The sequence below is a fragment of the Eumetopias jubatus genome, unplaced genomic scaffold, assembly GCF_037043125.1.
Source record: "Eumetopias jubatus isolate StellerSeaLion01/CBP00866 unplaced genomic scaffold, mEumJub1_p1.0 scaffold_8, whole genome shotgun sequence".
NCBI lineage: Eukaryota > Metazoa > Chordata > Mammalia > Carnivora > Otariidae > Eumetopias > Eumetopias jubatus.
In genome coordinates this window covers 81,608,029-81,729,924 of record NW_028274814.1, presented here as the reverse complement: position 1 = coordinate 81,729,924, position 121,896 = coordinate 81,608,029, and the positions used below count along the sequence as shown (strand labels likewise).

Here is a 121,896-nt window from a genome sequence, read left to right as displayed (position 1 = left end):
GTCATTACAAATTTGTCCAAATCCATTGAAGGCTTTATGATAAATGAAATAAATCAGATAGAGAAAGATACTGAATGTTTTCACTTATATATGGAATCTAAAAAAGCCAAATCATAGAAGTAGAGAGTGGATTGGTGATTGCCAGGGGCTGAGGGGGAGGGAAATGGGAAGATGTTGGTCGAGGGGTATAAACTCCCAGCTATAAGAGGAATGCGTTCTAGGGGTCTAATGTACAGCCTGGTGACTGTACTTAATACTGTGTTATATATTTGAAAGTTAAGAGAGAAGATCTTAAATGTTATCAATACACACACATAATTCTGTTAGAGGATGGAGGTATTCACTAACCATTTTGTGGTAATTATTTTGCAACATATACATATATCAACTCATCATATGGTATGCCTTAAACTACATATTTTAATAATATCTTGATAAAGCTAGAAAAAACTAGAAAAACAAAAATAATAAGTTTGTCCAAATCCATAGAATGTACAACACCAAGAGGGAACACTAAACTACCGACTGTGGGTGATAACAGTGTGTTAGCGTCGGTTCATCAGTTGTAACAATTATACCACTCTGGCGGGGGTGCTGCGAATGGGAGAGGCTATGCATGTGTGGGGGCAGGGGGTATATGGAGAATCTCTGTATCTTTGATCATTTTTGCTATGAACCTAAAACTGGTCTTAAAAATAAACAAAAATTGTTGGTACATATAGGAAAATATATTCAAGGTTTAAAGCAGTGATCATAATGCAAAATGAAGACAACAGACATAATTTTCTGCTTATCAGATTGGCAAAAATAAATAAGTTGACAAAACCCCGTATGGGCAAGGGGGTTGGGAAATGGGTGATATCATACAACTTAAATTCACTTAAACCTTCCAGAGGGAAGTTTGGCAATGTATACAAAATTTAGAGTAACACCTCCCGATGTTCCAGTAATGCTGCCTCTAGAAAATTCCTACAGGAAAATGCACAAAGATATGTATATATACATGAGGAAGTTCATCATAGAATTGTTTATAAGAGCAAAATACTGGAAATAATTCCAATGTATGTAATTAGTTAAATAAAATCTAGTATATACATGCAATGTAATACCATGCAGTAATTAAAAGTGATGAAATAGATCTATATTATTGACATGAAAAGATATCCATACATACTGTTAACATGTAAAAAAAAAAAGAAGTACTGAGTGCTTGGATTGCTCAGTCAGTTGAGCGTCTGCCTTTGGCTCAGGTCGTGATCCCAGGGTCCTGGGATCGAGTCCTGCATCGTCCCAGCTCAGCGCGGAGCCTGCTTCTCCCTCTGCCCCTCCCCCTGTTGTGCACGCGCTCTCTCTCTCAAAAATAAATAAACAAAATAGTTTTTTAAAAGATTCTTATAAAAAAAAGAAGTACCTATCCCTTTCTTAGGGACGCTGGTTTGTTTGTCCCCAGGGGCTAAGTTCCCTAAAAGTTTACTGATCTAGATGTCTTCCCAGCACCGGGTGAGGTGGCGACCGGGGTAAGGAGGACAGAAACGATCCTCTCCTTAGAGTGACACACAGTCTGGTTTCTGGAATGGGGCTGAACACGAATATTTTGACCTTCTGAACCCGTATAATCAGGACACTCTTCATTTTAAGGTCCACTTTATAGCAGTGGAAACTGAGGCTCAGGAAGTTAAGATAATTGCTTCAGGTCTGTACAAGCATTTCCTCTCCTGGGTCTGTGGAGGGAGAGGAGGCCTGCTGTGGGCCCTCCCCAAATGTGCCAGGGGTTGCTGGGAGCAGAAGGGTTAAGGGGTGTGGAAATGTGAGCTGAAGAAGGAATAGAGGTGGAAGGGAAGGTGAGGTTGGGTTTTGGGGAGGGGATGGCATCAAAAAGGCAATGGATGTCATCCAAGACCCTCAGCCCCTGCCACCACACAGTCTCGCCTCTGCGGACACAGCTCTTCAGGCCTGCCTGTCAAAAGTGGGCCTTCAACACATAATGAATGAAGGAATAAACAAATGAATGAATAAAAAGAGACACAGTTTATTATTGTATTGGAAGCAGTACAAAGAGCAAGCCAAACCCTTCTCAGACCTTGGCAGCCCCAGCTTCTCTAGGTCACCCTGCATTACCAGATCTGTGAGATCCTTCAAGTCTTCCCAAGTCTGGACAGTCATGAGGTAGGAGGGGGCTCTGAGCTGGCGGCTCAAGAGCCACCACCATTCTGAGTCTGTGCTCAGCTGCCCTCCAGGTCCATAGATTGCAGTCCCTGGAGTTCCCTGGTGGGGTCATGCCTGCCAGGCCCCCTTGACTTGGAGCTAGATCTGGGAGTGCAGGGAGAGGCACCCTGGTCCCGGGCTTTGCAGGCAGAGCAGAACTTGGTGGTATCATCTGGGCAGTGAGGGTGCTCTGATCTCTAGGTATGGCAGGACCAAGATCGAGGTGTCACCAGCCCCCAGAAGGTTGTCTGTGCCAGAGAGAGGTGACTTGTGCATGAGTTCCCTCCTGTGCCCATGCTACACATCCAAGACATAGAAGCCCCCAAAACAGGCCCTGGCCCCTGATCAAACGGCTGTTGAATTGGGCAACAAAAGAGGACTGGCTGTTGGGGAGGCGAGGTGTGTCCTTCTGGACGGGGAGCTGAGCAAGGGTCATGGTTCCTTACCTGGGGTAGGGGGCAGTGTCGCCGAGCATACCATTCCTGGCAGTACAGGCTGACCTGGATGCCTTGGCCCAGAAAGAGCATGGTCCACATTAGCACATTCCACGCTGGGCCTGTGTGCCGGTCATGCATCATGAAGTTCATCAGCCCTGATGCAGGAGGAAAGGTTGTTATTCCAATTCCAGATACCTCGTCTCCCTGGCTGCCCTCCCATCCCAGGGCACTGGGGAGAGATGGAACAGGAAGGCATCGTTGGGCGAGATCTTGAACCCAGCTCCAGCAACCATAGAGGTCTCACGTGGCTCATGTGAAAGCAGGATTCCTCAGTTTATACATCAATATCCTGGATCTTATACTAAACCTTCCAGCCTCATGCCACTTCTCCCCCTTTGTCTCCTTCTATGTGTGCCCTGCTCAGATGCTCCTCTCCAGCCAGAAATCTTCTAGATTCCCCCAAGAAACACCCTACTTCCTCCCTCCCTGTTCCCAAGTTCCTTCCCACCCCAACTTTCATGCCTCCCCCCAGAAGGGTGTGTGGCCTCCCCTGTAGGCCTAGAGTCTCCAGAAGCAGGACTCCAGGCCTCCTCCCTCTGGATGGCTCCCCCTCCTGTGGCACACGGAGGCCCAGCTCACCTCCAATGACAAAGAAGAGTATCAGCATGACAGGGTAGAAGAATCCCAAGACAAAGCAGAAGATGTACTCATGGACCACCGCAGAAACCAGGAACACACCCAGCATGGCAGCCCCTCGGGCCCGGCCACCAAGGAGCTGGCAAGGGTCAGGGGAGAAGGGTGGAATGAGTCTCCCCAAGACTCCTCCACAAAGACCCCCTCCGTAAGGAAGCCAGGAGAGTGTATGGTACAATGGAAAGAATATGGGATTTGGGGTCTGAAGGGCTGATACGTCTTATTTAAGAGCATTTTATTAGCTCTTACATGCAATCTTTAAAAGGGGATATAATAATACTTACTTCTCAGGGTTACTGTGCAGGTTATGTATGTGAAAAGTCTTGGTAACTGAGAGTTGCTATATGCATGCTCCTTAGAAGGCTAAGGAGGGGAGAAATGCTCTGTGGTGGGGTGGAGTTAAGGATAAGGAAGGAAGGAACTTAGATCCTAAGGAGGATTTTCTGCCCAATGGGTTGGGTAGAAGGGGGTAGATGGAAGCCAAGGGGGCCCCTAGGTCTGGAAAAGGTGGATGGTGCAGATGGAGGGAAGGAGAATGTCCTGGAGAGGCTCCATTAACTGTGGGAGCTGAGGGGGTCTGCCGAGCCCATACCCACAGCCCATCTTGATAGACATAACTGTACAGCCAGTCATGGACCACCACGTTCCAAGTGCGGTAGTAGTTGGAGAAGGACGTCGAGTTCCACCAGTCCTGGGGAAGAGTGGGGTCAGGGTTAGGGGAAGGAGGTGAGCATCTGGGTCCTGAGTCTTCCCAAGCCCGAGCTGCTCCTCCCTGCTTCTTGCACCCTGGCCCAGTGGTCCACGGGGAGCTGGCCCCTGGCCGAAGAGAGACAGCAGGCGCTCTCCCAGCTGCCTCTTCAGGACCTGGGGCCCTGCCCTCCCTCCTTCGCCCCCTCTCAGGAGAAGATGATTCCAAAGTACCATGCCCATGAAAGCAGGTAGCCCTGGCTAGTCAGGAGGTGGAGGGGTGGCATTAGAACAGCATCCAGTGGAGCACGTTTCTCATGTGGGAGACTGACAGCACAGCGGAGGTGACACACCATGGAGCCACCATCCTCCCCAGATCACTCCCCAGCCCTCCCTGCATCCAGCTCCCAAGTGACCAGGTCCAGGCCTTACCCGGTAGAACATTCTGTCTCCAAATCGGAGCATCTCTGCGAAGGCGTTGAGCCAGCAGTGGAGGAAGGCAAAGAAGATGAGCAGCAGCATGAAGATCCCTGGTGAGTAGGGACAAGGGTTGCAGGTCAGACTGGCCCACCTGTATCCCCTGGGAAGCTCTGAGGGGCCCTCATCAGCAACCAGGGCCCCAACTCCTACCAACCATTTACTAGTCACTCACTAACTCATGCATTCATTAACCCATCCATCTGCTCATGAACCCCATGCCAGATTTTGGGGATGCACAGATGAATCTCAAAACACCTGACCATCAGGAGTTCACAGAGTGGTTGGAGAGAGAGAGAGAGAAGAGAGAGACAGACAGAGGTAGAGATAGGGACAGAGACATGTCCAACCACGTATCAAGGTCAAATGTGCTGGGAGCTAAGCATGATGACCATTGATATGCTTGGGAGTGCAGAGCAAGGGGTGAGTCATGGTGATTGATGGCTAAAACTGAAAGGCTTCCTAGAGGAGGAGGCATCTCAGTCATAGGCCTCCAAAAAGGGACAGGATTTCACGGCTGGAAAATGGGGAAAGGGCAGTCCAAGCTGAGGGACCAGTAGGAGCAAAGGCCCGGAGGCATGAAAGTGCCATGTCTTTCAATGAACAGGCCGAGCTTGTGGTGGGATGAGATGGGAGGGGCTGCCTGGGAAGGGACCTTGAATGCCAGGCCAAGGGGTCAAATCTTATCTGGAGAGGCCAGCAATGCGGAGTCACTGGAGTTTTTTTGTTTTTTGTTTTTTGTTTTAAAGATTTTATTTATTTATTTGACACAGAGAAAGACACAGCGAGAGCAGGAACACAAGCAGGGGGCGTGGGAGAGGGAGAAGGAGGCCTCCCGCCGAGCAGGGAGCCCGATGCGGGGCTCGATCCCAGGACCCTGGGACCAGGGCCTGAGCTGAAGGCAGACGCTTAACGACTGAGCCACCCAGGTGGCCCGTCACTGGAGTTTTTGAAGCAGGGTGGGCAATGGTTAACCTGGAGGAGGGACATTCATCTGGGCAGCAGTGTCTGGGGCAGGCAGGAGTGGAAAGAGTGAAGGGGTAAGGAGACAGGTGGGAGGCCAATGTAGAAAGAGAGCGTGGAGTGGTCATCTGAAGTGAGCAATGATGGGAGGGGCCACATGTGGGAGAGGTTCCGGAGCAGGAGGTGTTGAACCTGACTGAAGGGAAAGAGTGAGGGGAGGCAGGAATCTCCTGGTAGGAAACCTTCCCCCGGGCGCAGCCCCCTCCCGCCCTGCCTTCAGTGGGCATACCTGGCAACGTGGCGTGCATGATGGAGAGCACCAGAGCCCGGGTACTGAAGGGCTCCCGGCTCATGTTGGCAAAGACAGGGACGCAGAGGCGGCTCAGGATGAAACAGGCATACAGCACGCAGCCCAGGGCCTGGGGGGGTGCGGGAGGGGTGGGGGACACGTCACTTTGAGAGGGGTCACGAGCAGCTGCCCCCTGGCTCTGGGATTGGATGGTGGCCCAGCCCTTGCCTCCTCTTACCTCAGCACCGCCCTCTGACCTCCTCCCCAGGCCTCCCCACCTCACTCCCAGAAATGCCCCCTTGGCCACCACGAGTCCGCCCTTCTACCCCATCTTCTGACCTGGGCAAAGTTCTTGGCCACATAATTCCACCTGACATTGGGTGTCCTGCAGCAGCAATAGGGATAATAGAAAGGAAATAATGGGAATAATAGAAAGGAAAATAAAACGGCAAGGTCCCTGATGGGCCTGGGCATTCGGGAAAGAGGTGCAGGGTCTTACCTGGGATAAGTCTTCCTGTAGATTAGCGTGGGGCAGAAGAGGAAGTAGAGGTAGCTGGAGAAACTGGGGGCCTGCGTGCCCTCACCTGGGGAGGAGTGAGAGGGCTCCATCAGTGAAGGGGGAAGGGAGAGAGGGCCGGGGAGGGGTGGAGGCTGGGGAAGGGCTGGGACTGGTGGGTGGAGGGTTGGATAGGACCGGGGTTCGGGGGATGGGTGAGGGGCTGGATATTGGGTCTGGAGGTGTGGTGGGGAAGTGAGACTACTCAGGAGCTGAAGCTGCTCTTTGACACCCTTCTTTTGCTTCCATTCCAGGCACCCTACTTTCTGGGACAGGACCTGCTTGGTCAGCGTTTCATTTGGCACTCACAAGTTCCACCACACATTCTCTCTCTCCTTCTGTTCTGACTTCCCAATATAAGGCTCTCATACCCTGGGTCTTTCCAGGCTAGGCCTGGAAATTGGAAAGTACCAGAAATCCTGGGTAACAGAGGTGCCATATCTCAGAGGTGGGACCTGAGAATGCCTAATGACTAAGGCCCACAGAGTCCAGCTGGAGGCCAGAGTTCTGCCCTGGGGGGCAACACAGGCTCAGGAAGCCACAGATTTTATGAGCATCCTGCAACCGCTGACTTCACTCAAAACAGCCAAAAGGCTCGAGTTCACAGCAGGGCCAACCCAAGGCCTCACCTACTCTGGCACAAAGGGTTCCAGGCATAGCCTCTCTCAAGAAGGAGTAGCTCTTCATCAGGAGCCTGACCTGAGATGGAATGGAAAGGAGGTTAAGTTGCTGTGTGGCTTTGAGCAAATCACTTAACATCTCTGTGAGCTCTTTTACAGAAGAGAGGCAGGCGGATTGCAAAATCTGTAAGGTCAAAGCCCATACTTTATCTTTTTGTCGGGTAGTCTTATAGCCTAACAAGCAGCTGCCGGGATGAGTCAAGGGTAAAGGGGTACAGGAAAGGCCAGGGCGGAGCCTCCAGCCAGTTAACCCCGGTGACTCCTTGCAAAGTCCGATTGTATTTGCACAGCAGCAAATTTCCTTGGAGCCGGCTTGGTGCGCTCAAATCCTTGGCGCCGGACTCCGCCTCTAGGAACTAGCTCCGCCCCTACCAATACTGCAAGTACAAGTGCCCTCCCCCAGAGGAGCCCCGCCCCAGCCTCGTCTTGCCCATCACCTGCTCGAAGACTAGGACACTGCGCGACGCGGGCGGGAGCTGATACTCCAGGGCCACGTGGACCGGGAGGACGCAGACGACAGCGGTGTGGGCGACCAGCAGCACGCAGCCTAGGGCCACCCCCAGCATCCAGGCCCCTCCAGCCCGGGGCCACGCCCACAGCCGCAGGGCCTGGTAGGGCACCAGCAGAGTGGACAGGAACATGGGGACCCATGTCATCAGCGCCAAGGGCAGCTGTCCAAAGCTGAAGATCAGTAGGTCAAACTCCAGCATCAGCCTTGGAGTGGAGAGGGAGAAACAAAGGAGACAAATGTGTGGCCCATCCTTGTCCCCTCCCTCGGCAGTCAGAGCTCTTGGAGGATAAACTGAGGTATTTTGTGAAGGTTACTAGGGCCCCGTATCTGAAGGTTTTCAAGATGGCACCTCTGTTGTCCCGAACTTCTAGCACAGGGTGTTGCCTGAAAAGACTCAATCATGGGGTGGGTTTGCCTACAAATGACCTTTAGGGCCCTTTGAATCTTATGATATTGCAGGAGGGCTCAGAACTTTGTATGCCGTGGGTATTACAATATGAGGTATTCAGAGTTTATCCTTGATTTCTGTTAGTTGTGTTCTTTTGGAGTATCTGTAGCTGTAGACAGACTTAGTGGAAAGCAGGTCACTGGGTGTTTTATTTGCTTATGTTTAGAGTGTATGGTTTGGAACGGGGAAAAATGGGAAACCACCTAAATGTCCACGAGGAAAGGACCAAAAGCTGGCACGTCCCGACTGCAGTCGTTAAGAACAGTGGGCTGACATGGAAAAATCTCTTAGATAGGAAGAGAAGTTGAGGAGTAGAACCAGAACAATAAGTACAGTAAGTATCTTATTTATGTAAAGCCTCACAACAGATACTTTCTTTGTTCTTATATACATGTGGATGCGAACGCATGGAAAATGCTCTGGAGGGAAACTCTCAAAACTGTTAAAAATGTTACCTCTGATAGAGGTCTGGGGTTGGCGGAGTGGTCAGGAGGAACTGTCACTTTTACGTGTATTTGAACTTTTTACTGACATTTGATCCTTCTACTACTCATATAATTAACAACAATTTTACCAGAAGGAAATACTGTTGCTGAACCCACAGATCCTTGGTCCTCTTCTTGTTACTGCTTCCTAAGCCGTACTTAGGGTGAGGTAGGTGCAGTGCAAATACAGACCCGCCCCCCCCCAAGATCTATAGCCCTCTGAGACTCATCCCCAGATTTGGGGGTGCTCTGGGGCGGATGCCTGTGGGCATGTCTGGGTTCCCCACAAGACTGGAAGTGCCTCACAGACAGGGATGGGGTCTGGCCCTCATCTCTGGCCCCCAGGGTGGGTACTTGGGAGGTGCTCACTGGAGGTTGCTTGGATTGAACGGTGCTGACTTGGGAGGGAGTGTGAGCGAGTGGTGCGGTGTGAAGTGTGCCTGTGTGCTCACGTGTATCTGCCTCAGGGCAAGGTTCCTACTGAGAAGTATTTGAGCAGAGGAGAGAGTGTCCCCTGAGTGGCTGACCCGGGAGGTCAGACCAAGGGCCATCCAAGGCTGTGGAAGGAAGAAGTCTAAGAGTGTGTTTTAGGTGGGAAGGTTGTTGGAAGCAATGGTGATGTGTGTCCAATAATCAAAGGATCAAAGTTGGGGGGGGGCTGTGCAATGGCAAGTGGAACACTGGGGACCTAGGGGGTCTGATCTGTGTGCCTATCCCAGGCCGGAGGGGGGCCTACCTGCCCTCGTCAATGAAGTCGATGGCCAGGGTGCTGATGATGAAGACACAGAGGCCGGCGATGAACATGTGGTAGATGGTGCGGAAATGTTGCACCTCCATCAACTCGCTGCAGGGACAGGGGCCCAAAGTTCGGTGTGGGAGGGTCCTCAAGGTCGTGGGGACCAGCTCAGGCATGATACACATGTGGGGTGAAGACTAGCGATTGGGAACTTGCACCTAAGGGCTGGGACATGGCTGGGACTTCTCATCGTGGTGGCCTTTCTTCCACAATCATGCCCAGGGCAAATGGGGAAGATGAACTTTAGAAACCCTCTCCAAGTCTTCCCTCCAAACACCTAGAACCCGAGGATTAGAAATGAGGGGTCCTGGACCCCCTCCCGCCAGCCAAAGCTCTTTCTTTTCCTCCCATCCCCTGTCCTTGATGTGGACTCACTCAAGCAGGGACTTTCGGATGATGAAAATTTTCCGTTTCCCCAGGGCTGGCTCCCGGGCCCTGAATGAAGACAGTTGTTCCGGGTCAGGACCCAAAGGAAGAAGGCACTGGGTAGAGAGCAGAGCCTTGCAGAAGGTGAAGACTTGGGAGCCAAGGGCAGTAGTAGAGTAAGGTCAGGGTGAGGGCCAGAGGGCAGGACCAGGTGGAAGGTCAGGACCAGCGCAGAACAAGGCCCGGAGGTGGAGGTCAGAGTCAGGCAGGCGAAGGCGATAAGGGGAAAAGAGAGAAGGTTGAAGTCGGGGTCATGCCCACACTGGCAAAGGATGCGTGAGATGATATTTAGGGCTCATAACCCTCACGGTAGAGGAGCCTGCGACAGGAACCCAGCCCCCCCGCTCCTCAGACACTCACTTGCTTGAGGAATCTGGAGGAACGGAGGGCACAGGTCCACCTTGTGGTGGGTAGGATTGTACGGCCTCCCACAGGACCCGATCCAGCAGCTCCATCAGCGGTCCCTGAGCTTGCTCCAGCAGCTGCGTCTTCACAGCCTACAGGACAAAGCAGGGCAGGCCCGCTGTCTCCATCTAGACCGCCATCCTCTCATTCACCATGTAGTTGCTGAGCTGCTTTCTCTGTGTGTCGGGCCCATCACTAGGTGCGAGGAACAGGCACGGCTCTGGCCCAGGGGTTCCTCCCAAATTTATTTCTCTCTGGCTTCCCAGGGCAGCAGTGAGGACCAAGGAAAGCCACTTTCAGGGCCAGGGTCTGGATGTCGACCACCTTGTCTTGTCTGACCCTACTCTCTTCTTCTTCTCCCCAGCCTTCCCTCTCTCTTTAGTCCCACCAACAGAAGACTGTTCACTGGCTGACTTTTGGCCCCTGCCCTGCTGACCTGTATTTCAAACCCCTCCATCTTCACCCTTAGCTCTCACCTGATCTGAGGGGTTTGAGCCCAAGAACAAATTGTCTTTACAACGTCCCGGTCCCTACAGCCCTCCACTCCAAGACCTGTCCGTCTTGACCTCTGACCTCCCTCACCTCCATATGTCGGGTCCATTGCACCAAGTCCATGCCTCCGTCCTTCTTGGTGTTTCCTAGGAGGCGGGGTCAAAGGGCACACCCAAGGGGGAGGAGTTAAGGTGCTGCCACCTGGGACAGACCCAGAAACATCTTCGGTCCAGGAAGTGCTTTCTGTCCGCTCAGCAGCCTCCCCGCCCCCAACCAGTGGAGTATCTAGTATCACGGTGGGGCGATCAGAAGGGGAAGTTACTTTTGCAGGGGGTGAGGCGGCCACTGGGAGCCTGATGACATTACCTGGGAAACGGGAAGCTACTCCGTTCACCCTCGGGGGTGAAAGAGTCCACAAGATAGGGCAAGGCCCCAGCTCTGAATATCTTTTTGCTTCCCTCTGCTGGCTGGGCAGTGAGGGGCAGAGGCGGCGGCCACCTTCCCTCACCTCCCAAGACAGCAGGAGCCCCCTCTCAACAACGCGTCCCAACCTCCAGCCCGCGCTGAGCTCTCTGCGCCCCCAGAGGGTGGTTCACCTTCTCCCGACGGTCGCTCTTGTTGCTCTCCTCTGGGCCCTTCTCCCCGCCGCAGTCGGGCCGCCTTTGGCTCCATGGTGTGAGTCCTAACTGGGCAGCAGGCGGCTGTGCAGTGCTCCCTCCCTCCCCTCCTTGCTGCCTGCCCGGCTCTTATCTCACTCAGCTCATTAGACAGCTCCAAAGACTAAAGTCCTCTCGGGAGGAGGGAAACTCCAGGAGCACAATCGCTTATCTGGCGCAGAGGGTAACACTTCTCAGCTACAGGCCGGGCTCTGCCGGCTGTCCCAGGGATGGTTGCCACCCCCCGCAACGGCCCAATCCGCCACCCAGATGTCCAGCTGAGTGAGCCACCCCTCCCGCAGGAACAGTGGCTCTGCATGCCTGTGTGCCGTGGGGAGGAGGACTTTGCTTCTCTGAGGCTTATCGCCTAGCACGACTCCCCTGGCCATCTCCTTCCCAGCAGCCTGAAGGATCTTCGGGTACCAGCGCACTCAGCTCCCTTAGACCATGCGATGAGGTGTGTGGTGTGCATGTGAATCATGTTCTGATGGGGTTGGCGCCTGTGACAAAGGCGGTGCTGTGGCTCCTCCAGGAAGTGCTGGGTGCCAGGGCCCCTGGGCCGCAGCTCTGCCCGACACCTGCTGGGGTTAGCGTGTGGGCAGGAAGGAGGCAAAACAAACCCTTATTCCGGGCCCAGGGGACGCCAGGCGTTGTCACGGATGGAAGAACAAGATTTAAATCCTCATTCGCCAGCTGTGTAGCTTCAGGCAAGTGACCCAAATGTTTTAAGCCACAGTTTCCTCCTCTGGAAAACAGGGGCAAAAGTCCCTACCTCACAAGGTTATCGTAAGCACAAAATGAGGTAGGCCACGGAGAAGCACACACTCCAGGGTCTGGCCCGTGGGAGGGGCTCAATAAGTAAGACTTTCCTTCCCTTTTCAGTAGGATGTAACAGAAAGGTAAGTACTTTGAGAGTTCTTCTTTATCGGTTCCTCCTGGGGATTAACTATTAATCCTTCCTCTCCCCTGTCCCGTTGTGTTCAAATATTTGTGTTAGAAACAAGGTCACAAACTGAGACAAAGGCCTTGACCCCCACGTCTCCCCTGCTCCCACTCCCTGGTGGGTAGTGGGGCGAGGCTCGAGGGCTGGAAACCTCTACCAGTGGCTGTCTCCTGCATTCCCACCACAGGAGAGGAGAGCTATAGGGGGGGCGGGGGGCAGAAGGTGGGAGAGAGACGGGCTCCATAAATGTGAGAGGTAGAGACACAGAGACGTAGGTCAGAGACCCCCAACACAGCTTTATTCACACCCCAAGCCCACACTAACAATCTCTCCATGTGCGGGGTCCCAGGGGGCGAGGGGGACAGTGGGGTAGGGCCTGAAGGTGGAGTGTGGGGCTCAGGGCTCCTGAGTTACTCATCACTCAACAAATGACCCAAGATGACAGCCCCAGGCTCCTTCCAGTGGCCCTGCAGTGCCCCCCCACACTCCCCCAGGCTTAGCCACTGCTCGCAGTGGGGCAGGAAGAGCTTCCATCGCCATCCGGGGGCCCCGGCAGGGGCTGGCCCATCCGATCCACACACCAGCAGGGACCTCGGCGCTGCCCCTGGGAGGAGCGGCACTAGGGAGAGAGGCACAGGGATCAGAGGGGCCGCCCTGAGGACAGGAGGGCCCGGAGGGCCCGAGGGGGCTGAGTCTGAGTGTGCAGGAACATCTGAGAGCTCTCAGGCTCCCTTCTCTTGCTCCTCTCTTCTCCACCCACTAAACTGGGCCTGTTCTTCCAGGCCTGAACCACGGTTCTCAAAGTGTGGTTCCCAAACCAGCCGCGGCAGGAGCCCTAAGGGACTGCGTTAGAAATGCAAATCCTCAGACTCTGGGGGGAGGGCTCAGCCACCTGTGTGTTCACAGCCCCTAGGCAGCCATAAGCCAGCTCACAGATGGGAGCCCCAGAGTTAGGCCTTCCTGGGTTAGGCAGTCTGACGCCTCTACTACAGCATGTGGCTGTTCTCTGGGTTTGTGTGGGCCCTAAAGTGGGGGAATCTTAAAGGCAGGGGCAGGGTCTTCTTTATGCCCTTTGTAAGCTCCCCTCACCCCATCCCTGGTAGGACCAAGGGGAAGAGAGGAGAGGAGGGGCCTCACCTGCCGCTTCCGGTAGAAGCCCCGATGGTCACAATTAGGCACGTAGAGGGTATGAGCCCCCCGATACACCTCGGTCTGCAGTTGCTGTAGCACTGAGTCCAGATGTTTGCGGCACGGGCCCTGGGAGAAGGGAGAGCAGGCAGCTCAGAACCGTCCCAGCCTAGCTCCACTGTACAGCCCCCAGGGCCCCCAGCCAGGGTCCCAGGACGCGCACGTGGGAGACCACTCCAAGCCCAAGGGGACAGCCTCAGATGGGAGTGTCCAGGGCTCCCCACCCCTCCTGCTCTCTGCCAGTTGCAAACGCACCATCTCGGTGTCTTGGACACCCCCAGGATTGGGTCGGCCCAGAGTGGTAGCGGCCCCCGGATTCCTCTGTTGGTCTCTGCGGTTTGTGTCCTGTGGACGAGTGGTTCCTGCTTGGGGTTTGCTCTCCTTAGGATTCTCTCCTACAGCCACAAGAGGAATGGGGGAGGAAGAGTCCAGAAATCAGAAGTCAAAGACCAGAACCAAATGGAAGAGAGCCTTGCTCACCCTGACTCCCCAAAGTGGGAGGAAGAGAGGAAGAGAAGAGCTTTCCAGGTAGTGGAAATGAGGACGGTTAGAACTTGTTTCCTCCTGTACCTTCTTCTGGCCTCAGTTTCTCTCTCTGACAAAGAGTGATATTACCTTTCCTGACAATATCTCCAGACTAGTCTTAAGTCTTATAAGGGAGAAGCATTTTGGAAAGGAAACATCCAGGCCAAGCACAAATATATTGGGAGGCCTTGGGCTTGGGGGTGAAAAGACCTGGCTGTTCCCCCAGAAGCCAGAAGGGGGTGCACCAAGCCAGGAAGATGAGGCAGGAGAACAAGGGATGTGGGATGGGGTTAGCAGGGACCCAAGTGGAATGTGTGTCCCCGGTGTGACCCTGCTGTGACTCAGCCCATCCCTCCCAGGCTTTAGACATGGTTACTTTTGGGGCACTGCAGTGGGGGCCTCTCCCTTCTGGTCTCCCATAGCTCAGCCCAGCTCAACCCCAGTGGTCCCAGGAGCAGTATGATTCAGCCCTTAACGGGGCCAGGCAGAGGGCAGGTTGCAAAGATGCAGGGAATGGGGGGCTTCTAACCTGCAGGCTGTTCTTGGCTCTGGAGAATGTGTCATACATGGTGTCTGGGGGGCCTGGGGAAAGCTCAGGATGGGAGGGGGTGAGGAAATAAATCAGGACCAGGACATCAGGGTAAGGAAAATGCAGGGAGGGGAGTATGCACTGCTTGGAATTTGCCCCAGCTGTAAAATTAGATATTATGGCCCCAAAGGGATCATCTGTTCCTTTTCATGCCCAAAGACAAGCTCTGCTCAAGTCCCCAATCCTCAAGCCTAGACAGTTGCTCCCACCTGCCTACTAACCGCAACCCAAGAGCCATTCCCTCTGCCATCCTGACTCTGACCCTTCTTCCTCCACCCTTCTCAGACCATGCCCCTCATTCCCTCCATTTAGCACCCTACCACGACCTTGCTCCTACTACCTCCTCTGACCCACCTAGACAACCCTTTCTATGAGGACCCCTAGCAGCCTGGACTCAGGCATTTGGACAGAAAGAAACTCCCAGTTAACTTCCCATCCCTTCCCATGGAAGAAACCAGGAGCTCAGATGCCCGGGGCGGGGCGGCGGGGGGGGGGAATGCTTTCATTTCCTGCCCTCCTTATGTCCTTGCTGCCCCCCATCTTTTGGATTCTGACTCACTTCTGTCCCACCCACCCAGTGACTCAGCCTTCTATTTTCCTCCCTGGGGTAGGGTGGGGTAGGGTGGGTGGAGGGTTCTGAGCGGCTTTAAATCATAACCCTGATTTGGCAGATTTCCTTCTTTTCCCACCTCTATCCCCTTCTCTTGAGGCCCCTAGCGCCTGCCCTCTGACCCTAGTCTAGTCTGAAACAATTCTGGGTTTGGAGCATCTTTTGTTTTAGACCCCATGTTCAGGTGCTTTGGACACCCTGATATTAAGGGGAGAAGGGGGGGCTATTTCTCAGTGTGTGTAGGATTTGAGAGTCTGGGTTCCCTTCCCTCCTTCTCTCAATGGAAACTGGGAACAACATCTGGGTCCTTTCTCCAGCTCCGGGGGTTCGAGGAAAGGAGCTGGGATGCTGTGGCATGGCCCTAAAACCCTCCATGCTCACCTTTCCCTTCAAGAGAAAATAAATGGGGGGGGGAGGTTAAGGGCTCAAGACATTTCCCTGCGTTGTCCCCAGGGCCTGTAGCCGCACCCCAACCTTCTAGCTGCTTCCCGCCCTTGCCCCTTCACGCTCCAAACGTGCCCCCCCCCCCCAGGGTTAGGAAAAAGAAGCATCACTGACAACCCAGAGGCTTGCAGGGCTGCCCGCGCCGGGCTCTGCGGGACCCTGCTCTCCAGGACCCTGCCCGGGGCTGTGCGGGGCTCACGTGGGCGGGGCAGGGGCGGGGCGCGGACTCACCCGGGGGCCCCCGCGCCCGGCGGCAGCGGCCGCGGCCCAGCAGCAGCGCCCGCAAAGGCGCCTCGTCTTCCTCGGGCGGGTGGCACTGCAGTCCTGGGACGCAGTTAGGGGTGTAGACCCCGCACTGCTGTCCCTCCCTCCTGAGGCAGCCCCCAGCTTCCGTGCAGCCCTCGGTCGGCGGCCCCCCATCCTCCTCCTCCACGCAAGCCCCTGGACAACCCGCCTGCACCCCCTGCCCGCAGCCTGGGCACCGTGCCAAGGCGGCTCCTGAGCGGGCAGCGAGCAGCAGGGTTAGCAGCAGCAGGGGCCGCAGCAGCCCGTAGGGGGTCATGGTCAGGATTTTTTGTCCCGTCCACTCCTCCCAGAGCAGTCTTAGCGCAGCTGCTGCCCGCCGCCGCCCCTCTGCCTTAAGTAGCCGCCGGTCAGGGGCTGGGCCCTTTAAGAGCCAGGTGAAGGGGGGTGGGGGAGAAGGCAGGGGCATTCCCTAAACTGGGTGGGACTGGAGAGGCCCCCCCCCACCTGGGTCCTCCCCACTTTTCTCTCCCCCTTCCCTTCCCAGTTTCTGTTTACTTCCCAAATGACTCTGATTTTTCTTGCTTTGTTCCCGGGACTCTCGGCCCGGAATTTGGGAGCTGGACAGCTGGCTGGAGGCACTAGAGGGTGGGGAGGGGTGGAGAAAGGAGAGGACGGGAGCTGGGATGAAGCGAAAAACCTGGAATCCAGTCCATGTGTATGTGTGGGGGATGAAGGGGCGCAGGGACTCTGGTGGGGAGTGAGGGGCCTGCTGTCTGAAAGGGAGGGCGGAGGGATGGGGTGTGGGAGTCACAAGGGAGATGTATGCAAAGGGAAAGAGACAAGGCCCGGGATGCTGGATAATGGGGACCTTGGAAAACCCAGTGCTGGTGGGAGAATGTAGCCCGAGGGAGAGGAGAGGAAGAGCAACCTTTGAGATGTTACTGTGGGAAAATGGGGGTCAGGGGGCCAGACTGGGTGAAGGTGGTAGAAGGGGGGAGGTGGGGAGGGTGGGAAGAAGAACCTTGAATGTATAGGCTTTACGCCTAGGATTGTGGTGGGGCCACCGGAGTATCCCAGAGGGCCCCCATGTGCAAGGGTGAGAATAGCTGAATGCCTGGCAGGTAGGGACAGGGTAGTTGTGAGGGACTGGCCCGTTGAAATAATGGAGGTGGAGGGGGGTGGGGCAAAAGTTAGAGGAACCCATACTTTGGGTGCTCTTGGCAACAGTGGACAGAGAAGAGACACCTGCCCCCCTTCTGTCCTTCATCCAGGTTAGCCTCCATTCCTTTCCTTTCTTAGAATCTGCCCCTTCACCCCTAGTATCACCCATTGGGTTGTCTGGATTCATCGGGTTTTGCTTTGTCCAGGGGGCAGTGGACTGGGACAGGGCTGGGTATTTCTGCCAGCTGCGTAGCCTTCACTGCACTGGTCTGTCTACCCCCCCCAACTGCCCACCCCCCCCCCCTCCAGGGCAGTGCCCCACCCATCCCCAGCCCTCCTAGCTGAGCCTGCCTTCCTAGAGGCAAGAGGCAGGAAGAAGGACCGCTCCTCTTGGCAGCTCACACCGGCCCTGCTCAGGATTACGCAACAAGAGCCATCTCATTCTTTCCTAAAACAAGGGCTCTGGGCAGTGACTAAGTTTAAATTCTGGGCCCACAAGCACTAATGTCAGCAAGGGCTTCCTGAACTTTTAGGTAAATACAAAAGAAGAATTTCACTCCCAGCACCGCTCCCCACCCTGCCCTGGCTACCCCTGGGACCCTAGAACATGAATTTGGGGAGCAGAGTCTTGCAGTAGCTGTGACCCACTGAGGCAGATTGGACAGGCTGGGAGGAAGGGAGTTGGGGGACTGCGAGAGGGCAGCTCTCCTCCACTCGGCAGAGACTCTGTGACCTCCTTCTCCAAGCTCTGACCCCAGGGTGGAGAGCTCTGTCCTGTCCCCAAAGCCTTATCACTTTTCATGGGCTCCAGCTTGTTGCTCCTGCATCAAACAGGAGGGCAGAGGGAAGTTTGGGATGAGGAAGAGATGGACGCGTTCCCTGCAGGATCCCAGTGTGGCTTTGTAAATGTTCATGCTTCTCCGTTGTAGGTTATATTGCAGGAAAGCCCGGCATTTGGGTCGCCTCTCCCATCCACCACTCCTTCTCAAACTCCCCGTACCCCTCCCGCACCACCACCACCCTTACAACAGATTTGCCCTCCTGCAAGCATGAGCTGGGCCGCCCAGTCCAGGACCCCCACCACGCCGGCACCACACTGTCCTTTCCCCCGCCCTTCCAGTGTGGATGTCCAGAGCTGCACTGTGTGGGTGTTGGAGTCTAACCAGTCTCTTCCTTGCAGACTGAGACTCTTGGACTCGGCTTTTCCTCCCTTTGGGATGCCCTTTACCAGAGCACCGGAAAGAGTGGGAACTGCAGCACATGCTGAGTACTCAGGATGGAGTGCGGGCCAAGGTGCAGGCCTTTGGGACTCTGGCCTCCTTGTGAATGAAGACTTAGCTGAAAGCTTTGCCAGGGCTGTGAATACAGGCTTTTCCAGAAGTAAACTCTGCTGGGCCTCCTCTTTCTCTTGCACGGGATGCTCTCTTCTGTGGATCCCTTATGCTCTGTGTCTCACACACACAGCCTGTCTGTCCAAATCCCTGACGCCCTAGGTGCTGACTTCCTTTTGAAAACAAGGGGTAAAGGAAAGGGCTTGCCTAGACCCTTTGAGCTTTGAGTCTGAGGAAAGACAAGTGGTGGCCCATTTCACAGACAGAAAGACTGGGGGTTGTGGATCGGTGACCACATCAGGACATGGCCCAAGGCTGGTGTGGGCTGGATGAGAACTGTTGTGATAAGCTCAGCTGGCCTCCAGACTTCGGTCCCTGCAGTCTGTCTCCCACACAGCCTTCCGGTTGGTCCTGCTGTACACAGTCGTGCTCATGTGACTCCTCCTCAAAACGCCTCCGGTGGTGTGCAAGGTCCCCTCCCTCCCACCTGCATAAGTCCTGTGCTCCCATCTACTATCCATGGCCTTGTGGACAGTGAACCTGAAAGCATAGGCTGGTTCAGCCAGCTGGTTGGATCACCTTCCCTAAAACCCCTGTCGGTCTCCCATCTCAGGGTCTGAACGGAGGTGAGGGGAAGTGGATGTGTGGCCTAACTGGTGCTCAGAGGCGATTTCTTCCTCTGGACTCCAAGCTCTCAACTCACAGGGATAGAACCCTCATTTGCCCTCAATACACATCAAATTCCATCACCTGTTCCTTGGCTGCTGGGCCAGCTCTCCGCCTTCCTTTGAATTCATCCACACTGTTGTGTTGCTGTCTTAAATTTTTGTTTATCTTTTCCTGTGTCTTACTTTTCTGGTTAGATAATGGGTTAGATAGTGAGTACTTTGAGAACAGGGGCCCCACACCGTCTTCATCTCTGGGCCCCCAGATCCCATATAAGGAGTTTGGAATTGATACAAGTGAAGGTTGGTGGTTTTGGTGGGAGCAAAGGCACTGAGAGGTCAACGGGGCACATTGTACCTCTTCTGGAGGCTACACCATCGCTCCTGAACTTCTGGGCTAGCCCAGCCCACCCCCGGAGGTGTTCTGGCTCTCCCACCTCTTCAGCCCTCCTCTCTCTTTTCCTCTTCTCCCCCTTGCTCTTAGGATAAAGGTCAAAGAGTCTAAGAGGCCCAGAGTGTGGTCAGGGTGCAATAAGAGAAGGAAACCTGGCCCCAGAATAAATTAAAGAGGGCTATTTGGAAGGGCGCCTGGGTGGCTCAGTCGTTAAGTGTCTGCCTTTGGCTCAGGTCACGATCCCAGGGTCCTGGGATCGAGCCCCGCATCGGGCTCCCTGCTCAGCGGGAAGCCTGCTTCTCCCTCTCCCACTCCCCCTGCTTGTGTTCCCTCTCTCGCTGTGTCTCTCTCTGTCAAATAAATAAATAAAATCTTTTTTTTTTTTTTTTTTTTAAAGAGGGCTATCTGGAGAATACCACTTTATACTAGAGTTTGGGAGAAGAGATGGGAAGACAGCAGGGCATTTTTCTAGACCGGGCTGGAGTCAGCCAGGCAGTTTGGGAACTGGGAATCATTAGTGGACAAGGAGCAGCAATTGGGGATCCGAGATTTGTTTCTTTGCAGTTAAATGAGTTAAAGTATATTCAATAGATTCATAGAGCATCTATTTATGTGGATGTAAATAGGTTATGTGGACATAAATAGGGAGAAATTGTGCTCTCAGAGAGCTTAGAATTTATATCTGTCCATCCAACACACACTTGACAAGCACTTAAAAGAACAAGTATGCTACAGTATTCCGGGATAGAATGTAGACTGTTGCAAATGAATCTAGCTGTATTATATAGGTCTATGACATAAACACACTGAAGGGGGTGAGGGGCAAAAAGGTGCTGACCTAAGTAACTTTAGAAAACAGTGTTTTGGGGGCGCCTGGGTGGCTCAGTTGGCTGAGCATCTGCCTTCAGCTCAGGTCATGATCTTGGAGTCCTGGGATAAAGCCCTGTGTAGGGCTCTCTGCTCAGTGGAGAGTCTGCTTCTCCCTCTCCTGCTCCCTCTGTGCTCTCTCTCCCTCGCTCTTGTGCGCTCTCTCAAGTAAATAAATAAAATCTTAAAAAAAACACACACAACAGTGTTTTGACTGGACAGTATAAGGCTAAAGATAAAAGGCACAGCATAATCCACATAAAAACACTGTGCTCTAGTTGATAAATTTTCTCATGGGCTTATAGGTTACAAATTTTTGAAACTGCTTTACATGTATACTGGGGTTGAACAAGTAAGTTATGGGTATTGGGAGCCAGGTTTCTCATTGTTGGTGGGAGAAGTCACAGATAAGTAAGGGGGAGAGGCTAGAATGTATCCTGTGGTGCTTTGTTAGGAATCAGAGATCTCAGTATGAACTCATGTTTAGCATAATCTACATACAGATGGGCAATACAGAAGCAACTCTAGATATGTGTATATACATGGGTTAGCATACGTATTATCTAACTCTGTTCGCTGAGAGGGCCTAGAAGCAATGGCACCTCAATAGCAGTGAGCATACGTAGCACCCAGATCTTGTTTTCTAAGTACCATTCTCCAACAAAAGGAAGCAAAACTCCTTCCAGAAATAGCTGATTCTAGGCCTGGTACAGGAAATACAAGATGAGCTAGAATGCTTTGTAGTACCAGGAAGTAAGGAAATGCTCAAAAAAAAAAAACACAAAAGGATGGGAGCATATCAAAGAGACATAAGTACCAACCTGAAAGGACTCTGAAAGGTCGAAGCTGAAAAAATTTTGTGCAACAGAGAAATAATATAATTTTGGATTAAATAAGGTAGAAAATAAATATACAAGTGCATACTGATTGTATTCATTTGCTAAGGCTGTTGTAACAAAGTACCATAGATTGGGTGGTTCAAAACAACAGAAATTTATGGTTTCGCAGTTCTGGAGGCTAGAAGTCCAAAATCAAAGTGCTAGCAGGGCCATGCTCTTTCTGAGACTCTGGGTAGAGTGCTTTCTTGTCTTTTCCTAGCTTCTAGTGGTAACCATCAATCCTTGGCATCTCTTGGCTTGCAGATGCATCAGGCAATCTCTGCTTCTGTAATCACATGGCCATCTTCATGTTGGCTTCCTTCTGTGTGTATCTGTCCAAATTTCCCCTTTTTATAAAAATACCGTCATATTGGATTGGGATCTGCTTTAATGATCTTAACTTGGTTAAGTCTGCAAAGGCCTTACTTCCAAATAAGGCCACACTCTGAAGTACCGGGGGTTAGGACTTCAACATCTCTTCTTTAATTCACAATTCAGTCCATAACACTGATATAAATAAGTGGTTGAATGAATAAATAAATAGATAGATAGATAGAAAAATAAATAAATAAATAAATAAATAAGGACGAGGAGACAAATTTTCCTTCCAGGAGACTTCCAATGTATGTAGATACTCTGCCCTCCAGAAGACAGAGCTTAATACTTCTCCCGCCTTGGGCTAGAATTGGTGACCATGCTTCTAAAGAATAGAGTACAGAATGTAGTTTTTCTTTTTTTCTTTTTTTAAGATTTTATTTATTTATTTGACGGAGAGAGACACAGCAAGAGAGGGAACACAAGCAGGGGGATTGGGAGAGGGAGAAGCAGGCTTCCCGCGGAGCAGGGAGCCCGACGCAGGGCCCAATCCCAGGACCCTGGGATCATGACCTGAGCTAAAGGCAGACGCTTAACTGACTGAGTCACCCAGGTGCCCCCAGGATGTAGTTTTTGCAGGAGAAGGGAGAGAGGGGGGAAAAAAAGAATACAGTACAGGAAGGAAAAATAGTGACTTCGTAGGGAAGATATCTGGCAAACACTACCTTAACCATGTGATCAAAGTTAACTTCACCAGAGATGTCAAGAGGGTATTCATGTGCCCCCTGATATGATGACACGGGAAGCACTTCACCTCTATGAATTTCTTTCCACAAATCCATAACCCAATCCAACCATAAGAAAAACATCAGACAAATCCAGGTTGTGGGACATTTTACTGGATACCTGGCCTGTTTTCCTCAAGACTGTCAAGGTTATGAAAAACAAAGACTGAGAAACTTCTTCAGACCAGGGGAGACAGGGGAGAGATGACAATGAAAGCAGTGTGGTACTCTGGATTGAATTTCAGAACAGAAAGAGGACATCAGCGTAAAAATGATCAAATCCAAATAAGCTTTTTAAAAAGGTGGGGGGGGAGTCCGAGTGGGGCGAGCGAGCTGAGTGGTTGTGTGGTCGCTTCTTGGAAACCGGTAGCGCTTGCAGCATGGCTGACCAACGGACTGAAGAGCAGAATGCAGAATTCAAAGAAGCTTTTTCACTCTTTGACAAGGATGGTGACGGAACTATAACAACAAAGGAATTGGGAACTGTAATGAGGTCTCTTGGGCAGAATCCCACAGAAGCCGAGTTACAGGACCTGATTAATGAGTAGATGCTGATGGTAATGGCACAATTGACTTCCCGGAATTTCTGACAATGATGGCAAGAAAAATGAAAGACACAGACAGTGAAGAAGAAATTAGAGAAGCATTCCGTGTGTTTGATAAGGATGGCAATGGCTATATTAGTGCAGCAGAGCTTCGCCGTGTGATGACAAACCTGGGAGAGAAGTTAACAGATGAAGAGGTTGATGAAATGATCAGGGAAGCAGATATTGATGGTGATGGTCAAGGAAACTATGAAGAGTTTGTAGAAATGATGACAGCAAAGTGAAGACATTGTACAGAATGTGTTAAATTTCTTGTACAAAATTGTTTATTTGCCTTTTCTTTGTTTGTAACTTATCTGTAAAACGTTCCCCCCTGCTGTCAAAAAATATGCATGTATAGTAATTAGGACTTCATTCCTCCATGTTTTCTTCCCTTATCTTACTGTCATTGTCCTGAAATCTTATTTTAGAAAATTGATCAAGTAACATGTTGCATGTGGCTTACTCTGGATATATCTAAGCCCTTCTGCACATCCAAACTTAGATGGAGTTGGTCAAATGAGGGAACATCTGGGTTATGCCTTTTTTTTAAGTAGTTTTCTTTAGGAACTGTCAGCATGTTGTTGTTGAAGTGTGGAGTTGTAACTCTGCGTGGACTATGGACAGTCAACAATATGTAGTTAAAAGTTGCACTATTGCAAAATGGGTGTATTATCCAGGTACTCGTACACTATTTTTTTGTACTGCTGGTCCTATACCAGAAACATTTTCTTTTATTGCTACTTGCTTTTTAAACTTTGTTTAGCCACTTAAAGAAAATCTGCTTATGGCACAATTTGCCTCAAATCCATTCCAAGTTGTATGTTTGTTTTCCAATAAAAAAATTACAATTTAAAAAAAGGTGGGGGGGGTGCTGGCTGTTTCAGTTTGTAGAGCATGCAACTCTTGATCTTGGGGTCATGAGTTCAAGCCCCACGTTGAGTGTAGAAATTACTTAAAAATAAAATATATACTTTTAAAGATTTTATTTATTTATTTGACAGAGAGAGAGACAGTGAGAGAGGGAACACAAGCAGGCGGAGTGGGAGAGGGAGAAGCAGGCTTCTTGCGGAGCAGGGAGCCCGATATGGGGCTCGATTCCAGGACCCTGGGATCATGACCTGAGCCGAAGGCAGACGCTTAACGACTGAGCCACCCAGGCGCCCCCAAAATAAGATATTTTTTAAAAATCCAAATAAAATCTGGAATTTAGTTAATAGCGATATCCCTGTGTTGGTTTTTTAGTTTTGGCAAATATACTATAGACGCTTAACTGTCTGAGCCACCCAGGCGTCCCTAATCTCAGTTTCTAAACAAACAAATAAAAATTTTGTATGTCCCATGCCCTGAGCTGAGGATACAGAAATAAGTAAGATGGCCCCTGCTTCCAAGGAGCTCACAGTCTACAGAGGATGGTCACGTGAACTGCTGACAATGACAATGATAATAATTAATAATAATGCTAATAGTTATGTTATCTAATACTTTCTATATGCTGAGAACTGTGCTAGCACTTTACATTTAATGCTTACTGTAAGTTTATAAGGTGGGTGATGGGGGCACCTGGGTGGCTCAGTCCTTAAGTGTCTGCCTTCGGCTCGGGTCATGATCCCAGGGTCCTGGGATCGAGCCCTGGCCCACTTCTCCCTCTCCCACTCCCCCTGCTTGTGTTCCCTCTCTCGCTGTGTCTCTCTCTGTCAGATAAATAAATAAAATCTTAAAAAAAAAAGGTGGGTGATGTTACTATTCCCATTGTTCTTCCTATAGGAAAACACTGAGTCTTCAAAGAGAGAACTGATGGAGCAGGGGTTTGAACTCAGATCTCACTTGAGCCCTCTGTGACCTGCCTCATTGTTGGCCAGCCTCCTACTTATCTTCAACAGTGTTGCTGGAGGTCTTTGCTTAGAACCATCTCCTGGGCAAATCCATCTCCAAAAGTCCTCTTTAAACATGATTACTCGGAATGGGAAAAGGGCCATTCCACAGAGCATCTGTGGTTAAATTCTGAGCCTTTAATATGTTGCCATGGTCAACATGGCTATCAGAACATTAGGCATCAGAAGAAAGAATATGGGAAATAAACCAGTAAACATTACCTAGGATCCTAATAGAATTTTTCACCTGCCCGTTTCAAGCCCAGCACATCTAAAACCATACGCATTCTCTCCTCCCACAAACCATTCCTCAACTTTCCTACTTTGCCAGTAGTCTCATCACTTTCCCAATTTCCCAGTTATCTTCCACTCTTTTTTCTTCTGAAATTACCTATTCCTGTTGGTTCTCCCATCTGGTCTTCCCCCCGGCACATTTTTTTTTTTTTTTTTTAATAGGCTCCATGTCCAGCTTGGAGCCCAAAGTGGGGCTTGAACTCGTGACCCTGAGATCAAGACCTGAGCTGAGATCAAGAGTCAGATGCTTAACTGATTGAGCCACCCAGGTACCACCCTCTTCCCCAACTGGGTCTTAAAGTGTTTCCATTTCTTTGGGCATCCTGATGGTTTGGTGTTCTCATTGTCTTTCACCTGGACCATGCCAATATTTTCCTTTGGAATGCCCCGTTTTCAGACACTACCTACTCTGTACCCAGACTATTCTTTCTGAAATGAAAATAGAGCATATAATTCCTCTGCTCAGAAACCTTCAATGACTCCCTAATAACTCCAGGATCAAGTCCAAATCCTTGGTTCTTAATCCACTTGTTCTATAACCCCTATTATTACTTTATAAGAACCACCCACCCCTTGACCAAATATGCTCTTTTAAGATTTTATTTATTTATTTGACAGAGAGTGAGAGAGAGAGAGAGAGAGAGAGAGAGAGGGAGAGCACAAGCAGAGGAAGTGGCAGGCAGAAGGAGAAGCAGGCTCCCGGCTGAGTGGGTAGCCCGACTCCAGACTCCATCCCAGGACCCTGGGATCATGACCTGAGCCAAAGGCAGATGCATAACCAACTGAGCCACCCAGAAGCCCCATACTTCTGAGCTTTTATTCATAATTACACTCCTAACTTTTCCTGTCTTCTCTAATTTTTATTATCAAGCTCTGGATGAAATTAAGTCTGTTCAGCCTGATCCCAAGAAGCTCACAGTCTCTGGGGAAAACAGAAAAGCAAATCAACAACGACACTATGTAAAGATAGGAGGGACCAAGGACTAAGTGACACAGAAGGAGAAGAACCCAAGTTTGCCTGGGAGAATCAGAGAAGGTTTCACAGGGAGGTGATGCTTTGGTTGATTCTTGAAGGAGTAGAAATTTCACAGGGAAGGACTGAGGAGAAGGCTTCTATGCAGTGGGAGCAGCGCCTGTCTTTACCAATCATGTGGCTGTTCATCTTGTGTCTACTCTTAACATCCCTTATAGTTTATCTTGTATTTCTAGCAGCTTTTCTTTTCTTTTTTTTTTAAGCTTTTATTTATTTGTTTGACAGAGAGAGATACAGCGAGAGAGGGAACACAAGCAGGGGGAGTGGGAGAGGGAGAAGCAGGCCTCCCACTGAGCAGGGAGCCCAACTTGGGGCCCGATCCCAGGAGCCTGGGATCATGACCTGAGCCGAAGGCAGATGCTTAACGACTGAGCCACCCAGGGCCCCTCTAGCAGCTTTTCCTATTACTTTCTTCTAACTGGCTTATGAATGCCTTTAGGATAAGGGCCACACCCTCTATTTTCCCTCTGCAAAATGCGGGTTGCAATACCTACTTTACAGAATTGTTGTGAGTGTGTTAGGGGAAATTCATGTGACATACTTGGTAGGTACTCAGTGTTTTTGTTTTTGTTTTCCTATAATGAATAAAGTGTCTAAGTTCCTGGCCCACACTAATGTACTCAGCATTTAATGGAGGAATGATCCTACCCTGGTTCAAAATCATGTTCATATCTGAACTCTGGGCTTTGGAAGGCCTCGTTGGTTGGGAAAAGATCCAGAACTTTCAGCAACGTTTCAACAGGGCGAGGACACTAGCTTGTGAGAACTTACCAAACAGATGAGGGTTGTTCATTCTGAAGAGGAGGCAGAGATATTCAGATTCAACTCAAGTTCACTAATGCTTGTTTATATTGTGCATCATTCTCACAATGTTCCATTACCATCTCCACTTGGCAAATAAGAAGACATATTTAGAGATGTTAAAGGCCACACAGCTAGATGGTGGGATCCACTGGATTCCAAGTTCAATGATCTTTTCACTTCAGCATAAAAACTTTCATAATGTAGAAAAACATTAAGACTTTGGATGGTTAAATACAGACTTCTTTGTTAAATTATCTAAGTAGTCAAACCACATGTAATTTCCAGAGCTAGAGAGAGATTGTTTGAAGGCAAATAAAAGAAGAGGTAGCCTTATTTTGGGGGTAGGGTAGGAATAAACACAAGAAATATATTATTATGATAAACAGCACAGACTGAAAAAGGAAAGAAGGTAGAAAAGAATTAGGGGCACCTGGGTGGCTCAGATGGTTAAGTGACTGCCTTCAGCTCAGGTCATGATCCCAGGGTCCTGGGATCGAGCCCCACATCAAGCCCCACATTGGGCTCCTGGCTCAGCGGGGAGCCTGCTTCTCCCTCTCCCTCTGCCTCTCCCCCTGCTCGTGCTCTCTTTCTCTCTGTATGTCTGTGTCTCAAATGAATAAATAAAATCTTAAAAAAAAGAGAAAAGAATTAATAAGATTGGGGCGCCTGGGTGGCTCAGTCGTTAAGCGTCTGCCTTCGGCTCAGGTCATGATCCCAGGGTCCTGGGATCGAGCCCTGCGTCGGGCTCCCTGCTCAGCGGGAAGCCTGCCTCTCCCTCTCCCACTCCCCCTGCTTGTGTTCCCTCTCTCGCTGTGTCTCTCTCTGTCAAACAAATAAATAAAATCTTTAATAAAAAAAAAGAATTAATAAGATCATAAGTAAAAGATCCCTGGCCAGTCATGAAAAGACTAGACCTCTTCTTTTTCTTCTTCTTGAGCTATGAGAATACTCGCAGCCTAAGTCTGAGCTCCTTCCAAAGGCAACCTGGGACTGTTTGAGGTCTGGGTTCCTACCCTTTGGGGCAGGCCAGCTGTGCTCTCTTTATAAACTGTCTCTGGCAAAGCTGTTGAAGAAAGTATCCTAGGCTGTAACAAAACGTTGGTCAGAATAAATATTTCTTTTTTATTCCTTAACATTTTGGCCTGAGAGCCTGGAATTTAATATTAAACAACCAGAGTAAGTTTAGGGAGATAGCAATTAAATCTTATACATCACAATCAAATACAGTTGACCCTTGAGCAACATGGGTTTGAACTGCACTGGTCCACTTAAGAGCGGATTTTTTTTTGATAAGTACAGTATAGCACTGTAAATGTATTTTTTCTTCCTTGTGACTTTCTTAGTAACATTTTCTTCTCTCTAGCTTACTTTGTTGTAAGAATACGATATATAAAATATATATCAGGGTGCCTGGGTGGCTCAGTTGGTTAAGCGACTGCCTTCGGCTCAGGTCATGATCCTGGAGTCTCGGGATCGAGTCCCGCATCGGGCTCCCCCTGCTCAGCGGGGAGCCTGCTTCTCCCTCTGACCCTCTTCCCTCTCGTGCTCTCTATCTCTCATTCTCTCTCTCTCAAATAAATAAATAAAATCTTAAAAAAAATATATATATATATCATACAAAATATGTGTTAATTGACTGTTTATGTCATTGGTAAGCCTTCTGGTCAACAGTGGGTTATTAACAGTTAAGTTTTGGGGGAGTCAAAAGTTACACACAGGGACGCCTGGGTGGCTCAGTCGTTAAGCGTCTGCTTTCGGCTCAGGTCATGATCCCAGGGTCCTGGCATCGAGTCCCACATCGGGCTCCTTGGTCAGTGAGGTGCCTGCTTCTCCCTCTCCCTCTGGCTGCTCCCCCTGCTTGTGCTCTCTCTCTCTCTCACAAATAAATAAAAATCTTAAAAAAAAAAGTTACACACAGATGTACTGTATTTATCAGGAAAAAACCCATGTTTAAGTGGATCTGCACAGTTCAAACCTGTGTTGTTCAAGGGTCAACTCTACTCTTTAGGAAAGACTGAATAACTCTCAGATCGAGGAGACTAAGGAGACAGGACAAGTGAATGTAATGTGGGATCCTGGATCGAATCTCGGGCAAGGAAAAGGACATTAGGGGAACAATAGGCGATATCTGAATGAGGTCTGTAAATCACTTAACAGTCTTATACCAATGTTAATATCCTAGTTTCAATGATTATACTATGGTTATATAAGATGTTAACATTAGGGAAGCTGGGTGAAAGGCATGTGGAATTCCACACACAAGTATAAATTGTTTCAAAATTAAAAAAATTGTTATTAATGGTTTATAGATTAATGCAAAATCTAAAACCATAAAACTTCTAGAAAAAAACACAGGAGAACATTTTTGTGACCTTGGGTTAGGCAAACATTTCTTAAATAGAACACCAAAAGCATGATTCATAAATTAAAAACTTGATAAATTGTACACCGTCATGATTACGAACTTCGACTCCTTGAAGGACACTGGTTTTTTTTTCTTTAAATTTTTTATTGTTATGTTAATCACCATCCATTACATCATTAGTTTTTGATGTAGTGTTCCATGATTCATTGTTTGTGCATAACACCCAGTGCTCCACGCAGAATGTGCCCTCTTTAATACCCATCACCAGGCTAACCCATCCCCCCACCCCCCTCCCCTCTAGAAACCTCAGTTTCTTTTTCAGAGTCCATCGTCTCTCATGGTTCATCTCCCCCTCCGATTTCCCCCCCTTCATTCTTGAAGGACACTGTTAAATGATAAGACAAGACACAGACTAGAAGAAATGTAAATCACATATCTTATGAAGGATTTGAATTCAGAATATATAAAGAACTTTTTTTTAAGAGTTTATTTATTTATTTGACAGAGAGAGAGATAGCAAGAACAGGAACATAAGCAGGGGGAGTGGGAGAGGGAGAAGCAGGCTTCTCACAGAGCAGGGAGCCCGATGCGGGGCTCGATCCCAGGACCCTGGGATCATGACCTGAGCCGAAGGCAGACGCTTAACAACTGAGCCACCCAGGCGCCCCTATAAAGACCTTTCAAAATGCAATATTAAGTGAAGCCACTCTATTTTTAAAACTGGGCAAATGACTTGCACAGACATGTTCACTCTGTTGATTGTGGACCTATTAGGATTAGTTATGGAGGCCAGCCTCAGGATCTTCACCTACATAAAGGAGGTATAATAATAAGACACGCCAGGGAAGATATACAGATGACAAATACTCACGTGAAAAGATTTTCAATATCATTAGTCATTACGGAAATGCAAATTGAAACCACAATGAAATACCACTACATACCTATTAGAGTGGCTACAATGAAAAAGAATGACAACGCCAGTGTTGGAAAGGATGTGGGAAAACCAACATTCATACACTGCTGATAGGAATTTAAAATGATACAACCATTTTGGAAAACAGTTCGGCAATTTCTCAAAAATTAAGCATACATCTACCATGTGGCCCAGCCATTCACTCCTAGGGGTTTACTCAAGAGAAAATGAAAGGTATGTCCATACAAAGATTTGGCATGAACATTCATAGCAGCTTTATCTGTAACAGCCCAAAATTGGAAACCACCAAATGTCCGTCCATCAACAGGTGAATCATAAACAAATTGTGCAGGAGCATACTACTCAGCAATAAAACAGAATGAACCACTGATACACGACACACCATTGATGAATCTCAAAGTAATTATGCTGAATAAAAGAAGACAGACACTCCTCCCCCCACAAGAGCATATACTCTGTGATTTCATTTATGTCAAATTTTAGAAAATGCAAATTAAACTGGTGACAAAAAGCAGATTAGTCATTTCCTGGGGATGAGAGAGTGAGAGGGAGGGATTACAAAAAGAGCACAAAGACACTTTTGGAAGTGATGGTATGTTCACTATCTTGACTGTGGTGATATTTTCATGGGTGTATACATAACTTACCAAACTGTACACCTTAAATATGTCGGGTTTATTGTATGTCGATTGTATCTCAATAAAGTTGTTTGATCAAATACATTTAGATATCAAGTACAAATTACCAATTAAATCCTGAGAATGCCAACAGATTGAGGATTCACCAAAAGGGTCAGCCCCACACCTCGGACCTGAAGATGAGGAAATCTCGAGTAGAATGACCAACCATCAGTAACACTTTGGAAACACCTTCTGCCATCTCTCCATTTTAGGCCCGAACTAACTAGCTAGTTCCTGGAGGGAGCCAGGAGACCCTGTGTGGGACTGGGATGGCTGTGACTCTGGGAGCTGCCCTGGCCTGTTGCTTTTTGGCTGCCTTTGGCAAGAGCTGAGCTGAGGCTTGGGGCATTTTCATAGCTCAGGAAGAGGAGGTTAAAGAGAAGCAATGAAGGAAACAGGAGCTGGAGATGAGTTGGGGAGAGTAACTCGATTTATGCAATCCAGGGGTTGGAAGGGAGCTGAGAGACCACATGCTTCAAAATTCTTTTTATGGGTAAGAACACCAAGACCTGACCTCAGGCACGGACAGAACTGAGGCTCTAATCCAGATTTCCCAGCTTCCCATCTACATTTACTTCCCTCATCTATTTCCATCATGCCAAGTGGCTGCCATTTGGTATAACAAGATGATGGCTTCCATTCCACCCAACATTTGTAACAATAACTGTTTATAAGAATGGGATAAAGCCCAGGGTCTGAAGGATATCACAGTCTAGCAGAGACAAATCTATATACAGAGGTGACTTTTACATAAGAAAAGGTTGTAAAAAGTGCTAGTGATGAGGCACAAACGACATGGTATGAGAATGCAGAGGGAAAACCCTCCAATCTGGAAGAGAGATCTGGTGATGGGAGGCGATCCGGGCAGCCCTAAACACCCTTTAGTAGGTGCTCAATAAATGTGAGTATCCTTCTTCCCTTCACGTAATGACCCCGGCCTAACTTTCCTTAGGTCACACCCAGAGAGCCTCCGTTCCGGAACCGCGTGACGTTTACGCCACTGTGCTTTCTGCATCCGAAGTTCTCTCCTCCGGGAATGGACTGTTCCCAAAACCCGCGGAAGAGGACATGACACCGAGCTCTGGAGAATGGAGAGCACATGGTAGCAGCATGGCTCCGGAGAACAGAAAGCATGCGGGAACAGTGAGGCGCACGAGCTATGGAGGGCCAGCCTCAGGATCTTCATCAGCGAAAAGGAGATAATGACAAGATTCATTTCAGAAGGTTGCTGAGTGGATTAAAAGGACATTCCTATGAAGCCTTCTCTCAGCGCCACGCCCGGCACAGAAGGAACGCTCAGGAAAGACTGGCAGTAGCCTAAGGTGCACGGCGACCTTCTCCCCGCCCCGCGCAGGAGCCGCCCCTAGACAGCCCAGTCAGCGCCCAGGGCGCCCAGCGCGGCGTCCGCGCCGCCACGTCGCCGCCTCCCACCCTCCGACTCTCGGGTTTACCAGCCCCTATCCTGCGCTAGGTACCCAGCACACCGGGCCGCGCCCGCCCCTGCCTGCATCCTCCGATTGGCTCCTTCAGGTGCCTGTCCTCCTGGGCCGCTGCAGATTGGCCGGGGTGGGTGGGGAGGGGCGGGCCTCGGGGAGCGTAGGAAGGGCGGGGACCCGGATGTGTGTGGTGGCGGCGGCCGAAGAGCTAGTGTGCGGAGCTGAGAGGCCTATGGATGAGGAGGACGCGGCGGCCCCGGTAGGCGGGGATCGGGGGCGGGGTCCCGGAGGCCTCGGGTCTCCCCGGAGCTTGAGGCGGGAGGCGGGGGTCCTGGGCGGAGGCCTCCCTGGTCAGGGGCGGGGCCTGCTCCCCGGTCACGGGGCTTGCTGCCTCGGGACCCTCCTCGGCCCGGTGCCGGGCCTGGGGAGACTGCGCGTAAGTCGCGGTGACGAGCCGGCCCCCGGGGCCCCCGGGTCTCGTCCGAGCGACCAGGCCGTGCCCCGGCTGGAGGCGGGACCCGGTGCGGCTGCCACTCGCGGGTGCCAAGGCTGTGCGGTTCTGGGCGAGCGGACGTCCCCAGGTCTGGGGGCCCGTATCTGTCTGGGGTGGAGCCCTGGCCGCGTGCGAGGAGCGCAGCCCGGCTGGTGCCTACCCTTTTGGGCCACGTGGTGGCTTGCAGCTACTGCAGCAGGGTGTAACAGGCGCTTTAGGATTGAATTCAGCCTAGCTGAGGCTTATTTAAGCACCTACTGTATGCAAGGCACCGCCACGCCTTGATGGAACCCCTGTCCCAGTGTTTGGGGTGATGGGAAGAGAAAATTACCTCCCGTTTTTCTCACTTTTGGCTTCCAGGAAAAATAAATCCATCCGTCCATCCATCCATCCATCGATCCATTAGCATTGTTGGTTTAAATACCCAGGTCATTCCACTCCTCTCCATCTTCACTGCTACCATGCTAATGGATGCCATGTCTCATTGGAGCTGCTGCAACAACCTCCGACTTAATTGTTTGCCACTTCTGCTCTTGCTTCTGTTATGATCAGTTCTCCAGCCAACAGCCTGAATGATCTTTAAGATCTGATAAACCTTAAAATCCTTTCATTTCTTTGCTTAAAACTCTCCAGAGGTTTTCCATGGCACTTGCAGTAAAATGGAAACTCCTTAACATGGCCTGTAAGGCCTTATGGGGCCTCTCTCTGGCCCCTGCGTTTTTCCCATACTCTTCCTGACCATTTTCCCGCACATTCCCTACACACCAGCCACCCTGGCCTTTCTATTCCTCTACCATGCCTGCCTCTTTCCACCCCAGGACCTGTGTCCTGGCCGTCCCCTCTGCCTGAAGTATTCTTTCTTGGGCTTGGCACGTGCCTGGCCTCTTCTCAACTCAGATGTCACCCCGGAGTGGCCTCTTCTGTCCACTGGATCCAAAGGAGTCTCTAGACTTACCCCATTATTTTGTGTCACCCCACTCTGCTGTTTCTTCCACTGTCCAACTTTGTCGGGTCTGTGTCTCATCTGTCATGCCTCCCGACTAGAATGGAAGTGCTATGGGAACAGGAATCCCACCCATCTTGTTCACAGCTATATCCCTAGCACCAAGAACGGTGCACATAGTAGGAGCTCAGTACATGTTTGCTGAATGAAAGGATGCAGATGGGGATTGTTGACTGACTTCGAGTCCAGTGCCCTGTCCACATTCTGGGTCGAACAGGCTGAGCTGCTTTGCTTAGGGCCCTGCTTCCTTCTCAGTCCCCTTCTCCCCATGGCAGGTTTGTTCTCATGAACAAGATGGATGACCTCAACCTGCACTACCGGTTTCTGAATTGGCGCCGGAGGATCCGGGAGATTCGGGAGGTCCGGGCTTTCCGATACCAGGAGAGGTTCAAGCACATTCTTGTAGATGGAGACACTTTGAGGTAAGTTTAGAGGAGTGCTTTCACATTTTCCTTGCTCTGGTAGATCTTAGAGATGAAAAGGGGCTTTTTCGGAGGCAGAGGACTGTCTGCATTGCACTGGGAGGGCCTTTGACCCTGAGTGGAGCAGTGTGGGCTGCTGCAGCCTGCATTCATTCTGCCTGTGTCTCCAGGTCACTCTGTCCTGGTCCACGTTGGAAACAGTCATGTCAGAGATAGGAAGCTGCGGGTGTCTTGAGTTGCCCAAGTGCCTTGTTCAGAGGACTCCAGTGAGCGTGTGGGGTGTTTGTGTCTCCTCAGCCTGTGTCTCAGGGGTTGCGTTTGGTGGAGAGTGGCCCATTTCAGAGGCAGTGGATTTCCTGTTTTGGGAAGGACAGTTCTGTAGTGCATCTTGCCCACCACCTTCTAACCCTCTGGTGTGTCTGTTTTCTCTCTCTTTTCTGGCTTGAACCCCTTCCCTGACTCCTGAGCCTAATTCTCTGACAAAGTTGTCCCTGAAGGGGGGAAGGAAGTAGTGCTATTTAGCCTAGAGAAAAGAAAGCTGAGGAGTGGGAACTGAATAACCGTCTTCCAATCTACGAAGGGCTTTGGTATAGAGGATAGAGACCAGCAGCTGTTCTTCAGCCCCACTGAGGACAGAGCCAGAGGAGAAGGGCTGAAGCTGTAGCATGAGGGATTGAGCTTTGACAGGGTTGTGAGACCCCCTACTAGGCAACTAAGGGAGGCTCTGCATTCTTTTCCCCCTGGAAATGAAGGAGCCAGGCTTGTGTTGGTGTGGTGTGGGTTGGACCCTGGCTGGAGGCAGGGGGAGGGGTGGGTGATCTCAAGTATCTTGTGATGATGTCTGTGCAGATGTCCTGAATTGTGGCCTGATGGGTTCTTCTGTGTTGGCCCTCAGAGGGTGGGGGTGGGTGGGATGCTGAGGCCCTCCCCCCAACTCCTGGGCTAGGCTGCTAATGGAACTCCCCCCTCATTCCTCCATCAGTTACCATGGAAACTCTGGTGAAGTTGGCTGCTACGTGGCTTCTCGACCTCTGACCAAGGACAGCAATTATTTTGAGGTGATCAAGGCAGTGGGTGGGCAGAGCAGGGGGTGAGCTTGTTAAGCTCCAGGGAACTCTTTTACTAGATTCTTGATCCTATCCTTTTAATTTTCCATCAGGGCTGTCTACTTGGCTGAGAAAAGGGCACAGGATAGCATGGTGCCTCAGCTGAGAGATGGGTGCCCTAGTCCTGTCACCTTGTCCCTTCTGCTCTCCTCCCCCTCAGCTAGGTAGACTTTGACACATATCCCAGACTCTAACTCATGGCCTTTTCCACCCGCTAACCCAAGCCCAGCTTCTGCTTCATCTCCTATCTTTTTCCATAATTTGGAAATGATTTTCTGAGTAATCATGATATAAAGTAGACCTCTAGGCTCCCCAGTTCTTCCCTGAGTGCCCTGTCTTTTCTCTGATTCACATGTTTTTTGTCTCTTAGAGCCTCTTTGAGTCTTTGATGTCTGACTGCCCTTCTCCAGGCCCCCAGCAATTCATCCCATTTCTGGTGCCTGCTAACTGCCCTGCTCTCCTCCCTCCAGGTGTCGATTGTGGACAGCGGGGTCCGGGGCACCATTGCTGTGGGGCTGGTCCCTCAGTACTACAGCTTGGATCACCAGCCCGGCTGGTTGCCCGACTCTGTAGCCTACCATGCTGATGACGGCAAGTGAGTTGCTTCCTGTGGAACCTGACCCCTTTCCTATGGATTCGGGGACCTTAGATACAAAGGACTACCGTGGGTGGCTTTTGCCATTCCTTTACCTATCTTGGCGTATTTTCATTGACTTATGATCAGGACGGGAAGATGGCCTGATAGTGAGCCTTGGAGGTTGGCAGACTTAGAGGGGAGGGTGGAGCTCATGTGTGGAGACAGGTAGGTGCATCACCGAGTGACTGGGAGCAGCAAGTGGGGCTTCAGGGGTCAGTGCCCTGGAGAAGTTGGGAGGCCAGGCTCAGGTCCTGTGTCTGTGCCGCTCCGTCCACAGGCTGTACAATGGCCGAGCCAAAGGCCGCCAGTTTGGGTCAAAGTGCAACTCCGGGGACCGGATTGGCTGCGGCATTGAGCCTGTGTCCTTTGATGTACAGACTGCCCAGATCTTCTTCACCAAAAATGGGAAACGGGTGAGTGGGAAATCCTGGGTGGGATTTAAGTGGCTTGAAGCCATCCGAGGAATTGTGGGAATGAAAATAACCTACCAGCTGGGGCTTGCCCAGGGACACCTAGGCTTAGTTCCCACCTCCTTCAGGCCATCCTCAGCTTCTCAAAGTCTGCATATAGGAGAAGCCACTTCTCCTGCCCAGGGAAGCTGGGGCATTAGCCTAGATGATAGATGCAGAGGGGCAGGTTAGTGCAGTGGGGGGTGAGCAGAGATTGTGGGGGACAGGATTGGGTGATGTGGGGGAAGGTTTTGAGCAGAAAAAGAGAGGGAGAGGTTATGGCCTGGATGCATAAGCTGGAGGTCCTCTGTCCTCTTTGGAGCCTTGCCTTGAAGGCTTTTGAGGATATGTCCTTTCTGTGTGTTGTTTTCTTGTTTCACTTCTTCTTTCTTTCCCTCTTCAGAGAGAGACTAGTAGTGGTGAAGGGATGGGGAAGAGCAAATAGAAGAGAGGGACCCCCAGCTCTCTTTCTTTTCCTATCCGGCTCCCTTTCCAACCCTGAGAGGATGGCTTTCTTAGGCCTTGGCCTTCCTTAGCGTCTGTGCCTCCACACTTGCCTGCTCCAGAACATACTCACGTGCCAGAAGCATTTGGCAGCAGGTCAAGAGACTTGTGTTTGCCTTCTAGCTCTCTGGATACCTTGCTCGGCCAGGAGTCCTTATAGCCACTTTTTCAACTTTTCGGTGCCTCTGTTTTTCTGTCTGTCAGTGTGTGTGATAATTATTTGTCGCATCTTCTCAAAAGTACCCTTGTGAGAATTAGGTGAGCTGTGGAAAAGGGAGCCAGGCATCAGCTCCCTCCCTCCAGCCCTCTCTCCCTCCCCTGCAGGTGGGCTCCACCATCATGCCCATGTCCCCAGATGGACTGTTCCCAGCAGTGGGCATGCACTCTCTGGGTGAGGAGGTGCGCCTGCACCTCAACGCCGAGCTGGGCCGCGAGGATGACAGTGTCATGATGGTGGACAGTTACGAGGACGAATGGGGCCGGCTACATGATGTCCGAGTCTGCGGAACTGTGAGTGAGGGGCGGTTGGGTTGGAGCGGGCAGACCGGGAGGGCTCCGCCGAAAACCCGTGGGCCACATAAGTGGGTCTGAATTGCTTAGAATGGGGAATGAAGACGGTGTCTTGTAGGGTTTTGGGAAATGGGAATTTGTGGCCTTGACATGATTCTTTGAATCCAGGGCTGTGTTCTCTTTAGTGCTGATTGTCTTTCTTCACTTCCCCGGCCCTGAGAGCTCAGGTTAGTTGCTTTAATCTCAGCACAGTACTAGGTTTTCCTTTGCCTTCTTTGGTTCCTTCAGCACCTGCTCTGGTCTCTCCCTGGATTTGAAACTTTCTTGAGGAGTATATGGACCTTGGGAGAGGGAAATTCTTCACCTCTACCCTCTGTGCCTCATGCTGGGTTGGGAGTGAATGGCTGCTGAGTCAGGGGTCTGGCCCTGACCTCCAGTGGGCTGCTGGGGCCTCCCACTTTGAATTGTCCCTCTGCTGCCCTCTTGCTCCCGGCTCAATCTTTTTCTCCACCCTCTGGCCTTCTCACCCCAACTCAGGCTGTTTTCAACTTAGCCTTTGATAGCAAAACAGAAACAGTGGGGGGTGGGAGTGGATTATGAGCAAGGCTCCCCCCATTCTGGAGTTCAAGGTGAGTCAAACCCAAGGAAAATGGCAGAGTGTGTGCCCTCCTGCTGCTTCTGACATCCTGCACCCTCTCTGGCCCTGGGGTCTGAGGATGGCGGTGGCTGCAAGCCAGGGGCTTTAGATGCCCACTCCTTGACCCTCATCTCTTTCCTTTCTTTCCCCCCTTCCACCATCATTTTGACAACAACTACAGAGTTGAACTTGGGACTGAGCCAGGGCGATGTTCCAGCTCTCATCCCCAATCTCTCCTCAAGAGTGTTTTCCTGGCATCCTTTCCCTGCCTGGACCTGCCCCCACTCTGCCCCCAGCTCCTCCCAGGCAATCTTTTCTAATTGATGTAGACTCCTGTAGGCATTTATAAATAGCCTTCCTTCCTCTCTGCCCTCCTCCAATGCCCTCAGGTCACACATTGGAGAATTTTTTCTTTCTTAGACATAAGCCGTGAAGTTTGGCTCTTCTCTCAGACCCTCACCCCAGCCTGGGACTGCCGGCAGGGTGGGGCACACTCTTCCCTGAGCACCTGCTCCTCTGGGGCACACTGGGGCACGAGCCTCTTGATAGATATTTGTCTCTCTTCTCCTCTTGCCTGCTACCCCATCTTTCAGATGAGGGTGACTTACCCAGTTTCTTCTATCCCTAGTTGTCTCTCGCCCTGCTCCCTCTTGTCTCTTCTGACCATCCAGCGTATTTCCAATCCAGCCCTCAGAGTTGTGTTTCCTGGAGGAGCCTGGGAGAGGTCATTAGGGCCCTGCCTGTACCTCCCATTTCTAAAGATGTCTAGCTCAGCTGTTTCTCCTCTTTGCTCTTCCTGTTTTCCGTCCCCTCTGTGGGGAGCCTTTCCATGGGGCCTCAGACCTCTTGTGGGTTAGAGCCTGTTTCTCCTGCCTTGGGTGATATTTCCAATAGAGTGCCTTTTAGAACCATAAAGGTTTGGGAGAGGCTCTGACGCCATCCGGTCCAGGGCTTCCGAGTGCGGAGCCGGAGACCGTTACCTGCTGTGCAGGACCTGTAGCATCCCTGGCGCCGCAGACCCAGGATGCTTGGAGCTCCCTCCCGTAGTCATCCTCGTCGTCATCGGGGCAGCCCTTGTGTTCCCAGAGTTGTTCTTGTTGTGTGGCCGATGAAAAGACAGCCCCAGACAGAAGCAAAGAGACCGATTCAAATGTCAAACAGTGAATTAGCCCCACAACTAAGCCCAGATACTCATTCTTTGATCTGTTGCCCCTGCCCTGTGCACTGCTGGGTACATACTGTGCCCTTCTCCCCAGCCCCTCTCCTGTAGCCCGTCATCTCTCCTCCTGGCCCCTCTCACGAGATGAATCCGGAGCTCTGGGCCTTAGGTTCCCACTTGCCCCGCGAGTCTCCTGACTAGCCCCCTCAGCCCCGGCCTGTCTAGGGCAGCTTACCTGGCTGCCACGGGACCCTTTGCCTTCCAGGCCTGTCTTTCAGTTTGGAGTCTCAGTTATCCTCTCTCTCCCCTTCCCACTGGTTCTTCCCACAAAGAAGAACGAATTCCTGACCCCCCGTTTTTGGCTCTAACGTTACATTATGAGCAATTTCCAACATACAGAAAAGTTGAAAAAATGGTACAGTGAGCACCCATCTACCTACTATCTGGCTTCAACAGTTGTTTGTATACAGACAGACCTGGCTCTTTCTTGAATGGAATTCTTCCCCCTGCGTCCTCTGGCCTCAGTTTCCCCTCCCAAAGAGTCCCCCCTTTGCAGAGCTCTGAGGGTGTTGAAGAGTGGCTGCTGTCTTTGCTCAGGGATGGGGGTGTTGCCCCTCACCTCGTCCCTGCCCCCAGGCCTTGCAAAGTGAAGTCACGTGTGGAGGGTGGGGGGCAGTGGGTAAAGCTGGGGGATTAGACTCATTCTTTGTTTCCTGCTCATAGCTCCTCTGACAACTCCTTAGTGACGGGGCAACAGCTTTGGTACACAAAGTGGGGTGAATGAGGCCCCACCCTCCAGGGGTCCTCCCCCCTCCAACCCAACCCAGGAGGAGACTGTGTTGGGGCCTGAGCTGGCCGGTGGGGAGCACGTCCTGGGTTCCTGTTTCAGCTGCTTCTAGGCCCTCAAGGCACTGAGCCCTCCCTTGCGCCTGTCAAGAGGGATTAGGGTCTCTGCTGGCAGCAGGAGGAGGGTGGATACCAGCAGGAGAGAACCAGCAGGAGAGAACCAGCAGGAGAGAAGAAGTGGGGAAGGCGCTACCCACACGCGGTGGGGGGTTGGAGTGCAAGAGGCTCTCTGCACCTGGTGCTGCGGCCTCTGCTCTGTGCCCTCGAGTCCACCTGTTTGCCCTCCCAAGGCTCTGGGGGTGTGGGGAGGGAGGTGCAGGAGTCGGGGGCTTGAAAGCCCCAAGGAATGGGTGCCCCTACCCCCACCAAAGATGTAGGGGAGCATTCCTATTGATTGGGCATTGTTGGAGGAGAAGCACTAGGAGGGGACAGCTGGTGGCTTGGTATAGAGTAATCTGGGGTGTGCTTATCTCTCCTAGAGGGGATTGTGACCAGTTCTGGGAGCTAAGGGGCCATTGTAGTTGGAGGTAAGGGCTGAGATGAAGGGTCATTTCCTTCTGTGATTGGCAGGTCTAGTCTTTTGTAGCTGTGGGGGACTGTTAATGTTTAGGGAGTATTGATGTGTTGGTGTAGTCTGGTCTAACTCCCATTTCCTGATTTAGGGGAAGGCAGAACAGGTACTGACCACCTACTGGGCGCGGGCTCCGTGCCGACACTTGACACACCTCATTTAGTCTTTTTAGAAATGCAGACGGTATGTCCCTATTTTACTGGTGAAGAAACTGAGGCCTAAAGCAGCGAAAGTCACTTGCTCAAAGTTAGTGGCTAGTAAGTAACAGGAATTAGGATCGGAGCCCAGGTCTGTGTGATTCTTTGTCTGAGAGGCTTCTGAGGCACGGGTTGAGGGACCAGCATTGAGAGTCTGGCAACTCAGGGGCTAAACCTCCCATCTGCTCTCAGTTGCCAACAGCCCTGGTCTCAGGCGGGGAGGAGTGAACTCAAGCTACGATCTGTCTGGGAGGCCATAGTGCCCACCTGCCCCTGTAAGTGCTGGCAACGCTCCGGAGGACTTGCTTAGACTTCACTGGACAGGAGCAGATGAACTGGGGCGGCTTACACCCTGAGAGGCGGGTGTTCCTCTCTTGCGGAGGGCAGCATTGGCGGGGACCTAGCCTCCCAGCTGTCAGCCAGCTGTCTGAGTGGTGTGCCGGCCGGGGAGTGGGTGGCAGAGCTCCACCGTCGTGTGCCTCATCCTCCTGACCTTTTCGCTGGAGGGAGCGTCCCCACCCTATCCACAGACAAGACTGCAGTGGCTGCCCTCCGCAGGGCTGAGGCCGAGGGAATGGTTGGGCGGGTTTTTCCCAAGGATCGGGATCTGGAGCATCTGTCTCTTGGCTCTGGAAGTGGAGAACACTGTGTTTCCTACGCCGAGTCCAGTTGGATGGAGTGGGTCAAGGGCAGCTGTGGGGTCCCCCACCCAGTTCTGCAACACTGGCCGGAGAGGGTGGGCTGGGGGCTGCTCGCGCTGGGTGGAGTGTACGCCAGCGGATGCGCACCAGGCACCACCCCTCCCGCTTGCAGGGAGACACAGAGGAGGAAGCCAGGCCGCGCAGAGAACACAGGACCGGGAGGGGAATTCCAGCAATGTGGGCCTTCATGAGTAAATCAGAAGGTGGCCTGCCGGGGAGCCCATTCTGAGGAAAGAAAGCAGTGGGAGCTAACAGAGAAGACTTGGGCTTAGGGGTGTAAATACGAAAGAGGCAGCATAACCCGAAACATACAGGGTTGTGGCTGGAGGAAATGGGAAGAGCCTGGGTGTGGATATCGGAGGTTGCCCATGCGGCTCTGGCTTTTCCCCTGGTTGCCTCCCCCTCCCTCCAGGACTCTTTTGGAAAGGTGGGGGAGAATGGACTTAAGTTGGCAGGGCTTTGGGGATCCAAGGCTGAGAAGGGGATCCAGTCCCTCCGGTTCCTCTCTGAATAAGGTGGTGAGGATGCAGGCCCTGCCTCTGCCGGAGACACACGCAGGCTTCCACGCTGGTGCAGGCGAGCCTAATTCCTTTCCTGTTCAGGCAGGAGTTCTTTGGGGGTGAGAGGCCAGCGTCCAAAGGCTTGCCAGGGATAAGTGGAGGACGTCCCCAGGCAGCGTTTTCTTCAGGGCTGGAGGGGCAGGAGGGTAGAATAAAGTCTTGAGGGGCAGTTTGGCTAATTAAAAAGGGATTAAGGACTCCCAGGTGATGCTGAGGGTGGGGAAAGAGGGGATGGGGTTGAGTCATAACTCCACCATTACCATGACAACTGATAAATAAATCCTCCCAGCTTGGGGGTTGCCGCCCCATCATGCCCAGGCAGGACCATTGTGGAGCTGAAGAGCCCCAAGAGTCCATCAGTCACCTCTGCTCTCCCCCCACCTCCGCACATCCCTGCGCTCGACAAGAGCCGCGAGGGGCTGTGAACAGGAAAGCTTGCCTTCATGTATTCGGCCTGCCTGCTCCCGGCCCCCACATTAAGCAGAGGAGTAGAGCTGGTCATCTGGGTTCCCTGGCTCCCCTCGGCACCTCCCTGATGCAGCTCTGTCTGAAGCCAAGTAAAACAGACCTTGAGGAATTATGGTAGTCCCATCCCAGGCAGAATTGGTTTTTGAGCTCGTCTCCCCTCCCTCAGGCATCTGGAGCTGGTACCCAACCTCTGCACCCTTCCTGTCCTCCCCATTAGGCCCCTCCAGGGGTCCGCTCAGCCTAGTCTTCACGGCTCCTTCTCTGCGCCCAAGGCCCCTGGGGAGGCCTCGTCCAGCATTGTGATTCAGGGAAGTGAGGCCATAGCTTAGAGCCCCCCAGTGTGCTCCCTGGTGCTCAGCCGCCTGGGCTGCTGCCCACTTCTCCCCCAAAGCAAGGAGAGTCTGCAGCTCAGGCGGCAGATGGGTGCAGGGCCAGCCCTCTGGCCCATGCCGCCACCTTTGCGACCCGCCGGTCCTCCCCGTTCTCTCATGCCTGCCTGGAATATTGGTGCCCACGGGTATACCTCTAGGAACCTTTCCCTTTCAGCCAGAGGTTTTGTCAGACCCAGAAACTGGTCTCGAGTGCCTTGGGACCAGGTTTCTAGGGCAGGTGTCTGTCTGCCCTCCGCACCACCCACTGCCCTTGGCTCTTCCCCCACAGCTGCTGGAGTACTTGGGCAAGGGCAAGAGCATCGTTGACGTGGGGCTGGCCCAGGCCCGGCACCCACTGAGCACCCGTAGCCACTACTTTGAGGTGGAGATCGTGGACCCTGGAGAGAAATGCTACATCGCCTTGGGGCTGGCCCGGAAGGTGGGCACTCGTGCTGGCTTTTTACCTGTAGAGCTGCTCAGCTTTGGGGCTCTTGGGATGGGGACAGGTGGGCAGGCTGTGGTGGGAGGGTCTTAACCCGGGACAGAATACGGTTGTATGTGTTCGCTGTGGGAGGGTACAGACTCCCCCCGCCTTGAGCTAGGACCAGGTAGAGGGTCGTGACAGCACCACGCACACCGGGCCTAAAGGTGGGGTGCGGGCAGCCTGCAGCCCCGGCTGTGAAAGCCAAGTGCCCTGGTCACTTTCCCTGCTTCCCCTGCCTTCCCCAGTGCCTGAAGGGTGTGGGAGGCCACAGGGGTGTGAGCAGCCATCTGTCTGAGAAGATTGAAGGTTCAGATGCCCTCTCCTGCCCTCTTTTCATAGAAAACCATAGGTTTTCTTTTTCCTTCTTGGTGCAGGATTATCCCAAGAACAGACACCCTGGCTGGAGCAGAGGCTCTGTGGCTTATCATGCAGGTGAGTCAGGGCTGCCCTAGGGCTGCCAGGGCTGTGGGCCACATACAGGCACAGGGACATCCATTTTCCTGACCCCCTGCAAATGGTCTCCCCTCCAGCGTCCGGCTAGAGAGCCTTTTCCCCTGCTGCCGCCTCATCTCCCCTCCCTAGGCCGGTCGTGCTTTCTCCTCGTCTGTGTTTTTCCTCTCAGCCTGAAAAGTGAGGGGAGCCGAACAGGGGTGGGGGAATCTGGGCCCGAACTGGACATTCCAGGCCTCTGAGTTGGCTCCCTCTGCGCCCTTCTTGCAGATTCTGCACTTTCTTTTTTTGGTTGGCTTGACTTTCTTTAGGGTTTTCTTTAGAAAGGAGTTGCTGTGAGCTCCTGGCCCCTTCTTGGCCCCTCTCCCCTCTCCCGCCAGCTCCCTGAGGGAGTCTGCCCCTCAGCTCCTTGTGTGAACAGACATTGTGTCTCTCTCCTTTTTTTTTTTTTTTTTTTTTTTAATCTGGGGCCTTTTTCTACTTGTCTCTCCATTTATGTTTCACCTTGACCCCCTCCCTTCCTCGGGGCCAGAGAGGGAGGTGGGCAAGCATTCTGCTTGAAGCTGGGGCCTCACTGGAGGGGTGGGGTAGAGTGTCAGCCCCTCCTTCAGGTGTGTCTCTTCTCTTCTCCCCTCCGTCCTGACAGATGACGGGAAGATCTTCCATGGCAGCGGTGTGGGGGACCCCTTCGGGCCACGCTGTTATAAAGGGGACATTATGGGCTGTGGAATCATGTTCCCCCGGGACTACATTCTGGACAGTGAGGGTGAGTGGGGTGGGGGTGGCCCGCCAGGCTGCTTGGGCAGACGGTGGGGGCAGCACCACAGGAGCTCAGGTTTCCTGCCCTCCTAGGTGACAGTGATGACAGTTGTGACACAGTGATCCTGTCCCCAACTGCCCGAGCCGTCCGGAACGTCCGGAATGTCATGTACCTGCACCAGGAGGGAGAAGAGGAAGAGGAGGAAGAGGAAGAGGAGGAAGATGGGGAAGAGATTGAGCAAGAGCATGAGGGCAAGAAGGTGGTGGTAAGTGGGGAGGGTGTGGGGTTGGACGAGGGGCCTGGGCCTGCGCAGGGGCTGGCATTAGTGGGGACTGGGACGGTAGCCAGAGCCAGGAAGAGGGGAAGGCCTGGTGGTGGCTGTGTTGCCAGGTGCCGGGTGCTGCCCCAGCTGTGCTGGGGAGCTGGTTTCCAGACGCCCTCCTGTGGTCACTTCCCACATCACCCTGAGTCTCTCCCGTCCGGCGGTTCTGGGAGTTGGGAACGCATGGGGTTCAGGCCTGTGTGGCTCTAGCATCATCAGAGGAGGCCAGAGCCATCCTTCTCCACTCCTCTCCGTGCCCCCACCCCCAGGTTTTCTTCACTCGGAATGGCAAGATCATCGGGAAGAAGGATGCTGTTGTACCTTCTGGGGGCTTCTTTCCCACCATTGGAATGCTGAGCTGTGGGGAGAAAGTAAAAGTGGATCTGCATCCCTTGAGTGGCTAGGGGCTTCTCCCCTAGACCTGCCCCCTCTCCTTTTCCTTGCCATTTGCAGAACCAGGTGCCCAGTTCCTGCCTTCCAGGATTTGCTTACCCAGCAGGCTCCAGGGAGTGCGTGGTCCCTCTGCCTCTCCCAGATCAGGCCCCTGCCAAGCCCCTCTGTGCCCATGTTTCTGACCTGGTGCCACCCCGATCATCAGTCAGTCCTGGGCCTAAGTCCCTGGTTGGAAAGGAGCAGGCCCCAAGAGTGGTGTTGCTATGTTGGTGGGTCCCACTTGCTTTGGCTGGTGGACTCTCGCATGCCCCTTTCCCCTCTGGCCGTGTGAGTGGAGAGGAGTGGGCACCTGTCTCAGCTGCTATTTGGGCATGAGGCTCTGCAGAGGGTGGAGTAGAGACTGCCCCCTCCCCTGTTTACCATAGTTATTTCTCCTTGCATCTTCTTTTCGTTCTTTGTCCTCATTGTGTGGACCAGTTGCTGCTGTTATCCCCCCTGGCTGGGCTAGGGGGGCTCTCTTGGGCCTTTTCTCTCCTTCCACTGACTGCTGTCCCAGGAATACTATTCCAGGGTCTCTCTTCTTTCCCCCGAGAGCCCGCTTTCTCCCTCACCGCCGGCTCAGGCACCACATAGTCCCACAGAGTCTGAGTCTGGCCCCCCGCAGCTGTACGCACCTAGGTGGGTGTCCGTTTTGTGTTTAATGGAGTGAGAGGGGGGCTACTCAGTGAGGGGTGCTGGGGTCTTGGCTCCTGTTCCCTCCTTGCCATCCTTGGGATACCTGGTAGCACCCTTGTCCCCAGTTCCCTGGGCTGTAGGCAGAGACTCCAGAGTAGGTCTCTCCTGCCGTGGTGAGGGCAAGACCCCAGAGCTGTGGTTGTGAACCCTGAGGGCAGCTTGACCCCTCTCTCCCCTTCCCTGCCTCCCCCCGCCCCCTGCCCACTCCCGGGCCCCAGCTTGCTGCCTGTGCCAGTTGCCTGTTTCGCTTCAGTGTTTGATTCTAGCCCTTACATGTGTCCTCCCCCACCAAGCCCTCCTGTCTCCTACGGCCTTGACTCCTGACCCCCTTCCCATACAGTGACTTCTGGGGGGGAGGGAGCAGGAGCTGTTGGCCTTGGTTTGCACAGAGTGGGTGGGCCTTGGGGAAAGGGGGTGAGCTGCTGTGTTGGGGTCCCCCCTTTCGGCCCTCCACTACGATGTATGAAATGTATGTACAGCCCAGAGATGTTTATACAGCCAATAAAGATGGAGTTTCTGTATTTATCGGTACGGCCTGGACAGGGGAACCCTTTCCAGTCTATAGGGCAGGGACAGGGCTAGAGGTGGGGGCAGCTGAGGCAGCTTGGACTTGGACCAGTATGAGGCCCAGGATGGGGATGGCGTGTGTTCCGTAGACCTGGCTTTGGGCCTGGGATGCCCCCAAGAAACACAGGTATGCCCTGGGAGACACAAGGCTTTGACCTTCTCGTGAACAAGGTTCGACTTCAACTCTGAAGTAATGTTATAGAAATTCTTTATTATTAGACAAAAATAGACTCTTTTTTTCCCCCCATTCATGTGATCCCACTCTGATCTCTCTGCTCAGAGGGGGAGGCAGGGGAGGGAGTGCCTTGCTCCCCATACCTCTTCCCCCTCTTCCTTCCGGGCTGGGACCTGCAGCTGGCTGGAGCTGGCAGGCCCTGTTTCCCCTCCAGGGCTGATGTTTTGCAGCTGGGGCTGTCCACATCCCCTCCAGGGTTCACCTGCTGTTGCCTCCTCACCCTTCACACACCCATCTCTGCCATCTGATCACGTGCAAAGTCATCTCGCGGGCCTACCCAGTTGGCTTAGCAGGCTGGGGGCAGGGAAGGAGAGCAGTGGCACAGGCTAATGCCCACTAGGGGGCTGGTTCCTGGGTCTCCTGGGCCTAGGCCAGGGGAAGTGAGGACTGTGGGGTGCTGAGAGGTGCGCGGTGTTGACGTGGGCTCTGAGCTTGTGGCCTGCCTTCACTTTCTCTGTCCCAGGAGGACTTTGGTGATGAAGGTGACAATGGCGCCTGCAGGCTGATCTGGGTCAAGCTCTGCAAAGAGGTGACACACGTTCTCCCAGGGGCTTCCCGGCTTCTTGGCCACGAAACCAAAGATCCTAGGGGTACAAAGGCAGGGTGGGGAGGAGGGGGCTCAACATCCCTTCCACAAAAAGACTGCAGGGCCAGGGTTGGGGAGGAAGGGCAGTGCCTCAGACCCATGGAGGGAAGGGGTGGTACTTGTGGGGGAGGCTTACTTGGAGGTGGTCCCGTCGGGGTTGGCCCATCTGCAGAAAGAGAAGAACCGTGAAGAATCGCACCCAGGGTCTAGCTACTGAAGGAGGGCTGGGGCAGGGGGCTGCCCGGTCTGCAGGGCCTGACGGGATTGTGGGGCTGTGGGAGCCAAGGGTCAGGAGGGAGGCTCACCTCCGGTCCTGAGGATCAGTGCTGGAGAAGGTGATGCTGTTCACTGGGTAATGGCGGCGAAAGAAGAGCCTTTGAGGAGGATCATGGGGAAAGTCACAGCCAGAAACGGGGAATCCCCAGGGCCCCCAGGAAGTTCGGCATACATACTCACTTCCTTTGGTTGTCTGTCAGTGTAATGCCCTGGGCCGAGACCTTGAAGTGGATGATGGCTGGGGTGGGCCGGGGGCTGCAGCTCAGAGCTGCCGAGCTGGCCCGGGCCACCGCCTGGGGGCCCGTCAGTGACTCTGTCTCCACGGAGGTCAGGTAGAGCACACTGCAGGCTAGGAAGCAGGAGAGGGCTGGAGGAGAGCACCAGCTTCACCAGCACCCAGATCTATCTTTCCCTATCTCTCCACACACCCAGCTCTTGCCCTTTCTCCCACTACCACTGCTCAAAAGTCATCGGAATCACAGGTCACCTGTTAAAAAGGCAGATTCTACAACTCTCCCAGATCGACAGAAATGCTGGAAAGGGGCCCAAGAATCTGCATGCTAACAAGGCCTTCCCCCACCCCCACCAAGATTTTCATGTTCATGACTTTGGGCTCCTAGACTGAAGACCCCCTTTCCCACCGGCACTACAAATAGGGCCTGCCCACCTCCAGGCCTTTCAGTGCCTCCCGCCTGCATCTGTAGCGCCCCACCTGGTGCCCAGGGGCAGGGAAGAAGGCAGGGGGAGGTCCCTACCGGCACCCTGACGGAGGAGGTCTGCTGCTGTGCTCATGTTGGCGGGCACTGGGGCCTCTGGGGTCTCCTCTAGAGGATCTGAGGGAAGTGAGGGCCAACAGGGAAGGTCAGCAGGGAGCCCCATTCCCTAGGCACTGGAGAACTCTTTGTTGTCCCAAGGGAAGGCAGGCTGGGAGCCAGGACTTGGGGAGGCTGCCTTGGGCTGCAGTGGGCGAGGAGGAGAAGTGGGAGGACAGAGCACAGGACACCCACCTTTGTTGGGAATGCGCAGGCAGCAGGGCAGGGACAGTGGGGAGATGGAGTGCTGGGAGACCAGGGCGGATAGGCTGCCTGCAGGGAGAGGGGAGAGAAGCCATGAGGTGCCCCCAGATATCCCCAGCTCTCCCTCCACACTCCTGAGACCCTTTGGCCCCCCTAAACCAACCCACTGTAACCTCCTCGGCCTCTGCTACTCACCAAAGTAGGGCTCACTGGGACAGCCCTTGATCTTCACTCCTTTGGGCCCAGTTTCAATGAGAAAATGGCGGACCAGCTGTTCCAAAGGGTCCCCTGAGGGGAGGGGGGAGGATGGCCTTACCAGATTCTAGGTCCCAGCTTTCTCCCCTGCTGGGATTCTTTCCAGAGCTGGAGAGGTCACTTCCTGCCTCTCCCCACCAAGAAGGGCCATGGCCCACCCCACCTTGTCTTGCCCCTGGTACCTCCCCCGACTCCACTCCCCTTCTCCCTCATTTGGGCATTCTGTACCTTTACAGGGCTGGGCGCTGGGTGGAGGTGTGGCCACTTTGAGGGCCAGCCCATAGGCTCCTTGGAATGAATGACTGTCCCTGATCAGGAAGGCCCCAGGATCCTTGTCCTTCAGCAGAGCAATGGCTGGGAGGAGGTGGGAGTTTTCACAGTGGCTGATTGAGCCCCATGTAGCCCCTCTCTACCTCTGCTACCCAAGCTCCCTAGGCCTCTCACCCTAACGGCTGTGGTGTTTTGGGGCACCTGGGGATGGAACTTTAGAGTTAAAAAGGGCATTGACAGTGTTGAGTCTAAACCTCCTTGGGCCCAAACCCAGAACCACCTGCTAGTGAGAGACAGCCCAGGTAAACCTGCTGAGACAGGGAGGAGGCACCAAGGATGGGTTCTTAAGCCAAGACGGGGTCCAGGAGGGCAGGAGGGGAGGGGCAGGCTGGCTTCTCACCTTGGTCACGGGACAGGTGTGGTTTGTACCAGAACTTGGACGTATCCTGGACGAACTTGACATTGCTCTGGCTCTCGTGCATAGGGGGCTCTAGGACAGGGAGGGACCGAGCTTGGCCCCAGTGCTTCCCAGTGCCCATGCCATGCCCCTCCTTGGGAGACAGGTTCTCACAAGGGGGTCCCACCCTCCTCAAGGCCTTTATACCTGGGGATTGGGGGACATTATCCGGGAGCAGAGGTGCAAAGGTGACATGGTGACTGGTGCCTCTGGCTGGTGGTGATGCCTGCTCTGAGCCCCAGGGTCCTGGCTGTTGCCCAGGTCCCAGCAAGTGGCGTTTCTCGGGAAGTGGGGGCTGGGTGGGGCCATTGATGTCATAGGAGGCAGCCACGGGGAAGGCAGGTGTGGGTGAGCTCTGGGGTGGCTCTGAGCTGGCCACGAGCCAGGGCATCTGGGTAGGCACAGGAGTGAGGGGGGACCCATCTGGACTATCTGGGGGATCTCGTAGGCCCTGCCAGGGGGCATGGCGGAGGCCAGGCAGTGAGGTGGGCACGGGGCCCCTCGGACTGGCACTGTCCGAGCGGCTCCCCGGGCTCTTCTCCTGAGGCCAGTCATTGGGTGACCTGGGGGGGGAGGTGGGGGAGAAGGGGCTAGGGGCCGGAAGCTCCAGCCCGCTTCTTGCTGGCAGCTCGGGAGCCTTTTCAGCGCCTCCCTGGGGAGTGGATGGCAAGGCCTCGCCAGGACTTAGTCTCTGAGTGGGCACCAAGGTGGGGGACGTGGTGTCCTGCCGTCGGGTGCTGCAGTTGGGGAGGGTGGGCCGGTGGTGAGTAGATTAGTAGGGCTGCAGAGTCCCTGTGTGAGCCGCCCCCACCCCCCAGCTTGCAGGCTGCCTCGGTGCCTGGACAGCCCCAGCCCCACCGCGTACCTTTCCTTGCCCTGCACTGGGCTGCTGGTGTGCAGGGGTGTGGAGGGCCCAGACAGCTCAGAAGAGGCACTGCACGGAGCATCACGGGAAGACCGAGGCAGGGTGCTGTGCCCGCTTGGGCCCTCCCTCCAGGACGCTGGCTCAGGTGACTCTGTGGGGAAGGTGAGAACAGGGGCTGTGAGCCAGAAGTCCCTTCTGTCCAGCTTAGCGCTCTCTCACTCTGCACCTTCCCCACCATCTTCCAGAACCCTCCTCTTCCCTAGGCACTCCCTACCCCAGCGCCCTCACCTGCAGATGCCAAGGGTCCTGCTGGGACCAGGTGCCCCGGCATTGGGTACCTGTCCCCTCCCTCCTCTGCGGGGATCTCGTAGCTCAGCTTCCTGGACTGTGGGTAGGGTGGGCTGCCTGGGGATATGGAGCCAGCCCGTGGGGAGTGGGCGCCAGAACTGGAGTACCCTCTGCCCTCAGCCGGAGAGCCACAGCTATGGGGCACCCGGCCATACGCTGGGCAGTAACTGGGAACTGCTCCTCCATAGCCGTAGGTCACCAGGGCAGGGTACCCTGGGTGCCCATACCTGCCCTCAGGGCACACACCATAGGAGCAGGCTTCGTGCCCGTCCTCGCCCGCCTTGGGCGGCTTCAGGCAGCTGTAGTCGGGCAGCGGGCCATGGTGATGCCCGCAGGCAGGCACCAGCAGGGGCAGTGGATGCCCTGGCCGCACCGGGTGCAGGAGAGGCTTGCCGGCCTCGCCCGGCCACCCCTCTCCAGCCTCCCTCTCCAGCCGCAGCCCATATAGGGCCGCAGTGGGCAGCGCCAGCTTCTCACAGGCGGGGCACGAGCAGAGCGCAGGCAGCCCTGCGTCCTCCAGGATCACCACCTCCCGGTAGCCCGGGGCCCGGTAGCCGAAGTCCGCATTGGCTGGTTTCCCCAGCTCGGGGGGGTAGGGATACGGCCCCTCAGACAGTGATCGGCAGAGGCGCCTCTTCTCCACAGACGCCTCGGCATAGCCTGGGGGGTGCCCCTCGTAGCCCCCATAGGCCAGCCGCCGCCTCTCCAGGGTTCCCTCCGGCCGGTAGTAGCCCCCGTTGGGGACCCCGCAGGGCTCCCGGTAGCCCTGGCGGCAGGAGCAGTGGCGGCTGAGGCCAGGTCTGTGGCCCGAGTACATTCCGAGGTGCGGGCCTCCGCCCGCGGGGGGCTGCTCCTCGTCATCTAGGATGGCCGTCTCACGGCCAGCTCCCCGGCCCCCACCGGCCACTCCACAGCCTCCCAGGAGGCGATCTAGCTCCTGCCGCTCGGCAGCCGTCGGGGGCGGCCGCCCAGGGGACTCAGCAGCGGGCTCCGTGGTCAGCGTGGACGAATGGCCAGAGTCGCTGCTGACAGAGAGCATGGGGGGTGGAGGTGGCTCTGGAGAGGGCGCTGGCGGGGTCTGGCGGGGGGTCCGCTGCACCTGGGCATAAGGACTGCCATCCAGAGGTCCCCGGGTGTGGGTCGGGGAGCCTGAGTGGGGAGAGGACCAGGGAGGGAGGGCAAGCAGGGAGAAGGGGGAGGGAGAGAGAGTTAATGAGAGGGGACAGTGCAGGAGACTGTGGCTCAGGGGTGTTTTTCAGGAGGGGCATTCTGCCTGGGAGGAAGGAGTGTGCCCCCCCAAACCTACACCTACCACCACCCCTGGGCCTGCCCCACGCACCGTCCACACTGTCCTCATGGTGCTGATTGAAGTTCTCATAGGAGTCCCAGCGCACGGCGGGCTCTGCGGTGTTGTAGTCAACAGAGACCGAAGGCTCATTCCGTGGGGTGTTGCCTGCCGAAGGGCCACCCAGGTGTTGGGGAGCAGGGACACAACCTTTAGCCCTCCCCCAAGGTTTGGCTCTTACCTTTAATCTTTTCGGGGCTGGAGGAGAAGACGAACTCCACTGAGGCTTGGAAGGGGAACCTCTCATCTGCGGGGAGTGGACAGTGAGGAGCCAGGCCCCCTGCCTGCCCTCACCTGGGCTCCAGCCACCACATCTGTCTCCAACTCACCAGCCCAGGCCTCGTCCAGCTGGTCCTTGGGGAAAGTGAGCCGCGGCCCGTGGATGGTGCATGTGTGGAACTGGACTCGGAACACCAGGGTCCGGTCTGTCCCCCGGCCACCCTTGTGATAGCAGGTCACCTGGAGGAGGGAAGGGAGACCACGGGTCAGGCCCTCCTGTCTACTGACGCCTCCTCTGTGCTTCCATCCTGGGACTGTCTGGCCACAGCTCTGCCGGGCCTCACCTCAAGGTGACTTCCCCCGCCCGGGGACTAGCCTTCCGCCCTCCAGTCTGCCTTGAACTGATGACTCACCAGAGACTGTGCAGCTGGTGGGATACACCACTACCCCTTGCACCCCCCTTCCCAGGATGGCCCCCTCACCATGACATCGCCTTTGAGGAGGAGGGCTGGCTCCAGGCTGATGCAAAGCTGCTGGGGCCCAGGGCCTGCAATGTGACTGAGGAAGAGAGGATGAGCAGAGGCTGAACCAGAGGCACTTGGGCTGAGGTGGTGGTAGGTAGGGTAGGAAGGGTCAGGAGGGAGTTAGGAAACTGGAGTCTGAGCCCTGCGTGAGAGGCCTTTAGTTGAGCATCAGCCTCTCTGTAAGACGGACCCCATGACAGCATACGTTTCTGGGTGCAGTGGCAGGAGCGGGAGGCCCAGGTGTCTGGGGAGGCTGGAGGAGCAGGACTGCAGGGAGCAGGGGCCTGGGAAGAGAGCACTCACTAGATTCCAGATGTGTAGACCAGCTGCATGGACTGGTAGATCTTGAGGAAGGGCTGGAAGCCTGGAGGCGCAGGAAGGAGGAGGCACGTGAGGCGCGCTGAATGGAGGGGGTGGGGGACGGTCCTCCCTGTGCAGCACACCCCGGCAGACTCACCTGTGCCTGGTTCAAAGGCTGGCAGCACGGGCACGAGGACGTAGTGCAGGAAGAGAGGGCTGCTGTTCATTCTGATGGAGCCAGACAGGAGGCCGCTGAAGTAGCTGATATATCTGGTAGGGCGAGTGTCAGTGAGAACATAAGCCCCTTCCTCCGGGGGTTCCCTTTGTATCATTTCTACTATGCACACCGCCCGCCCCCCCCCGCCCCTGCCCGGAAGGCCTGCTCTTCTTAGCACTTCCCTCCCATCGTCCAGCTCACCAGAAAATTCTTCTTCACATCTAACCTCAGTCCCTCTTGCTGTCTCTGAGATTTGTACTTGCTGGCCTCTCTGCCTAGAATGCTCTTCCCCCCAGATCTCTGCTTCCCATGATAGAGATGGGCTCTGACTGTCCTATAAGTCTCTCTTTATCATAAGCTCCGTGAGAGCAGGGACCTGGTTTGTTCTGAATTCTTAGCATTTGGCCCAGTGCCTGACACACAGAAGGTGCTCCATTAAGGTGTGCTGTATAAATGAGAGAATCTTGGCCTTGGCGGCCATGGAGGGAGCCGCTCCTGCGGCCCATCCCCACCCAGGCTGCTCACCGGCGCTGGGAGGGCTGCAGCTCCGCGGCCACCTTGTCCTCGCAGAACTTCCTCATGGTAAGCGTGGCCAGTGCCTGGTCTGCCCTGGGGACCACAGGGCCCGTGTGGGGGATCAGGGGCTGGGATCCATCCAGGCTTCCCGCCCCTAAGCCCCAGGGGAGGGAGGAGACGTGTGATCCCCCCGAGTCTAGAGGAAGCCCAGAGTGGTGACGAAGAGGACTAGAAACCCCACAGACAGTCACTTTACTAGTTGTTGGACCTCAGGCCAGCATTCCCTGAGTTTTTAGTTTCCTCCACTGTAAAATGGGGGCAATAAGACCATGTTATGGGTTGAATTGTGTCTCCCCAAAAGATATGTACCTCAGGATGTGACCTTATTTGAAAATAGGGTCGTTGCAGATGGAATTAGTTAAGATGTTATACTGGAGTAGGGATGAGCCCTTAATCCAATATGATTGGTGTCCTTAGAAGAAGAGAAGAGACAGACAGACACACACAGGAAGAAAGCCACGTGACGACCGAGGCAGAGCTGGAGCGACGCAGTGGCAAGCCGGGGGACACCGAGGACGGCTGGTCACCACCAGAAGCTAGAGGAAGGGTTCTACCCAGAGTCTCGGTGGGGGTTCAGCCCTGCTGACACCTCGGGTTTACACTCCTAGCCTCCAGAACCGAGGCAACTAATTTCTGTGGTCTTAAGCCGCTTAATGTGTGGCACTTTGTTCCATCAACCCTAGGGATCTGATACAAATCCTCTGTGGGGAGCCGTGGTGAAGTACAAGTGAGAAAAAGGAGGTGGAAAGGCCAAGTTGACAGTAAATGGCTCTCTGAACACAGAGGTGGGCTTCAAGGGAGATGGGCTCCTCAAGGCAGGCCAACTGGAGGCAAGGTCACTGGGGCAGGGGCTAGTCAGGGGCCAGGGAGCCTCACCCTGCAGAGATCTTGCTGTAGTGCATGTAGGCAGAGACGATGACCCCGAGCTTGCCCTTGCTCCCCTGACGATAGAGAGAGAGGAATGGAGGGCCAGCTGGTGCCCCAGGCTGAGGGCACCCCAGCCCTGTGAACCCGAGGTCCCAGCCCACCTTGCAGTACAGTACGACCACGTGCTGTGGGTCAGCACTGAGCCACGTCTCCATGGCTTTGCAGATGGAACACAGCTTGTCCAGGGGGGGCGCATGCAGCTCAGGCCAGCCGAAGTCCTGGACCTGGGGGGTGTGGGGGTACAACTGACAGTGGGGGCCACAAGCGAAGCGAGATGGGTGGGGATGGAAAAGGGACCAGGTGTAGGGGTCGGTCGGGGCCAAGGTCAAGGGACTGTTGGTTGTCCAAGACAACCAGCCTCAACACTTTCCTCACCGGTACAATGGGTTGATGTCTCCTGCACCATGCTTTGGTGTCTCAAGTAATAAGTCATCTGGGAAAGTGCTTAAGAGTGAAGTAGATGCCCATCGCTACTATTAATAACGAGGAGGCTGGGGGCTTCTAGGGTGGGGGTGGTTCAGTTTAATGGCTTTAATCCCCTCCTACCTTGGGGTTCAGGCGGGTCAGGTCATGTCTTTTCTCTGAAAGGTTGAAGAGCTGCAAGTAAAGGGGGGTTTTAGACGGAAGTGACCTCAAGAAGTGAGGGGCTGTCCCCTGCCGTGACCCTAAGCAAAGTCTTTCTCCCAAACGAGGAGGTCGCTAGGGGCCCGGCCTAGCCGTGACAGCCCAAGGGGGGCGTTCCCGATCGGCTCCCGCGGCCCCGCCCCCGGGCCCCGCCCCCCTGCGGGCCGCGCCTCTGCGAGATTGGCGTCAGGGAGCAGCTCCGCCCATCTGGGTCTCCCAGCCCTGTCACTGGCTCACAGTGGAAGGCCCCGCCCCTCACCAGGTACTTGTCGCGGTGCTTGGATTGCAGCACGTGAGCCAGCTCGCGCAGGTGGCCCCGGTGTCGCTGCTCGTCGGGCCGCGTGGGGAAGGCGGCGGCCAGGATCCGCTCCGTCACGTAAGTGAGGTCCAAGTCCCAGCGGCGCTCCATAAGCGGGTCCAGGCTGAAGCTCCTGGGACGGGGCGAAGCCTGCGTCAGACACGGGGGCGGGGCTCCCGGGGAGGCCGGTGGGAGCGGAGGGCGAGGCCTCCTGGGTCCCCAGGGTAGGTGGGGCCGCTGGCGGGCGGGCGGCTGCCCCGGAGAGCTTTGCTGGGGGGCGCTGCGCAGGGCTGAGGTGGGGGACCACCCCGGCGCCCTCACTTACCTGGGCAGAGTGCTGCGCTGCTTTGAGTGGTTCAGAGACTTGGTGGATCCCTGGTGGATGAGAGGAGACAGTGCACATGTTTGGGGGCCCCCCAGTCTAGGCACCCCGCTCCAGAGTCCCCTGAACTTTTGTCCTCAGCCGAAACCTAGGTCCTTACTCCCAGAGCTACCTGCTTGGCCCCCTCCTCCAGCATCACTTACCAGGTGCTCTATGCGCCTCACAGGGGCCGTGTTTCTCCGCTAGAGGGAGATGGAGAAGGAAAAGGGAGGGGTTAGGGCGGGGGCAGGGACCAGTCTGTGCCTGGGGATGGTGGAGAGGGCACGACAGTGTCCCTGTGGGGGCTGGACTGGGCGAGGGGAGAGGAGTCCTAACCCCCAGCAGGCCCAAGGGCAAGAAGAGCAGAGGGCCCATTTTTTTCCCTCTCCCTCAGGATGACCAACACCCAGAGCAGTCCATTCAAGGTAATCTCCTGGGGGCCCTCTCTGTGGCCACCAGACCTTTGGACACCTCAGCCAGGTTCCTTGCCTCCCCCACTGCATCTCAGAGCACACTCACCAGCTCCGCAGGAGGCAAGGCCTGACAGGACGAAGTCACCTGGAAGGAGACCGAGTGAGGGACTGAGCTCCTGGGACAATGGACCCTCCTGGGCTTGAGGATGGGGCTACCCCTCAGCTTCAGCAAGGTGGAGGGGCTTTCAGCAGATGGGCGCACACTCCAGCGGAGGTTCCTCTATTTAAGGGAGCCTCCCCCTCTGGCCTCTCGGTCCCCCACCCCTGGGCCCCCCACTTGTTGCTCTTGGCTCCCAGCCCCCTGCCCACACAGACCCCCATTCATCCAGCTGCGGGGCAGGAGTTATATATAGAGCCATGTAGGCAGCCCATGGCCAGGAACGGACACTGGCCTCTTTCACCGGGAGACCCCGCCCCTGGGCACACAGCTCCCCCAGGCCAACTCCAAGCCCTGGGACCCCCCGCACTGCAGAATGAGGACCGGGGAACCTCCTCAGAGATGGGGCTGTCTCAGGTCCCCAGTGGACAGTGGCGCTCTCTTGTACCTTCTGCCCGGCCTTTTCCAGGGCCCAGGACGAGACCCACCCCAGGCATCCTGAGGACCCTTCCCCAGAGGGAAGGCACAGCCCATCCGGCTGCCCAGTCTTTGAAATCCTGCTCCCCCCACCACCCACCCCACCCTTCCTCCTCCTCATTCTCCTCCTCTTCCCCACCCCCACCCTCTCGCCAGCTGCAGCCTGGGCACGGCACCAAGACAAACGCTGTCTCCTGTCCACCGGCCTGGGCCAGCCCTGCAGGGGGTGGAGTAGGGTGGTTCTTAAAGGGCCCAGTACAGCACCCTCTCCCACCCCAGCAGGGGTTCCCCAGTGATGAGAGGGGTGGAGGGTTGATGCCAGTGTGGCTGGAGAAGCCTGTTTCAGAGCAAGGGACTCTAGTTCCCCTCCCCCAATCAAGCACCCACCTTTGCTTCACATTTTCTGTGTGTTGCCACCTTGCAAACTAGAGAGGGATGGTGCGGAGAAGAGAGAGGTTAGCAGGGGCCTTTTGTGGGCAGTGGAAGGGGTAGTCCTCCCCCCATTTCCCCAGGCCCTAGGACCAGATCTTGGGACTTCCAAGAGTGTGTTGAGATGGAGTGGGGTGGGGGGCGGGCAGGGGCAGTTCAAGGGAAGCATATGGCAGTGGGGTAGTACTGCCCAGGCCAGGGAGGGAGCCAGCCAAGGCTAACGTCCTTGGGTGGGTGGGGGTGAGGAGGGAGGGAGGGCGGGGATTAGTGGGTCTCCTGGGTTGTGGGGGTGGGGTGGGGGGGTAGTGTCTGTCACTGGGAGCAAGGGCTGTTTGGAGGGGAGGCAGCTGCCTCTTGGCTCCCATGTTGCCCAGTCCAGGGGCAGCAGGCTCATTGTGATTTCCGTGAGTCTGCCCACGGGAGTTGTGTGCACAAGTGGTGCTGGGCGGAGGCTCTCAGCCACAGGACGGGGCATCTCACCTCTGCATGAGACGCCAGTCCCATCGATGGTCACCTTACACACTGCACAGACTGGCGGCTTCTTCCGGAAGACCTTCTCCCGGAAGCTGTGTGGCTCAGCTTTCCTAGGCTAGGGGTGGAGGGACACGCGGACAGAGAGGTGTCAGTTCTCAGCGGGCCCGTCTCTGGGACTGGGCCAGGGTCTTAGCACTGCACTGGTTTCTTTCTTCCTCCGTCCTGCTAAAGCCCCCACACTAAGACACACTTGGCCACACCTGTATCTGGGCCAGTGTGGGGCCTGTCCTTGATGGTGTGTGGAACCTGCCGCCTTGCATCACCCCAGCCGGGTCACCTCTTCTCTGAGGAATCACTCAGGCCCTTCCTATGGCCCTGGGGTGTGGAACCCTTGTGGTCACTGCCTCCCCAAGCACTAGGGCTTTCCTCCTGGTTTGGGGGTGCCCTCTGACTTTCCTCTGTAAGGGCTCCCTGTTTCTCCTCCCAGATGGCCTCCCCAGATGAAGGTCCCTGTGGAGAGTGAGCAGGAGGGGATCCAGACAGGAATGTAGGATGTCAGTCACACAACGCCCAGACTGACCTGACAGGAGTGGCCTCAGCCCGTCCTACCCCCCTGGCTCCTGCTGCCCCCACGCTCCGGACAGCTGACACGCCCTCCTCCCACTACTGTCAGAACAACATGTTTACTCATTGTGCATTGAGGCGGCAGGCAGCAACTGTGTAAGGAGGGGGTGGTAACGCTGGAGGGACAGGCAGACAGAGGCATGACATGGAGGGAAACAGCTGTCTTGCTACTTGTGGATGTAGTGAGCACCCTGTCACTTGAGGAGGTTCAAGTGGGACTCCAGCATGGGATGGGAGACGAGGTGGACCAGATGCCCTGTTGGGCCCCTCCCTACCCAGAGTGCAGTGAGGCAGGGATGCCCCATCATGGCCCCCAGTCCCATCCCTCCCACTGTGGGTTCACCTCACTCATCCTCTCCGGGGACTATATGCCTCCTCTCCCTTTTACCCATGTTGCTCCTCCCTCAGGAGTTCAAGTTCCTGCCCGCCCCCCCACCCCAATAATATTGTCTCATGTTGCCCTGAGCTGCTGCTTTTGGGGTAAGGCTGAGGAAATATGGGGAAATGGAGTGATAGGCCTCCAGGCCCCCCATCCTGGGGACCCGGGCAGCACTTTTGGTCTCTTGGCTGTCCTGAAGCAGCTGGATTAAACCCCACCTGAACTCTCTGGACCAACCTTGCTGGACCCATTAGGAAAACTGGGTGCATTTTGGCATTAACAGCATGCACAGATGATGTCGGGGGAAAGCAAAGCCCCAGTGTCTAAAGCACTTTTGAGACCTGGCCACAGCCCCCCTCCCTTTGCCACTTCCACCCCATTTCTCCCAAACTTCTTAGCTCAGGGAAGGGGCCTGATCTCTCAGCCCTGCTCCGGGGCGCCGGGGTGGTACCTGGAAAAGTGCTACCATGCAGTATATACACCTGAGTGCAGGTTTGGGGGCGAGGATCCCCAGGGTTGGCCTGAATTAGGGCAAGGAAGTTGGGGGAGTCAAAGTAGACACCAGGTTCTGCCCTAATCCGAACTTCTGTGGCTCACACCACAGCCCCGGCCCCTCCGGGGAGAGGCAGAGTAGTGAGGGCATGCGGGGCAGGGGGAAGAGGGTCTGGCCCAGTGCTGGTCCCCTCCCCCACTGCCCACACCGCCTCCCCTGCCCCTCCTCTGCCCAGCCGGGGGGCACTCCTACCCTGCTGCTGGCCCGGCTGCTGTCCCTCCTCCCCAAGGCTCTGAGCAGCCTCTCCACGGGGCCGCTGGACTTCATGATGTCCGGCTGCCTGGGGTGCCGACTGCGAGCCTGAACAATGCTGGGGCCTGGCCCGGGGCTTCCTGGAAGCAGCCTGGCGGAGGCAGCTGCTTCCCCTGGGTGGAGGGTAGACTGTCTGGCTGGTGTGAGGAGAAGCCCAGCCCTGGAAGTGGAGGGGAGTGCAGGCGGGAAAGGGGCAGGTCGCTGTTCCAGGAAGTGGGGGGGGGGGAGGATGTGGGGGAGGCCAGGAGATCAGATTCCCAGGATCTACCCTGCTGGGAGTGTCAGCCCAGGATCTTTGGCCCCCCCAGCCCCCTGGCTCTGGCGCTGCCCCATGCCCTGGGATCCACCCTATCCAGGGATCTGCAAGGATCCTGAGATCCAGCCCCCGGTGGGGTGGGGTGGGGGCGGGGTGGGGATTTAGGTCTCAGGGCAGGGCTCAAGGGCCAGTGGGGAACACTGTGTCCCTGGCCAGGCCCGCCTCCCAGCCTGAACTCTCAGGCTGTCAGGCGACCTCGGGTGGGGAGGAAGGGGGGAGATGGGAATCACACTGCCCCTGCCAGCCCAGAATCAGGAGTGTATCCTGAGGGGCAGGGAAAATAAACGCAGGGCCAGCTTCCTGCCTCAGTTTCACTGGTGGTGAAGTAGGAAAAGGAGAGCACACGCACTGCCTCCCCCTTCCCTCCCATACACGCTGAAAGGCCCGATTCCAGCCACAAAATTGTTCTGCCCGCAGGAGTGATCCATTCTCCCGCTCCAGCCCAGGGTGTTTGAGGCCTTTCTCCTGAGAGCACCCCAGCAGCTCTGCTCCTGACATTCCTGTCGCCCACCCCCCACTCCCTCGCACCCCCATTCCTTGGCTTCTTCCAGCCAGACCTCCCAGATCCCTAGCCCCTCTTCGCAGCCCTGCTATGTTGGCCCTCCACCCAGGCCCTAGGGCTGGGCCCTGTCTTGCGCCACTCCCCCCGCCCCAGGCTGAGTACTACCTTCATGGCTCTCCTAGCTCTGCTCTCCTTCCTCAGCAGCTGTCCCAGGGCCTAAGGACTGGACAGGAGGCCCCCCTCCCAACACACACTCCACCCCCCTCCGTGGGCCTCCTGCCTCCCTCCTGGGAACATGGCCAACTTCCTGTCCCGAGAGTCAAGGGAAGGAGGTGGATTGGGGCCTTGGAAGTTGGGGGGGGGCTGATCTTCCAAAAATATATGGGGTTAAGGGCCAGGGGTCCTCAGCCCTAAGCCTTGGACAGCAGCCCTTTGACCGGCTGGAGCTGTCACTTGAAAGAATGTGCAAATGTGCCTCCCCTCATTTGCATGGTATTTACTGAATGTACCAGAGCTCAGGCTTCTCCCAGCAGGTCCTTACAGTTGCCTCTCCCTCCTTCATGCCCAAGGGACTGGTCTAATCCTGCCTTCTCTGAGATGAGCCCCCCCTTATGAGAGCCCACTCGGGACACTTCTTTGGACCTGCCTGGCATGGGCCTGGGCTGAGGCTTCGCCTTTGAAGCTCTAATCCTCCTTCCAGGTCAGGAAGTCTGTCCCCAGAGTACCTTGGCCAGGGAGGTAGCTCTGTGGCCAGGCTTGGGCCCCTAGCGTGTAACTGGAGAGGGGCACTGGTTTTGCAACCCACTCCCATCCCATCAACCCTGGCTGGGTCCCAGGGCATTCCAGGCCCCTGGCCAGTGTGGACAACTGGGTCTGGCCCGGTCCAGTTCACAGCCAAGCTGCGGGGAGGAGCACTAGGGTGGGTGGGTAGGTTGGGGTGGCCTTTCTCTGCTCCTGTTGCACGCACCTTGACCAGGACCCCTCCAGCATTCTTTCTACACCTGCTGGCCCCAGAGGGGCTGAAAGGTCCCCTCACCTGGTAGTTCCCTCTGGGGGACCGACTAACCCCTGTGTTGGGTGGCCAGGGAAGCATGGCTTTGAGTCTCTCTCCCCACTCCCTGGGGCACCTCTGGAGTGAGATGGAGATGGGAGAGCCAGAGTTGAGAGGAAAAGAAGCTCACCAGAGCAGGGCTGGAAGACATGGCTAGACCCCCTAGGACCCTCGCCCTCCTCCTGCCTGGGACATTCCGGGAGCCTGTCAGTCTCTCCCCCAGCCTGGCCCCCTCTCACTCCGAAGCCTTGGGTTTGTTTGGAGAAACCCCTCCTCCCACACTCCCCCTTCCTGGAAATAGCTGTGGTTGGATGAGAGGCTGGGAGCCCAGCCGCGGAGGAGGGGTGAGGCCCGGGGAAGGAGAGAGGGAGGAGAGGCGGCATATATGAGTGCGCCCAGAGGGATCTGGAGAAATGAGGGGAGAAGCCGAAGGGAGGCCAAGGAGTGGGGAATGGAAAATCAAACCTCAGTCTCCCCAGAAGTGAAGTAGAAAAGGAAAACCCTCGCACACACTCTCCCGGGCCAGGCCGGAGTGCGGCCGCCAGTTCCCGCCCAGGTCCCCGGCCCGCGTGTGGGGGTTAACGTGAGCCCCAGGACGCGCGAGGGCGGGACGGCAGTGTGACCGCGGGCCGTGCCCCGCCCCCTGGTCCCCTTCCCCGCTTCCCGCCGCCCGCCCGCGCCCCGGCCCCCGGCCCCAGCCTCGAGAGCGGCCGTCTCGCGGCCCCACGGCCCCGCGCCGCCCCGCGCCCCCTGGCGACCGGCCCCGGCCCCGCCCGGCCGCCGTGACGCACCGGCCGCCGCCCTCCCGCCCCGCGCCGCGCGGCCACTCACCTGCGGGGGGCGCCCGGAGGGGCGGGGGCGCGCCGGGGCGGGGCAGCAGCAGGGGGAGCCCCCGGGCCAGCCCATGCTGCCGGGCCCGCGCCGAGCCGACGCGGAGGAGGTGGAGGAGGCGGGAGCGGGCGCCGCGCTCGGCCGGGCTCCCTCCCGCGCCCGCCGCGCCCCGCGCCCGCCCTCGCTCCCTCCCGCGCTGCTCTCCTCCCTCCTGCCGGCTCCAATCCCCACGTTCCCCCGCTCCCCGCCCCTCGGCCTCCTCCTTCTCCCTCTCGTCCTCCCCACCTTCTGCGGGCGCACGTTCCGGGGGCTCAGGGCGAGGAGGGACGCGGAGACTGGCAGAGGGGCGCTCGGAGACAGGAAGAGACCGGGCTGGGGAGGGCGTGAGGAGGCGGACATGGAGGACGCACGGACGGGAAAGTCTCCGAGGCCGGAGAGACTACCCGGCAGGACGCAGCAAAAGAGCAAAACAGAACACAGGAGCCAGACAGACGTAGAAGAAAAAGTGGTCACAGGTCCAGAAGGCATTAGAAACGCTGCAGAGAGCTGCCGCGGCCTCTCTCAGTCGCCCCTCCCCTGGAGAGGATCGGGATCGAGCCTGACCCCAAAGTCGGGGCCCACCCGCGGCCCGGCCTGGTGGGGCTAGCACCACCGACCCATGGGGCGCCAGATTCAGGTGAAGATGCCTGCTGTCCCTGGTGTCCCCAGTCGCTGGACACCCTTCCCTAGTCCTCTGCCGCAGGGGAGAGACGTCCTGGCCACCTCTTCTCCCCTAAGGACTCAACAGCTGAGGACCTCCACGTCAAGTTCAAGCTCCCACCCCCTAAGCAGCTTCAGTCAGCCCATCCCCCCCTCGGCTTTGGAGCTGGACCTGGGTGGTCGTTCCCACTCCCTGAGCCTATCAAAGTCTTCCTCATATTTAACTCAAGTCCCAGGTTTTCCAGTGGAGATGGAAGTTCAGTCTGTGGTCTACCGTCCCCCCGCTTTTTTTTTTTTTAAAGATTTATTTGACAGAGACAGCACAGCGAGAGAGGGAACATAAGCGGGGGGAGTGGGAGAGGGAGAAGCAGGCTTCCCGCTGAGCTCCATCCCAGGACCCTGGGATCATGACCTGAGCTGAAGGCAGACGCTTAACGACTGAGCCACCCAGGTGCCCCTCTACCATTCCTTTCTTATGCAGTGTCGGGATCTGGAGCTGGATAGAAACGAATGGGCCCTGGGGTAATTTGAGTCACTCTGGAGGGGAAGGAAGAGGGAAGGGATATCTTTCTAGAAACTCTCAATCTATTCCCATTCTCAGATTCACCAGTGTTCTCTAGTATTGAGCACTTCCTTACACTCCCTCCTGCCCTCCCTCACCCTCCCCACGGGATTTTCCATGATGAAAACGTGTGTGTGTGGTGGTGGTGGGGGCGTGGATTCCGAGAAGCCGGTGCCCAGGGCTCAATGGCCAGTGCCTGCTGAAGGCAGCCAGTACCACCAGCTCCAGGGCCCTCTGTCCCTCCCCTGTCTCAGCTCTCAGTTGGGTCATCTCTGTGCTCCTCTTGCCTTTGGCAAAGGCTGGGAAGTCTGGTTCCGATTCCAATCTGGCGGCTGGGGAGAGACATGGTGACAGTGTGGGTCCCTCAGAGACTGGCATTTGGAAGGGGTGGGTGTGGCTGGGACTGGGGAGCCTAGATCTTACTTGCTCTTGGTTTGTGTCTAGTAGGCAGCCTCCGTCTCAGGTTAGAGCAGCAGGAACGGCTGGAGGGAGGGGGCTGGAATGGGGTGGGGGAAGGGAGAGGTGGGGAGGCAGTGGGAGGAGGGGAGGCAGGAGTTGGGGGAAATTGGATATGAAAATTTGCTCATTTCTTTGGAGTCTATAGCTAGGTCTTTTATTTTTAAATAAAAAAATTTTTTTAAAAGTAGACTTCATGCCTAGTGTGGAGCCCAATGTGGGGCTTGGACTCAGGACCCTGAGATCAAGACCTGAGCTGAGATCAAGAGTCAGATGCTTAACCGACTGAGCCACCCAGGGGCCCCTTTATAGCTAGTTCTTTTATTTAGTTTTTTAAAGATTTTATTTATTTGACAGAGAGAGACAGTGAGAGAGGCAACACAAGCAAGGGGCCTGGGAGAGGGAGAAGCAGGCTTCCCGCTGAGCAGGGAGCCCGATGCGGGGCTCGATCCCAGGACCCTGGGACCATGACCTGAGCCGAAGGCAGACGCTTAACAACTGAGCCACCCAGACGCCCCTAGCTAGTTCTTTTAAAATCTTTTCCTTCCCAGAGTTCATTAGGGTCTTTGGCTAGGTGCCTGGGATGCCTGCTGAAGGGGGTGGGTTCTAAGCTTATTTTTTTAAGCTTATTTATTTCAGTAATCTCTACACCCAGTGTGGGTCTTGGACTCAAGACCCCTAGATCAAGAGTCCCATGCTCTTCCAACTGAGCCAGCTAGGCACTCAAGGTTCTGATCTTTAAAGGTACCAAGGGAGAGACTGGGACTCAGAGAAGAGGCACTTGATTGGATCCCAGAGCCGTGGGCAGGGCTAGAGCTTCACACTCATGCTGGTGGTGTTGCCCCTGAGAGGAACTTTTGAGGTTCCAAGGAATTGGGAGTCATAAGATGGGTAGCTGAACTTCCAGCTCAGACTTGAGGGACCTGGGGACCAGGTGGTTGGGGGCTGCTGGAGGGAGGGTGATGAGGAAGGTTGAGAGTGAAAAATTATATATAGGAGGTGGCTTGGAGGGATGAAATTAAAATGGATGGCATATGGAGCCATCCAGACATCTGACTACCACTTCAGAGCGGTGGGAGCTTCAGAAGGGAGGGGAAAGGGAGCAGAAAGAGAGGATGATGTTAGTGAAGGTGGAACAGAATTTTAGGAACGCCCTCTGACCCCTCCCTCCATGCAGGTTTTCTTACCTTGACTATGCAGAAGGCAGCCCATCTGGGGACTGAAGGCTGAACCCCCTCTTCCAAGGTCTGGGGTGATCCCATGCCTGGGACCGAGTGTGCTCAGATCCTTGGGGTGGGGGGATTATCGGAGGGCTCTGAGGGGCCTGGGCCGTCCTGGCTGGAAGAGCACCGGGTCAGGGGGACTTGGGTGGAGGGTTTGGGTGCTGGGAACCAGGAAGAGCGGGGGAAGGGGCAGAGCTCAGTCCAGAGGTGGATCTGCTGGCGGAGGACAGAGGGTGTATTGTCCAACTGGGAGGTTGCTGCTGTTGGGCGTGGAGCTGCACAGTTCGCCTCTTCCAAACTCCTTTCTGGTGAGGCGGGAGGGCGAGGGAAGTCGAGTCTCCCCTTCATTTGTGGCCCTGGGGGGGCTATGACGGTTGCCAAGAAACAAGGTTTTATTTGAGAAATAATGCCTCCCAGGAGCAGATGTGTAGCTCTCCCACTTCCTGAGAAACCAGATGCTGTGAGCTTGCTTAGTGCTTGAGTTGAAGCCTTCGGCACTGACTGGGACCTCCCTGCCTTGGGACCAGAGCCTAGAGCTTGATTCTGTTTAGAATCTATGCTGTGGACTTAACAGGGGATCCAAGCAGCTTGGAAGTGACCCTTGTAAAATAGAATGCCATACCTGAATCCTCCTGGTGACTCAAGATTCATTGCGGGATGACAGGGTGCACCAATCCTGGGATCCATTTCTGCAGCTGGGCTTCTGAGAGCGTCCACCCATCCTTCTCAGGATGGGGCCATACCAGCACCTACCTTTTCCTTGGATTTCGAGTGCCCTCTTGGGACACAGTACAGGGAGCTCCTTCTCTACCCTTCCTGTACCCAACCATCATGAGGCTCTAAGTTAGATTTTCCCACTTTTATTCTTTCCATCATTTACCTGGTCCTCCGGGGAGCAGCTCAAAATGAAGGCTTGGAGAAAGTGGCAGACTGATGCCAGCGGTGGAAGTGGGTTTCCCATGCAGCCTGGGTGTTTCGCTCTCACCTAAATCCACGTGGAAGGCTTGCAGTCAGCACAGAGCCCTGGGCCTCTTATCCCTCCACGTTTGAAGAGATCAGTGCACTGCCAAGAACCCCAAGAGCAGCTACTGTGAAAGCCATGTGTGTAACTGGGCTCCCATCTGTCTGCACATCCCCCCCATCTTCCTCCAAATTGCTGAGGTTTCCGGGGTTCTTTGCTCCACCCCCTTGTGACCTTAAGGATTCTCAGCCACCGTCCTCTTTCCTGCCTTGCAACCACAAACAGCCTATCTCTAGCCATCTGGGAGATTCCCACTGAGTCTGAGCTATGATTGAGAGAGAAGGGGAAAGAGGGCACCTGGGTGGCTCAGTCGATTAAGCATCTGACTCTTGATTTTGGCTTAGTTCAGATCTCAGGGTTAGGAGATTGAGCCCCGAATAGGGCTCCACACTGGGTAATAAGAGTCTGCTTAAGATTTTCTCCTTCCCCTCTGCCCCTTCCCCCACTTCTCTCCCCCCTTCTTAAAAAAGAAAAACAAAAACAAAAAACCAGGCCAATTTGCTGTGAACTGTGAACAATTAACCTCAGATTAAAAAAAAAAAATTAAGAGGAAAAGGGTCTCAGTTTTAACACAGCCCAGCTTGTCCAGGGAACTGTGTCCCTATGCCATGTAGCCCTGGAAAGCAGGTGGTTGGAAGCACTGCATCGAGGCCATGAAGAAGGAAACGGACAGATTAGTTCAAATATTAAAGGTTAACACCAGGCAAAAACGCTGGAGGGGAGTGGGTGCAAATTCCCAGTTCGTGGGCCTCAATAAACAGCTTCCCCTGGTAACCCCACTGTCTGTACTTGCACAGAACAGAATCTAAGGCTGAGAGGACTACAGAGATGGGGGTGGGGAGCCAACAGAAAGGCACAGGGATAGGATCACAAGAATTTCAGCATTAAGGTGAACTTTAAAGATCAGATTTATTTGGAGAAAACAAAAAAACCCCACAACCCAAAGGATGGGATTTTACATCTCAAGACATCTCCCAGGTATTAACTCTACAGATTACAAATCATTTTCATAGAAGATATTTTGTACAAATTTTACATGTATTAAGGAGTGGGACAGAACCCCCGTTTCTGTGGTAATGGGGGCAGGAGGGGAAGTGGGGAAAAAGTTTTGGATACAACCATTTGGAAGTAGACCCGAAGAGGGCAAAACCTACCTTTTCAATGGTATTAAAAAAAAAAAAAAAGCAATCCCTTTCAGCCTTGGGTTCTCTCTCTAAAAGCCACTTCCTGGCTACTGGCCAATCCGAGCCAATTACTTAAAGTTATTTCACTAAGTCTTTTCTGTCCACGGGGTAAATGATTCATTAGCTCACTGCTGCAGCGCTCCACCGACAGACACGTCTGCTGGCTGGGCAGGTTCTAACCTAGGACTGATGGGAGAAGGGCCTGCGAACAAGAGACCAAGTTGTCATTTCTCTGCCCGTCCCAGTATCACCCATAAGGACACCGTCTCCTGGGCTGACAGTACAAAGGTGCACATAAAAGTAGGGCAAGTTAAGCTACTGTGTTGCAACAGAAACCAAGACATTGTTAGAACAGTTCTCTCCGTTATCATTTGTTCTTTCTAGGGAAGCTAAACCACCCCCCCACCAAAACCACACATTGGTCGAGGCCACATTATAAATCCAATCAGTAGTGTGGGATTTTCAGCGGACAGAAGGAAACTTTTAAGAACAAAACCAAAAAGCCCCCATAAAGGTTTTTAAGAACAGCTCACAATTTGTACCTGTTTATCCACCCTCACTCACCACCCAAGACCATTAATTCTAGAGTTTTCCGAGGTGTAAAAGGGGTCAAAGAAGTAGAAGCAGGAATGGAGGGAAGGAGTGAGAGTCCAAAGACACGAAAGAGCCAAGATTTGCTGGAGAAAAGCAGTGATTCCTCATTTGCTTCTGCTCCCTGGGGCGGACAGAGAAAGCCAAGATCAGGTATGTGGTTTAAGTAGAAGCTGCTTTGGGGGAGGTAACAGCAAAGAATAGCATGAGGAACGGAGGACCAGGACGAGAGTCTACATTTTTAAAGCTTCAAGATTTCAAAAGAATGTGGATATATGTGAACTTCCAGAAAGGACAGTGTTTAAGAAAGGGCAAAACCAGGACATAGAAAAGACTTGGGAATTCCCATGACTCCTAAGTGCTTCCTGCTCCAGTGTTACTGGAGGTCATGCCATATCCCCCCGATCACCGGTGCAAAATAGTTTGTCCCTTCCCCACAGCCTCTTTCCAAACCACGATTTCCCCGCTTATTTTGGTCACCAAGCAGTCCTGTTCTTTAGTGGCCCATAGACTCACTCCCAACTACCCCCCTGGGGGGTAAAAATGAAGGAATTCCCCCAGGCTGGCCCCAGTAACTCAGAATTAAATAAGAGGAGGGGCAGGCAGCCTCCTGGAGACTAAAACAACTTCAGAGACTAACCCTACCTTTCCAAGGATGGAAAATTTATTCAGGTAATGTTTGAGAATTCATATATGCCACAATAGGATAAGACTTCGAAGGTAGAAACCTCACTCTTCCTTAAGCCTGCCCTACTGCCCAGCCAGATTCCAGACACTGTATTGCTGTCACTGCCATTTTGCTAAATGGAGGCTCCCAGGCACTAATTACACAGGCAACCGCATGTGTCGTAAAAATGCACAACTTTTCCATGAAAAGCTGTATGTCTCTTTCTCTCTGGCTACATTGGCGATTCTCCAGTTAGTTCAATATTTTAAAGGCTGCAGCAGCATGCAAAAGGATTTCATTTTGTTTTTTGTTTTTTTGTTTTTTTAAAAAAAAGTTAAGAAAGGTCTCCAGGAGATGGTGAGTTTTATTGTCTTGTCTGGATAGAGGTTTGATTTGCTCTCGAATGTTCCAGGGCGGAGAGACTAGGAAAAAGCACAGGATGCAGAGGTCTATTCGGTGTAATCTCCCTCGTTCTCATCTTCGCCATCAACAGAGAGAGCAGCATACTTGCTTGCAGAACTGAACTTCTGGAATAGACAAGAGTGAGAAAATCACCAAGGCCTTGAATTCTCACATCAAAACCCAAGAAACAGGATAAGGCCACTTGGGCAAAATGGAGGGGACAGCCCAGGCCACACCCACTCACTCGCTCAGCATTTTCCACTGGTGAGTAGCTGGGGTGAGTGGCTCAGAGGCCCATGTGCTCTTAATGAAGTTCCTCCACCACCTTTCATCTTGGAGAGGGGATGAGAGGTGTGAAAGGGAGCAAACGGGGACACCCCTCTTGAACAAGCAGCAGGGCCTGACTCCCCACCACTCCGCTTGTAGCCCCAAACATAAAGGAGTTCAAGGGCAAACATGAGCAAGCACCCAACACTTACGGAAGCTGGATTTTCTTCAGGTTTCTTTGGCTCAGGTGCAGATCGGGAGTCTTGATCCTTTTTGCCATCTTTCCTGCAGAGGTGTAAGTGTAAACCCCATCTTTGAGAGGACTGTCCCAACCCCCACAAGCAGCAGGAGGCACTGCATAGGTACCTCCAGTCAGCAGTCCTTACTAGCTGGACTTTTTTTTCTAGATTCTCAGAAGAACTGAAACTGTCCACATTGGTTGACTTTCCTTTGTTTACGGTAGGAGATCTGGCAATGCTTGGAGGACCGAGAACTTAACTACAAAGATGCATGCACCTAGCATTAGATGAAAGGTTACAAATGACGAACGAGAACACACATACCTATCGGACTCCTTCCAGTGGTCTTTGTTCCCTCCATCTCCTGGACCACGGCCGGAGTTCCCACTTTGGCCTTTTGGGACACTCACCCCATCTACTTTGTTTTCATCTCCTGAGTGGAGACGCAAAAATAAATGAACATCAAGTAGAGTAAGCACTCTCCTTCCCCTAGGTTTCCCTTCGGCTGCAGAAAAGTGTGCCCCTGTGTACGGAGGGCAATTCAGCCTCACCCTAACCCAGACTTCCTTCCCCAGCCCTTCTTCCCACGTTCCCCCTGCCCCCAAATAAGACCCACTAAAAAGTTCCACGGTAGGGGTATATCATCATGAAGAGCAAACTGGAAATGAAGGACTGTGACGCCGTGTAGTGACCTTGGCCTTACAGATGGTGACATTTCTAATCTGGACTGAGCATGTTAATTTCCTTCCGATTCTTTTTTTCCCCTTTTAAAGAAATGTTCTACCAGGAAAGGGCAGGGCTCCACACTGTCTCCAAAGAGACCACTCCTGCCCTCTACTGGCAAGAAAAGGCAGCTAATCTAAGAATCCTTAACACAAAAACAGGTGCAAAATTATACTGAAGTTCTGTATTTCATGAGTCCTCTACAGGTTTTTTACTGAGGCCTCTAGCTACGTGAAATACCGACTTCCTGTTGGTCTTACCTCTCCTTGCTGGTCCTTCCTCAGGTGGCTGAGCTGGAACTACTTTCCCCCCACCACTAGAAGGAAAACATGTAATTATATTCATCAGTCTTAGGGAAGGAACAGATGAGAAACGTATAATCATTCTCTAAACAATACACTTTACAGAGAACCAAAAATACATACTTAACATTGTGGAACATAAAATATAGGAAAGACAACAATGAACACTCACTAAGTACCATGTCCTGTAGGATCATCATGATCATGCAAGGTGAATATTATTCTCTATTTTACAAATGAAGATCCGAAGACTTAGGAAAGTAAATGGACCCCCAAAGCCATGTTGCCAAATGTGGCAGCAGCAGGTTCTGATTACCAATTTGCAGATTTCGAGTAGCCAAAGTGATGCCAACCAGTTATCAAAACTCTAGAAAACTGAACAATGGCTTAAATGAGCCGCTTCCAGCACACCACTGAATCTGAACTGAGAGCAAAGATAGCATAACTTAAAATATGCTATGTAAGGCCAACAGCTAGGGCACTCTCCATCATGACATCACAATGTTTAAGAGTCTACAGCTAAGCAACTGTTCTGCTTCCAAGGTGACTCACCTTGTAGGGGACTGCTGCTCTGTGTCTGAGCTCTGAGATCGAGCAGGAGGGTTAGAACTTCGCTTCACCCAAGCATTCTCCTTTGGTGGAGGGGCTGGCATTACCTTCAGAGGCTGCTCAGATTTGGGAGGCTTAGAAGTTGGAGAGTGACAGTCTTCCTCCTTATTGGGTGCTTCGTTTTCTAGAGACTTTTCACTCTCTCTCCTTCGTGCATCTGTGAAGTCAGAGTAGGAAGGTTACATTATCAGGAAAAGCTATTAAACAGCCATCTATTCAGGACCTCAAGAGAATGGAAAATGGTCCACCCAAGTTGACCTCTTTTCATCATTATTCCTAAATATAGACCTGTATCTGGCTAATAGATGAAACTATCCCCAAACCAGTGGTTACCAAATGTCACTCTGAGAAAAGTGACATTTTTGATTCAAGAAAAATAATGGCTCTCCAAGGATAGCCACCCGACCTTTCCTAGGAACGAGTGCTCTTTATTTTAGGATCACAGCCTTACTATATTTTCAGTACAGTTTATACTTGGAGAATATGTACTGTGTGCGAAGAGGACCTTTGATTAACCTTAAACCCCAGGTACCACTGACCAAACTTCAATTTGGAGGCTCAAAACACACACACACCCACACACACACACCCACACACACACACACACCCACACACCCACACACACACACACACACACACCCACCCACCCACCCACCCACCCACCCACACCAGAACATACATTTTATTTTTAAGGGCAACAAATGTCTCCTAAAAACTAAAAGTTATTTTGTCAGATTCTATCTTTTAAGTGCAGCCTCCTCAGGAGGTAATATAATCAACCCAACTATCATACTCCCACCTGGCTATAAACAGAGGCATTACTACCCTATTACTAAAAGGCTACTCCAGTATGAGTAATTTCCAGAAAACTTGTACAACACTTGGATGAATTTTCAAATCATTTCAGCCTGGAGCCATGCTTTGAAATGCTCATGTACAAATCAAATTAGAGGTGGGAGGAAAAAATTAAAAACAACACTGGTTCGCAATAAGGGGAGGTGTTATGATTTAATCACTCAGTTTCCAAAACACTAAACATGTTTGTGACCAATTGATAAATTCAAGGAAGGAAGGATCAAGAGCAGAAGATCATCGCTCGAGACATTGCTCTGGTTATACGTGACATCCAAAAAGGCTGGCGAGAGAGCTGTATGACTGTGACTGCTCTAAACAAAGGAAAACTCTGGAATGTCAAGACATAAAAGGAAGGGAGAAACCTAACCATCAGGTATACTCATTACTGGAAGATTATTAAACAGATCACCTAAGTCTCTTTTGGTGCCCATTTGTCAGATTTTTCAGACCAGGAGATGTGACATTCTGGCCAATCTATGCTACTCCAAATAAAGCTTCCATGACTCAATTTAACACCCCGAAGTCTCTGCATAATTTGGTTATGGCTAGTTTAGGGAAAGGGTTATAACATGATACCCACCCTGGTCTGACTTACTTCTGCCAGATGTGGCCGAGGTCCCAGTCTGTGATGACTCACTTCCTGTCCTGGACCGTTCCCGTTCCTGAGTCTCTTCACTTCGCCAGCTGGGGTGTCTATACAAAGAGATTTAAAAAAAAAAGAAAACTTATGTCCAGCTCAATGAAGGCCACTTTGGACCCATGCTGACCCCTCAAAAATTATCACTTATTAATATTCTATCACACTCACTGTATTTGTGGGTGGGTGTGCACACCTTGTCTCTCTGAAACCACCTGAAAGTTGCAGACATTAAGACACTTTGGCTCTAAGCACTTCAAGCACCGACTAGGGTTAAAAACGGTCTCCTATATAACCTACAGGCCTTCCTTACTGCTAACGCAACTCTACAAGCCACTGAAAACTAGACCATTTTTCAGAATGTTATCACAGGAGGTTTTTACCCTATTAGATCCAATTCCACCTTTTAATAATAAACATTCAGTAAGGACTCCTTTAACATACACGCAAGTAAAAATAGATGGAAAGTAATTTACATTCAATGTTTAATATAAGTGAAAATATTTTCTCTCTACTCTTTCGCCAGTAACTTGGAAAAGAGGCACACCCACTCACCTCACCATGGTGGGGTTTTACTCCACATACTAAAGCCAGGTTTGGCCAATTTTTTAATGGGTCAGATAAACTTTATTTGTAAAAAAAAGGACAGGCCGTGTTTTGCCCACTCCTGTATTAAATCACTACCAATTTATATTTGTCAGAGATTAAGGCTGGTTAAGCCCTTTTAAAAATTGTTAAGGGCCAGGCAACTAATTCTTCATCGGGTGCGACTGTCCCATATATTGCAGCACCCCTAGCGGCCCTAGGCCATGTACAGTAAATGCTAGTAAGTGACAACCTGTAACATCTACATGAGTTTCCCAAGGGTGCCCCGGGAATGTACCGCCCCCGCCCAACAGGAGGCACTGCACTCCCAGACAGGAAACCTACCATCGAAGAGAACCTCACTCACCTCTCCCGGGGCCGTCGTTCTAGTTTTGGCTCATCCAGCTGGCGCTGCAGCTTCTCCTGCTCCTTCTGCAGCCGCTCTTCTACTTCTCGCTCTCTAGCAGCTGTGTCAACAGGCTTTGCCCCTCCAAAGATAGAGGCCGCTCGACTGGACTGGGAGGTGCTAGCAGAGGAATCATCTTCCTTAGGAGTACTCCGAGGCTTTAGATTCAGTTTGGGTCTTTGGGGGGGACCTAAGTTAAATAAAACTCTAAGTAACAGTTTTTCAAAATCACCAGAAGTTGATGGCTGAAAGCCAGATGCCCAGACAGAGCGGTAAGAAAATGCCGTGTGGGATTCAGAGTAGTGGCCTGGCCAATCCGGCCAAGAAGGGGGAACATTAGAAATGGGTGGCTTAAACAACGAAGGACAGTCAGTCTTTCCACTACCACATCCGTGAGGCAGTGCCACACTGAAGGGAAGACTGAGAAAGGTAAACACTTATATGGTGAAGTGAACCATCACAACTACTATTACCTGCAAGAATGTCCAATTATGATAAACTACTGGATGAAAGTATCTTGGTGAAAAATTTGGTCTAGAAGATGGATTACTTCAGGAGGCTAAGAAGAGCTTGTGACAATATGATGGCAAAGACTCTAGTTCCTATACTCTTGTCTCTGTGTAGAATCTAAATCTGATAGTGATTCATGGAGCAAACCATACAGCACTGAACAGCTGATGTAAACACTAAAGGAATGTGATTCCTTCTTGGATCCAAGCTGTTGGAATATTTCAAGATAAACCTTAGTGTTTCAAGGGAATTATATTTCTCAAAATTAGTGTTTATCCTAAATATTTGTGACATACAAAAGATAAACAAGATAAAACCTATGTGGTCCCAACCACCCACCTGGCTTAAGTAATAAAACATTCTAAAATCCACACTAAAGGCTCCTGAGTATCTTTCCCCTGGTGACATGCCTAGCTGTGTTCTGTCCTCTCATAACCACTATGCTCGAATTTGGGGCTTATCATTCCCAAGCAGGTCTTTATACTTTTAGTACAGGATGTACATACGTATGTATCTGCAAAGAGGGGATGGTTCAGCAAGATTTAAACTTTCCTTTAAAAAAAAAATATATATATATATATTTTAGATTTTATTTATTTATTTGACAGAAAGAAACACAGCGAGAGAGGGAACACAAGCAGGGGGAGTGGGAGAGGGGGAAGCAGGCTTCCCGCGGAGCAGGGAGCCCGATGTGGGGCTCGATTCCAGGACCCTGGGATCATGACCTGAGCCGAAGGCAGACGCTTAACAACTGAGCCACCCAGGTGCCCCAAAATATATGTATTTTAAAGATTTTATTTATTGACTTGACAGAGACACAGAGAGACAGTGAAACAACACAAGTAAGAGGAGTAACAAAGGGAGGAGGAGGAGAAGCAGGCTCCCCACCGAGCAGGGAGCCTGATGCAGGGCTCGATCCCAGGACCCGGGGATCATGACCTGAGCCGAAGGCACATGCTTAACTGACTGAACCACCCAGGTGCCCCAAGATTTAAATTTTCTATAAAGGTTTTAAGCTGGCGATTTATATAAACTTCCGAGATAGTTTTTTTTTTAAAAAGATTTTATTTTTAAGTCATCTTTATATCCAGTGAGGGGCTCGAACCCACAACCCTGAGATCAAGAGTGTCATGCTCCATCAACTGAGCCAGCCAGGAACGGCCCCCGCCACTCCCGAGGTCCAGTTTTAATATGTATAACTTTGCAAGGGCCCATTAACGTCCCTTTTATAGGGTAAAACTGGGGGGTCAGAAAGAGTAACTCATTTAAGCCATACACCTAATACTTGGAGGACCAAAGGATGACATCTGTATTATCAAACCAACTCTATGTTCCTCCCACTATAGTACATAATGTCCTTTTCTTCTTTCTTTGATAATTTCCATTTATTTTAGCTACTCAACAAATGATGAGCACCTATATTTCAAATACTGTGCTAAGGCCAGGAATATGACAGTTGGGCAGTTTTTAGTTCCTGCCTGCAAGGAGCCCAATTCAACGGGAGGATCAGAATAAAAAAAGAACACAGTATGTTAAGATCTACAAAACAGATTTATCCACATGGAAGTTTTTAGACTGGGACTGTGTTTGGGGAAGCCTGTGAAGGCTTCAAAGTGGAACTCCTGAAAGTCTAGAAAACTGAGCAAGCACCTAATGGTACACAGCACTAACGAGGTAAACTGTAGGCAGAATAATCTAATTAGCTCTTGTTCCAGAAAGACAATTTGGGCTAGTGTGAAAATAGAATGAGGCAGGGAAATCTGTTAGTAATGTGGGTATAAGCAATGAAGTCTGAACAAAACCAGTGGCATTGACTCTGGAGATAAGGGGGCAGATCTTAGAGGGACCACAGGGCAAGATCACCGGGAAAAAAGATGAGGTATGCAGTTACTGAGGGAGGGAAGAATAGCTTGAGAGAGGAAAAGGTCATGAATCAAGGAGACCCAAAGCCCACACGTAAGCCTCCACTTTTCTCTCTAGTAAAGTGGAAATGAGAAACATTATCTATACCAGATAGAATTCTTAAGACTGTATAATACCTGTGGGATGCCTGGGTGGCTCAGTAGGTTAAGTGTCTGCCTTTGGCTCAGGTCATGATCCCAGGGTGCTGGGATGGAGCCCCAAAGTGGGGCTCCGTGAGGAGCCTGCTTCTCCCTTTTCCTCTGTCCCCCCGTAATAAATAAATAAAATCTTAAAAAAAAAAAAAAAGACTATAATATCTGTGAGAGCGCTCAGCTCACTGCTGGTGCAGAGTAAATGCTCAATAAGTGTTAGTATTTCTAGGCTGCATGCATGGGAATAGAGGAAACTGCTAACAGCAATGCAAGTTAAAAAAAAAAAAAGCACTTGGCACACAGGGCTAACATCAGGATGTTAAAAGGCTAGACAAGCTGCTAAAAATAATTGAAGAGAGGGGCGCCTGGGTGGCTCAGTCGTTAAGCATCTGCCTTCGGCTCAGGTCATGATCCCAGGGTCCTGGGATCGAGCCCCGCATTGGGATCCCTGCTCAGTGGGAAGCCTGCTTCTCCCTCTCCCACTCCCCCTGCTTGTGTTCCCTCTCTCGCTCTGTCAAATAAATTAAAAAAAAAAAAAAAAAAATATATATATATATATATATATAACTGAAGAAAAAATCTCTGGGTCAGACACCTTACTTTTTGGATATTAATGAAGTCAGAGCAAATGTTGGCCATTTATTGATACTTTTTGAAAGGCCAGATTTGCAACACAACAGGTTTTATATAAATGTTATGACATGAGGGCCTAATTTTCGAAGAGGTATGCTGACACTTCATTAGTTAACAGGTATCAATGACTGTGGTATAATGGCACTGAAATCACTGACACCTGGCATTTAACCCCGCTGTGCCAATCGCTGGCTAGGAGACTGCATGGCATATGTTTTCCTGTTCTCGTTTGTATGTTCAACCAATTTGAACTGAAAAGTCTTTATGCTAAGGCAACTTAGAAGAACTAGACTTTGCTCTATGTCCATTATGTCACCCTCGTCCCACGCTCTTTCTGCCGTGCTCCGCCACACCTTTTACCACGTATACATTCTATCCTGTTTCAAAACCCACTCACGTAGCCGATCATTTCCTAACCGGTTTCTCCAGCAGCCTGCTGGGTTAGCGAGCACCAGGAAAGGGTTACCTCTCTCCTCCCGCCTGTAGTCGTCCCGGGAGTAGTCGTCCCTGGAGCTCCAGGGCCGCTCGTCTCGTCTGTCGTAGCGGTCTTCGTAGCGGTCCCCGCCTCCTCTGTAGTCATCGTCCCTACGGTACCCGCTACCAAACGCTCTTCTGCCACTGCCTATCCTGGAGTCGTAGCCTGTGAACACATCCCAAATGACGATCACACCGGAGGGAAGAAGGGCAAGAAAGGGGTTCTTGAAAGAAAGCAATTTCCCTTAGTTGTGTTTTGTAATGACCTCTGTCGTAGTCCCTGCCGCCTCGGTCATCATAGCGATCCCGGCCCCCGTACCGATCCGTATCTCGGCGTGGCCCATCACGGTACCCGTCCCGGTACCCGTCCCGGTATCGGTCGGAATCGTAACGATCTCGATACTCTAGAGAGAAAACACACAAAGTAACGTCATTTCCTTTTCTTTGACACCACTAACAGAAAGAAGCTTGATAGCTCATGAAGTCAATTTGGTTTCATGAGTTTACAGTCACTGCTATGTTTTTTTTAGAAGTAAATCACTTTTCTGGGACGCCTGGGTGGCTCAGTTGGTTGGTTGTTTTCGGCTCAGGTCACGATCCCAGGGTCCTGGGATTGAGTCTGGCATCAGGCTTCTTGTTCAGCGGGGAGCCTGCTTCCCCCTGTCTGCTGCTCCCCCTGCTTGTGCTCTCTCTGGATACATAAATAAAAAACAAACAAACAAAAAAACCCCCCAAACCACAAAACAAACCCCAAACACTTTAAATCCAAAGTGGAAAAATGTGAACTGAATTAAGTTCTCTTGGTATTAGTTTGATTCAAAAAATTTTCTCTGATGATTCAATAAATGTTGCCAAGCTAGTAATTTAGGAGTTAAAAAGAAAAATCTCTATAGATCTCATAACGAATTTCTAGCATTAAAGACTTAAATACACTAGAATATAATTGGAATCTGTATTTTTGATTGATTCTAAAGAACCAAAGACTACCTAAAAAAGTTTAGCATGGGAAAACACACAAACCTCAAATCTGAGAGGCAAACAAAGTGAGAAAAATATGTATGACATAGGACAGTGGATTAACTGGCTATCATTTAAGGAACAGAAACTACAATTAACAGGACATTTCCCACCACCAAAATGGCAAAGATTAAAATAAGATACCTCTGGTGTTGGCAGAGTTTAGGGGAATAAGTCAATTCCTTTGCTGCTGCTGAGTCTAAAATTGCACAACCACTCTGAAAATTGTTTCAGAACTACACACTAAGAGCTTTAAAATCACGTATACTCTCTGGGGAAACAATTCAATTTCTAGGAATTTATCCTGAGAAAATAACTGAACATATTATAAACACACATGTACAAGGAGGCTCACTGCAATGTTGTTCATTTTGTTTTAAAGATTTTATTTATTTGAGAGAGAGAGAGAACAACTGGAGGGCAGCAGGAGAAGGAGAAGCAGACTTCCCGCTGAGCAGGGAGCCCGATGTGGGGCTCGATCCCAGGACTACAAGATCATGACCTGAGCTGAAGGCAGATGCTTAACTGACTGAGCCACCCAGGCGCCCCTGCAATGTTGTTTATAATACTAAAACTGGGGGCGCCTGGGTGGCTCAGTCGTTAAGCGTCTGCCTTCGGCTCAGGTCATGATCTCAGGGTCCTGGGATCGAGCCCCGCATCGGGCTCCCTGCTCGGCGGGAAGCCTGCTTCTCCCTCTCCCACTCCCCCTGCTTGTGTTCCCTCTCTCGCTGTGTCTCTGTCAAATAAATAAAATCTTTAAAAAAAAAAAAAAACTAAAACTGCTGAGTGCACAAGCTATGGACTAAATAAATCAGGGGGCATCCATACAAAGCAATCATTAAAAATGGAACAAGAAATGTATTGATTGTATGTGTTCATGACACTTGAAAACTGTGTTTTACACACGTACGTGAATTATCAGTATCACAGGTGCCGAAATGCCAGAAATTTGTATAAAAGAATGTTGTAGAGCTCAGGTGGCAAGCAACATGGTGTAAGGCATTTATAAAAGGAGGTGGGGGCTACTTAGCTTTGGCTAACTTGCTAGATCCTCCAATTTTCTGAGAAAGTTGGAATCCCAATTTTTACATGAAAAACCTCAATTTGCAAACATGAATCAGTCAAAACAAAAAAACTTAACATTCTGAGTTTATTAATTTATGTACGCAGACCAAACAAGGACTTTATTTTTACGATGACTTCCTTTTAAACAATGATTTTATTTTGGAAATGTATCACTTTGTCTATATATTCCGTTAGCTGAAATTTGTAAGTTAAAGGACATGTTAATGTTGGTAAAACAATTATACACAGAAGAGAATCTAAAACAGAATTCAAAAACCAAAAATCAGCCTTGTGTTTATTTTGAAATATGTATCTGATCTCTAGAGAGGCAGACGAACTATATACTTAATTTTACTTAGATAATAATAAAATGATAATAAGCTTGCCCTCACCAAAACAGATGGCCAGGAAACATTAAAAATGATTGCTAAGATTTTACAGTAACATTTAGTATAACTACCCCCCTCCCCTAAGTCTTTTATGGGCCTAATGCCTGAGTCTCTAAAGATTTGGCAGAGCTGACCTTGGGGACATCACCTAGTCTTACAAACTTGTTCAAGGTTTCTGTCTTTCCTTTTTTTTTTAAGATTTTATTTATTTGACAGAAAGAGTGAGAGAGCACAAGCAGGGAGAGCGACAGAGGCAGGAGAGGGAGAAGCAGGCTCCACGCTGAGCAGGGAGCCCCACATGGGGCTCCATCCCAGAACCCTGGGATCATGACCTGAGCGCAAGGCAGACTCCCAACCAACTGAGCCACCCATGCACCACCCTAAGTTCAAGGTCAAGTGAGAAAATAGTCATGTCCCTTGATTCAAAACAGGACCCTTGGTCTGACGGCTTTTTCTTTCAAGAGCCATTTCTTTCTGTCAACAACGAACAGAACCTCTTGTATAAACGTTGACATGAAAGGTAGGTCTCTCGGGTAGTTCTTCCCAAGGCTCTGCCTGGTCACAAAGTCTTGACTGCAAAGTCAAGATGTAAACTTGATTCCTTCTCCCTTCTCTGACATCTTATTAGGTTAGGGAGAATTCTTTACAAAAACAGGAATTCTATCTCTTGTTACTTCCTCAATTTTGTTTGGTACAGAACTCACAAGGTGTCTCACAAAATTAAAACGCTTATGAACTGAGGTTGTTCTATTTCTTTTTCACTTATAAAATATTTCAAACACACAGGAAAGTACAGAAGCAATTATAACAGATTTCTGTATTTGTACTTATTAGGTTTAAGGGATGCCAACAGTTTGCCATGTTTACTTCAGCTTTTAAATTTAAAAGTAGTAGGTTTACAAATGGAGCTAAAGGGCTCCCTCTACCGTCACCAGGCTCATGAAGGTGGTTAGATTACCATATATACATTTTTAAACTACATATTAAACACTGTATGATAGTTTCAAATTTTTACACAATTTTGCCTCTTCCCCTCAACATTATAGATTTTGAATTTCATCCAGATTATACGTATATTTTATTATATGGAAAAATCCCTATTTTGTCTTGTCTTTTCTGAATTAGTGTTCTTTCTTCAAATATTTCAATAAAGCTGCCTGATTTTCCCCATAAAAGTTCTGCCTATCTTTTGTTGGATTTAGGTGGTGTATGTAAAAGTTGTTGATTCAGCCCAACTCTTACCCTATGACATTCTCTCTTTCCCTTCTCCTTTCTCTAAATTATAGTTGATTTATTTGAGCACTGTTTCTCTCCCCCAGTATAAAGAAAGTCCAACGAGGATACAATTTTTGTCTGTTTTGTTCACTGCTATATCCCAAGCTCAGAACATATCTGGCACATGGTAGACATTTTTATTTTTGAAGTGAATAAATTTTCAATTATTTTAAAAGGCATGTTAAAAAAAAATTCCATTTTGGGGCGCCTGGGTGGCTCAGTTGGTTGGGTGGCTGCCTTTGGCTCAGGTCATGATCCTGGAGTCCCTGGATCAAGTCCCGCATCGGGCTCCGGCTCAGCAGGGAGTCTGCTTCTCCCTCTGACCCTCCCCCGTCTCATGTGCTCGCTCTCTCTCTCATTCTGTCTCAAATGAATAAATAAAATCTTAAAAAAAAAAAAAGAACTCTAAGACCTCTTTAAAAAAAAAATTCCATTTTGACTGTTGGCTGCTAGTAATGCAACCAATTTTAGTATAATGCTCTTAACCCAGCAATCCTCCTGAACTTTTGTTAGTTCCTTACTTTATAAGATCCGTTGGGTTTCTTTATCAACAACTGTTTCTATTATTTTTTGGGGGGGGGGGCACAAAGGAGGGAGAGACAATCTGAAACAGGCTCCATGCCCAGGACAGAGCCTGGCAAGAGGCTGGATCTCATGACCCGGAGATCATGACCTGAGCTGAAACCAGGAGTTGATGGTTAACCGACTGAGCAACCCAGGTACCCCTAAACAACTGTTTCTCAAGAGAGAAATCTCCCATCTACTCCTTGTCTGGCAAGGTTTTTTGTTTTTTTAAATTATAAATTCATCAAATTCTGTATCTATCAATTCTTTCGGATATTATAAAATTTTTTTGTGTCTACTGCTCCCTTTCTGCTAATGTGATCATTTACATTCATACACTTATCCTATTACAAAACAGTGCCCAAAGCACAGTAGAAACTCACGCGATAAAAATGAACTTACTGTCTCCAAAGCTATCATCACCTCTCCTCGGCGGGTAGTCATCGAAGCTGTCTGTGGCAGGACGGGCCCTCCAGTCTGTATCTGTTTTGTCAGAATCCCGATTTCTATCTCGGCCAAAAGAACGATCATCCCTGTCTATAGATATATAAATTTAAAAACCACAGGTTAGCGCACAAAAACTTCTGTCCGCTATTTCTCACGCACCCAGACCCCTCCCCCGATATAAATGAATGAAGCCCTTCTTATGCTGTTAGAGACACCTCATCTATTATTACATATTTAATGTTCATCTAGATCAATCAGGTTTTCTCCAATTCAATACCATTAATGTTTTGGGGTGGATAATTCTTCGCTGTGGGGAGCTGTCCTATCCATGTCCTATGAGCAACCGCAGGATTCTACCCAGTAGGGGTCAGCAGCATTCCCCAGTTCTGACAACTCGAGATGTCTCCACACATTGACAACATCCCCAGTGGGGCAAAATCATCCTTAGTTGAGAACTAGTGCTCCAGTTTCAGGCAGGCCTACTGCTCTCCACCTCTATTAGAATTTTCTGGGAAAGGGTGCCTCTGCTTTGTTATCCCAGGACCAAAACAAAACAGGAAGATTTCTATCAGCTTTCTTACCTTTATCCTGTGCTTGATCAGCAACGTCCACTCGAATTCTCCTGTTACCTAGAGACTGAGAGCATAGGACCACATTAACCAACCTTTTGCCCCATTATGCACAAATCCCATGAGTGACCTTGAACGTCTGGGCATAGCAGAAGCACTGGGGGAAGGAAGATAAAGGAAAAACACTGTAATCTAGCCAACACTCCAATTTGTTGGCTAAAGAATCCTTTATAAAGACTTGAAAACTGAAATAACCCCTTAGAATTGACAAATTTAAGTTGGGTTTATATCAACACCACATCAATTATCTTACCGTTTTATAAAGCTATATTTCACAAAATAAGCCTTTTAACTATCAAAAGGCAATTTATCAAGTGTAATAAATTGAAAATAATCCCCAGGCAACTAGCTAAATAAAAGGCGTATTTGGGTCCAGAGCAATTATTCATTCAGACATTTGCAGACCCCCTACTATGCACAGCAAAGGTACAGCAAGCATGGTCTCTATTATCTCAAGTTCTTTCACTCAAAATTACCTTTGGATAAATCAGTTCCTCCAGGACACCCTCTGACTTCCCTTTCCCACATTATTATTTATACACTTTGAACCCAATTAATTCTACTGCTGATTTTTCCTCACTGCACAGTAGAATCTACAGTTGAAGAAGGACAACAGTGAATTTTAGTTGAAAACATCCAGAGCTACATTAAAAACCACTATGATGAGGGTGCCTGGGTGGCTCAGTTGTTAAGCGTCTGCCTTTGGCTCAGGTCATGATCCCAGGGCCCTGGGATCGAGCCCCGCATCGGGCTCCCTGCTCAGCAGGAAGCCTCCCTCTCCCTCTCCCCCTGCTGCTTGTGTTCCCTCTCTCGCTGTGTCTCTGTCAAATAAATAAAATCCTTAAAACAAAAAAACAAAAAAAAAACCACTATGATGAAATCTCTAGAAACAAAGTAACTCCTAAGTCTGGACCATGACAGCATTTTACATAATAGATAATTCAGCAAACTTCAGATGATAAAACTGTATGGTATTCTTTTCTTTATCCAGACTGAGAAGTTAAAAATTAGTCAGGTTAATAAAACCTAAAAATGATCTGAGGAAAAAAACTTTGGAACAACTTTAAGCTTTTCATATATTTAACTTTTGACATTTACTTCAGAGTATCATGGTGGTACTCAATTATGAGAAAGGAGGAGTATTTTAAGAGGTATACTGATTTCAATCATGTCAAATGGCAGATGTGGACCATAGGATTATGGCACAAATGGCACTGGAAATTGCTTTCTCAAGAAACAGTAAGGGGGTTCTGGAATTAAAAAAGAAAAAAAGAGCCCCTTTCCTTCCCAGATAGAATCTAGTTTTAGTCACTAGAGGTTAAAAAAAAAAAAAAAAAGGAGCAAAAGCAGGTCCTATACTAGAAACTTCCATTACTAACAGGTGGCTAAATGCTTCAAATATCCTGCTTGGGCTAGCTTAAGGATCACTGCATGGCACAAATCACTCAAATAATTATAGTTAGATTTAATACTCATATCCTCCTCATGTATTAACAGCTCAATCTCCTCTCCCTACTAAATCTCTAGTGTGTCTGGATAGAAAAACATCTATGGGCAACATTAAAAAGCAGAAGCACTGAATGTTTATTGTCATTTTCCTGTAAGAAGATTCCTAGGAACATGTATTACAAATGACATCCAACTGAGAAACATTTCCAAACTCTCTTAAAATTATCAAAAACACCATTAACTTCCCTGAAAATGCCTTTAACACTAAACTGATTAACATCATTTTCCTATTTGCTTTCATCTGGTCAGATTATTTTAAAAAAGCAAAGCCATGAGAGTGGAGCCAAAGCTGTGAATAAATGAAAGGGAGCTTCTATTAAAGTCTTGGTGTGGTGGGTTTCTTCCATTATTTTCCACAAGTACCTCCCTGAGTTACTGGAGCCTGTTGAATTTGCTCAAGCAAAATATGACTTGCTAGATGTTGAATGTTAAGTGTTACACTGAACTTTTCTTTGTAGATATGACAATCTTTGAAATAGCTACTGACCCAACCAAAAATATATTGATAAACGTAAGAATGGTTAGCTCCCACCCCTCAAACTCCCCACCTTCTTTTCTTTACCTCTTCATTGAGGCTCAGGGCACTGAGCAAAGAATCCAGGTCCTCAAACTCAGCATAACCAAAACCTTTCAACCTCTCTGGATTGCTGGGTTCACGTGGTAAACGCACTGCACTGATCTGAAGGAGTAAAGAAACATATTTCCCTATTGAGTGTTCTTGTTCATTTGTCTTTTCCCGCCTCCCCTCCCCAACCAGTGCATATGCAGTGAATTTCTCTGAAGAATACACAAGAACTGGGGTGTGTGGGTGGTTTAGCTGGTAAAGCGTCTGACTCTTATCTCAAGGGTTGTGAGTTCAAGCCCCACAATGGGCTCCATGCTGGGCCTACAGCCTACTCAAAAAAAAAAAAAAAAAAAACCCAAAACCAAACAAAACACAAAACCACAAGAACCTGGTTGTCTCCAGAAGGAAAACTGGTGCAAAGGGATAGAGGAGACTTCACTGAATGCCATACAACCTTTCCAGTTTGAACAATATGAATTTAACCCTTAAAAAAACCCAAAAACCAAACAAAAAAAACCCTTGAGTTTAGGGTAGTTCTTGCATCCAAGACTTTTGCCTCATTCTACAAAAGTCTAGTTTTTAGTTGTTTTTCAGTAAAGACCAACTGTTTAGTCATCTCTTTATGCCTATATTGTAGTTGGTTTTAATACGTATTTCCAGTTCTATTTCAGAAATTCAATTCAGTTTTTGCCAGTTTTCTAGGCAGTGTACTTTCTGGAGACCTTACCTGAGAAACGTTACTATCTTCATATATTAACAATAGCTTGGCTGAATCAAACACTGGATTGTAAACCCCTGCCAGACTGACCTCCTCTGCTGAATTCTAAGATGGCAAACTGCTGAATTTTGTACTCTTCAAGTACAGAAAAAATTTACATTAATCTGGTTTTGAGACTACCTTGTGTTTTCTAATTGTAGGTTTGGAGGATTCCTTCAAGTTTCATAAAAAACTTTCCCTGGCACTAAATTGTATTTATTATTTATAGCAGGGTATATTACTCTTCATTTCCAATTTTAGAACCATTTTCATATACTTTTAACTATTTTCCGGCCACCTTCTTGATGGCTTCCATATGTTTTCTTACCCTTTTACTTCATTTCTTCAGTATTTTCTATGTATTCAAGTTATATTCTTCTGCAGCACTGATTTGATACTTTAACTCTGGCTCCTGAGATATAGATTTTCTTATAGCCTCTTTTTAATTCTAGTTTAACTCACCTCTTGAATATTGAAGGACAAAGAAGAAAATATGAAAGGGAGAAGTAATTCCAGACCAATTCTAGAGCATTAACAGTGAAAAGCCTGAATGGGCCCAAGGTTATTCAACACTCTACAGAAGAGGTCAAGAAAGTGAAATCAGAAACAGGTCAGCTTTCCAGTTGTACTACGTATTTGTACAGAGAGGAGATTTATAGGTGGCATTCAAAAAATAATCACATCGTGGGGTGCCTGGCTCGCTCAGTCAGTAGGGCATGTGACTTTTTTTTCGTAAAGATTTTAACAACACCAGAAAAGCCACCCATAGAAGTTGGTGGCCCAGTGCAGAGATTAGGATCTAGGAAGAAAGTCAAAAAACAAAGTAAGAGTGAAGGAGACAGCAGATCTTTAAAGGAAATACACTTTTTAAAGAGGGGGGGGGAAGTAAACTCTACCCCCAACGTGGTGCTCAAACTCATCACCCCTGAGATCAAGAGTCGCATACTCTACTGACTGAGCCAGCTGGGCGCCCCAAAGAAGTGTACTTTTTAATGTGTTCATATTGGCAAAGATTCTGGAGAAAAACCCAACAGAACTGGAAATTGTGACTTATTCTGATTTTTTTAAGTCCTAAGTATCTTTCTTTCTTTAAAGATTTTATTTTTGGGGGTGCCTGGGTGGCTCAGTCATTAAGCGTCTGCTTTCGGCTCAGGTCATGATCCCAGGGTACCGGGATCGAGTCCTGCATCGGGCTCCCTGCTCCGCGGGAAGCCTGCTTCTCCCTCTCCCGCTCCCCCTGCTTGTGTTCCCTCTCTTGCTGTGTCTCTCTTTGTCAAATAAATAAAACCTTAAAAAAAAAGAAAAAGAAAAAGATTTTATTTTTTAAATAATCTCTACCCCTCAATGTGGGGCTCGAACTTACAATTCCGAGATCAAGAGTCGCATGCTCTACTACTGACTGAGCCAGCCACCATCCTAAGTATTTTTATTTTTTTAAGATTTTATTTGACAGACAGCAAGCACAAGTAGGGGGAGCGGCAGGCAGAGGGAGAAGCAGGCTCGCCAAGCTGGGAGCCCAAGGTGGTGCTCGATCCCAGGACCCGGGATCATGACCTGAGTTGAGGGTAGACGCCTAACAAGTGAGCCACCCAGGCGCCCCTCTCTTAAGCTTTTTAAGCATGCCTATAAACACTGTGAATTCCCCTATATGTGGCACCAGGCTCACAGAACTTTTAATAAATTTTAGCACACTCTTGTTAATATAAATTACACATCTTCCAGTTAAAGGTATTCATATATAAAATTAAAAAGTGATTTTGATATAAGCCTGAGTGTCATTAACAGAATGAGTTCAGAGAAACTTTCTGCCTTACAACCTAACTGGGTGTGTTTTTTTTGAGTAATCTATATGCCCAATGTGGGGCTCAAATTCATGACCCCGCGATCAAGAGTCACATGCTCCACTGACTGAGCCAGGCAGGTGCTCCTGGGAATATCACTTTTAAGATTCTTAATGAAAAGAGGTTTAAGTTTTTGAGATTCTTTCTGCATCAATAAGGTGTTAAGACTGTCTGACTGGTGGGACACCTGGGTGGCTCAGTTGGTTAAGTCTGCCTTCAGCTTGGGTTGTGATCCAAGGGTCCAGTGAGGAGTCCCGAGTCGGGCTCCCTGCTCAGTGGGGAGACTGTTTCTCCCTCTGCCTGCCGCTCGCCCTGCTTGTGTGCTCTGACAAATAAATAGATAAAACCTTAAAAATAAATAAGTAAATAAAGACTATCTGATTGGTGTGGGACGAGAACATTCTCAAAGGGCCTAAATGCCACTTAATCAATTATATACCCATTTCTTCCAAGTCTAGATACAATCTGAGACTCTTTCCCAGCTTAGAAATTCAGGGACAGTCACAACCAATATGCTACTCTCCATATCGAGTTAATTGCCTTAAACCTTTACACTTACATTTAATCCTCTAAAGAATTCCTTAATGGATTCTTCTGTCACATCATAGGGCAGGTTCCCTAGAAAAGCAGTATAGGGCGGCGATTTCGGAAGACGGCTCCGGTCGATATTGGGTTCCCGAGCAGCCCGTGGAGCAGTGGGCAGGATAGAACGGTCAATTGGAGGTGCCCTGTACACGTCGTCATCATTACTGTGCCAAGTGGTTGAAACTAGGATAGGAAAGTGAACAGAAGAAATTACAGCAAACTTCCCTTACTGCTGTTGTAGAATAAGCGGACTCATGCTAAGTACCAAGGATGAAATAAGCTATGTCAGGAAAGAAACAGATAAAAAGGCACTTAAATTAAGGGAACTTTACAAAGACACAGTGCTTCTGAAATGTCAGAATCAGGTTAGCACTGCAAAAAGACTCAGTATTCACTGTCTCTTGGTTTCTAAGTATTTTAAGGTCTTTAAAGGCCCAGGCTTTTGTTAACAGTATGGTAACTCTTATTTTCCTTATGCAGCAAAGAAAAAGAAAGTATCAACTATTTACTGACTGTTACGATGAGCCAGGTATTTTATATTCATTATATCCCATCTTTTTTTAATAACGCTGTGAGGTTGTTCCCATTCTACGGAAACGGAAACTCAGATTTCAGAAGATTCAATAACTTGCCTAAGATCACAAAGATGGCAGAGCAGAAGATGATAATCCTAGTACAGGCAGGACTCGAACCCTCTCAGTCCAAATCTATTTAAACACTGTTGACAACTCTCATATTCCTAACTTTTTGGGTGGACAAAGTGTTTTCTTCATGGTTTATTCTCCTCTTAAAAATGAAACAAAACCAACACAACTCAATTTTGTCCCATTCCTAAGACCAGTTGTTTATCCATGACTTCATAAAAATAGCTCCCAGAACAAATTATTCTCTTGATTCTGAATATAAACAGCTTATAGATTACATTGTAACATCAGGACATCATAGAATTTTAGTAATCTAGTCCTCAACTTTTGAAATGAAAATAAGGGTTAAATTAATACCTTGAGAAGAGTCTGTTAACAAAAGAGACAGAATTAGTACTAAGCTCTCCTGAATCTCCCCTTCAGTCCCTAATCATAAACTCTTACAACTTAAATCTAAAATTCTATGAAATATACAAATATAAGACTTAGGGTTCTATAAAATGAGTAAGTTCCTTTCAGATTACAAGTGTGAACCATTACTATGGAATGGGTTTGGCCTTAAAGAGAATGAAAACTCCAAGCATGATGGGGAAAAAAAAATTACCATCTCCTTCCAGGTCATCTGTTTCATCAGCCCAGCTGACTGGTTTGGGGACATAGGTGCTTCCTCCCCCAGTCCCTCCATCCTCAGCCAGGAAGTCTGTTAGGGAGATAGTTTTCCCCTTCTTATTCTTCTTTTTTGCTGTTTTAAAAAGGCAAAAAAAGATTATTTATCACTCCTTGAGTATTAGAGTTGTACAGTGCACTACTGTTAAAGAGAGCAACACAGAGGGCCACCAAAGAATACGATGGTATACTACACAGATGTAAATAGGGACAAAGTACAATATATTGGCACAGCAAGAAAACCCAATGAAAACTGACAAAATAAATTGCTTATGTATGGGAAAAGGTCTACAAAGAGTTTCAACATTAAGACTGGGGTGGGGTCAACCTTTTTTCTACTATATTCAATCATGTATCATTGGAAATTTTTTAATTTAGAAACTATTTGTTTTTAATCCAGGCGACTATATCCATTGCTCCTGGTATACAAAGAACTAAAACAAAACTCCTACCCCTAATAACATATTCTTTTTGGCATTTATGAGGATTGTTTGATACTCGTAAAATGACCACATGAGGCAGGAATCATTACTATCAATTCACAGAAAAGAAAACTTAAGTCTCAGAGAGGTTAAATCCTACAGTTACAAATATATTAGATAGCAGAGCTAGAATTAAACCCACGGTTTTGGATACCAAATCTAGGGCTCTTCCCACAGGAGCGCCAACCTCTAAGAAGTTTGTTATTAGTTCTATGGGAGAAGGGGGGTATCATAACCACAGTAAACTGTGTTACTGTCATTTGAATGTGTTCACACAATAAGACTCTACACAGAGCTGGCTCTCCCTGCCCTCTAGGAAAAAAAAAATTCTCTCCTTCCCTAACACCACATATGAAGACGAGATAGGGTGCTGCAAGAAAATCATAAAAAACCCCTAAGAACCAACACATTCTAATGTTTTCCGTGGTTATGAAATCTTTACAAATTTCCAAATGGCTCTGTTTAGTGGACTGACTTCGGCTCTCTAACTATTTAGTTCTCAGGACTTTTTCTGAGATGGCACCGGTCAGGAGCTACTGCAGAAGAACTGAAAGGACTAACTGAAGTTCTAAAACTGGCTCCTGAGAGTAGCTCCTACATGATAAGAAAAAAGCAAGCAGCTCTGTTGTAACAAAGACCAGTTTTTGTGGCTTTTATAACCATGAGTTCCTCCTCCATGTTCCAATTCTCATCTAATTTTCAACCCACGAAGACTAAGAATTTGTAACATGATGCAACCATTTGTTTAACTGAAGGATGCTCTCTCACCAGGACCCTTTCTTTTATTTTTTTATTTTTTAAAAAGATTTTATTTATTTATTTATTCATGAAAGAGAGAGAGAGAGGCAGAGGGAGAAGCAGGCTCCCAAGCAGCAGGGAGCCCGACGCGGGACTCGATCCCAGGACCCTGGGATCATGACCTGGGCCGAAGGCAGACGTTTAACCATCTGAGCCGCCCAGGACCCTTTCTTTTAAAATCCAACTTTCAGGAGGAGCCTGGGTGGCTCAGTCTGTTAAGTGGCCGACTCCTGATTTCTGCTCAGGTCCTGATCTCCGGATGGTGGGATTGAGCCCCCTCATCTTTGGGCTCTGCACTCAGCAGGTATTCTCTCTTTCCCTCTGTCCCCCCCCCACCTTAAACAAACAAACAAAACACCCAACTTTCAGGAAATAAAGATGACCTGCTTGCTATGAATGTTATGAACAGCCTTCTGGACACACTAAGAACCTGAAGCATTATGGTCTCAATGAGCTAACCAGATGAACTTGGCTGCAATACTACAGAAAAAAAGACGGTGCTGAATGTAGTTTCCACGATTTTTAAGTGACTGTTTTTAAGACAGTCCTGCTCTAAAAGCATCACTTCTGATTAACCAGATTATATTCTGGATCTATTCTACGTTTTGAAAGAAAGCAGTTATGCAGAGGCTGGATCCTATAGCATCAATATTGCCCCTAGCTTATATGCAAAGGCCTAGGAGAAGAAATTTACTAAGCAGATGTGAGTAAGATATAAAGCCTGCCTCTGAGGTGGAATGCTCACAGTGTATAGGTTTATTTTCATCTTTTCCACATCCTCTAATTCAAAGTGTTGGGTACTAACATGATGCTAGCTAGAGATCCTTACCCTCATGGGGCTTAACCTAGTATCATTAGCTAATAATACCCAATTATTGATCTGTCTAGTTACTAGGGAAATAAAAATAGAACTGATGGCCAGTCCATATGAGGTCAAGTTCAACATAAAAATAATTTGATTAAAGCACCCCTGTCCCCTTCGTCCTATATATGCATCTAATACTAAAAGAGCAGAATCTGGAATTAACCAGTCTTTGGTCTGATTCTGGCTTATACCAACTTTCTAGATCAGGGTTTCTCAACTTTTATCCCTTGACTTTTTTAAAACCCCTGACTCGTGACCAACAAATCTTCCTCTCCTTTAATGTTATTGGAAATTTCAAAATAATAAACTAAACATCATAACTAAAACAAAACAAAAACTAAAGCACTGTTTGGTTCAGAATGTCTTTTTAAATCACGTAGCTCCCTTTTTCCTGATTGTTGCCCTCCCCTCCAAAAACCTCTGGCTGAGAAATCACCGATGCTGGATGGTCTTCATTTAAAAACAAGCTAAGATTCTTTCACAAGATCTGTAACTTATGTTTCTTTAAATCTAGCAGCAGCGACTTAGTACAAATATAAACAGATTTAAAAGAACTGGCCCTTTAGAAAGTAAAATCAGTAAACTAAAGTGGGTGCCAGTGTTTGTTCCACTTTCTTTTACTCGAATAATTGAGAAACGATGTTATCTAAATCCTCTATGCCCTTTGCTACTCTAGTATTAGGCTCATTACATGTTTAGGATTTCAACAGTCTTTTCTGCATTAAGTAAAGCATCGTTTAATGTTCCAGGTTTATCAATCCCTTGCCACACAATCAAACTGGTCCAACTCTTAGTTTTCTTTAAATCTGATGTGAATTGGTTAAAAAGTTAAACCAACCACTTCATGTAACAAACAGTAAACGTCTCAATTATTTAAGGCCACATGGACTAAGGGAAAACGCACACACATCCCAGAAATTTTAAATTCTGTCTGCCTTAATTACTCCCGCAATTTACTGAACAAGTACCAGGTACCTGTGAAGCTCTTTATATACTCGTATAGGTTAAATAAGAGCTTAAAAGATAGCATTTTCAAAAAATTTAAGTCTACAAGTCCTTAAGTAAGAGACAAAACACCTGTGTCCTTAATAGACAGGGTTTCTTACAACTAATACCAGCTTAACCCTTATTTAGAGTTCCTCAGCTTCTGCATCACTGACATTTTAGGCTGGGTATTTCTTTGTTGTGGTGGGCTGTCCTGTGCACTGTAGGATGTTTAACAGTTATCTCCAGCCAGTACCAAAACCTCCACCCTGATGTGACAACCAAAAATGCCTTCAGACACTGTAAATGACTCCTCTGTGGGTGATACAAAATTGTCTCATGGTTGAGAACCACTGGTTTAAGTGGTTTCACATCAATAAATAAAAGGACAAACAAAAGGGGTTGTTAGCCCCTAAATGCTAAATAAAGAAGCTAGTAACAAAAGTCCACATACTGTATGATTTTGTTTATATGAAATGTTCAGAATAGGTAAATACGAAGAAAACAGATGGGGGGGGTGGCAGAAGAAATGAACTTCTAATGGGGCAAGGCATTTCTTTCTGGGAAGTGAATCCTGCCAAGTTCTCCAGAATTAAAAATGAATTAAGGATCAACAAATGTTTCCTTAAAGAAACAATACTGTACAAATGCAATTAGTCTACCTATACCAGAGTGCCTAGAACTAGACTAATTACGCTGCTCTTCAGAGCCAAGCCATGAGATTTCATACAATGCAATATCATGATGTTGACAGGCCTCACTTTTACTGTACTATAGTAGAGAATAAAAACCAAGTCAGAATATGCTCCACCACCTCGACCCACCAGTTCAGTTCCATGACCCAACTTCTTCAAACTGACACAACTGGAGGGAAAGGCCATATTGCCTTCCCCTTACCTTTTTCCACTCAATTTGGTCATTTATGTAAAAAAATATAAAGCAAGCGCCCAATACACATCATGCTGACCACTACCCAAAGTACTTGGAGCTTCTAAGAGAAGAGCTATAAAAATTCAAATTGACTTTGGTGTGTGTACTTGTAAGTGTACATACACATAATGAGAAATAGGCACTTGGGGGGCGCCTGGGTGGCTCAGTCGGTTAAGCGTCTTTCTTCGGCTCAGGTGGTGATCCCAGGCCCCATGGTGGGCTCCCTGCTCAGCGGGGAGCCTGCTTCTCCCTCTCCCTCTTGCTTCCCCTGCTCGTGCTCTGTCAAATAAATAAAATCTTAAAAAAAAGAAAAAAAAAGAAAGACAAGAAATATGCACTTGGTTTTTAAAAACAATACTCTTGAGGTTCTTTCCCCCACCCTCATGAAAAGTGAATACATTCTAAGATGTTTTGAGACTAATACAAAGTGGTAGGGTATATTGTCAAGCCATACACAAATAGTATGTGAATTAGAACTTCAAGCTGTTTAAAAGTGTGTGTATATATATATATGTTTCAAAGATTTTTTTTTTATTTTAGAGAGAGTGTGTGCCCATGTGAGTGAGCAGGGGAGGGATGGGGGGGGGGAATCTCAAGCAGACTCAGTGCTCTCATGACCCTGAGATCAAGACCTGAGCCGAAACCAAGAGTCAGGTGCTTAACTGAGCCACCCAGGTGCCCTAAAAATTTATATATTTTAACAACCACATTACTTAGAAACACTATGTTTTACTTTGACACTCTCCTTGTAACTGTATTTGAATTTTCAGAGTTTCAGAATCTGAATCGGGTACCCTACTCCCAGAATAACAAATATATGCTAGAGAATGGAATTTAAAAATAGTAATGTAGGTAAACCTTGCTTTTCAAAAGGCTGCATTATGCCACTTTGCCTTTATGAAAGACTTACATTATTATACTTGTTTCCCCTAACCAAAAGAAATCCAGAGAGAATCTTTGCTCTTACAAAAAAAAGAAAAAAATGAAAACAGTGTCAGGCGTTTGTTTTGCAGTGAGCCATCACAGAGGCAGACACACTTCTAACTGAGTGGCATGTCCAAGCTCATTCCCCAAGAACTATACTCAGCATCAAGCCACCATATAGTTTTGAACTGTGCCTGTGAGCATCTGTACTTTATCTTGATTTATTTTGTTAGCAAGATATGCTCTAAGGTATTAGAGAGGTTATTTTTTGGGTCTGGGAATGCTCCCCAAAATTTCCCTATAAGGTAATGGTCATTGCTTCTTAGCTTTATGCCATTTCAGCTTACAAAATGTTCCACTTTTGGATAGCAGGGGAAACTTATATGTGAACAGCATATAATGAAACTACTTTTAAACTATAAGGACAAGCACTATATGAAAACAATTATTGGATACCATCCTCTCCCTATGAAAATAATTAAACAAGATGCCACATATGACATTTTGAAGTGCTATGCAAATGAAAGGCCTTCTGTGCATACAAGCACTATTTCCAATTTGAAAGCATTTGTCTCACAAAAATGTTAACCTATATCAAACACATTTGATTCCCTGTAAGTAAGGAGAGCAGTTCAATGGTCAGCTCTGGGACACTTTCAGTTCTTAAAAGTCAGTAATGGGTCAACTGGATACTGGTATTGCTGCAAAGAATTTTTCGGTCTCATTTACAAGAGGGCTGTTAAGTTCTATCATGTATTTTCACTGAGAAAATATAAGATCTACTTTCAACAAGACACTGGGCATCATCATGAAGTATACTGAAAACATACCAAGAATTTTATAGTCTCATTAACAAAGCCGTATCTGGGAATACTGGCCACTCAACAAAATCAACGAGACTGGAAAAGATTTAAGGTGGGAAAACAAGTCTGATAAATCCCAAATTCCTCAAGGGCAGACTGTCAGATGTAACCTTGTACTCTGATACTATCAGTGTCCCTTACATATACTACACAAAGCCAAAAAGATTTGTGGAACCAAATTAAAGAAAAGAAATTAGGGGCTCAAAGGGGGTACAGTAAATGTGGAAGAACAGAAGGGGACATCAAGCAAATGCCTTTCACCGGTCCAGATTTCACTCAATTCTGTAAAATGAAGGGCACAGACTGCCAAAATGTCTTCCACCCTTAAAAATGCCACAAGTTATAGTGAAAGGGGAATACAGGCTTTTCACTATATTATGGCACTAAGCCGTCAAAATGGCAAATCCAGCCCAAATAAGTACTCTAATTCAGATGAAGTTTTTGGGCAGATCCCCAACATATGATAACTAAGCTAGGCATGGTTCTAGCTGTCAGGGATGGATAAAATGGTGAACAAGATCAGAACATGGAAGCCAACCTTGTTATTTCCAAGTTGATAATGGAGAGCAGTCAGAAGTCTCAAAGATATCGACCTTGCTCTGGTACCTGCAGCCATGTGACCTTGAAAACATAATTTCATCTTTCTCATCTGGAAGATACCACTATCTGCCTACATTATCTCAAAAAGGATCAAATGAGACAACATACACCCAAGAGCCAGGTCAACTGTCAAGTGCTACACCAATGAAAGGTATTACATTCAAATGCACCTCAATTCCTTCAACGTTTTCCAAAAACATACATAATTCTTAGTCACTTACGTAACAGAGGAAATAAATTATTGTTGAGAAATGAGTGTCCAGAGATAGCAAGGGTTCAAGGGTTTTGCAGAATGCATGTTCATGATATCATCCCCCAAACTAAAATAAATGAATGCTGAAAATATTCCAAAGCCCATTGCCAAGTCCTTGAGAAATGCAAGCTGACTGTATGACACTGATATTCCCTACTCCAAAGTCGTCTAAAAAAACCCCAACTCTATCCACTAGTATTATTTTAAAAGCACTCCCCAGTTGTGCAGTTACCTTTAAAAAAAAAAAAAAAGGAAAAACCTAACTCTGCTATCGGAGCTATCAAAATAAACCAAAATGGAAGCTGTCAAGGGTTCTGATCTTGTTCACCATTTTATCCATCCCCGACACCTAGAACCATGCCTAGCTTAGTTTGCGGTCAGCAAATAGGTACTGATTGAATAAGAAAAAAAGCCTAGAAGAAACCTAGGTCTCCACCCTTGCTTTCTCTCCTCCAACACGTGGGCGCACCACACTGGGTTCCCCACCCCCACCTAACTCCAGTAGCTTCAACCTCCAAACCTAACACATTTACCCTTGGAAAAATATAGGGACCGGGCCACACTCTAAAACGGGAAGGAGAGAAAGTGGAAGGACATAAGGGAAAGCACCACATGCGCGTAAAACCTCCCCATCTGGGCCCTCGCGCGTGCTTTTAAGGCGCGCCGGTCTCCGCTACCCTCGTCTCTCCTACCGCGCACGCGCGTCGTCGCCTTCCCCCGCCCCTCCACCGACTCGCGCTCGTGTTCTAACTGCCCCCCCCTTTATTCCCCTGCCCCCACTCCCGTCCGCAACGGCCTCGCGCCTGGGAAACGTAGTCTACTGTGCACCGGTCCGCGCGCCAACCGCCTCCTTCCTTCCTCCACGCGGGCACAGTGCTTCACGTCTATGAGAAGGCCTCACGCCTCCCAGAGATCTTTCTGCTCCTCATCACTCCAACTCAAGCCAGAGTCCATCATTACTCCCCGCTCCAACCTCGCGCTGACGGGGTGAAAAGGGTGTGAGGGGGAGGGGAAGGTGTCCTTCCCCTCCCCCCAAACATCCCGAGGCGATAACCTAACATGGCCAAACCGCCAGCCTGCCGCAGCCCCAAAGTCCGAAGGAAAGCGGTGCCGCCCGCTCCCCAACTCCAGAGAATCAGTGGATCAGGCTCGGAGAGTGGCTAATGAGCCTGGTCCTTGGCCGCGCTCGGCCGCTCACTCACCTGAGGCCGCCATGTTGGGAGAGGGAGAGAGAACGCAAAGGACCCGGATGAGGCAATCACGTGATTATAGCGGGACGTCGGGCTAAGAGATGCGAAACTGGGAGGGGGCGGGGAGGTGAGGAGGGAGACAGGAGGCGGGGCGGCGCTGCTCTAGGTTCGTAAAGCAGCGCGAGGAGGTGGCGCGGCGTCCGACGGGAAGACCTGTGCGACATGTGGCCAAAGGGGTGGGGCCTGGGCTGTCGCGAAATCCTTCACGCTTTACGAAGGGCTATGCGCGGACGAGGGGGCGGGTTTCACGATCTGCCGACTTCCTGCCGGTGGGGTAAGCGGAAGGGGCGGGGTCAGGCATGTTGTTTTCTAGTTGTCTGGGACCGAATGGAGGTGGGCTGGACCCCGGAATAGGAGTGCCACAACTGACTTTATGAAAGGGAAGATTCTGAGTTTCTTTTCTTTTGATTTTCCACGTGTGAAGACATATATGGTTAATTTACTGAGCTTTTTTTTTTAATCGCTTTTTGTTGAAGCAAAACAAGCCCAATATCTTGCCTAAGGATGGTTTTAATTGGTTATGTTTAGAAGAATAAGAAAGTAACAAATACCGAACACTTAATTGCCATGGACTTTTACCTTAATTAGTCCTTCATTTTATCGACTACCTTCAGTCAGATCCGGGCCCTTATGATTTCACAGCCGTGTTATCCATGCTTCCTCTACCTAATGCTATATTTTATTATATATTATCATATACTGTATTAGTATGTTATTTGAAAATTTTTAATGAGCGCCTACCATGTGTCAGGCATGTTTTTGGCATTTTTTTGATACAACAGAGAACAAAACTCCAAAGGACTTTATAGTCCAGTGAGGGAAAGAGACAATAAGCAGTGAATGAATATTAGAAATGATAAGTACTCTGCATGTAATTAAGATGCTTTGATTAAAAGATAATTGGATGCAACTTTAGACTGCCTGGTCAGGGAAGGCCTCTGAGGAAGTGACATTTATTTTTTTTTTAAAGATTTTATTTTTATTTATTTGACAAAGAGAGACACAGTGAGAGAGCGAACACAAGCAGAGGGGGTGGGAGAGGGAGAAGCAGGCCTCCTGCCGAGCAGGGAGCCGGATGTGGGGCTCGATCCTAGGACCCTGGGATCATGACCTGAGCTGAAGGCAGACGCTTAAGGACTGAGCCACCCAGGCGCTCCAGGAAGTGACATTTAAACACATCTGGAGGGGCACTCAGTCCGTTGAGCATCTGCCTTCGGCTCAGGTCATGATCTTGGGGTACTTGGATGGAGCCCCGCATCAGGCTCCCTGCTCAGCGGGGAGTCTGCTTCTCTTTCTCCCTCTGCTTGCCACTCCCCTTGCTTGTGCAAGCTGCCCCTCTCTCTTCCTCCCTCCGTCTCTCTGTCAAATAAATAAATAAAATCTTTTTTTAAGATTTTATTTATTTGACAGAAAGAGAGACAGCGAGAGGGAACACAAGCAGGAGGAGTAGGAGAAGGAGAAGCAGGCCTCCCGCGGAGAAGAGAGCCCAATGCGGGGCTTGATCCCGGGACCCTGGGATCATGACCTGAGCCGAAGGCAGATGGACTGAGCCACCCAGGCGCCCCTAAGTAAAATCTTTAAAAAAAGAACAACAGATCTGGATTACAAATAGCCAGTCCTGTGAACATCTTTAGGAAGAGCTTTAGGAGAAGGCAGAGGATGCACAGCTGGGTCATAAGCTCCAGGACAGCACCGCCTTGACAAATTGAGGAATTGAAAGGCTGGTAGCTGGGTTATGGTGAGGGAGGAGGAAGAGTGGTACAAGATGAAGTTTGAGAGAGAGTTAGGAGTTGAATCGTGTGAGGCTTTGTAAACCAGGTTTAGGAGCTTGGATTTTATTCCAAGTGGGTTGGGAAAACACGGAAGGATTTTATTTTTATGCAATAAAATTATGCAATTTTGTGTCATGACTTGAAATAAAATTTTGAGAAGGATTACTTAGTGTCTTGATGTAGGTGGTGGTTACATCAGTGTATATTTATGTAAATATTCATCAGAATCAATTATAAAATTGTACTTTATGACTGCTGGCCAGTATGTTAATATTATACATTAAAACATTTTTTGACCTAAACATTTGTTTATATTATAATTTTATTTTATTTTATTTATTTATTTATTTATTTTTTATTTTATTTTTTTTTTAAAGATTTTATTTATTTATTCATGAGAGACAGAGAGAGAGGCAGAGGGAGAAGCAGGCTCCCAAGGAGCAGGGAGCCCGATGCGGGACTCGATCCCAGGACCCTGGAATCATGACCCGAGCCCAAGGCAGATGCCCAACCATCTGAGCCACCCAGGCGCCCTTTATTTATTTTTTTAAAGATTTTATTTATTTATTTGACACATAGAAAGATAGAGAACACTAGTAGGGGGGAGCGGCAGGCAGAGGGAGAGGGAGAAGCAGGCTCCCCGCCGAGCAGGGAGCCCGATGTGGGACTCGATCCCAGGACCCTGGAATCATGACCTGAGCCGAAGGCAGATGCTTAACCGACTGAGCCACCCAGGTGTCCCTTTTATTATAATTTTAAACTAAAATGTTTTTGAGGGCCCCTGAAATTATGATGGAGCCCAGCCACTGTGCCTCCTATATACTTACCGGATAAATTGGCCCAGCTGCTGTAATCCTGGTGAGAGAAGATGGTGGCTTAGATGAGAGGGTAGAAATGGAAAGAGACAGATACAGGTATATTTTGGAATTAGACTTGGTGATTGGTTAGATGTGAAGGGCACAGGAGTGGGAACTATCAAAGATGACTCCCTGTTTTTGGCATAAACACCTGGATGATACCATTTACTTAAAACGGCCAAGCCTGAGGTGAGGCAGGTTTGGAGAGGCACATAGGCTCTGTTTTGGCCATATTAGATTGGGGATATGTACTAGTCCAGTACTTGTTATGTTTCGATGAATTTGCTTATCACCTGGGGAATTTGTTAAAAGTTAGATTCCCATTCAGTAGGACGGGGGTAAGGCTCGAGATTCTGTATTTCTTCTGGATTGGATCATTAAAAGGAATGTTATTTGAAAATTAAAAAAAAAAGTTGGCCATTGGGGACAGACTTCAGAAAGTATACAGAAAAAGTAGATGAGGTAGGGACATGTGGGGTAGGGAGAGACTTAGTTACCAAGCACCTAATATATCCCAGGGTTATATCAAGCACTTAACAAACTAGCTTATTTAGTGCTCACAATGGCCCTCTAAGGTAAATATATTTTTTTCTTAAAGATTTTACTTGTCAGAGAGAGAGAGTGCACACAAGCAGGGGGGATCATCAGGCAGAGGGAGAAGCAGGCTCCCTGCTGAGCAAGGAGGCTGATGTGGGACTTGATCCCAGGACCCTGGGATCATGACCTGAGCCAAAGGCAGACACTTAGACTGAGCCACCCAGGTGTCCCCCTCTAAGGTAAAAATCCTGTTTTTAGATAATGACTCTGAAGTTCAGAAACAATGAGTACCTAACCCAAGTGCTCACAACCAGCAAGTGCAGAGCTGCAGAGCCAGAGCTATCAGGTTCATGTTCTTTTCAGTTTCCCAAAGACTTCTTAAAAAATAAAACTGTTAAAATCACAAAATAAGTCTATGGTAACCACTTTGTGGCATTTGTTCTGAAGAAATCCAGAAGGAATAAACTGTTAATTACCCATTGCTATGTAGTGAATTACTCTAAAATTTACTGGCATTATCTCAGTTTTTGTGGGTCAGAAATTGATTATCAAAAATTACTTGCCAGGGTGGGGGGCACCTGATGGTTCAGTCAGTTAAGTGTCTGCCTTCAACTCAGGTCATGATCCCAGGGTCCTGAGGTCATGATCTCAGGGTCCTGAGATGGAGCCCTGCCTCGGGCTCTCTGCTCAGCAGGGAGACTGCTTCTCTGCCCCCGCCGCCCCCCCCCCGCCCCGCTCCGCTTGTGCTGTCTCTGGGTATCTCTCTCTCTCTCAAATAAATAAATAAAATCTTAAAAAAAGAGAAGTACTTTAAAAAAATATCACTTGCCAAGTCCTGACATTTGCAGGGTCTCATATTTGTATCCTCTTTTCCACGTTCCTATTATTTCCCTTGTCATTTCTCACCCTGACCACTATACTAGTTCCTAATGAGTCTTCCTGCCTATAGACTTTCCCTGCCTCAATCAGTGTAATATGTAGCTACCAGATTTATTATCCTAAAGTATAGGTCTGAACACATTCCCCTGCTGATTACCTTCCGTGACTCTTCGTGGCCTAGGCAGACTTTGAAGGTTGTGTTTACTCCAGCCACAAATTACTGGTTCACACTTACTTCCTACTAACCTCCCTTGTCTACTGTTATGTTCCAGCCACGGATACCTTGTGCTTTCCTAACATTGAGTCTTTTTTTGCTCTTTGCTCTTCTCTCTGCCGGGAATATTCTTTCCTCTTTCACTACCGAATGAGTCAACAATAAAATCTATCTTTCTGGGGCTCTTCAAATGTTGTTACCTTTTCTAGGAAGCTTTTTCTGAGCTTTTTTCTCTGAACCCCACCAGGACTGTGCCTGCAACCTTCCTTTTGACACTTGTCACCTTCCTCCTCAAACTGCCTTCCCTCCTGCTCTACCAACTCCTCCGGGGTGGCATCTGTGTTGATTATCTTTGTGCTTTGTGTGCATTAGCGTGTGGAACACTGTTGGTGCTCAATATGTATTTGCTGGTGCTAAAGTCAGATTTTCAAGGAATTTATATTCACTGAGGAGGTTTTCAAGAAGTTATCATAATACATATTGACTCATATGCCTGGATTCATTTACTGTTCCTTGAACTGGAAAACATAGCTTTTAAAAGCAGTGGCTTCTTTCACAGGAATAAAGCAAAAAAGATTTCTTCCTTTAGACTAGTCAGAACTAGAAAGATGTTTGGAAACTAAGTTAAAAACAAAGCAAACAAGGGGGTGCCTGGGTGGCTCAGTTGGTTAAGTGTCTGCCTTCGGCTCAGGTCATGATCTCCAGGTCCTGGGATCCAGCCCCACGTGGGGCTCTCAGCTCAGGGAGGAGCCTGCTTCTTCCTCTGCCCCTCTCCCTACTCATGCATGCATGTCCTCTCTGTCTCCCTCTCTCAAATAAATAAATAAAATCTTAAAAAAACAAAACAAAACAAAAGCAAACAAGCAAATGCATGTAAGTTTATATTTGTTTTCTGGAGTCTGAATTTAGTAAGCTGATTGGCTTAATTTAGTATTTGAGGTTCTTAACGATAATTAGTTGAAATTGTCCAAATTTTCTTTTGAAAACTATGCTTTTTCTAATATATATAAATATATATGGAAACTTGACATTCTTCTTTTTTTTAAAGATTTTATTTATTTATTTGACAGAGAGAGACACAGCGAGAGAGGGAACACAAGCAGGGGCAGAGGGAGAGGGAGAAGCAGGCTTCCTGAGGAGCAGGGAGCCTGATGTGGGGCTTGATCCCAGGACCCTGGGATCATGACCTGAGCCGAAGGCAGATGCTTAATGACTAAGCCACCCAGGCACCCTGACATTCTTCTTTTTTTAAAAGATTTACTTATTTATATTAGAGAGATTATGAGCGGGGTGGGGGAGGTGGGGGAGAGGCAGAGGGAAATGGAGAGAGAGACTCCTCAAGCAGACCCCCAGCTGGGCTCGATTCCAGGACCTTGGGATCATGACCTGAGCTGTGGGCAGCTGCTTAACCAACTGAGCCACCCAGGTACCTTAAAAAAATCTTTTTTTTTTTTTGTCATTTTATGAATCTGTGATGATAATTGTGGATATTATGATCTTCCTTCTGGTGAAGTGGGCAAAGACATTTCTCAGATAACCAGGACTAAGCTAATCCATTAATAATAGAATATGGTTCGTTTAGCAGTTACTTCTATTTTGTTAAGTTTGGATAGCTGAAATAATCAAATTATCATTGTTTGCTGCTTTGTGTCCTCACAACCCAAGCAAAATATATCAATGCTTTAAAGATGTGTATTTCTCCAAAATAAAAGTCTTTTTATCACTGAGTTTTTACTGTGTAAGATTAATTTTAAATATATATCAAGATTATATAGGAGTTCTGTTTCTGGTGTGGTAATAGATTCCCAGAGGATTAACTCTCTTGAAGGTAAAAATAAACTCTGAACAAAAATTAAAAAAAAAAAAGAAACAAACCCACAACTATCTGAAAGCTGTGGAACAAAGACAAGCAGATTTTGGAGGGGAGCTGAAACCTGGAAAAAGGTACCAACATGGGGTGTTACAGCCTGGTGTGGTCCAGGGTGGCTGAAGCTTTGCTAGAAAACCTGCCACATTTCTGCCATTAAGAAGGCATTGCCCAGGGACGCCTGGGTGGTTCAGTCAGTTGAGCATCTGCCTTTGGCTCAGGTCATGATCCCAGGGTCCTGGGATCGAGTCCCGTATCGGACTTCTTGCTTAGCAGGGAGCCTGCTTCTTCCTCTGCCTGCCGCTCCCCCCCTGCTTGTGCGAGCTCTCTGTTTCTCTCTCTGACAAATAAAGAAAATCTTTTTTTAAACGATTTTATTTATTTATTTGACAGAGATAGAGAGTACAAGCAGGTGGAATAGCAGGCAGAGGGAGAGGCAGGCTCCCTGCAGAGCAAGGAGCTGGATGCGGGACTTGATCCCAGGACCCTGGGATCATGACCTGAGCCGAAAGCAGTCGCTTAACCAACTGAGCCACCCACGTGTCCCTAAAATCTTAAAAAAAAAAAAAAAAAAGGCATTGCCCAGGACAGTCTCTGCTCTCACAATTGAGAGGGAATCCTGCGAAGAAGAGAGAGTTCTGGTGTTGATTCTGCCCAAGTCTCTGGCTGGTCCTTGAACCATGAATGCATAAAGCAGGCTGTAGACAGTTCAGCTGAGGAAAGAAAAAACAAAGGAGAGAGAATTGAAGTAAGGTCTGAGCTGCCTGTCTATTTCAAGTAAGAGAGAGTTTGCAGTTTGGGTCTAACCAATTTCATGGCTTGCTAAAATAAAAACATGAACATCTTTGGAGGATACATTAGTTTCTTGTTCCCACTGTGAGAAGTTACCACAGACTTAGTAGCTTAAAACAACACAGATTTATTCTCTTATGGCTCTGGGCCAGAAGTCTGAAATGGGCTACACTGGGCTAAAATCAAAATGTTGGCAGGATTGCAATCTTTCTGGAAGCTCTCTGGGAGAATCTGTTTCCTTGCTTTTTCCACTTCCGTATAATGCCTTGACTCATGGTCCCCTTCTTCCATTTTCAAAGACAGAAACACCAGGTTGAATCCTTATATTGATCACTCTCATCTGACTTATCTTCTGCCTCCCTCTTTCACTTTAAAATTTTTTTAAAAAAAATTTTAATTTTTAAAAAAGATTTTATTTATTTGAAAGAGAGAGAGCGAGTATGCGCATGAGAGTGAGAGTGAGCATGAGCAGGGGGGAGGGGAAGAGGGAGAGGGAGAAGCAGACACACGCTGAGCAGGGGGAGGAGGCCCTGTGATCAGGACGTGGGCCAAAGGCAGACACTTAACCAGCTGAGCCACCCAGGTGCCCTCTTTCACTTTTTTTTTAAAAAGTAACCTCTACTCTCAACTGGGGGCTTGAACTCATGACCCCAAGATCAAGAGTCACATGCTTTACCAACTGAACCAGCCAGATACCCCCTCCCTCTTTCACTTTTAAGGACCCCTGTGATACATTGGGCCCACTTGGATAATCTAGTATTATTTTAAGATCTATCCAGTTAGCAAACTTAATTCCATCTGCAGCCTTAATTCTCCTTTGCCTTTTGACATAACACGTTCCCAGGTTCTGGGGATTCAGATGTGGACATCTTTGAGGGGCCATTATTCTGCCTACCACAGGGGTATAACCGAATCTAGAGTCTCCATAACATAACATTTACAATGCACAGGATACAATCAAAATTATTCAACACATGAACATGGAAAATGTGACCCATTCTGGAGGGATAAGACAATCAACAGAGGCTAACCCTAAGATGACTTGGATGTTGAAATGATCAGAGGCGGACTTTAATGCAGCTGTTATAACTGTGCTCAATGAGATAAAATAAGATATACTTGTAATGGATGAAAAGGTAGGAAATCTCAGCAGAGAAATACAAAATATAAAAGGAACCAAATGGAAATGCTAGAATTGAAAAACACAGTGTCTTAAATAAATTTCGTGAGATGAGATTAACAGCAGAATAGAGATGATAGGAGTCTCTATATTTGAAGGTAGATCAATAGAAATGATCAAATCTGAAAGAGATAGGGGGAAAAAGTTGGAGAAAAAAGTGAACTGAGCCTCAGGGACCTGTGGACTCTATGAAAAGATACATTACTGAAGTCTCAGCAAGAGAGGAGAGAGAGATGGAGCCAAAGAACATTTGAAGAAATTTCCCACATTTGTTTAAGATTCAAGAAGTTCAGCAAACCCTGAACAGCATAAATACAAAGAAAACTATATTGGCTTATCATGGTCGATATGATGAAAGCCACTGATAAGAAAACCTTAGAAGAATTCAGAATAAAGTAACCCATCACATACAGTGGAACAATTTGAATGGCCATGGGCTTATCAAAAACGATGGAGTCCAGAGGACAAACAAGATTTTTAAAGTGCCAGATGAAGAAAATGGGTCACTCTGGAATTCTGTACTTCAGAATTAAGTGCTGATACATGCTACCCAACATGGACGAAACACTATACTAAGTGAAAGAAACCAGTCACAAAACACAACATATTGCATAATTTCATTTCTATGAAGTGATCAGAACAGGCAAATCTATAGAGACAGAAAGTGGTTAGTGGCTACCTAAGGCTGGGGGGATGAGAGGAACAGGAGATGCCTACTGGAAGGTATGGGGTTTCCCCTGGTGGGATGAAAATGTTCTGAAATTGATTGTGATGATGCTTGCTTCACTCTTAAGAACTTTAAACTCCACTGAGTTTACTGAGAGCTCTAAAATCCACTGAATTGTATACTTTATTTTTTTAAGATTTCATTCATTCATTTGAGAGAGAGAGAGAGAGAGAGCACTAGCAGAGGGAGGGGAGAGGCAGAGGGAGAGAGAGAGGAACAAGCAGACTCCTGGCTGAGCAGGGAACCCGATGTGGGGCTCGATCCCAGAACCTCGAGATCATGACCTGAGCTGAAGTCAGATGCTCAAACGACTGAGCCACCCAAGTGCCCTTGAACCGCGCACTTTAAATGAGTGAATTGTCTGGTATGTAAATATATCTCAAACCTGCTAAAAAAAAAATGAAGGCCAAATAAATACATTTTCAGATACAAGAAAACTGAAAGTTCATTGTTGGTAGACCTACGTTATAATGAAAGCCAAGGGAAGTTCTTCAAGCTGAGGGGAAATGATACCAGAGGGAAATTCAGATCTTCAGGAAAGAATGGAGAGTATCTGAAATAGTAAATTGCTGTGTGGATACAAAAGGTTTTTTTCCCCCTCTTAATTTCTTTAAAATACTTTTGACTGTTGAAAGCAAATATTAGAAACTTGTGAGATTTATAATGTATTTAGATGCAATGTGTATATTACAACTATAGCATAAAGGATGATGATTCATCTATCCGAGAAGATACAATATTAACTCTTAGTAGGCTCTGAAAGGTTGAGGATATATATTCTAAGCCTTAGGGCAAGCATTAAAAATAATATAAAAAAACATAGCCAAAAATACAATAAATAAGTTAAAGTGGGGTCTAAAAAGATAATTAAATTATCCAAAAGAAGGCAGAAAAGGAGGAACAGATGAAGGTAATAATTTTGAAAGCCAGAGGGAAAAACCAAGATGTATAAAACAAGCACTTTTAAGGGACAACACATAAATTGAGTTTCCCTGAAAAACTTTTTGCACGGCAATTGGCACCATCCAGAGCATAGTAAGGCAGATTATCTCAGCTGTGTTCCTAGTCAGCTCTACAGAAAGAGGGTCAACAGAAGCACAATGCAGGGGCAAGTAAAGTGGACAGAATATAGAAGAGTCTTCTTGGCTGTGAAGACTTTGATATCGGCAGAAGTGTTGTAATACAAGAAAGTTTTGAATCTCCACCTATGGGGAAGAAGCAGGCATCCCCTCAGTGGTGTGCCCACGAGAGTGGGGAAGATATGGCCGGGTCACTCCCCAGGTTCTGTCCGTAGAAGCTACCTCGGGCAGGAAGACACCTGCCACTGTCAGGGTCAGTTGTCAGCTACTCCCTGGTAGCATCCCACAGGGTTCTCTCCCCAGCCCTCCTCTCTTTTTTGCACCCAACGCTACAAGTACAGATGCTTCCAGGAGCCAGGAAGATAAAGTGAATGATGTAAGGCAGTCTGGCAGGCACTGTGGCAAACTGCACGCAGAGCATGTGCTCCCCGTCGCAGAGACATTTACTGCTTACCCGATACCTGTGAACGCCCCATTTCTCAGCCCCCTGCTGGAGGGCATGTGACTAGATGAGGCGGAGGGATTGTCAGTGGAAGTCATCTATCTCACATCAGGTGCGAGGCACAGAGAAGCTACTGAGTAGTCTGATCTGAATAGCCCCTGCTCCCTGCCGATCAAGAAGAACACAAGGTGGGATAGAGCCAGGTGTGAGCAGCCTGGACCCTGAGTGATCACTAGGAGGGAAACCGCCCTGGAGAGGGGCCCAGTTCATCCTGGGCTTTGCTTGAACAAGAAACAAATCTTCATTCTGTTAAGGCCCTTCCATTTCGGTATTGCAGCCCAGCCTAGCCTATACACTGCCTTTAAAGGCAGCAGCTACAACTCAGCCCAGACTCTTACTATCAAGTGAAATGTGGGCATCAGCTAGATCTTCCAGTTTTTACAAGATAAGCCAGAAATAAGCATTTTTTTGTGTGAAAATTCCAACATTTGAAAGTGGACTTGGGGGCACCTGGGGGGCTCAGTCAGTTAAGTGTCTGCCTTTAGCTCAGGTCATGATCTCAGGGTCCTGGGATTGAGCCCCACGTCGGGCTCCTTGTGCAGCGGGGAGTCTACTTCTCCCTCTCCCTTTGCTCCCCACTCATGCCCTCTCTCTCACTCTCTCTCTATCTCCAATAAATAATTAAAATCTTAAAAAAATAGAAGTGGACTTAATTTGAACAATTAAAACACTGTGTAGCCCAAATAAAACATACCTGGGGGCCAATTTAGCCCCCAGGGGCACTAGTTGCAACTTGTGGCGAACATTTTCTTTTTCTTTTCTTATTTTTTTTTTTAAAGATTTTATTTATTTGAAAGAGAGAGAGGGGGGGAGAGAATGGGAGAGCAAGCGAGCCGTGGAGGGAGAAGCATAGGGAGAAGCAGACTCCCCACCGAGCAGGGAGCCCGATGCAGGACTCGATCCCAGGACCCTGAGATCATGACCTGAGCTGAAGGCAGATGCTTCACCGACTGAGCCACCCAGGCGCCCCTGTGGTGAACATCTTCCTAGTGACTCATCAATTCCCAAAGCTTCTGTTGTCACTCCTGTTCAGATGGGGCAAAGACCTTATCTTTGTATCACAGCTCTTGATGAACTCAATAGATGCCTCCAACTCTGGGTTTCTCACCTTGGCCTAAATTCTGGGGGGCTGCTCTAGGTGTTCTGTAAGCAATCCGTCCTATCAGGCCCCCTATAGCTAACACCCCATAGATGCAACCTTGTAAAAAGCCTAATGGTTCTCTCTCGTGGTCTTGACCCTATCTCCTTTTCCTGACATTTTTCATCTTCAACTTAATCATTTCTTTATTATTTCTGACCTAGTGATTTACTTTCCCATTTGTGGCCTCACATTGTGTTCCTCGTACCTGACACTTGTGCTTCTCCATTAAACTTTTTTTCCCTCTCAGCCTCTTAGTTTTTTTTTTTTTACTCTTTGGAAATTTGGATTCTGCCTTCCTCTGCCCTGTGTGTTTGCTCTGGACTAGTCCTGGATTTTCAGTGATCTCTTAGACATCTTAAGTTCAAACTGTCCCAAGTGGAACACACTCATTTTTCTATCCCAACTTCCCTATCTCTGTTAATGGGACTACTGTCTTCCAAGTCACAGTCTCAAATCCTTGGTCTCATATTAACCTCCCCATCCCAAACCAACCCAAATATTCATTGAATATTCATACTGTGTGCCTTGTTCTGGGCAATGGGGACACAATGGTGAACTTAAAAAAAAAAAATCTGTGTCTTTACAGAGCTTACATCCTATTGGAAATGGACAGACAATAAACAAATATATATTAGGTCAGATAGTGATAAGTACCATGGAGAAAATAAAGCAAGGTCAAAGGGCTAGGGGTGCCCACGGTGGGGAAGGGTGCTATTTTATGTTTGGTAGCCCTGGGGATTTGAGTAGAGTTGAAGGAAATGAGGAAGGAAGATGACAGGTGTCTGGGAAGAGTGCCGCAGAGCCGCAGAGCCTGAGGTGGAGGTGTGCCTGGCGTCTTTGGGGTCCAACAAAGAGACCCCTGTGGCTGGAACTGGGTGGGCAAGGGTGGTAGGGGTTGTTGCCCACCTACCCCATCCTTCCCTCCCCATCCATCCTTACTGCCTCTGCTCTCACATGGTGCCTGACGCAATCTTCCTAAAACTGAGCTCTGTGATGGCTAATTTTATTGTATCCCCTTGACTGGGCTACGGGATGCCCAGAGAGTTGGTAAAACATTATTTCTGGGTGCTTCTGAGAGGGTATCTCTGGAAGAGATTAGCATTTGGATTGGTAGAGTGAGTAGAGATCACCTTCACTGATGCTGGTGGACATCATTCAATCTACTGAGGGCTTAGATAGAGCAAAAATGCAGCTGGATGGACAAATTTGCTCTCTTTGCTGGTGCTAAGTCATTCATCTACTCCTGATCTCAGACGTCTGTGCTTCTAGTTCTCAGCCTTTGGACTCAACTGAATTATACCACCAGCTTTCCTGGTTCCCTGGCTTACACATGGCAAATCATGGGACTTCTCAGTGTCCGTAATCATGTGAGCCAGTTCCTAAATAAATCTCCTCTCCCTCTCCCTCTCCTCCGTCCCCTCTCCTATTGGTTCTGTTTTCTCTGGAGAAATCTAATACACATCCTATCTTTTTCCAAGGCACTAGTCCCTAGCTTTGAAAGCACTTAGTAATCTGCCTTCCTCTTGCTTCTCTAACCTTGTCTGTCATTCCCAACTTCTGCCTCGCCCTGAGATTTCCCAGTGTTACTCACTGTTCTCTTCACTTAGCATAGCCTGTACCTTCTCAGTCTTGCCAGATCATTTGCAGGAGAAGCCTACCTACTCCAATTAGTGTCCCAAGACATCATCTTGGCCTGGTCTCCTATTTAGTTGTGTATTTAGTTTATTTCATCCTCCTAATTTTAAACTCCAGGAGGTATTTGATACATGTTTGTGTTTCCTCTCTTCCAAGACCATGTGCCCTGTAATCTTCTTTTTGATGAGAATTTCTGCTTGAGGGGTATAGGTGGTCTTCCCCCCACCCCCAAACCCAACCTGCACTATGAAAGATGGTATAGTTCCCACGTCCTGGGTTGGTGATTGTTAGTCAAAGGAGAGATGGGTGAGGACTTTGGCTAAAGATTTGCCGTGCAGCGTTTTAAACCTGAACCCACCTCTGGAGCCAGGCAGGAGGGCAGTCTGGGGTTGTTTGCTCGGACAGCCTTGTTTGACAGCGCAGGTTCAAGTTTCTTGTTCTTTCCTTCTCACTTACCAGGTCAAACTTTAAAAAAAAATATTTATTTATTTGAGAGACAGAGCGTGCGCATGGGCAGGAAGAGGCAGAGGGAGAAGGAGAGTGTCTTATGCAGATTCCATGATGAGCTTGGAACCTGAAGTAGAGCTCAATCTCATGACCCTGAGATCACGACCTGAACTGACATCAAGAGTCAGACACTTAACCGACTGTGCCACCCAGGCACCCCCAGGTCAAACTTTTTAATGCTGAAGTGTGTTTGAGAAACAACTAAAGGCCAGACCCCTGGTCCTCAGGAGTTTACAAATCTATGGTTAGTTGTGTGCTCTTGGTAGGTACTGATAAAGAAATAATTCGCCTGATTAATGTTTTTATTGTAGGTCTGTGGATAAATGAGAAAGGAATCATGAAGTACTCTCTAATAGACAAATCAAAGGTAATGGTAAGGGGCAACTGGGTGCTCTGTCAGTTAAGCATCTGACTCAGGTCATGACATCAGGCTGGTGACATTGAGCCCCACATCAGGGGCTTTGCTCTGGGCGTGGAGCCTGCTTAAGATTCTCTCTCTCCCTCTCCCTCTGCCCCTCCTCCCCTCTTAAAAAAAAAAGGTAAAGATAAATGCAATAGGGGAAGGAGCTGGGGATGAACTCATCAAGAGCCTGGTCAAGTTATAGTCTTCCCACCTTGACCTTGCCTTGCCTGGTTTGGTCTCCTCCCCCTTCTCTTTCCTTCTGCAAATCCTGCCCATCCTTGGAGGACCAGCTAAGAAACCACTCCTCCTCTGGGAAGCTTTCTGGATTACTCCAGACTCCAATAACCCATTTTAAATACCAGAATTAATAACCTTTAATGTACAGTGTAGAGCTTAATGATGTATTGGAACTCTGCTTCTGTGTTGTGTGATTTCCCAACTAAAGTCTAAGTCTTGTAGGGGCACCTGGGTGGCTCAGTTGGTTAAACGTCTGCCTTTGGCTCAGGTCATGATCCCAGAGTCCTGGGATGGAGCCCTGCATTGAGCCCCGTCGGGTTCCCTGCTCGGAGGGGAGTCTGCTTGTCCCTCTCCCTCTGCCTCTTCCCGTATCGCCCCCTTGCTCGTGTTCTCGCTCTCAAATAAATAAATTTAAAAAAAATCTTTAAACTCTAAGTCCTTTGAATAATAAAAATAACAACAATAAAGCAGCTGATATTTATTAAGCATTTATTATGAGGTTTGTACTGTGATAATAATACATCTATATATTTTCATCTAATTTCATGCCCTCAACAATCTAATTTCATGCCCTCAACAATCCTATGGGGAGGTATGGTTATTATTGCCATTTTATAGATGAGGAAATTGTTGTAGGATAATTTTCTTTTCCTTTTTTTTTTTAAAGACTTTATTTATTTATTTGACAAAGACACAGAGAGAGAGGGAACACAAGCAGGGGAGTGGGAGAGGGAGAAGCAGGTTTCCCGCTGAGCAGGGAGCCTGATGTGGGGCTCGATCCCAGGACCCTGGGACCATGACCTGAGCCGAAGGCAGACGCTTAACGACTGAGCCACCCAGGCGCCCCATAGGATAATTTTAAAAAATGTAAAATAATGACTTTCACACAAACATAAAGTGAGAACCCATTGAAGATTTTATTTAACTCATTAATTAAAGGGGAAACGTACAATTTGTTAAAACCGATTGCAAGGAGGATCTGAAGAGCAAACATTTATAGACAGTCAGGAATGCCAAAATAATTTTGCTAATAGGTATAAAACTGGTTAATACCCTATAGGTATTAAAATGTCATATTTGGAATCATCTTCTCTACTGGACAGAAACCATTTTTATCTCATTGGACAAAGTTAATTTGCATTTCTATGGACAAAAATAATTTGCATTACTATCAGTTTTTCCAGTTTGCAGAGCTATAAATTAGTCTACTCAGAAACGATCAAAGGTTATGCTGAACACACAGATTATCTTCTTGGTATATCTGAAAATAAGATGTTGAAGGTCTATGAAAAATCCTGAAAATAAACTATTTCTTAAAAAAATTTAAAATATTTTTATTTATTTATTTGAGAGAGAGAGAGAGAGAGTGAGCAGGGTGGGGGGAGGAGCAGAAGGAGAGGGACAAGCAGACTGTACGCCGAGTGTGGAGATTGACAGGGGGCTTGATCCCACAATCCTGAGATCATGACCTGAGCCGAAATCAAGAGTCCCACGCTTAACCAACTGAGCCACCCAGGCGCCTCTAAATTAAACTATTTTTATAAACTTAAAAATAAAGGCACAGACCCCTGTAGAATCAAACAACGCTGAAGGTTTCCTCGACAAAGCCCAGCATTCCACTGAAAGGTACTCTGTAAACTTTTGCTCATTTCAAAGTCTCTCAGGGCTTTTCCTGCATAGCCTAGGTCTGAGAGTTCTTTTATACTTCAGCATCTAGTGCATATCAGGTGTTCAGTAAGTGCACACTGGTAACTGATGAGGATTATTGAATGATGGAGTATAAAGCTTGTGATTGGAAAGCATGACCAAAACATTAGCTCCTTTATCAAGAGGTAGAGTCTAGGGGCACCTGGGTGGCTCAGTTGGTTGAGCATCTGCCTTCGGCTCAGGTCATGATCCCAGGGTCCTGGGATTGAGTCCTGAGTCAAGCTCCCTGCTCAGCGGGGAGTCTGCTTCTCCCTCTCCCTCTGTCCCCCCCCCCCAACTCATGCTCTTTCTCACTCTCAAATAAATAAATAAAATCTTAAAAAAAAAAAAGAGGTAGAGTCTACTTTTCTACTCCTTGAATCTGGAATTGCCTTGTGACTTGCTTTGGCCAACAAGTATGTCAGAAATGACAGTGTATGGGGGAACCTGGCTGGCACAGTCGGTTAAGCATCCAACTCTTGGTTTTGGTTCAGTCATGACCTCAGGGCCATGAGGTTGAGCCCTATATCTGGCTCTATGCTCAGCAGGGAGTTTGCTTGAGACTCTCTCTCTCCCTCTTCCTCTGCCCCTCCCCCTGCTTGTTCTTTTTATTTTTTTTCTCTCTCTTTCAAATAAAATCTTAAAAAAAGAAAGAAAAAGAAATGACAATGTATGACTTCTGGAGTCCAGACTTCCAGAGACCTCACAGCTGCCACTTTCACTCTCCTGGGACTTGCTGTTATTATGTAAGGAACGCAGGGTATTCCAGCTGGAGAGCCGTATGGAGGAGAACAAAGGCACCTGGCTGACAGCCCCAGCTAACCACCTCTGATGTGCGTGAGGCCATCTTGGACCATCCTGGCCCAGATGACTGCAGACACAATGAGCATCTCCAGGTGAGGCCAGCAGAATTGTGCAGCTGAGCCCAGTTAAATGGCAAAGTTGTGAGCAAATAAATGGGTATGGTTTCAAGCCTCATAAGTCTTGGGGTGTTTTGTTATGCAGCAATGCCTAAACTGGTGCAGGGCTGTCTGTGTAGTCATAGAATGTCAGCCGGGGCAGGGGACAAAGGATTCTTCTTTGGGGATATGGGTTGCTCACCATGGTTGAATTTCATGGCTCTGCTGTCCAGTCCCCCAGCTGGTTGGGACCCTGGTGTTGCTCCCGGAAGGAAGTGTCACTACCTGGGTATATGGTTTGGCTCCAAACCTTCTGGGTGCCCATGCAGCCCCTTTGACAGGCTCATTCTCCACACTGGGCTCAGGCTCGAAGAGTCAACCCTCTGCAAAAGAAGAAAGGCAAACAAGCAACCCTCTTCTAGGAACTTAACATCTGAACAAGGACAGGTATGTCCAAATTAAAGTACGAAGTTACCCCATCATCAACATCCGCCCCTCCTTTCCTTGAATCTGTATGCCACTTTAACTTCCCAAACCTCTTTCTACTTAGGTTGTTTCAGTCCCAACATAGCTCAGTGAATAAGAGGGCTAGGTGAGGAACTCAAGAGACTTGCCCAGCACTACAAAGCCCTTAATTGTGGGACGAATCCAGGCCTCCTGCTGGAGTGCCCAGTGACGCAGTGCTGGGGACTTCCCTGAGCAGCTTCCATGGGCAGCCCTCTCTCTTCGGGGGTCTTCAATCCAGGATGCACCCTCAGGACATAAAGAAGAACACAGGATGATACCAAGGTAGCAGTGTGGTGTCAGGGAAAAGCTCTAGCAATCAGTTCTCTTAGCTCCGTCAGCTATGGGATCTCAGGCAGTCACACAACCTCTCTGAGTCTCAGTTTCCTAATTCGTAACATGGGGTTAAAATTATATCTACTATACATAAAAAACTATAAGTCACCTTTGCATCTGGGGTGATGTATGGGGTGGGGCATCTGAGATAGGAGGAAGAACTTAATTTTTCATTGCCTATCTTTTGTACTCTTCAACCTTGTAATTGTGATGATTAATTTTAGGTGAACTTGACTGGGCTAAGAGATGCCCAGATCTGTGGTGAAACATTATTTCTGGGTGTGTTGGTGAGGGTGTTTTTGGAAAAGATTAGCATTTGATTCAGTGTACTGAATAAAGAAGATCCCCCTCACCAGGACAGGTGGGCTTCATCCAATCTCTTGAGGGCCTGAGTGGAACAAAAAGGTAGAGGAAGGGTAAATTCGCTCTGTTTGAACTGAGGCATCCATCTTATCCTCCCCTTGGACACTGGGGCACCTGAGTCTTGGGATATCAGGTTTGGACAAGGACTTCCACCGCTGGGCACCATTTCCCAGTCTTTTGGACTTGGACTGAATCACACCTCCGGCTTTCCTGCTTCTCCAGCTTGCAGACAGCAGACTGTGGGACTTCTTGGCCTCTACAACTGTGGGAGCCAATTCCTTTTATAAATCTCGTCTTTTTTTTTTTATAAGATTTTATTTATTTATTTGACAGAAAGAGAGAGAGCGAGAGCAGGAACATAAGCAGGGGGAGTGGGAGAGGGAGAAGCAGGCTTCCCCGCTGAGCAGGGAGCCCGACGCTGGCTCGATCCCAGGACCCTGGGATCATGACCTGAGCCAAAGGCAGATGCGTAAAGACTGAGCCACCCAGGCGCCCCTATAAATCTCTTATGTATATCTCTATATATCCTATTGAATCTGTTTCTCTGGAGAACTCTGACTGATAAGGTAATTGTAGAACAAATATCATCAATTCAATAACAGTATGAATTAACCAGGGAATAAATCATCAGTTCATAATAATTCTAATTAGCCAATGAATAAATATCATATCTAAAAAAAATTCGGTCTCTCCAGTGGCATACCTAGAGTATTCGACAGTCTAAAGGATAAAATTACAAAGAATCATTATTTTCTTGATTCACTTTTCAGCTTTAGAACAATTAACAATTTAGACATATAATTAAAAAATTCTCAGCTGTTACAAACTTCTCTCAGGATGCACGCATATAGTGGAAAATGCTGGGTGTTCACTTAATTAACTTCCATATAGAATACTGTTTGCTAAAAAATAATGTATGTGTGTTAATTTGAAGCTTACACATTTATTATCAAAACTCAACAGTAATCGTAACAATTTGTTTAGAACCTTTAGAACTTAGACCAACAAAAGATTTTCCCATGAGTATTTTGTCATGGACTTTGTTTAGAATTACCCACATATGAAGATAATAAAAAGTTAGACTTTCAGCCCGTTATACTGTTGTTTTTAAATTCCCTACAGATGATGCACCCCCTTGTTGCCTAACTCAGGGTGGACGGGTCCCATAGCTCTGCCTCCTTACATGGTCCTTGTTAGGGCACCTGGGTGGCTCAGTCGGTTAAATGTCTGCCTTCAGTTTAGGTCATGATCCCGGGGTCCTGGGATTGAGTCCCAGGTCAGGCCTCCCTGCTCAGCGGGGAGCCCGCTTCTCCCTCTGCCTGCCATTCCCCCTGCTTGTGCTCATGCTCTCTCTCTCTCTGACAAATAAATAAATAAAATCTTTTAAAAAAAGCCATTGTTAGAGATCACATGGGATGGTATTTTCAGGGGTCTCAAGTTCAAAAGCCGATGGGGTTCAGAGAGGAGCTATGTGAAGCAGTGTAAGTCACGGAGTGCATGTCCTGCCTGGAGGCGTTCACAGGCAATTTTCCTGACAGCCTGTGACACCCACAACTAAGAAACAATGCAAACTTAGGTCAAGGCTGACTTCAAAGCTCTCTCCACTATGCCATTTGGCCTCGCCCTAAGCCCCTAAGCCCGTTTCCTCTCCTGTAACAAAGGGCCACTATTACTCACCTATCTTGGGAAGCCTGGGGAAAATTTATTTCAAATTTGAAGCCTAGGACCTGGCAGTCAGCGAGCACTCAAAGAGTGGTAGCTCTGTATAAAATAGCTGATAAGCTGCAAAGCATTACACAAATAGCAGGTATTGTTCTGAGGGACATAAACAGCAGGGTGAGACCAGCCAGCCAAGATCAACTTTACCGATCAATGAGAACAGCAGAACTCCAGCACTAGGGGAATAATGCACACAGAATTCATGGCTTTTCTCCCATGATTCTCTAGTCTTTCAAAGTTAATTTTTTTAATTTTCTTTTTTTTAAATTTTATTTTGTTGTGTTATGTTAATCACCACACATTGCTTCATTGGTTTTTGATGTGATGTTCCGTGATTCACTGTATGTGTGTGGCACTCAGTGCTCCATTCTGTATGTGCCCTCTTTAATACCCATCACCAGGCTAACCCAGCCCCCATTTTTCTTTTTCCCTTTTTCAACCAACATCTTATCAATCCTTTTTTTTTAAAATCTTTTTTATTTTTCATTTTTAGAGTCATATTCTATCCCTTCATTGTAGTTAACCTTATTTTTGGTATATATATAAATTGTTCTCTCTTTAAAATTTTGGGATACAGTTTCTTCTAACAGTCCAAAATATACCCTAAAGCTCTAGTGTATGGCTTTGTTCTAGTCTCCTGCCTGATCACATTCTCTCTCTCTTTTTTTAATTTCTCTTCTTTCTTTTTTCAACCAACTTCTTATCTTATCAATTCCTTTTATAAAATCTTTTATAATTTTCATTTTTATAGTCATATTCCATCCCTTCATCGTATTTACCCTTGTTTTTGTACATATATAAGTTTTTCTTTCTTTAAAATTTTGGGAGGCAGTTTCTTCTAACAGACCAAAATACGCCCCAAATCTAGTGTGTGGCACTGATCTATTCACCAGCCTGATCATATTTGATCATATTCTTTTTTTTTTTCTTTGTTTCCCTTTCTTTTCCCCGGTTTCAGGTCTCTTCTGATTTGTTTAGTGTGTATTTTTCTGGGGTCGTTGTTACCCTGTGAGCATTTTGTTCTCTCATTCATCTATTCTCCTCTGGACAAAATGACAAGACGGAAAAACTCACCTCAAAAAAAAGAACGAGAGGCAGTACCGACTGCCAGGGACCTAGTCAATATGGACATTAGTAAGATGTCAGAACTAGAGTTCAGAATGACAGTTAGAAAGATACTGTCTGGGCTTGAAAAAAGCATAGAGGTTACTAGAGAAACCCTTTCTGGAGAAATAAAAGAATTAAAATCTAACCAAGTCGAAATCAAAAAGGCTATTAATGAGGTGCAATAAAAAATGGAGGCTCTAATTGCTAGGATAAATGAAGCAGAAGAGAGAATTAGTGATACAGAAGACCAAATGATGGAGAATAAAGAAGCTGAGAAAAAGAGAGATAAACAACCACTGGATCACGAGGGCAGAATTCGAGAAATAAGTGATACCATAAGACAAAACACTATTAGAATAATTGAGATCCCAGAAGAAGAAGAAAGAGAGAGAGGGGCAGAAGGTATATTGGAGCAAATTATAACAGAGAAATTCCTTAATTTGGGGAAGGAAACAGGCATCAAAATCCAGGAGGCACAGAGAACCCCTCTCAAAATCAATAAAAATAGGTCAACACCCTGGCATCTAATAGTAAAACTTACAAGTCTCAGAGACAAGGAGAAAATCCTGAAAGCAGCTCGGGACAAGAGGTCTGTAACCTACAACGGTAGAAACATTAGATTGGCAGCAGACCTATCCACAGAGACCTGGCAGGCCAGAAAGGCCTGGCATGATATATTCAGAGCACTAAACGAGAAAAATATGCAGCCGAGAATACTATGTCCAGCTAGGCTGTCATTGAAAATAGAAGGAGAGATTAAAAAGCTTCCAGGACAAACAAAAACTAAAAGAATTTGCAAACACAAAACCAGCCCTACAAGAAATATTGAAAGCTGTCCTCTAAGCAAAGAGAGAGCCTAAAAGTAACATAGACCAGAAAGGAACAGAGACAATATTCAGTAACAGTCACCTTACAGGCAATACAATGGCACTAAATTCATATCTTTCAGTAGTTACCCTGAATGTAAATGGGCTAAATGCCCCAATCAAAAGACACAGGCTATCAGATTGGATAAAAAACAAGACCCATCAATATGCTTTCTGCAAAAGACTCATTTTAGACCCAAAGACACCTACAGATTGAAAGTGAGGGGGTGGAAAACCATTTACCATGCTAATGGACACCAAAAGAAAGCTGGGATGGCAATCCTTATATCAGACAAATTATATTTTAAACCAAAGACTATAATAAGAGATAAGGAAGGACACTGTATCATACTTAAAGGGTCTATCCAACAAGAAGACCTAACAATTGTAAATATCTATGCCCCTAACATGGGAACAGCCAATTACATAAGCCGTTTAATAACAAAATCAAAGAAACACATCAACAACAATACAATAATAGTAGGGGACCTTAACACCCCCCTCACTGAAATGGACAGATCATCTAAGCAAAAGATGAACAAAGAAATAAAGACTTTACATGACACACTGGACCAAATGGACTTCACAGATATATTCAGAACATTCCATCCCAAAGCAACAGAATACACATTCTTCTCCAGTGCCCATGGAACATTCTCCAGAATAGATCACATCCTAGGTCACAAATCAGGTCTCAACCGGTACCAAAAGATTGGGATCATTCCCTGCATATTTTCGGACCACAGTGCTTTGAAACTAGAACTCAATCACAAGAGGAAAGTTGGAAAGAACTCAAATACAGGGAGGCTAAAGAGCATCCTACGAAAGAATGAATGGGTCAACCAGGAAATTAAAGAAGAATGAAAAAAATTCATGGAAACCAATGAAAATGAAAACACAACTGTTCAAAATCTTTGGGATGCGGGGCGCCTGGGTGGCTCAGTTGGTTAAGCGACTGCCTTCGGCTCAGGTCATGGTCCTGGAGTCCCGGGATCGAGTCCCACATCGGGCTCCCTGCTCAGCGGGGAGTCTCTTTCTCCCTCTGACCCTCTTCCCTCTTGTGCTCTCTCTCTCTCATTCTGTCTCTCTCAAATAAATAAATAAAATCTTAAAAAAAAAAATCTTTGGGATGCAGCAAAGGCGGTCCTAAGAGGAAAGTATATAGCAATACAAGCCTTTCTCAAGAAACAAGAAAGGTCTCAAATACACAACCTAACCCTACACCTAAAGGAACTAGAGAAAGAACAGCAAATAAAGCCTAAACCCAGCAGGAGAAGAGAAATAATAAAGATCAGGGCAGAAATCAATGAAATAGAAACCAAAAGAACAGTAGAACACACCAACGAAACTAGGAACTGGTTCTTTGAAAGAATTAATAAGATTGATAAACCCCTGGCCAGACTTAGCAAAAAGAAAGGAGAAATAACCCAAATAAATAGAATCATGAATGAAAGAGGAGAGATCACAGCCAACACCAAAGAAATACAAACAATTATAAGAACATATTATGAGCAACAGTAAGCCAGCAAATTGGATAATCTGGAAGAAATGGATGCATTCCTAGAGATGTATAAGCTACCAAAACCAAACCAGGAAGAAATAGAACACCTGAACAGACCCATAACCACTAAGGAAACTGAAGCAGTTATCAAAAATCTGCCAACAAACAAGAGCCCAGGGCCAGATGGCTTCCCAGGGGAATTCTACCAAACATTTAAAGAAGAATTAATACCTATTCTTCTGAAACTGTTCCAAAAAATAGAAATGAAAGGAAAACTTCCAAACTCATTTTATGAGGCCAGCATTACCTTGATCCCCAAATCAGACAAAGACCCCATCAAAAAGGAGAATTACAGACCAATACCCCTGATGAACATGGATGCAAAAATTCTCACCAAAATACTAGCCAATCGGATCCAACAGTACATTAAAAGGATTATTCACCACGACCAAGTGGGATTTATTCCTGGGCCGCAAGGTTGGTTCAACATCCGCAAATCAATCAGTGTGATACAGTACATTAATAAAAGAAAGAACAAGAACCATAGAATCCTCTCAATAGATGCAGAAAAAGCATTTGACAAAGTACAGCATCCTTTCTTGATTAAAACTCTTCAGAGTGTAGGGACAGAGGGTACATACCTCAATATCATAAAAGCCATCTATGAAAAACCCACAGCAAATATCCTTATCAATGCGGAAAAACTGAGAGCTTTCCCCCTAAGGTCAGGAACACGGCAGGGACGTCCACTCTCACCGCTGCTATTCAACATAGTACTAAAAGTCCTAGCCACAGCAATCAGACAACAAAAAGAAATAAAAGGCATCCGAATTGGCAAAGAAGAAGTCAAACTCTCATTCTTTGCAGATGATATGATACTTTATGCAGAAAACCCAAAAGACTCCACCCCAAAACTGCTAGAACTCATA

The 121,896-nt window shown here is 49.0% G+C and overlaps 5 protein-coding genes and 1 pseudogene across 11 annotated transcripts; 2 read left to right on the top strand and 4 right to left on the bottom strand.

Annotated features, from left to right (window-relative positions):
* Nucleotides 1–2,009: 2,009 nt before the first annotated feature.
* On the bottom strand, nt 2,010–11,720 carry SOAT2 (sterol O-acyltransferase 2). Its single transcript, XM_028125407.2, has 15 exons — nt 11,147–11,720; nt 10,641–10,696; nt 10,014–10,150; nt 9,603–9,662; nt 9,168–9,275; nt 7,425–7,701; nt 6,937–7,006; nt 6,251–6,335; nt 6,091–6,136; nt 5,752–5,881; nt 4,455–4,552; nt 3,928–4,026; nt 3,282–3,417; nt 2,652–2,797; nt 2,010–2,453 (listed from the first exon to the last, which is right to left on the bottom strand). Exons 1-15 carry the CDS (start codon nt 11,220–11,222, stop codon nt 2,403–2,405), a joined length of 1,575 nt encoding a protein of 524 aa, XP_027981208.1. The 5' UTR covers nt 11,223–11,720; the 3' UTR covers nt 2,010–2,402.
* A 925-nt stretch (nt 11,721–12,645) lies between these two features.
* Nucleotides 12,646–16,067, bottom strand: IGFBP6 (insulin like growth factor binding protein 6). Of its 3 annotated transcripts, none has more exons than XM_088025614.1 (4): nt 15,736–16,067; nt 13,593–13,764; nt 13,287–13,406; nt 12,646–12,768 (listed from the first exon to the last, which is right to left on the bottom strand). In XM_088025614.1, exons 1-4 carry the CDS (start codon nt 16,065–16,067, stop codon nt 12,646–12,648), a joined length of 747 nt encoding a protein of 248 aa, XP_087881740.1. The 3 variants fall into 3 exon arrangements, with proteins under 3 accessions (XP_087881740.1, XP_087881741.1, XP_027981529.1); XM_088025615.1 differs by having other exon boundaries at nt 13,593–13,732; nt 15,737–16,067; XM_028125728.2 differs by having other exon boundaries at nt 13,593–13,729; nt 15,737–16,067.
* Nucleotides 16,068–22,469: 6,402 nt separating this feature from the next.
* LOC114225885 (calmodulin-alpha pseudogene) lies at nt 22,470–23,592 on the top strand (annotated as a pseudogene).
* An 8,734-nt stretch (nt 23,593–32,326) lies between these two features.
* On the top strand, nt 32,327–46,453 carry SPRYD3 (SPRY domain containing 3). The gene is made up of 11 exons (XM_028125525.2): nt 32,327–32,413; nt 33,926–34,072; nt 35,055–35,130; nt 35,649–35,773; nt 36,093–36,228; nt 37,093–37,278; nt 43,078–43,227; nt 43,647–43,704; nt 44,369–44,488; nt 44,575–44,747; nt 45,074–46,453. Exons 1-11 carry the CDS (start codon nt 32,391–32,393, stop codon nt 45,206–45,208), a joined length of 1,329 nt encoding a protein of 442 aa, XP_027981326.1. The 5' UTR covers nt 32,327–32,390; the 3' UTR covers nt 45,209–46,453.
* A 278-nt stretch (nt 46,454–46,731) lies between these two features.
* On the bottom strand, nt 46,732–62,731 carry TNS2 (tensin 2). 4 transcript variants are annotated; one of them, XM_088026088.1, is made up of 29 exons: nt 62,657–62,731; nt 58,155–58,263; nt 57,633–57,670; nt 56,718–56,756; nt 56,363–56,401; nt 56,163–56,212; nt 55,799–55,970; nt 55,462–55,512; nt 55,017–55,139; nt 54,865–54,929; nt 53,938–54,021; nt 53,353–53,465; nt 53,199–53,259; nt 52,854–52,929; nt 52,482–52,611; nt 52,334–52,399; nt 52,147–52,260; nt 50,748–51,956; nt 50,460–50,610; nt 49,742–50,331; nt 49,538–49,627; nt 49,096–49,221; nt 48,808–48,900; nt 48,604–48,681; nt 48,352–48,429; nt 47,777–47,945; nt 47,626–47,694; nt 47,457–47,486; nt 46,732–47,318 (listed from the first exon to the last, which is right to left on the bottom strand). In XM_088026088.1, exons 1-29 carry the CDS (start codon nt 62,729–62,731, stop codon nt 47,180–47,182), a joined length of 4,227 nt encoding a protein of 1,408 aa, XP_087882214.1. In that variant the 3' UTR covers nt 46,732–47,179. The 4 variants fall into 4 exon arrangements, with proteins under 4 accessions (XP_087882214.1, XP_087882213.1, XP_027981325.2 ...); XM_088026087.1 differs by lacking the exon at nt 62,657–62,731 and adding an exon at nt 59,897–59,971 and having other exon boundaries at nt 52,120–52,260; XM_028125524.2 differs by lacking the exon at nt 62,657–62,731 and adding an exon at nt 59,897–59,971.
* Nucleotides 62,732–67,507: 4,776 nt separating this feature from the next.
* EIF4B (eukaryotic translation initiation factor 4B) lies at nt 67,508–97,707 on the bottom strand. 2 transcript variants are annotated; one of them, XM_028125464.2, is made up of 15 exons: nt 97,610–97,707; nt 89,647–89,784; nt 88,373–88,581; nt 85,213–85,329; nt 83,094–83,148; nt 82,468–82,602; nt 78,022–78,159; nt 77,748–77,921; nt 74,046–74,274; nt 73,037–73,149; nt 71,545–71,758; nt 70,951–71,006; nt 70,292–70,400; nt 69,941–70,013; nt 67,508–69,586 (listed from the first exon to the last, which is right to left on the bottom strand). In XM_028125464.2, the coding sequence occupies exons 1-15, from the start codon at nt 97,620–97,622 to the stop codon at nt 69,509–69,511; spliced, it is 1,851 nt and encodes a 616-aa protein (XP_027981265.1). In that variant the 5' UTR covers nt 97,623–97,707; the 3' UTR covers nt 67,508–69,508. The 2 variants fall into 2 exon arrangements, with proteins under 2 accessions (XP_027981265.1, XP_027981266.1); XM_028125465.2 differs by having other exon boundaries at nt 73,052–73,149; nt 97,610–97,706.
* Nucleotides 97,708–121,896: the final 24,189 nt, after the last annotated feature.

Bases quoted from the DNA above. Each gene is read 5' to 3' on its own strand.
- SOAT2 (XM_028125407.2), bottom strand. From the start codon at position 11,222: ATGGAGCCAAAGGCGGCCCGACTGCGGCGGGGAGAAGGGCCCAGAGGA. The intron at 10,697-11,146 runs GTGAACCACCCT...CCCGCCTCCTAG, and splicing joins AGAGCGACCGTCGGGAGAAG to GAAACACCAAGAAGGACGGA. The intron at 6,336-6,936 runs GTGAGGCCTTGG...ACTCCTCCCCAG, and splicing joins AACCCTTTGTGCCAGAGTAG to GTGAGGGCACGCAGGCCCCC.
- IGFBP6 (XM_088025614.1), bottom strand. From the start codon at position 16,067: ATGACCCCCTACGGGCTGCTGCGGCCCCTGCTGCTGCTAACCCTGCTG. The intron at 13,407-13,592 runs GTGCGTTTGCAA...CCCTTCTCCCAG, and splicing joins GTGTCCAAGACACCGAGATG to GGCCCGTGCCGCAAACATCT. The intron at 12,769-13,286 runs GTGAGGCCCCTC...CTCTCTCCCTAG, and splicing joins GCTTCTACCGGAAGCGGCAG to TGCCGCTCCTCCCAGGGGCA.
- SPRYD3 (XM_028125525.2), top strand. From the start codon at position 32,391: ATGAGGAGGACGCGGCGGCCCCG. The intron at 34,073-35,054 runs GTAAGTTTAGAG...TTCCTCCATCAG, and splicing joins GTAGATGGAGACACTTTGAG to TTACCATGGAAACTCTGGTG. The intron at 43,705-44,368 runs GTGAGTCAGGGC...CCGTCCTGACAG, and splicing joins CTCTGTGGCTTATCATGCAG to ATGACGGGAAGATCTTCCAT.
- TNS2 (XM_088026087.1), bottom strand. From the start codon at position 59,971: ATGAAGTCCAGCGGCCCCGTGGAGAGGCTGCTCAGAGCCTTGGGGAGG. The intron at 55,140-55,461 runs GTAGGAGGGGAT...CACACCCCCCAG, and splicing joins TGACCCGCCTGAACCCCAAG to GTCCAGGACTTCGGCTGGCC. The intron at 50,611-50,747 runs GTGAGGGCGCTG...CCTTCCCCACAG, and splicing joins AGGACCCTTGGCATCTGCAG to AGTCACCTGAGCCAGCGTCC.
- EIF4B (XM_028125464.2), bottom strand. The intron at 77,922-78,021 runs GTCATTACAAAA...ATGTGTTCACAG, and splicing joins CGGCAGGGACTACGACAGAG to GCTACGACTCCAGGATAGGC. The intron at 69,587-69,940 runs GTAAGTGTTGGG...TGTCTATTCCAG, and splicing joins CTGAAGAAAATCCAGCTTCC to AAGTTCAGTTCTGCAAGCAA.